The following is a 143,687-nucleotide window of genomic DNA, read 5'->3' as shown; positions in this document are numbered from 1 at the left end:
GAACCCATAAACTGCCCTAAGGACACTCTTTTTCTCCTGTGGCTCTAAAAACCACTTGATTCACCAAAGCCAATCAGAGAAAACATCCAGGCCCAAGCTTTGCCACAAAAAAAAAATAAATAAATAAATTAGACAATGAAAGGAGAAAGGAAATCTGAGACACCTTAAGCCATCAAACATCCCTCTCATTTCTCCAGTCCTCAAAAAAAGGGTCCAGAAGATGTGCCATGGGGTCCTTTTGCCAATAGCTAATGTCCTACCAACTATCAAGGGGTACCCCTTATTGTCAGGACATGACCTCTTATTTTCTTCTCAGCACTGTGAAACCCTCTGGAAACCATTCTTTCACCTGCAGCTCCTTCCCTCAAGACAAATCAAAGTATAATAAATGATGTTTTGCATATTGAGAGGACAATAGCAATTGCCCCCAAATTCCTCTCTTTATTCCAAGTTAACCTTCATCTTTATTAGATGAAGATGGGCATTTATAAGGAATTACCCTGCTATAAGAGTTTGCTCAGGAATCTAAACTTCTGTCATTGAGATGGTCTTAAGAAAAACTCTATTTTTAAAAGATCCTATTTGCACAAATTTCACAGAAGTAGGAGACTAGGTGAATACACTGGTAGGTCCCCTCTCTGGACCCTTGAAAGCCGTCCATAAAAGTGAGAGGCCCTAGAGCTTAAGCTAAATTCATTCATGATAAATCTACCTCTGACTGAGGGTTTTTTTGGGTTTTTTTTTTTTTTTCCTTTTCTTTTTTTGTCTTTTTGCCTTTTCTAGGGCCACTCTTGCAGCATATGGAGGTTCTCAGGCTAGGGGTCTAATCGGAGCTGTAGCCACCAGCCCACGCCAGAGACACAGCAACTCAGGATCGAGCCGCATCTGCGACCCACACCACAGCGCACAGCAATGCCAGATCCCTAATCCACTGAGCAAGGCCGGGGATCGAACCCGCAACCTCATGGTTCCTGATCGGATTCCTTAACCACTGCGCCACGACAGGAACTCCTGAGGGGTTTCTTGAGTTGCAAGTTTATTCTACAAGTATTTAAGTTCTGACTGTTCCTGCAAAGGAAGCCTGAAGAGAAAGTGCCAGGAAGAGAGACAGAGTCTGGAAATTTTAAAACTGAACTGCAACACTTCCAAGCAATTAAAATCACAGCTGAAAATGGATAGTTTAATAACATTCAGTTCACAGCTCTTCCTCAGATAGAACCAGAAATCCAGAGGATGTTTAAAATGCCATAAGCAAGAATGTCACGCGGGTCGGAGGGTTGACCATTCATCTCCAACTCCTAGGACTCAGGCTTTGTGCTCTGCGTTCTGACTCTGTTTGAGGTGTGATGCACACATCCGCTCTGCCTCAGAAATCAGCCTGAGAAGAAAACGTGGGGGCTGCAAAGGCGTCCACGTTCTCAGCATATCTCCTCTCCGAGCTTGCCTTGCTCTGCCCCGGGGGCTACTTACAGGCAGCAGCAGGGCTATGAGAAGGAGGCCAGGCACAAGTGGACCAGGTCATTTTCCCGGTGCTTTGTCCCCGGCTTTTCTTTTCTGGGAATCCCACAGAGTCAGCACAATCGGGATAAGCTGAGCTCATGTGGGGACAAAGAGCAGACTTAGTTCCCCAGGCACAGGGCTCTTTCATTTCCTCCTGTGTCTGTGATGGAGCTGGCAGGAGAAGCTGGGAGATAAATGTCAGAGCGAAAACTTGGGTGCCTGTATAGTTTGGCCCAGATAAGTTCTTCACATCCAAAAGCAAATGCAATAAAATAAATAAAATAAAATAATAAAATACAAACACGATAGAAGAACAGACCAGGGTCTCCAGAATGATGAGACGGGAAATGAGACATTCGGTCTAGGGATGGCTTTGTCTTCCCAGTGGCAAACTTCTGTGCATGTGGAAACATCTGGTGAGCTTATTGAACTCAGTTTTGAACCAGATGTTAAACATCATCTAACATCAAGGAAGGTACCACCATCCTTCCGTTCCGTAAATGATCATTTACCTGGATCCTTCCGAGGGACCTGGTACAGGGGCCCTGCAGCAGCCCAGTCCTTGCCCGCTGTGTGGAGGGAGAGGCTGGGGAGCCCCACACAGGTGGCTCCGTCAGAAGTGAGCCTGGCACCAAGACTGCACCGCACGACTGTCCCCTTTCTTCCAAAGGGCCATCTGACAACCAAGGCATCTCACGCTCCTGGCAAGTATCCGCCTGCTCTCTGTGGGAGAGACCTACCCTCGGACAACTCTGCAGGCCTGAGGGCTCCCACGGCTGAGCCCAGCCAGGTGCCCCGGACTCCAGGTCACCCCAAGGTGGCCAGCACACTTGTTCAGCTCCTCGCTGGCTGTGGGGTCCCGACGGAGGAAAGCGAGTCCCTGCTTTGGAGCCAGAGAAGCACAATTGCCTCCTTATCCATTTTTAAACAGCCTCTTCCCTTGCAAATCTCTGCTAATAAGCACAGCTTATCTTTATTTACCAGGTAGCTGCTTTCTCTTCGGAGATACCACCAGACCCAATGAAGGGAAGCAGAGAGAAAAGCGTCTCCTACAAAATGACAAGGAGACAGCGCTTTTCTATCTAAAAATACGCAGATGTCCTTCTCCTTGGTGGATGCTGATAGTAGGGGACAGCTTTGGAAAAAGTCTTAGGAGAACTCTGCCTGGCCTGTAATTGATGCGGGCCCCCATTTAACTGCTCCGTGCCCTGCTCATCCTTCCACCAAAGGAGCTAAACACACAGCAAAAGAAACTTGAAAGCCCGATGGTCTAGCCCTTGCCTCTGAGCAGTTACCCTTCACCATTCAAAATTCTTAGCTTACGAGTTCCCGTCGTGGCTCAGTGGTTAACGAATCCAACTAGGAACCATGAGGTTGCGGGTTTGATCCCTGACTTTGCTCAGTGGGTTAAGGATCTGGTGTTGCCGTGAGCTGTGGTGTAGGTTGCAGATGTGGCTCTGATCCTGCGTTGCTGTGGCTCTGGTGTAGGCTGGTGGCTACAGCTCCAATTCGAGCCCTAGCCTGGGAACCTCCATGTGCCGCAAGAGCAGCCCTAGAAAAGGCAAAAAAAAAAAAAAAAAAAAACCACACACACAAAAGTTCTTAGCTTAAAGAAGCTTGATGAGATCTCATAGTTGGTTATTTGGGTTCTTTTTTCTTTTCTTTTCTTTCTCATAAACCAGGAGTGAAAGTCATTATCCTGAGTTCAGATACTAAGAACTCCTTTTACTGAAGCCCACTTCATGACTTTTGTATCACTTTCATGCTAACAATGCTACTTCCGTTGGGTGATTCCTATGCCATATAATAGCAGCTCTGTCATATTTTATTTTATGGACCTTTAGAATACCCTCGACTATATAAACCACAACCACACGTGAAATATATATTAAAGGATACAGCAAGTTGGGACTCCTAATCTCTGAGTCTGTCCATTTGTGTTATTTTAAAGACCCAATCAGGTAAGTTTCAGTCCTGTAAAACCCTCAGACTTCTGTCCCAAGTTCATGGGCCTCTAGGGAAACACGTTCTCAAAGTGGGTGTCATTAGGGGAGAGTAAAGTTCCCAAGAAAAATGTTACTCTCACTCTAGGCAAAGAGGCAGTACTCTGTCTGGATCACATACAAAAGGCTTCCAAGATCAGAAATGGGCCCAGGACGGACGGAACTGGGAGGTGCTTGGAGGCAGGAAATGTGTCATATTTTTTTTTCTTTTTTTTTAATCCCTGACGCTATACCATGGCTGCTGGTGATGGAGGTGGTGACAGCAACTGTACTTGCTTCAGCCCTTACAATGTGCCAGCGACTTGCTACCACCTTCATTCATTCCTCACAGCAACCTGTGAGGCAGGTGCTATTAACCTCATTCTATAACCGAGGACATTCAGGGACAAACTCTGAGTGTTTGTTAAGTAACTGCCCCAAGTCACACTTCAGTAAGTGGCACAGATGGGACAGAAGCCCAGATCTCTCTGACTCCAGAACCTGTGAATTGAACTACCCTGATAATGCAGCCTGGGGCACGGTAGACACTTAATAAATGTACATTGAAGAAAACTGAACAGATGTAATGGAATTTGGGTGGGATGATTCTCTCTCTACTTTACTCTCCTGTCTGACGTGCAAAGGCATTGCTTGTTCCAGAATCATTATCGTGATGACTGTTATTTTGACCTCAGAGCTCCGGACTAGACCACACTTCCCCTGAGAACAGGACAATGTATGTTTCATGATAATAACAGGTACTGTACTAAGCTCCAGGCTTTACATCCTCATAATAATTCTGAAAGGAATATATTATCATTCCCATTTTTTAGATGAGGAGACACATGCAGAGAGGTGAATGAAGGCTGCAAAGCTGGTAAGGGGAGTTTAAACAGCCTCTGCCTCCAAAGTCAGTTCCTCATCTGTAGAATGGGTGCAATTCCTATCTGCTGTTGCTGAGGGGAATCAAAGTAGATTATTCACTCATCCTCTCAACAAATAGTTATTGAGTAGTTGCTAAATTACATTGTATTGTAAGATGAATCAGACTGGCTCTTTCCCTCAGGGATACAGGCAGGTCTTTCCAAAATGAAAGCCATCAGTCCAAGAGAGATCTAGATACTGTGCTATGGGAGCTCAGAGGGAAGATGGATTATTCCAGAAGGAGGTATGAAGCTGCAGCTTTTGAGCTGAGTCTCAAGAGTTAAAATGGAAATAGTCTGGAAACACAATTCCAATACAAACATTGGGCATAGGTTAGTAATAATAACTAATTTCTATGGAGCTCCCTGCTGGTTTAGCAGGCTAAGGATCCAGCATTGTCACTGCTCTTGCTCTGATCGCTTCTGTAGCTCAGGTTCAGTCCTTGCCCTAAGGACGTCCACATGCCACCGGCGAGACAAAAATAAAAATGTTTTTTAACTTTAAAAATCCACTAATTTATGAAATTCACTGTGTTCCAATGCCTGCCTAAACCTGTGCAGATTTCAAGCAAATGACAGCCATTTATCTAGAGTTTCGGAGTCCCAGAAACTCTGTGTTTTACATTTGAGAACTCCTGTTGTCTGAGCCAAAACAGGATCTAGCAGTATGCCCACGTGACAAATGAGGAAGCTGAGGCTTCCAGAAGTTGAGTTTCTTGCCTATGGTCACATAGACAACAAATCGCTGAACTAAGATTTAAACCCAGATGGTCAGAATTCAAATATTACCTCTCAGACAAAGGGAGAAAAAAAGATTGCTCAGGTAACAGTGATTTGCGGAGAAATACATCTTGGGTCCTCGTGAATTACAGCACAACCTGTTGGGGAAACTGCATCTCAGATAAGCGAAGGTACAGGTATAGGACCTTCCTTAAGAGGCATCATCTCAAGGAACTCCGGAGTAATTTGACTTGTGGCCGGTAGATGGCAGAACGTGACCAGAAAAGGACCTGGAAACCACAGCGGGACACCCAGGTAGTTCCCAGTTTGTGCCACAAAATGAATTTTGCCTACAATATGGTTCGTTTAAAGTAACAAATTCTTCCTCGAAGCGAGCTGGCTCCCCAAGAGAAACTGTAACCAACTGAAAGTCTCCAGTCACCGAGTCCCAGTACCATGAGGAGGGACCGCCCCAACAGTTTCCTCTATAAAGCTGTCGTCCAGCTCCGGTCAGTGCTGACCAAGCCACCCCCGGCCTTGGTCTCAACCTCGTTCTACTGCAGGAAATCTTGGGACTGTGCAAGCGATAACGTCTGGAAAGTACTTGGCAGCATCTGAAGAGCTGCGCTGCTGTGGCGTTAAGACAAAAGCTCGCAGGGCGAGTCTTCAACAAGGTGTATTAAGCACCTGTGGGTGCCGGGCTCTGGGTTCCATCCAAAGCTTGCCAGCCACTATTTATTGCCTGATTCCCCAGCAGCCAGCTGTTGCAAAATGGGCTAGGAAAGCTAGTTCTGTGGATTCATTTCCTGAGCAGCTCGGCCAGCAATTAGGAGAAACCAAAGATATCCTGGAAACTTTAAAAGCATTAAAAGAAACCTGAGGGAATTCGATTGTCATCTTAGATGATAAAAGACCTCTCTAAATATTAAAAAAAAAGCAAAACTCAGAAACTCTAAAGTATATTATTAAACTTGATTATGTAAAAATTTTACGCTACTGAAATGCAAAGAGTTTTTTTGTTTTTTTGTTGTTGTTGTTGTTATTTCTTGGGCCGCTCCTGCAGCATATGGATGTTCCAAGGCTAGGGGTTGAATCGGAGCTGTAGCCACCGGCCTACGCCAGAGCCACACAACGCGGGATCCGAGCCGCGTCTGCAACCTACACCACAGGTCACGGCGACGCCGATCGTTAACCCACTGAGCAAGGGCAGGGACCGAACCCGCAACCTCATGGTTCCTAGTCGGATTCGTTAACCACTGCGCCACGACAGGAACTCCCAAAGAGTGTTTTAAACATCAAAAGAAAAAGTAAAAAGCTGCAAAACATATGACAAAGGACGAATATTCTTAAATACAGATATGCTATAACTTCATAAATTAATAAAATGTATATTTCAGTAACACGTCTCAAGTCAGTAATATGGCCAAAGGCATGCAGTTCACAGGATCTTTTTAAAAAAGAGAAAACAGCCAATAAAACATTGGAAATTGGCTCCGTTTCATTTACAGTTAAATAAAGGTCACACTTAAATAGCTTGCTTTTGAGAGCAGCCGTCTCCCGAGGTATTGATAAGTGTAAATTGGCAAACCTCTTTCAAGAGCAAGTTGACAACACTTAGAAACATGTTTGCACGGCCTTGGCTCAGAGACTCCGTTTCCTCCGCTACCCACACTCGGGTGCAGTCACCCAGCTCCGTATCTTTAAACACCTCCTAGAGATGGGATTAAGATGGCTGAATAGGACCGGAGCGCAACTTCTCTCCTAAAATAAACACAATTCACAACTAAAGGCTGAGCAATCTTCAACCAAACGGACCAGAAACCTTCAAAAAGATATCCTACTCCAGAAGACAAAGAGGAGGCCACACCAAGAGGTAGGAGGGGCGAGGGGATTTCGTGATATAAGCAACCCCCGGGTGGGAAGCCCCACAGACTGGAAAGTAACTGGTTCACAGAGACTCACCTACAGGAGCGAAGAGTTCTGAGCCCCACATCAAACTCCCACGTGAGGGGGTCTGGCACTGGGAGAAAGAGCACCCAGAGCATCTGGCATTGAAGGCCAGTGGGGCTTGTGCGCAGGAGCTCCACGGGACTGGGGGAAACGGAGACCCCATTCTTAAAAGGCGCACACAGACCTTCACGTGCACTGGGTCCCAGGGCAAAGCAAAGTCTCCATAGGAATCTGGGTCAAACCTGAGGGCAGTTCTTGGAGGACCTCCTGGGAAAACAGGGGTGAATGTGGCTTGTTGTGGGGGAAGGAAGGACATTGAAGGCAAAGCTCTCGAGAATATTCAGCAGCGTGCCTTTCTCTGGAGGAGGCCATTTGGGGAAAATCTGGCCCCACCCATCAGCACTGTGAAGCCCCAGGGCAAACAACAATCCAGGTGGGATCACTGCCCCATCAGTAAACAGGCTGCCTAAAGACCCCCCAGGCACACAGCCGCCTCTAATCCCATCCAGAGACTAAGCCCCACCCACCAGAGGGATAACAATTAGCTCCACCTAACAGTGGGCAGGCATCAGCCCTTCCCATCAGGAAGCCTAAAGCAAGCCCCCTTACCAACTTCAGCTCCAAGGAGGGCAGACACCAGAAGTAAGAGAGGCTACAACTCTGTTATCTGTAAAAAGGTCACCACACCAAAAACATAACAATGAAAAGACAGGGAACTATAACTCAGATGAGGGAGAAAGAAAACCCCCCAGAAAATCAGCTAAGTGATCAGGAGATTCTCAGCCTCCAGGATAAACACCTGCGAGAGCCTGATGATGCCCAAACTAGGTAGCCAGCCCTGACCCCTCCTCTGCACCCCAGGCTCCTTTCTGAGCCCCTCCCCCGGCTACAGACACAACCAACTTCAGGCCACACTGGGACTCTTCTGCCCGGCCACCTTCCTCAAACTTGCCCCTCCTGTTCCTCCTCTGGGCCAACCCTTCTCAGTAAACGTGCCCCTCCACCACTTAGCAAAGTCCCCAGACCCAGGAGTCATCCTCCATACTCCTTTCTTTCTTTGACCATGGGCCTTTAGCTTGCTGTTCTAGAATGTTCTCTCCCTCGCTGTGCAATGGGAGCTCAGACCAATGTTTAGCCGGTGTTCAGGTCTCCCATCAGAGAAGCCTTCCCTGACCACCCTCTATGAAATAGCAACCCTATTGCTCTCCACTCCATCGCCCTGCTTTATTTTGCTGTGAATCTAAAATTGCTCTACAGAGATAAAGTCCTTTTTTTAAAAAAGTTTGTGGTTGGTAAAGATAACCCAAGGAAAAGAGAATGGGGAGTTCCTCTCGTGGTACAGAGGAAATGAATCCAACTAGGAACCATGAGGTTGCGGGTTTGAGCCCTGGCCTCACTCAGTGGGTTAAGGATCTGGCGTTGCCATGAGCTGTGGTGTAGGTTCCAGACGCGGCTTGGTTCTGGTGTTGCTGTGGCTGTGACAAAGGCCTGCAGCTGTAGCTCCAATTTGACCCTTAGCCTGGGAACCTCCATATGCCACATGCGGGTGCAGCCCTAAAAAGACAAAAGACCAAAAAAAAAAAAAAAAAAAGGAAGGAAGAGAATGGGAGACAAGTCCTTGGCTGTTTCTTTAGACAGAAAAGAATACTTTTGAAAGTCATGCCTGCTGTTCATTTGCAGAAAAGTATGCCCAGCTGCCAAAATTCTTTAGAAACCCTTCTGTTCAGATCCTTCCAGATGTCTTGCTTATTACTAATTCCAAAATTAAGTGCAGAACTTTTGGGAAGGGATGGTGAGAATGCTATTTCTGTTCATTTTCTAAAGATGTTTGAATATTCTTCTTCTCTATAACCATGTGCGTTTCAGACTTAAATCTTGAGTTAAAGATGTCACCCCTCACTCATTAGCATCCCAAAGGATTTCCACTTCAGTTCAGCAGTTCCTGCCCTTAATCTTCATTCCCTCGGATTTTCCCAAAAGGTTTGCACATCATTTCCGGCCCCACCCTCAGCTCTGGTCTCTCCCAGCCTTCAGTGTATCCTTAGCAGGCAGTTCTTTCTAAGGGCAGGTTAGACAGGAAACTAGCCGGAAACTCAACTCAGCAGGAAACTAGTGGACTCCTGTCCTTCCTCCTTCCTTGACCACCACTTTCCCCCATGTCCCCAGCTTGGAAAATCCAGCATCGTTGTGGAAAGAGATAGAGAAGCATGAGTTAGCTGTGGAGGAATACCTCATGGGAAAGCCATGAGAGGCTGGGGAGCACTTGCATTAACGGGTAGTCATTCTACCATCTGGCTTGACTGAACCCTCAGATGAAATAAGGGGTCACCCGCAGAGCCAGTCACTCAGTTCTCTGAACATCTTGTGCTTTTGCTGAGCCATGTAAGAAGCATCACCATAAATTTAAATCCAAGTTCCCGTTGTGGTGCAGTGGAAATGACTAGGAACCATGAGGTGGTAGGTTCGATCCCTGGCCTTGCTCAGTGGGTTAAGGATCCAGTGTTGCCATGAGCTGTGGTGTAGGTCACAGACTCAGATCTGGTGTTGCTGTGGCTGTGGCGCAGGCCGGCAGCTGTAGCTCCAATTAGACCCCTAGCCTAGGAACCTCCATACGTGGCAGGTGCAACCATAAAATAGACAAAAGACAAAAACAAAAAAAAAATTAAATCCAAAGACTTAAACTTTTCAAGAAGCGTATTTCCATTGGGTTCATTTTACTACAATTGTTGAGTACCATTTTAGCAAATGCCCAGTGCTATTCCTAAGATGCTGGTAGTATAAAGATGAATTTAAACAAAAGGAATTACTTTTTTTCTTCCCTATGGGAACAGTGAAACTCCAAACTACTGTTCCAAGAAATGTTCTTTCCTGGGGGAAATCATCACAGAAACAATTTAGAAAATTCAGGACAGTAACAGTAAAAGAAAATAAGCAATGCAAGGCACATCCTGGTAAAATTTCAGGATATTGGGAACTAAGAGGAGAACCCAGACATAACTAGGAAAGGGGAAAAAAAAAGAGTATGTACTTATTCAAAAGGATTAGGAATTACTGTAGGACAGTAGCATAATGTTTCACAATTCTGAGGGGAAAAGGTCCCCAACCCAGAATTCTTTACCCAGTTTGCAACTATCAAACTGATATGACAGTAGGGGGGATGAAAAAGGCATATGTAGACCTCCAAGGTCAGAGAACTTTCCTTCCATGCAGCCTCTCTCAGGAAGTTTGTAGATCAAGGAAAAGGAAGATAATGAACCCATAAAGAGGAGCTCTAACTCGGGAGGGACACAGAGGGAACCCCCAAGATGCAGGTGAAAGAAAATTCCGGGAGGAGAGCTCTGCTGAAGCTCAGGGTGGAGCAGGTTGGAGGCCCTCAGAGAGCTGTCTTCTGGAAGAAATGGGCAGACCCCCGATGTGCTTGAAGGAAAAGACACACAAGAAAAGAAACGTAGTCATGGTGTACTGCCTAGCTTGAGTGAGCACACCGCTGATGGCGTCAAAATAGTGTAAATACTGGATGTGGCTCTAACCCAAAGTGTGCCTGAACCGCTGATGGCGTCAAAATAGTATAAATACTGGATGTGGCTCTAACCCAAAGTGTGCCTGAACCGCTGATGGCGTCAAAATAGTGTAAATACTGGATGTGGCTCTAACCCAAAGTGTGCCTGAACCGCACTGATGGCATCAAAATAGTGTAAATACTGGATGTGGCTCTAACCCAAAGTGTGCCTGAACCGCACTGATGGCATCAAAATAGTGTAAATACTGGATGTGGCTCTAACCCAAAGTGTGCCTGAACCGCACTGATGGCGTCAAAATAGTGTAAATACTGGATGTGGCTCTAACCCAAAGTGTGCCTGAACCGCACTGAGAAAGTGAGTGGGGAGGAAGCAAGTGGAGGTGGAGGTGGACTGTCTTCCAGGGGGTGAATTCATTGGATAACGCCCATCAAAAAAATAAAATAAATAAATAAGTAGATGAAAATGAGAAAGGAAAAGCCAAGCAAGTTGGCTCTTCCATGAAAGAAAGAAATTATTCATGACTCTTGAAACAGTAAGGCGGACTTATTCAGGGCAACCATTCAGATCCATATAGGGACCACTGCCTTGGGGTTTTACGGTAGGAGAGGGGGATGAGCTCAATGCTAAACTCAGTAGGGAAAAGTGAGGGTTGTGTGGTCAGTGAGAACGGGGACTGGGAGGAAGAGTCAGGGGATGGGACATTACTAAGAGGGAACATCACAGCTTTGGGGGATTCTGGCTAAGTCACCCTAACAAGATTCCTGCTGAAGGCAGGTTGGGGCCATGAGACATCACCTGGGGGACAGTGGAGAAGGAGGAATTGGGTTAGATATCAAGAGTGAGCAGATGGGGGATCTGCTAAACCAGCCTGATGGGAAAAGGCGAGCCCCTTGTCGGGAAGAGAATTCAAAGGACCCGCCTAAGTTCCAGTCACTTACTACCTTCAGACTCTGTCTTGAGAATAAAGCCGCAGAGCAACAACCATCAGTTAAGGCTCCCCTCAAGGTGGACCCCACTTTGTAGCAACAACTGGCATCTACAAACATTCACCCCGCTCTTTGCACCAGACGCGTAACCCCCAGGGAGGCAGGTGGAAAGAGAAAGGCAACGTGACCCATTCCTGCAGGCCTTTCGCCGCTTTGGCCTCCAGGTTTCCCGTGTGGACGTGGAGTAAATGAAATCTGGAGAAAATTCGATTTCCACTTCTCCTGCCAGTTACAGGCTGGCCTGCATGGCCCCTTCCTGCCCCCTCTCCTCACCCTCGCTTCACCCGCCTCCCCATCCTCCCGGTGAGGCGCCCGCCATGAGGCCTGCCTCTGGGGAGGCAGCGATTCTGCGTGTCTTCAGCTCTTTAATTCTGCCTTATTATCCGTGGTTCCTGCAACCCAGGTCTTTAACTGCTGGTTTCATTGCCTTGTCAGGCTTCCCTCTGATGCCTGAACTAATACTAATGGAAAGCCCTCTCAGCTGTTTGCTTACTTTCTTTTCTGCACAGCTTCTCCCAGTTGAATACCTTCAGGCAATGCTGTGTGCTCATCTGTCAGCCCTTTCTTGGCTCCATTTTAAAAAGAAGCCTGAACACCTCTACATGGTTTGCACCCTGGGGCCTGGCAATTTGGGGGGCGGGGGTTGGGAGGAGGAAATTGTACTGAAATCTGCCTGATTAGCCATCCGGGAGCTGCTTGAAACGACAGATCATTGGCTCAGCCTCTTTGCTGTGGGTTGAAGGATCTGCCCTCCAAACTTGCTAGTATTTCCCATTAAATCACTCTTCTGGGGTCAATCCCTGTCATTTGAGGAGCTCGCCAAAGGCACCCTGACCCCAAACACTTTCTCTCCTTATTTGTTTGGTTTTGTTTTCAGATTTTTTTTGTCTTTTTAGGGCTACACCAATGGCATATGGAGGTTCCCAGGCTAGGGGTCCAACCAGAGTTGTAGCTGCTGGCCTACACCACAGCCACAGCAATACCAGATCCTTAACCCACTGAGTGAGGCCAGGGATCAAACCCGAAACCTCATGGATACTAGTCGGGTTCTTTAACTGCTGAGCTACAAAGGGAACTCCTGTTTTTAGATTTGAACCAAAGGAATGAGAGCAATCAGCTTTGGGAGGGTTTGCATCTGGAAGCAGTCATTTGTATGCACTTGGATTGGGTGACTCTGTTGACAGGTGAGGAGAGCTAGACAGCGCAGCTATAAAGTCCGAATGCCAGGATGGGTAAGTGGGTAGGTGCGGGACTATGGACCCCTTCACGACTTTGCCCATGAAGGAGGCAGCTGTGATTGTAGAAGAAAAAATATTTGCCTGTCCTACTCCCCAGGTTCATTTCTCATGGTTTCTTTCCCTCCTTCAGCAGTCAGTATTCAACAAATACTTATTGAAGTCTGAAAGTTCCAACCAGAATACAAAGAGACAGTGCAACAGAAAGGTCAAAATGAGAGTAAATCAGTCTACAATCTTAAATACCTTCTAGATTCTGAGACAGAAGCCACCATAGAACGCAAAAGTACAGATCTTGCCTTTAAACTTACAGTTTAAGGTAAGAAGAGACAGAGGTGTGGGACAGGGAGGAGAGGACAAACAAAAATTGATATAAATAAATATTTTATGATATATGATATACATATAAATACTGACACTCACATATAGCAATACAAATTTTATATAAATTTCTCCCCATACATCTCTTCATACCTTAGACTCTAAGTTTATACATTACGCATGGTGTTCAATACATAGAAACAGGTCAAAATAATAACTCTTACTGATCAAACTCTCAATCGCATGGACTAGAGAAACCATCCATTACCCATGGGCTCCTCTTAGATTCCTTTGTCAGCCTCAACTCAGCAAAAAGTTCTCCTCTCCTTTGTTTTATTATTGATTCTCTTCTATTTTATTATCCATCTCTTTCATTTTCTTGTTATACTCCTTAGTCACATGTTTGCCATCCAGGGTATATTCTCCAAGTCTCTTCTTGACCCTCCTGACGGTTTTCTCTTGGTGTTTTTGTCTGTTTGGGTTGGTTGGCTTTTGTTTTTTGCTTTAAGATTTTTTTTCTTCCACCTGGTCTTCCAAATCATTCATCTGAATTTCAACAGTGTCCATCTTCTTCACGTTGTCTACTGAGCATTTTCATTCACAAATCACAGGTTTTAGGTGGAAATTCTTTTTTGAACTATCCTTGAATTCCCTACAGTGGTCTTATTTTCTTCAAATCTGTATCTCCCAGGCTGCTCCATTTTGCTCCATTGTTCTATTTGACCTTCATCTATTTGGCTGAAGGCTGCCCTGAGGGGGTTGTTTTTCTTTGTCTCCTCTTTGGGACTTCTCCCAGCTATCAGAATTCCCATGGAGACTGAGGTCTTAATTGCTGTGAGCAGCCTGCCAGCCCCACAGCTGTTTGAAACAAGACTGGCAACTAGGTTTAGAGTCCGGAATGATGGGGAAGTGGGATGAAATCAGGTTGCCATCCACCCCAAATCCCCTAGAAAGAACTGAGAATTGAGTATTTACACCACACTCCCCTGTATTTTCAAGAATCCTAAACTTAGGGCCAATGATCCTGATTTGAATGCCGTGTTTTCTTCACCATCTGAGTGATCTTGAGCATGTCCTTTAAAATGCAGGGTTCCCCTTCCTGGCGTGTAAATTCAAGGTTAACCATACTGACCTACTCACCTCCAAGGGTTTGTCATGAGGATCAGGCAGAGCATAACTCTCCATGGTAAACATTGATATGTCTTTCTGATTGCTCTTATTCCCAATGCTAGCTCTTTTTCTTTCTTTGACTAAAGTAATAGGGATGGAAGAGGACAACACTGGGAACAATTATGAAGTAGGTACAGCTCCTAGAACTCTACAAAGAATTGCCTACAAACAGAACAATCATAGCATGTTTTTTTCAGAAAACTACTAATTTTTCTGTGTAGCACAAACTGAAGACAAGGAGAAGGCAACTGCAGAAACCAGTGCTTGCTCCCTCCCTTCCCATAAAACTGGGAGCAGGAAAGACAAACAGAAGTGGGGGAAAGGAGAAGGCAGAGATTAAGTGTAGCCATTTGGCCATCAGAGAGATGATCTTGCTCACCAGTTACCATTCATGTGAACTTGAGCAGACTATTTTCTCTCTCCGAACCTATTTTCTCATCCGTAAAAAGGTCAAAGAATATGTTAGCATTGCCATGAGGGTTTTGTGAAGATAAAGCCAAATTTTTGACGTCATAAATTCTCCATAAATGGGATTAAATCGTATGTCTATTACCTTTTTCAGGCGACTCAGCCTACATGTGTTGGATTTTTACAGAATGACCTTTTTTCCTTTTTCTAACTTAAACCCTCAACCCACTGCTCTCAGTTTAAGGGGGTGGGGATAGCAGAGGGGCAGGGATTCCTTTCTTGAGTTATCAAAACAGCCCTTGAGTGATGGATTTGAATGATGAGTTTTTCCTCCATCAGAAAAATAAATAAATAAATAAAGTGAAATTAGCATTCCCATTAGCTGAACACAGGCCCTAGAGAGACTGGCAACTGTCACTACATCATCATGGGGACACACTGACAAGCAGGGACATGGAGTGCCTGGTGCAACGCTGTAGGTCTAATTATAGAATCTTTCATTCCCTGGCCTATTTTGGCAGGGATGGCCTCCAGCACAGATCTGTGCACACAAATAAAGCTTCTGCATCTTAACACTTGGCTTGACAGCCAACAAGTCTTACTGAACACCTGCTTAGTGCTAAGTACCGAGCATTAGGGGGAATCAAAGGAAATTAAAGAGGTGGTCCCTGCCCTTGAGGGGCTTATGGTCTGTGTGGTTAAGTGGCTTCTAGAGCCTTGCCTTAAAAAAACGCAGTTTGGATTTGCAGGCACTTATTTTAAAAACCTTACATTTTATTTTTTTCAACTCTCTTCATTTCATAGATTAGGTTCCCTATGAGGCCTGCAGAGTTTGTGTGGCTTGTTCATGCAAAAATTATATTATCTAAGGAAACAGAATAGCTGATAAAGGATAGTTTCCAAGTATAGCTCTAATGGCCTTCTTAACAATCGTATTACCACACTCTGACAGCTTCAGGCCTGCGGAATGGGGCCTGTGGCCCAGCATCTAGCACACCTTAGTGTTCCTTTGCACCAACACAGATACGGAAAACTGGCTTAAAGAGAAAAAGGAAGCCTTTTCCAAAGGGGACAGTGCATGGGCTGGCTGCCCCCATGGTGGGTGGATGGGGGATGTACTGAGGTCTCAGCAGCACCCAGGTCCTTCCCCTCTCGTGGAGGAGCCCCGGGGAGCTGGTCCGTCTTAGACCCTCTGAACGACCATCCCCGAAAGAGCAGGTAGGGAGCAAGCTCCCTGAAGTAGGATCTATCTTGGGAACTTTGCTGGCTGAGGAATTAGAGAAAGGTAGTAACAATCTTGAAGAAACTCATTCACAGCCTTCTAAAGGTTTTATGTCATTTAATCCAAATGTCCACACCAAGGTTAACTCTCAGTCCTCGGAACTGTCTACACCGCCTCTTCAGTCCTCCAAGCAACCAGCGATGCCTGCAGCAGGGCAGGGGGAGCTTGCCACCACTGTTTCCAACACCGGTTGGTTCTGTGACTCATTGCTTTAGGCTCCTTACCGAACCATTCCCAGCCAAAGCTTCCTTGTCTGTAAAGTTGGGATCACGACTTTATGATCCAACAATTTCACTTCTGGGTATTTATCTGAAGAAAATGAAAATATTAACTTAAAAATATATACGCACCCCAGTGCATGTTCATTGCAGTATTGTTTATAATAGCCAAGGTATGTAAATAACGTAATTGTCCACTGATGGATAGATGGATAAAGAAAATACAGTGTGTGTATGTATATATATACACACAGGGAGGTTGAGCCTCTTTTCATGTATACACACACACACACACACACATATATATATACACACACACACGGAGTTCCCGTCGTGGCGCAGTGGTTAACGAATCCGACTAGGAACCATGAGGTTGCGGGTTCGATTCCTGGCCTTGCTCAGTGGGTGAAGGATCCGGCGTTGCCGTGAGCTGCGGTGTAGGTCGCAGACGCGGCTCGGATCCCGCGTTGCTGTGGCTCTGGTGTAGGCTGGTGGCTACAGCTCCGATTGGACCCCTAGCCTGGGAACCTCCATATGCCATGGGAAGTGGCCCTAGATAAAGGCAAAAAGACAAAAAAGAAACGAAAAGAAAATACAGTGTGTGTATGTATATATATACACACAGGGAGGTTGAGCCTCTTTTCATGTATACACACACACACACACACACACACACACATATATATATATACACACACAGACATATATAGAAAAGAATATTATTCAGCTAATTAAAAAAAAAAAGGAATAAAGGAATTCCCATCGTGGCTCAGCAGAAACAAACCCAACTAGCACCCATAAGGACGCACGTTTGATCCCTGGCCTCGCTCAGTGGGTGAAAGATCAACATTGCCATGAGCTGTGGTGTAGGTCGCAGGTGGGGCTTGGATCTGGCATTGCTGTGTTTGTGATGTAGGCCAGAGGCCACAGTTCTGATTCAACCCTTAGCCTGGGAAGCTCCACATACCACAGGAGCAGTCCTAAAAAGACAAAGGAAGAGGAGTTGCTTTCCTGGCTCAGCGGTTAACAAATACGACTAGGATCCCTGGGAATGTGGGTTCAATCCCTGGTCTCCCTCAGTGGGTTAAGGATCTGGCGTTGCCCTGAGCTGTGGTGCAGGTCACAGACGTGGCTGGCTCGGATCTACTGTGGCTGTGGCTGTGGCATGGGCCAGCAGCTGCAGCTCTGATTCGGCCTCTAGCCTGGGAACCTCCATATGCCGTGGGTGAGGCCCTAAAAAGCAAAAACAAAAAAAAAAGGAAGAAAGAATGACATTTCGCCATTTGTGACAATGGGGCTGGATCTTGAGGACATTACGCTAAGTCAGTCAGACGGAGAATGACAAATATTGTATGATCTCACTTATATATGGAATCTAAAAGCCAAACAAACAAAATGCCAAAGCACGTAGATATAGAGAACAGATTGCTGGTTATCAGAGGCAGGAAGAGGCAAGTAGGTGAAATGGATGAAGGGAGTCATAAGGCCCAACGTCCAGTTATGACGTAAGTAAGTCTGGCGGATGTAATGTGTGCATCTGACTACAGTCAGCAATACTGCATCGTATTCTTGAAAGCTGCCAAGAGAGTAGATCTTAAAAGTTTTCATCCCAAGGAAAAAAACTCTGTAACTATACATGGTGATGCATGTTAACTAGACTTATGGCAGCGATCGTTTTGCAATGTATATAAATATTGAATCATTCTGCTCTACACCAGAAACTAAAACAACGTCCTATGTCAAGTATACATCAATTAAAAAAAAAGAAATTTGGAGTTCCCGTCGTGGCTCAGTGGTTAATGAATCCGACTAGGAACCACGAGGTTGCGGTTTGATCCCTGGCCTTGCTCAGTGGGTTAAGGATCTGGCATTGCCGTGAGCTGTGGTGTAGGTTGCAGACGTGGCTCGGATCCTGCGTTGCTGTGGCTCTGGTGTAGGCTGGTGGCTACAGCTCCAATTGGACCCCTAGCTGGGAACCTCCATATGCTGCGGGAGCTGCCCTAGAAAAGACAAAAAAATTTTTTTAAATTTTAAATAAATAAAAATTTTTTAAAAAAAGAGCTCTTAACTCTGTGAGGTGATGTATGTTAACGAACATGATAATTATTTTCCGATGTATACATACATTCAGTCATTATATTGTACACCTTAAACTTGAACAATGTTGTATGTCAAATATATCAAAGGGGAAACATCCCTATTATGGACCAAATTGTACCCCCCACCCCTTGCCCAATTCATATGTTGATGCCCTAAGCCCCATTGAGACTTTATTTAGAGGTAAGTCTTTCAATGAGGTAATTAAGGTTAAATGAGGTCCTACCTATGGACCCCAATCCAATAGGACAGCTGAGCCTCTAAGAGGAAGAGACACCAGAAGCGTGTGCACGTGGAGGAATGGTTCTGAGGACACAGGAAGAACTAGGCCATCTGCAAGGAGAAAGGCCTCAGGAGAGACTAAATCCACCAACACTTTGTTCTTGGACTTCTAGCCTCCAGATCTTCCAGAAAATACATTTTTGCTGCTTTAGCTCCCTATCTATAGTCCTTTGTTATAGCAGCTAATAATGCTAACCCCAACTGGGAATAATAATCATCCCCACTGTGCCTGAACTTTTCCCTTCCCTGATTTATTTTTCTTTTATTTTATTTTGCTTTTTAGGGCTGCACCAGCGGCATACGGAGGTTCCCAGGCTAGGGGTCTAATCGGAGCTGTAGCTGCCAGCCTTAAGCCACAGCCACAGCAACGCAGGATCCAAGCTGTATCTACGACCTTCACCACAGCTCACAGCAACGCTGGATCCTTAACCTACTGAGCGAAGCCAGGGATCGAACCCACATCCTCATGGATCCTAGTCGTGTTTGTCGACCACTGAGCCACAAAAGAAACTCCATGATTTTTTAAAAAACTATAATTCATTTACAATATTACACTAATTTCTTCTAGACAGCAAAGCGATTTAGTTATATATATAACCCAGGAGACTGGATATAGTTCTCTGTGCTGTACAGTAGGACTTTGTTGCTTAGACATTCTAAATGTAATATTTTGCATCCACCAACCCCAAATTCCCAGTCCATCCCTCTCCTTCCCCCTCCGCCTTGGCAACAAGTCTGCTTTCCATGCCCGAGATCTGCTTCTGTTTTGTAGATAGGTTCATTCGTGTCATATTTAGATTCCATGTATAAGTGATATCATATGGTATTTGTCCTTCTCTTTCTGACTTACGTCACTTAGTATGATAATCTCTACTTGCTGCAAATGGCATTATTTTGTCCTTTTTTATGGCTGAGTAGTATTTCATTGTGTGTGTGTGTGTGTGTGTGTGTGTGTGTATCTGTGTGTATATATATATATATACTACATCTTCTTAATCCAGTCATCTGTCAATGGACATTTAGGTTGTTTCCATGTCTCGGCTCTTGTGAATAGTGCTACTATGAACATACAGGTACATGTATCTTTTTTAATTATAGTTTTGTCCAGATATATGTTCACAAGTGGGATTGCTAGATATGGCAATTCTGTTATTAGTTTTTTGAGGAACCTCCATACTGTTTTCCATAGTGGTTGTACCAATTTACATTTTCACCAATGGTGTAGGAGGGTTCCCTTTTCTCCACACTCTTTCCAGCATTTTTTTTTTTTTTTTGGTCTTTTTGCCATTTCTTGGGCTGCTCCTGCAACATATGGAGGGTCCTAGGCTAGGGGTCAAATCGGAGCCATAGCCACCGGCCTATGCCAGAGCCACAGCAATGCAGGATCCGAGCTGAGTCTGCAACCTACACCACAGCTCACGGCAATACAGGATCCTTAACCCACTGAGCAAGACCAGGGATCGAACCCGCAACCTCATGGTTCCTAGTCGGATTCATTAACCACTGAGCCACAACGGGAACTCCTCCAGCATTTGTTATTTGTAGACTTATTAATGATGTCTATTCTGACCAATGTGAGGTGGCACCTCATATTAGTTTTGATTTACATTTATCTAATAATTAGTGATGCGAGCATCTATTCGTGTGCCCACTGGCCTTCCATATGTCTTCTTTGGAGAAATGTCTATTTAGGTCTTCTGCCCACTTTTCAATTGGGTTGCTTGTTTTTTTGTTGTTGAGTTGTATGCATTGTTTGTATATTTTGGAGATTAAGTCCTTGTCGGTTGCATCATTTAAAAATATTTTCTCCCATCCTATAGGTTTTCTTTTCATTTTTTTTTTTTAATGGTTTCCTTTGCTGGGCAAAAGCTTGTAAGTTTCATCAGGTCCCATTTGTTTAGTTTTGTTTTTATTTCTACCTCTTCCCTAATGTTGAGACTAAAAACACTAACATTCATACATATATCACAAAGAAGGAAACCGTGAAAATTATTCTCTATTCCCAATGATATAGAGAGTTTAAAATCATTTACATTAGCAAGAAGTGGGGGTACTGCAAGGTCTCACAATTTTTGTGTAAAGAAAGAGGAAATATAATGAGTTATCTGTCACCACTTTTTTTTTTTTAATTCTCTTGAGGGACAATTGAAGAAGTCCATTTTGACGTTCAGAGGTGGGGAATAAATTGGTTTTTTTGTACTGTATTTCCTGTTATATTTCCAGTTAGGATGTAAAATCTTGGGAATAGCATTTTGGTTTTCCCAAGTGTTCATTTTGTTCAAAGCAAATTAGTCAGAGAATCACAACCTGTCTAAATCTATCATCATTAGGGCCCTTGATCTCAGAACACTACTGTGCTGACTCCTGAGATAAGTCTTTATGCCAGAAATCCTATTATTTAGAAGTACAACAAAAATAACAATCGGAGATGACATCAGGATGGTGAGAACATTACACTCTTCTTCTCTGCATATCAGAAGAAGCTCACATCCGCTCATTACTGGCCAAAGCGACATTCAGGAGCCTGCAAAATATCTGGTTGGCTCCAACATAAATAATCTTCTGTCCTCTGGGAAAAAATCTTTTTTTACTCTATAGCTTCAGAAAGACCATTGACATGGGTACACAAACATCTTCTGGAGATGGTGTGGAAATATCACCCAGTGAGTTGAGGACAGGTAAGGACGTGTGTTTACACTTGTGAAACAGACACTGCTTGGAGTGTACCCAGCACTTTTGTCCACATGTCCCTTCTCCATCCTTCGCCTCTGGCTTATGTAAAGGCTTTATAGAGAGTATTGGTTGGGGGGTGAGGGAAGTGTGCTGTTAGGTGGAAGAAACTGGCCTGAGTTCAATCCAGATAAAACTGAAGAGATGATACAAGGCGAGAGGAAACATCTGGAGCACCTGGCAGGGGTCATTTTAGGCTCCTCGCCTGGAGTAACTCATTATTGACTCTCCTTCATTGTTGGCTTATAATCTGGCTTTTCCTGCTATTGCAGATTTCTCTAAAAACAATAGGATAAGAGCAAACATTACCATCTGTTTGCAAGATGTCCTCTGGAATCTCGCATGCTTCCATAATTTACAGCTAGTTGGGGTCTTAAGCTGCTCCTCAAAACACTACTTAACTAGAAAAACATGTAACAGGGAAACTCCGTGGGATCTCCCTGGATCCCTCATATCTGATCACAAATCTAAGAAATCCCTGCAAGTGCCTTGCTCAGGTCTGCCTAGGCTGAGGCAGGAGACAGTACATGTATCTGGAATGTTCAGAGAAAAGAAGCAATTAAAAAATATTTATTTTATTGTGATAAGAACACTTTACCATCTCAAATTTTAAGTGTATGATATGATACCCGTGGTTTCAGTATTACACAGTAGATCTTTAGAACTCACTCCTCTTGCTTCACTGAAATGTGGTGCCCGTTGATTAGCAGCGCTCCAATTGCCCCCTCACTTCAGCCCCTGGCAACCACCCCTCCTCTCTAGTTGTGTGAATTTGACTGTTTTAGATTCCATATAAGTGGAATATGTAGTAGTTATCCATCTGTGATTGCCTCATTTCACTTAGCATGTCCTCTAGCTTCACCCACGTGACTTGAAATATGGATGTTTAAGGAGGTAGAATCGAGACCCACTGGATACAGAAGCCCTGTGAGCACAGGCAAACCTCGCTAGGCTCATCCAGCAGGTGTTTCTAGGTCTTCCAGAGAGCCTGGCTCTAACACTGACCCTTAGGAACGGTGAAGCAATTATTAGAACTCATTTAGTTGACACACCACAGATACCGCTTTAGAGAACAAATTTTAAAGTCTTTTGACTTGCCCCTTTTCTTTAACTTTCTCCAAAATCTAGGTACTTTTGTGATCCTTAGCCCTTCCCCCAATTCAGTTACAAATTTCTGTGCATATTTCAATCCCAATGTGTCAATCTTAATATATGTATAAACACAGCTCTTTGGTGACTAAATTAATTAAATGGACATCTTATTAATGGCAAGAATAAGAAAAAGCAGCTCCTGGGGATTTCAGTTTCAATCACTATCACATTACCCTTAATTACACATAGAGCCAAAATGAGATTTACACCTCTGAACATTTCCCCATATTTTTTTCAAGGCGTTCCTTACAATATACTCATTGCGCCACAAAAAAATTGCTGTTCTTAAGTTACCGAATCGAATCAGGTCTCAGCAAGTTCCCAACTCCCCTATTTTATTGGAATATTAATGCACAAAATAGGTCCTAAATTTAAGGATGCCATTAACTTACACTTGAAGATCTGTTTTGGATGTCAGAGATGCTAACTTTAGTCGTATTTGTTGTAATAGCTCTCGAGTCAAACTTTTCCTTTGCGCAAATACCATTTTTATGGGATAGCTCATTCTGCAAAAATAGATTTTATTTTGTAATGAAAATTAAATGATGTCAACAACATATGTCAATCTTCCTTTTTACTCTGCTCATAAATTACAGAAATATTAAATAACTTTTATGTTATCTTTTTCTGTCAGTCACATTTATTTTAGAAGACGGGCATTTTTATTAAAACAATATTACTTGACTCAGAAATGTGTGGAAACCGTGGGGATGGAAGAACAGTCTGGATAGGACCCCATTAGGACGGATAATGTAACACTCTCTGGGGGCAGATCCTCTCTGCTCTGCTGCATAATGATGCTGGGGGGCCAGGACGTCTCAGTCAGGTACACAACCCATGTTAATAACAGCTACCGGTATCAAGGGCTCGCCTGGAGCCTTGCAATGGTATTTACGTACACTAGTCATTGAACACTAACACCAAACCTAGTGTTGACACTGTTATACACATTTTAAGATGAGGAAATTGAGACGTTCCCTGGTGGCCTAGCAGGTAAGGATCTGGCTCTGTCACTGCTGTGGCTGTGGCGCAGGTCTGATCCCTGGCCTGGGAACTTCTGCGGGTGCAGCCTCCCCCCCCCCCCATTTTTTTTAATCTTTTTTAAAGATGAAGAAACTGAATCCCAGTGCGATGGAGCAGCTTGGCCAGTTAGTCACTGCCAGAGCCAGAATGTGAACAATAATAACAGATGCTCATTATAGCAGCGAGCTTCTCTGTGACCAAAACTATTTTCATAAATACCATCTCTTCGTTTTTCTCTTTCATGAATATACAATCTAGTTTTCCAGAAGCCGTGCATAGACAGAAGCCCTCTGACAGCTACTAGAATGCGGGCTGGTGTATTCTGGAATGCTAAAAAAAAAAAAAAAAAAAAAAAAAAAAAAAAAAGGATGACTTTTCATTTCTAACTTTCATTCATGGGAATAACCCACATAAACAAAATTTCTTTGGAGTCCTCAACAATTTTCAAGTGCGAAGCAGTTCTGAGACCACAGAGTTGAGAAACAGCACTGTGTTGGACCATCTTCCACAGATTGAAGATACTCCAACTTCATATTTCAAAGTAGCCCAGTAAAAAAAAAAACAGTGACCCTGCTAAGGAAACCTCGTCAATAAGGTATTACCAAAGTAAGCAAACAAAAACACAGGGTTTGTGTTGTATTTTACGGGGTGGGAGTTTTCATTTCATGGTTGACGAGAAACGGTGGGTTGCTTCTCAGATGTAGTTTCATAATAGATTTTCACTGAATCCTGGGGACGCCAAATGAGCTGCTTTGGGAGCAAGGCCACCCAGACCTTCTCCTCTATCTCTTCTAGTAAATTTCCCTCCTCCGTGGGCTGTGAGTGGAAAGATGAAAAGCCTGGTGGAGGGTCTATAGTCAGACTGCCTGCTTTCAAATTCTGGTTTACCAGCTATAAACCCAGAGGCAAGTTATACTTACCTTGTCTGAACCCATTTTCTCATCTACAGCAGATAACAACACATATTATAACTATACTGATTATCTTAGGAGATTATTGGGAAGATTAAGTGAAATCATGCTACTCAAAAGTGAATGAAAGGAGTTCCCGTTATGGCACAGTGGTTGACGAATCCAACTAGGAACCATGAGGTTGCAGGTTTGATCCCTGGCCTTGCTCAGCAGGTTAAGGATCCAGCGTTGCCGTGAGCTGTGGTGTAGTTTGCAGATGCGGCTTGGATCCCACATTGCTGTGGCCCTGGTGTAGGCTGGTGCCTACAGCTCCAATTAGACCCCTAGCCTGGGAACCTCCATATGCCACGGGAGTGGCCCTAGAAATGGCAAAAAGACAAAAAAAAAAAAAAAAAAAAAAAAAGTGAATGAAGTAAAAAACATTTAAAATGGTTAACACACGGAAAATATTTTAGTTATCATTACTGTTATTTTTGAGTCTGTTGGTAGCTACACAGATCCCTCCATGGGGTCTTTTTTTTTTTCCCTAAACTCCGTTAGGCTTTAGTGAACAGTTGGTTCTTTCTCCTGCAAGGAATTAATTCTTCCTCTTCTATTACATTTTTAGCATTAAAGTGACTTAATCAGGAGAAGTTTCAAGAGGCAGCTCAGCTGGTTGCTTCTCTCTTTTGAAGGGCCCTTGGTCCAAGATGGTGATTGTGGGGAAGATATAAATCCAGGGCCTCAAACTTCGACCATATCTGCTAAGAACTATGGGGACGATTTAGAGTAGTTATCATCCTTCTCAGCCCTGTTTCCCCTATGAAAAGAGAAGGGTTTCTCTACAAAGTCTATAAACATCTTTATCACCATGTCATTCTATGATCATATACTTTCAGATATAAGCATTATTTTCCCCTGAAAAATCAACAGAATAGCCAATTGTTCTTGGCATGATATCATATTTAAATGTCATTTAAATATATTCCTATTTATACTATATATCGTATTTAAAATACATTTAAATATAATTGAGTAAATTGTGCAAACAAGAATTACAAATTTTACAAAATATCAACCTATGAGTATTATTCTTCACATTTGCCGGATAAAACGCAGATTTTAATATGTGCATGGTGTTTTAATCCATTTCCTTGAGAATTTCTGATTTGTCATAGGAACACAATCTAATCCTAGACTGATTTCCCTGAGGGATTAGTCAATATTTATTTTAATGCCTTTTAAATCTTTGGGTTCATAAAATCTTACATCTCTCAATTTGAATCAAATCTTGATTTCCTGGAAATCCTGGTTAATGTCAACAATCCCTAGAGTCCTTAAAGAGTAGCTGATAATTTGTGGAAATATTTGAAACAGATTAATTTTTAGTGATCATGCCCTTCCCACATGGAGAACAATATATTTTTAGCTTTGTTTATTCACACATTTTAATGAGGAAAACAAAAACACACTTTTCTGCAAGGCAGTCATCAAATATTTATTGAGTGCTTTCTGTTTTACGATGCTGCAATATTAGTAGGCTAATTAATTCAATTCAGCTAATCTCGTGAATCTAAATGGTATAAATCTTTCATTTCTTTTTTTTTTTCCTCCAGACCATTGTTATTTACAAAGATTGCATCTGGACTCATTCATTCATAAATGTTTTTCGGTGCCTTTCTATTCCCGTTTTCTATCAAGCTGTCTTGTATTTAGTGTATCACTTCCTCCCTCCCATGTCTAACGGGATGCTGATGAGCTGCATGTTGGGAGAGGAATCACCTTCACTGACTTATGCTGCCATTTTGGATGGGAGGGTACCACTGCTAAAGAACCGAACTCCATCTAGGACAATTAAAGGGAGGCTCTGGTGGCGTTAGGCAGACCTGATGGGGTCATAAACATTTACCATCATCAGCGTCATCATCATCAACATTATTCAATCAAGTATAATGACCTGGGAACTCCCTGAGTGCACTGTTCTAAGACAGGTCTGTTTTGTTCATCTGCGTTCCTCTCCTCAGGGAGGAGGTGCGGGCAGAAGGTCATGGAACGAAGACAGACCCATAGTCAGACCTCTTCTCCAAGGTTTTTAGAATTATCCTCAAAAACTCCTCCTCTGAGAATTGGTAAAGCCTAGAAGATGAGGGGAAAGTGAGAAAATATAAAGTTATATGGGGGGGGGGGGAAGCATTTGGAAATCAGAGTGCCAATCATGTGATCAAGAACATTCTAAGAGAAGACATTGAGAGGGAGAAAGCCAAGGGAATAGGAAAGAAAGGTACAGTCGGGAACCTGTGCAGGAAGGGGGCCGATGGAGGCATCAATCCCAAGAGATCAGCTTGCAGGCTTCTTCCGGGGTCTTAACGCCGGTGTTGACTGGCTTGTTCAAAATGAGACGTCTGTGGGGTAATTGTCACACCATACCCTCAGAAGTCTTACTTTAGATCTGTAACACTCTCTTATATAGATTTTCAAATAATTTTAAATAGAAACTGAGTCTAAAATTGTACAAGAAAATGTTTGGGGATTTTGACTTGCTGCTTGTAAATGAGAAAAGCCCTCATTTAGTTAGGAATTGCCTCCGTGGCCAACAGGGCCGATCAGGCAATGACTATCAGTCTAGGTCGGATGGCTCCGCAGGGCAGGACAGACTAACCACCAAAGCAAACCTTCCCCAGGTAACATGAGTCTAAGTTCTTATTTACCCCACAAATGTGTAGGATCCCTTTGACCTTGAGAAAGGGCTAGGCCCCCCTACCATCACCCTACAAACCAAGTTAATGGTCGTTCTCCAATGCATAGCAGCTTCCATGCCAAGGACCAGCCTAAAAGCAGCATCAACAAGATGCAATGGTTCTTGGCAGATGGTAAACTGTTCTTGGCCCTACCTTTCAACTGGAAATAGGTGTCAGAGCCTTCTTGTTTCATGCCCTAAAACACCTGATCATAAAATAGGGGGTGCGCCAGAATTTCCCAGGCTGCTTATTGAAACTGAAGATTGCTAAGAACTCCCTGCCTTTCCCTCAACCTACCCCACCCCACACACCCCCAGCTATTGATTCCTCAGGTCTGGAATGTTTCTCGGACTCTGCCCTTTCATCCACCCGTCCAGATGATTTTGACGCCAAAGGCCTAAACACTTGAAGAAGTGTTGCAGACATGGCCCCAGCATGTTTTTTTAATGTCATGCTATGTCTTAATGGGTGCCACATTTTAGAGTTTCCAGATCTGTACGACGTAACCTAGGAAATCAAAATCTCTTTATCACAGACACGAAAGCCTCATGTCAATTTCCAGGAGTGTGTGTGTGTAAAGAGATGAGCGCAGTGAGCTCTTCAGAGTCCCTTCACCTTGGTTCCGTGTGACTTTGCATTTGGACTGCTCTCTCTCTGCCCCTGGTGTTGTGGGAGGAGCAACGCGCTTCCCAAACTGACAGCTCCGCAGGAGGGAAATGAAAGCACCCTCACCAGCCACGTTAGTAATTCAAAGTAGTGTCAAAGGGGAAGAATTGGGACTGGTTCTACTTCCTGACGGTAAATAAGCTAATTTACATTAGAAAGGATGATTTTTCCAAGGACAGCCCGAAAACAATGTATATCTATAAAAACATTCACTCAGAGGCCACTGAGGATGTCAGCCCGTCGGGCGGGCGTTTCTCTGCTTCCCTGCTGTGGAGGCTGCGTGTGTCCAGGCTCTGGGTGGCCAGGGCTGAGCACCCACCCGAGGGAAGCTGGTGTTTCGGCCTTGAGGAGAGGGAACAGGGGGAACCTGTCCACTGCTGCCCGCCCAAAGGCTGGAAAAGCGCCTGGCACGATAAGAGGTTCTCAGTCAATATTTGTGGAATGAATGAACTCTGATCCCTTTGGCTGTTAATGTTTTATTCTAAAAGAATTTAAATGTTTACCAACTTTGCACATGCACACACACACAGGAAATTTGAAACTTTTAATACCATCCTAAGACTCTCCCATCTTGTTAGTGCAGAGGTAGATATTTTCATAGGGTTGTAATTGAGTGTGTGTGTGTTTCATGCACCTGAGTTTGTTCTCCACCACGAATGTCCTTCGTGGCTCCAGGAGGCCTTTCGTTTCCCGCATCCATCCCGCAGCTGCCTCTTCCGCCCCCAGGACGGGATGCTGCTCTCCTCCAGGTCTCCGAGAGGCTCACATCCACCTGCCCACAGCCCGAGGCTTTCAGAATACTTCTCCACAAAACCCTATCTCCAGACAAGAGAGGAATGGGCTTGTTGCTGTTGCCTTACGGTGGCCTGGGGATTTTCCTTGGGTGCATCTAGCCAAGGTGATTTTATAACCCTTTCCTCCTCCTTTGTAGCTGTGTGAGTTTTAAGAAAGACTGATCCCCACCCCCAGTTCACTTCCAACCCCCAAACATACACACACACACACACAATTTTCCAAGATAAGGTCTAATTAATTGCCTCTGGGAATATCCCCCCAAATTTTCATTTTTCCTTCAGAAACATTCTCACCCAACTTTGCCATCGGTGATATAAAAACTGTTTCCTATCTTCTTGGCTGCAGCTTCTTTCTAGTCTTTGTTTTTTATTTCATGTGGTCTTAACTCCAAAGTGGTCCACACTATAGTCACTTAAAAATAAAGGAAAAACTGTCCTTTCCCATCTCTGATTTGTATATTTTAAAAAATCTTCAGGAATAGTTATTTCCACCCCCACAAGACTTTATCAGGTCTTGTCTGGAATCTTTCCCTGTAGCTGTCCACCAGCGGAAGGCCCAGCAGCGTCCCTGTGGTGAAAACAACCTAGTGTGACTCCAAATTTGCCTATTTCCAAAGGACAGAAGTCACCAGCTAATTATCAGTCATGGCAAGAAAGCAGCAGAGTAAACGTGGCTCACTCAGGGAAGATGAACAACCATAAATTCCCAAATTGCAATTAGCCAGATGACAGACAATACAAAAATCCCAGAATGACCAAAAGGGTCAACAAGCTACCTTTTACTGCTTCTTGCTCTCTGTGCCTTTACCCCTCTGCTTCTCTCCTCTCTGACCCGTCAGGGTAGGTCTCAGCCGACAAACATGATGAGAATGGGGGGAATTACGGTGCAAAACCACGCAAGAAAATGAGATGAAGCCATTGACAACAAAATACACAAATGCAAGTGATTACAATGGTCACAATCCTTTGGAAAATATAGAAAGCGGTACTGGAAAATCAAATATGATTGGTTTTTTTGCCTCCATGCTCCTTTCAAGGATGTATTATCTATCTGCCCTTCAAATAGGTAAAATCTTGAAAACCCTGTGTCCTTACTTAACCATCGGTCGGAGAGTTAATGACAAATAAACACTTCAAAGTGTTAAAGCAGCTTTCCAGTTTAGAGAATCATGAAGATGGAAGGCCCTTTGGAGCTCGTCTACTTCACTGGTTTTCACACTTGCTTTTGCTGGACCCACACCTGGAGATTCTGATGATGCTGATGGGGCAGGAGGCTGGGAATGTGTTCCTATAACGAGCCCCAGCGTTGCTCCGATATCCAGCCAAGGTGGACCTGTCCAGCCTAAACATCTAATTTTTTTTTTTACATGAGAAACTAAATGCGTTGTTAATGAGACATTTAAAATGTCTTTTGAACCTAAGTCAATATTTTCATTCTTCAACAAACATTTATCACGCACCCACCACCTGCTCTGCTCTGTAGTAGGCAATGATAGGCTGACGACAGACAAGATAGGAACTTAGTTCTCCATCCTCCTGCCTAGTCAAAGAAAATAATCATGCTCTAGTTATTAAACAAGTTAACACATTTTAAAAGCATTTGCCAATAACGAATGTTAAGGAGAGGTAATGTGTGGTTATGGCATCTCTGCATCTGGACCCCGGACATCTATGTAAAGCAAATACCTCCGCATGGCTTTTTGTTTTCAGGAAATTCCGGTAACAGTTTCAACATGTGATGGTGCAACCTAAGGAGTCCAGACCGCCAATCTGGGAAGACCGATAAATACCCTCTGTATATCCACTGAGCTAACAAAGGAAGAGACTATAGGCTTCAAGCTCTCCGGAGCTGCTCTGCTGGCCCTCTGCAGAAGACATAAGGTCACAGCAACCTTGGGATGTGTTGAGATTCTGAACGTGCATTTCCTTTCCAACAACAAGTCGGTGCCAGTGCTTTTGCTGTCATCTCAACGGCCCCATTTCTACGAACCCTTTCATCTGCAAGTGATCCAGGCTCCACAGTGGAAACTATGCTGCTTTGGGGATTGAGCTGGACAAGGCTTGAATCCCTTTTCCATTCCCGAGGCTAGTGCGGGAGCACTGACTCCCCGATAGATAGAGTGCCCGAGAAAATTAGGAAGGGCATTCATTTTCCGCTAACTGCACAGAAACACTGGTGAGCCAACTCAGGGGCGCGCTGGTGCCTCAGACAATTCTGTTGGCCAAGTTTGTTTCTCATTCTTCTGGGTCTTTTCTTGTGCCATTTGACACGGTCTCTCAACTCCGTGGGCTTGAGATCCAAATAACTTGGGGATTTTTTTATTTATATTTAGAGGCTCTTGTTTTCTGTGTGAGACAGAATTTCCTAATAAATGCTTCCATAGCACCTCCAGAGCTACTGTTTTTTCATTGCCAGAATAAAATCTGACCAAAGAGTTATATGAGTAGGTCCTCCTCGGGCTTAGGAAAAATCCGTTTTATTGTTAACAGCCGATGATTGAAGGAAAATCCCGTGCTGACAGAGCCATTATGCTCAGTAAGGGAGCATCAGGAACCTTACATGGGGGGTACAGTGATGACATTTTAAGAGTGGCACCCTAAAAGATCACCCTCTTTTACAAATTATCTCTCATCCTATTTTCCAAGAAAATTCCTGAGATGAGGGGACCATAAGTCTCACTTAAGATGGCCCCTGATGTGCTTGATTTTATGAAGGAGCATAGATACAAATTCAGACTACAGGCCTCCAAAGGTGAACTTCTCATGGGTTTATACGGTTCAGTTATCCTACAGTTGGCCTTGCTCATTTCTTTAGTCCTCTCTGTATCCAGGGTTGCACTAAACATAAATGAAATTACCCCAGAGCCAGATGTGGTGGAAAGGTGAGCCTCATGACAAGGAACCCTTTCTGGAGCATTTCAGCCATGCCTCCCCCTCTTAGGGTCAGGGAGAGGGGATGGATGAGCGAGCCTCCTCCGGGACAATTCTTCCATCCGTCGCCCTCCCAGAGCCAAGGCCTTATCTCAGGTTTGCTCTCAAATATGATGTATCAGGCGGCCGTGGCCATCTTTCAAGCTCTTTTCCTGTTTATTGCCTTCAAACTGGGAAATGGCTCACCGGACAAAGGCGGTCCCCCAAGGCCAAGCAGTGTGCAACACACACATAAACACCGAAGCCCATGTCTTTCAAAGGCTATTGTGAATCACCTTCCCTCTTTCCTTCCCATGCTTCGGTCATCTTGCTGGCTCTGAGGTTTCACCGCTTGTGTCGGGACTCAGCTGCCTTCAGTTCACTGCCCGGGACGGCAACTGCAATTGTCTTTGTCTCCTTCATCCGCTTCCCTGTGTCTTGTTTTCCTAAAGTACCTGGCGCCCACTTTTCCACAACACTGTTCCTTTGTTCCAGGGAAAAAATACTGTGGGGGAAGCAGCAGAAACACAGTTCCAGAGGCCGCAGGGTGACATCCTCTCTCACCTGATCTTTATTCATATCTGGGTTTTAATTGCATTTTTTTCCCATTTCTCAAGCACCAGACACCTCCCTTCCTCCCTGACAGGAAGGAGCATTTTATGTCTCATTCAAAACCCTTTCCTATTGATCCCTATTCTTCAGAAGTGCCAGAGGCCCCTTGTTACCTGTTGGTTTTTCTCATGTTGGTTGATCTGTTGGCCTTGCTGTCGTTTATTGCCTTTTCAACGGGTTTTTTTTTTTTTTTTTTTTTTTTTGGCCTCTTTCCGAACTTAGGCCAGAACTTACAACCTGCTGTCTTTTCTCATCTTCACTATCATTATCTCCAGACCGAGTCTTCTCAAAACGGATTTTTTTACCAACCCGGTGCTCTTTAAAGAAACAAAGAGGAGAATTATGCGATGGTTTCCACCGTCGGAGCGTCTGTGGCTTTGTTTGAGCGAGAGCTTCACATCCAAAGCTAAACCTTGACTTAACACACAAACTCAATTGACGAGAGGAGTAGCCGTGTGGAAGCCCACCCATTGGCCGGGGACACAATCAGAGGGTTATTGGCAGGTATCTTCTTATCTCCCTGGTGCCCTGAAAAAACTCAATTCATTAAAATAATAAAAAAAGATCTTGGTCCCTCATGTGAGCGGCATGTGATTTTTCCATGAACGTTCGCCTCAGAAGGCATCGTGCCTATTATACATTCCATTTATAAATCAAACGCCCCTCGCCCTGCGGCTGCACGCTGACATGCCAGCGAGCTTTGGGTCAGCCGCACACACTTCCACGTGCACAGCAGATGAAGGCAAAGAGACAGGGAAGCGGCTCTTTTCTTCCCCCCCTTTTCCACCAGTAATAGGCAGCGTGAACGTTAGAGCTGGGCTGAGACTCCAAAACCAAAGTCCCATGAACCATAGAAGCAAAGAGACTTGAGATAAAAGACAGGATCTGTCTGTTCTCTGGGATCCATCACCTTCCCTTCTCTTGCCTTCATCACGTTCATTGGAAAGGCAAGTATGCGCATGTGTGTGTGAGTGAAAGGATGTGTCCAGGGAAAGATGGGCTAAAATCAAGCCCAAGAAAAGCTTTGGTGGCTGAAGGTGTTTTAGGGGCTGGAGTCTAGGGCTCTGTCCGTGCCCTGAAGTGAAAACAGAAGGAAGACTTGCAGGTGGCCCATCCGAAGGCTGTGAAGAGCCTGCAGAGAAGCTCCGCCGTGGAAGACAGCAAGTCAGGCCCGTCGGCTTTTAAGGTTGCCCTGTGGCTCCGCACTGCCTGTGCAATGAGTTTCATCACCTAGCCTCCCATCCATGTCAAAGACCCACCATTCACCGAGAGCTGCTGGGCAGAAGACTTACCTAAACAAAGTCTGTCAAAACTTTCCAAGCGTTGGCCCCTTTGCCCCCCATTCCCAACTCTCATGACCCTTTCAACATGAATCATAGAAAACAAAATGAAAGAGGAGCCAAGAAAATCTACTTGTAACTTGTATTTCCCTTAGACTTTTTCTTACCTACTGTATCTAAAAATCAACCCCAAAAATGTGAGATTCTGAAACCGTACAGTATCTCTGGAAAATGACATGTGATGGATATGGATCCCACGTATAAATGAAGGGAAGCCAAAGGGGGAAATAAGATATTGAAAAGTGTTGGTAAAATATTACCTATTGTTTTTTTGTATGTCATGTCCCAAGACTTAAGCATCTTCCTAGTCCCCATCCATTGAGGGATACAGAATAAGTAATTCAGTAAAACCGCCTAAAAAGGAAAAAGAACGAAGATGATGAAAATAGACTATAGCTAGTTATTTTCCTTGAAGCAATGAAATACTGTCAAAACAAATAACCGATGGCTTGGTAAGCTAATAGCAGGTCACTAACCTTTTCCTCCCAAAGATCTTAGAGTAAAGGTCTAGAATTCAGGGAGATTTTAAAGGAAATTGGTCACGTCAGAAATATTTCATTGAAGGGGTTACTTGTCACGTAGACCAGTCTTTCTCATCTTTGACTGATATGAGAAGCAGAATCTAGTGTAGTTTTCAAAAAACATAGATTGTAGACAGATTGAGCAAACTATCAAGGGGTAGGGTTCAGGCACATGTATTTGAAAATAAAAATCTTCAGACTGTGCCAGTGTATATCAAATGTTGAAAATCATTGAGGTAGTGACTGGGCCCATGTACAATTTCAGGGCTTTAAATAACAAGTCGGGTGTGATTGCTTGAACACATGGTTGACATTTCAGGTTACTTTTCCTAGTGACAGGAATAAGTCTGTGGGGTTTTTTTTTTGGTTTTGTTTTTGGTGGGGTTTTTTTGTTTTGTTTTGTTTTGTTTTTGGTTTTTGTCATCATTTTGCTTTTTAGGTCCGCACCCACAGTATATGGAAGTTCCCAGGCTAGGGGTCGAATCAGAGCTACAGCTGCTGGCCTGCTGGCCTACACCACAGCCACAGCAACTACAGATCCAAGCCACATCTGCAACCCACACCACAGCTCACGACAACACTGGATACCTAACCCAATGAGTGAGGCTGGGGCTCAGACCTTCATCCTTATGGATCCTAGTCAGGTTCATTACCACTGAGCCATGACGGGAACTCCCATAAGTCTGTGTTTTCACCTGGTTCCCCTTTATGGCATGACACTGGCTAGAGGCAGTAGAACTGGGACGGGAAAAGTTGGTTGTCCTCTAATTGCAGGTCATCTGCCCACTACTCCCTGAAATCACTGAACAAAGCAAGCGCAGCGTGCTTGCCTCATCCTTTAAGGCCTTTGGAGCTGGCATAACTCTTATTATTAGAGGCAATGTTTATCAGTGTTTTTATTAAATACGAGAACTGAAATGAGGATATTTTTCTTAGACGGTGCATTATGTATATCCATTGAGTATTTTTATGTTGTAATCTGAAATCATTTTCAGGAAGTTCCTAATTCTTTAATTTATGCGGTATAGACGACATATGTTTTCAAGGCAGTTATTCATCTGCCTTTTGCAAAGTCAGCCTCTCCCTTGGCTGGCGACGTCATAGAGTGAATAAAAACGAACAGGATAAAAATCCAATGGATTCATATTTAAAGTGGTGGATTTAATTAGATGCAATGTGTAGAAATATGGAATATATGCCCTATCAACCAGTCAAGAAGCATTTATCCCTAGACTATCATGCTAGACCCACCAGTCTAGATAGAAGGTGATATTAACTTTGTTCTTTACTTTAAAGAAGGGTGTATGCTCCTTACCTGGTTATTTCCTTCGTTCAGTGACTTAAGTCTCTCTAGTTCCTTCTTTTAAGTCCTTATTTGTCAACCTGTTGCACACATTGATATTCAGAGCTGTAAGAAAAAGTCCCAATTTGTTCATACTGTGATTTAATCTCGTACCCAAGCATTTAGATAAATGCATATGCCCAGAATCATACCATATTATACCTGTAAGACGTCTTAGAGAGTTCCTATTCTAAATTGTTCCATTACAAGTGAGAAAACTAAAGCACAGAGAGATGAGACAGTCAAATGGCCCAGCTTTAAACAGAAATCAAGTCTCTTGATTCCTGGTCCAATGTTTTTTCCATTAAATCATGCTGCTCTGATAGTTACTAATTAACAGTGTGTGGATTAATTAAAAATGGGAAATACTGACTCTTCACTAAGAAATCTGATCCACCAGCACACAACCAATCTGAGATGCGAGCAGAGGAAGAACTCACAAAGCAGTAATCCATCACGAGACAAAGACTGATCTGCAAAGTATATGAAGCAGAGAACTGTGGGGATGGTGAAAAGCCCAGCCAGCTAGGATTACCAACATGCAGAGGTGGAAATAACTCTAGATATAAATGCCCTCTTCAGTAAAATATTTAGACAGGAAGTTTATCATTTCCACACAGGGTAAGAGTATATCTGAACCAAAATACAAAAATTCATTTTCAGTAACAACACAAGGGGTCTCTTTCCTTGTTCAGTCTAATTCCATTAAAGTAATAGGCCCACAGTGTACTTTATATCACATCTGGTGTGTTGTCTGCCACTAGGAAATTATTTCTGAGATTTTTTTTCTTTTTTCTTTTTTTCTTTTTTTTAGGGCCACACCTGCAGCATATGGAGTTCCCAGGCTGGGGTCTAATCAGAGCTACAGCTGCCGGCCTCCACCACAGCCACAGCAACGCCAGATCCAAGCCTTGTGTGCAAGCCACACCACAGCTCATGGCAACGCTGGATCCTTAACCCACTGAGCAAGGCCAGGGACTGAACCCGCAACCTCATGGTTCTTAGATTCATTTCCATTGTGCCACGACGAGAACTCCCCTTTCTGAGATTTTTAAATGTCAAATAAGACTTGTAAACTTCAAAATAATTTATTAAGAATGGAAAATTATGTTAGCAATGATTTACTTGATTTACTTAAGGAGTCAATGATTTACTTCAAATTTAAATTTTATATTTATCAAAGTTATACATACATCATAGAATATTTTGAATAGTTCAAAGCTTTATTAAAAAAAAAAAAAAGAGTCCCCTGACCCTAGAACTGCTATCCAGAGGCAACCACTCTCAATTGTTTTAGTTAATACATGTTAATATCATCTTTAATAATGTGTTTACTTGTACATCATGGGTTTTCAAGATTAGGCATAAACGATTGCTCCCTCACCACAAAAATTCATAACTTGGCTTTTTTTCAACAATGTTGCACCCATCACTATTCCCCCAAAATGGTTACATCTTAACATTTGACTAATTTATATTCACTGTTTATCCTATGTTTACCCTAATCATAGCTGAGCTATTTTATTAAATAGTTTTTTTCTCACATTTTAACATCTCTGAAATATGGATATGTCTTTCATTTATGGTTAGCCAGACAGTTATGGCAGTAGGGTTGTTATTGCATATCCACAATTTGGTCAAAGCTATTAAAATCATCACTTCAGTTGCGTTTGTACATGATAGACACTACGTGTGCTGAGTTTAAACTGCCATACACAATATCTTCAAAAAGATTACACTATGAATTAATATTGAAAGAAAATGTTATTGCATTCATAAAAAGGCAAAAAAAAAAAAACCCAGAGTAGTGGAGCATAAATTTATTAGTAATAAAGCCAGTATTTGTCATTGGAGGCATGACAGCAATTCAGTATTTTCTTGCAGAACATAACCAAATACTTTGTATAGATCTAAGAAAAAATGATACCTACGACTAGAGAAGATATCTTATGCTGGTTGATAAGAATATGGAAAGGTACCTTATCATAGCAACGTAACTGAAGACAGAGAAATATACTAAATATCTCAGTACAGAAGAAAGAAATTTCAAAGCAACAAGAGACTAATGTCATTGATTCACACATCACACAAGACTAACATTAAGTAATTGTGTCATTTGGTTGCAGAGATTTTTCTTTCTTAGTAGTCTAAAATATTTGGAACTTTTATAATTGATAGCATCTTAGACTCAGTAAAGTATGGAATATAATATATTAGGATTCTATTTACTTTTCTGAACATTTTGTTTTCCTAGGACTAATTGACTTTTTCATCTGTATGTTTTCTAAATGCTTATCACATTTAGGTTCATCCACAAATTATTTTCCAAAAGTATAAATCTCTGAAAGAAAGCAAGATCAGGAATATTCCCAGTTTCATCTGATTCATTTCATTCTGAACTGGGTGCTCTAATGTCTATTGCACAGCTGATGTCCTATGATCCTCCATCACTAGCATCCTAGGAAACTTCTTTCTGCTTTTGTATGTGTCCTAGTACCAGATCATTCCTCTTGACTTATTTCTTTATTTTGGTATACAGTATCCCATAGTGAGTTCTGGGAAAAGGATTCCTAGAAATCATATATTTTGAGAAGTTGTATGTCAGAAAATATCTTTACTCTGAATGATAGTTTGGCAGGATATAAAATTCCAGGTTGGAAATCATTTACCCTCAGAATTACACTATTCCATTCTCTGCTAACTTACAGTGTTGTTATTGCTAACTCAAGTGCTATTAGAACATTCTATGTGTGTGATTCGGTCCCCACCTTTCGCTCCCTCTGGAAGCTTTATGATTTTCTCTTTGTTTCCAGTGCAGTAAGACTTTATGGTGATCTCTCATGAGGTAGATAGATCTATTTTTATCCATTATGCTAGGCTCTTGGTGGATTCACTCAATCAGTAATAGGGAATTTTCATGAATCATTTCTCTGGTGACTTCTATTCCTTATGTTTGTGTATTTTCTCTTTTTGGAACCCCTATTATTTAAATATAGGAATTCCTAGACTGATATTCTAAACTAAATTTTTTTCTATGTTTTATTTTTGTCAAATTATTTTACTAATTGGATATTTCCACTCTTTTAACTTTCTCCTTTATTTTTATTGCTGCAATCATATTTTTAATTTTAAGAATTCCTTTATAATTTCTGAATGTTCTTTTCATAGCATCAGGTTCATGTTTCTTAGATATAATAACCTATTTCTTTGTGATGATCATTGTACAACTATAAATGTAATAAAGTTCACTGAGTAATTTAAAAAACATATTTCTGATGCTAGTTTTTCTCCTCACAGTTTTCTTCTCTACACGTGGTCTCTATTATCTCAAAACTTCTTTTTTGGTTATTTGTTCTGTCTTTCCTATTAGAGCTTGTCCTTAAATGTGTGGTAATCTCCTCATATTTTAAAACGGATAACTAAAAGTGCTCATTGGAAGTTGTAAGGGAGTGAGGCTTCGTGAATGATGAATTTCACTCTAAGATAATTTTGCTTGGTCTTTTCACTACTGGATGCTTGGCTGTCAGTACCTTTTTTTTTTTTTTTTTTTTTTTTGTCTTTTTAGGGCTGCACCTGTGGCATATGAAAGTTCCCAGGTTAAGGGTTCAAATCGGAGCTGCAGCTGCCACAGCCACAGCAACATCATATCCAAGCTGCATCTGTGACCTACACTGCAGCTCACGACAACACCAGATCCTTAACCCACTGAGCCAGGCCAAGGATCAAATCTGCATCCTCATGGATATTAGTCAGATTCGTTACTGCTGAGCCACAATGGAAACTCCTTGTCTATCAGTACTTTTAAGTTTATGCTCTTGGGCTAGTCAGATTGCTCAGAGAAGGGACCTCTGATCTCCTGCCTGGCTTCTGGCATTTTGAAAGCTTTGCTGAGGGGATAAAGTTGAGATTCTTCCCTTTTTTATGATCACTTTAACCATCCTGTTTTTAGAGGCTGCTCCTGCTCTCAGCTGTGCAGGTGTTCTCCCGTCCAGAGGTCCTCTTTTCACCTTCCAGAAAATAAATTGCTTCCCTTCATGTTGTGGGGTGGAGGAATGGAGAAAGGGGCAGTGGTGAGAATACTGATCTGGGGCCTCTCTGATTCTTTAACAGCCTTGCAGACAATTCTGTTTTCAGCCCCATCAACATCTTCACTTTCAAAGACACCTCAGACTGCCAGCTTCTGAGCCTTCTGCAGTTTAGAGATTCGAATCAGGTGGCTTCTGTGCTTTTCCTACTGCAAGCTTTCAGTTTTCACAGTCTGGTACGTATTCATTGTCTCTCCAACTTCCAACACTTTGTTGTTGTTATCTGTCCACATATTCTCTTTTTCCTTGATGATTTATGCCCTAAAACACCTTTACTTTCACTTTAGTATGATTTTAGGAGGAAGCTGTTGTAGCCACATATGTTCAATTCATTAATTTGAATTTGTTGAATCCGCGTCTCTCCCATTGAACAGTGACATAAATACATCTTTCTCTGAATCACCTATATAATGAAACTTGTAGGTGTTTCGAAATAAGCTTCTATCATAAAAATTTGTTAAACCACATCAGTGACAGAGAAGTGCTCACATAAAAATGGTGTTTGTGCATGTGTTGCTGTATAGCTGCTCTGGTAACGGGGGGAAACAGACATTCTCCAGAGAGGCAACAAGACATTAACTGCTTACATTGACTAGTAGGTGAGGAGAAATAGGAGTTCCTATCATGGCTCAGTGGTAACAAACCCGACTAGTATCCACGAGGTCACGGGTTTGATCCCTTGCCTCACTCAATGGGTTAAGGGTCTGGCGTTGCCGTGAGCTGCAGTGTAGGTCACAGACATGGCTCAGATCTGATGTTGCTGTGGCTGTGGTGTAGGCCAGCAGCTGCAGCTCTGATTTGACCCCTGGGAACTTCCATATGCAGTGAGTGTAGCCCTAAAAAGACAGGACAAAAAAAAAAAAAAAAGATGAGGTAAAGTAAAAGATTTTCCTCCTGTCCGTGTCTCCTGAGTTTCAGTTAAATTTTTTTCATTAACTCGACATAGCTAGTTTTCTGTCACTACCAAACGGAGAAGGGCCCTGAGCAAGAGAAATAGAATCCAGATTAGGAAGCTGAGTCTAAACCATAAATTGGAACGAGTGTCAGTTGAGTTTTGATCACCTGGATGATTCAGGCCCATAGATTTTCTGATGACTGCTTCCCCAACAACGTGCCCGTCCAGCCCTCCTGTGGAGCAGCCACATGCTTCCAAGGACATTGACCCCGCTGTCATCTCCAAAGATATAAGCAAGTCGAGGGAATCCGATCCTTGGGTCACTGAGTGACCCAGACCTTAAAACCATCAGCACATGGCCTTCTACTGGCCACAAGGATTGGCACTAAACTCAGATCACTTGCCTGATAAATGAAGAAGGCATTCCTTCTCCTTGGGCATTTTCAAGAAAGCAAATAGCCTGGCTATTTTGGCAGCCTCTCTAGGCCTGCCAAGAGAGCCAACTTTGGACTAAAGACAACACAGTGGATGGCTTAGATGACAGAGCAGAGAGATGACAAAAACAAAACAAAACAAAACAAAAAACCCATTAGATTCTTGATAAACCCAGAAGCCTGACTAGGTCCATATTTTCTATTATAGATGGGTCAATAAATTCTCTTATTTTTAAAGTTGGGTTAATTTGGTCTTATCTTTACTGACAAATCTTATATGCTTATATCTTCTAAATTGCCTAAGCACCATTACAGAGTTCCGTATGAAAAACAATGCTCCTGAACTTGTCCACTTTTACCCAGTTAACTACAGAATAGTGTTAAAAGGGCTCTGACACTAAAATTTAAATCTGAATGGAATGCACTTATGGCATGGGCTTATCTGCAGTAGAGAAGACCCCTTATCTTCAAAAAGTGTCATTACTAGATGAAACAACAAATATATTTACATAGCTTTATCTCTGCCTGGAAATTTGCCTTTCCATCTCTCTCCCTCTCCCTCTCTCCCCTTGATTATAGTAGTCTGCCTGGGCAAAAATTTTAAAAGCCGTTTACCACCTCACCAAAATGAGAACTGTCAAGTCCCAGGCATAGACATTAAGGAAACAATAACCATATTCCAACCAAATATTTTATTTAAATTCAGAAGATAAATACAGATGAAGATTACCTAGAGAATTACTTGAAAGCATTTTTGAACTTTATTGTCCTAAAGATTAATATAATATTGATTAAATAACATGAGGATAAAGCAGCTCAAATTGTAGCTGTCCTAGTGTCTGAATAATGCAGACATTTATAGAAACTCAGACCAGATAATGGAGGAAAATTAATACACTTTGCAAATTTAATTACTTGATGATTATCTTCAGTTATTTAGGTAACTGTCAACTTTCTCTTTTATTTTGTGCAGTGTAATAATTTGCTAAACAAAAGGAGAAATATAGCAAGTATAAATACATACAACAGAATAATTCCAAGGGTACAGTCCTTAATCACCTTCTCTTGTCTATCTGCACTCACTGTCTCAGCCATCCTATCCAGGCAGGCTCATGGCCTCAAATACCTTCTGTACACAAATTATGGCCAGTTTTATTTTCATTTTATTAAAGTTTAGTTGATGTGCAATGTCATGTACAGCAAAGGGATTCAGTTATACACACACACAGACACACACACACATATATTCTTTTCCATTATGGTTTATCACAAGATATTGGGCATAGTTCCCTGTGCTACCCAGTAGGACCTTGTTGTTTATCTATCCTATTTATAATAGTTTGCATCTGTTGGAGTTCCTCTCGTGGCGCAGTGGTTAACGAATCCGACTAGGAACCAGGAGGTTGCAGGTTCGATCCCTGGCCTTGCTCAGTGGGTTAACGATCCGGCGTTGCCTTGAGCTGTGGTGTAGGTTGCAGATGTGGCTCTGATCCCACGTTGCTGTGGCTCTGGTGTAGGCTGGTGGCTACAGCTCCGATTGGACCCCTAGCCTTGGAACCTCCATATGCCGTGGGAGCAGCCCAAGAAATAGCAAAAAGACAAAAAAAAAAAATAGTTTGCATCTGCTAACCCCAAACTCCCAATCCATCCCTCTCCCACCCCTCCTGCCCCTTAGCAACCATAAGTCTGTTCTCTATGTCTGTGAATCTGTTTCTGTTTCACAAATGTTTATTTGTGTTGTATTTTAGATTCCACATATAAATGATATCATGTGATATTTGTCTTCCTCTGTCTGACTTCACTTATGATAATCTCTAGGTCCATCCACGTTGCTGCAAATGGCATTGTTTCTTTCTTTATTATGGCAGAGTAATATTTCATATATAGGAATACACTCACACACACACTCCCCACATCTCTATCCATTCATCTGCAACTATGACCAGTTTTAAATTTCCAACCCCGACTTCTCTATAATCTCATAACTTCTATCTCCAACCCCCTTTCTGACATCTCTCTCTAGATGTCTAACAGTTTAAACTCAGCTTGTCCAAAACTCAGCTCTTGGTCTTTCCCTTCCAAATCTGTTTGACTTCCTCATCCCTACCTCCGTGGAAGACAACTTCATTTTTCTGGTTCTCAGGACGAAACACTGAGTCACCCTGACTCATCTCCTTCTCTCAAACACGGCATCTAATTTATCAGTAAATCTTTCCTGTTGGCTCTACCATCAAAACGTACCTAGAATCTGATCACGTCTCTCCACTGCCGATTCTGTAAGCCTAGGTGGAGTCACTGTCACGTCTTGCTTGGACCTTTGCAGTAGCCTCCTAACTGGGGACCCTGCCCCCACATCGGTCTCCTTATGAGACAGATTCTTTTAAATATGAAGTCATATCCCATCACTTCTCTGCTCAAAATCATCCATGGCTTCCTATTGTTACTCAACATGGAAACCAGCAACTTCATGCTGACCTCTGCGAAGGGCCCTCTGTCTCCTCTCTGACTTCATATCCGTCTACACATTCCTTCTTGATCACTCAGCTCCAGCCACACCAGACATCCCTCACCTTCGACGATCGTTCTTCCCTGTTCCTTCCAGATCATCACGAGGTCAGATCTGAATGAAACCACCCTGGGGATCCAACCCTCTTCTCTGTAACCACCTGTTTCAGTTTCCTGTCACACGGTTTTGTTTTTCTACTTTTCCTTGGCAACGATCATTTCCCAGCCTTCTCTGTACTATATTTAGTTATCATATTTATTGTCTCTCTGTCTCACCAGAAGCTAAGCGCCGTGCATTTGGAGATCTTGGTTTGTCCGTGTGTGTATCTCAAAACACATCGATCAGTGCCCAGGATGTGGTAAACATTCCATACATAATTCCTCAATAAATAAATGGGAAAGGTAGACTACTATGCATGCCTTACTTGTGGATGACAAAAACAGAGTAATTCTGGACTGAAATTAGTCCTTTTTTAGTTTTATAAAGGGCTTTACAATTTTCTTTATTTTCCATTAGTTGGAAAGGCGAATATATTTTTAAAATGCAGACTAATGCATGTAATACCTAGTACTAATAGAAATACACTAATAAATAAGCTTTAGGAGTTCCCTGGTGACCTCGTGGTTAAGAATCCAGCACTGTGTCACTGCTGTGTCACTGCTGTGGCTTGGGTTCAGTCCCCAGCCTGGGAACTTCTCAATGCTGTGGGCATGACCAATAAGTAAATAAATAACAATAACAATAAGTAAATAAGTTTTAACATCTCATACACTCACACATAACACACATCTACAGATTTCAAAGCTTGCTCCTGGGTTCCAGCCCCAGCACACTTCCTACATTTGTTTAACTTGGGGCGGTTTAGGCAGATACACTGGCTATATACTTAGCTGGCTCTTATCTTGAGATGAAGTCAATTTCTCCTCTAATTTTCACTCTCCAAATTCTAAACCAGTTTTTAAAACAGTGTAATGAACATCCTATACCATCATTTTTAACATTTTGCCACATTTGCTTTCTCCCTTTCTCACATATATTTTAATTTTTTTCTGAACCATTAGATAGCAATTTGTTGATTTCCTAACATTTCACCCTAAATCCTTGAGCATCACTTAAGAATAAGGACATACTCCTATATCACCACAATAAATGAGTCACATTCGAGGAATTTAACATTAATATAATATGATGACTCAATATAGTTCATATTGAAAATTCTTCAATTTCCCAATGTTTGCAGCCTTTTTTTATATTTAGGATATAGCCATAGACTGTATTATTTTTCCTTGCTGTATCTCTTAAATAGTTTCTCCTCCCTTGCTCTTCCCCTGCCCCCTGGCTTTTTCCCCCTTCCCCCTCGCTCTTCCCCCTCCCCTCTCTCCGTCCTTCTCCTCCTTCTTCTCCTTTTTTGTCTGTTGTGTCATTGACATTTTGAATTTTCCAGCCCAATCATTGTCTCATTATTAGATTCAGGCTAAAGATTCTCACCAAAACTTTCCCCTTAAAATTAGGCTTTTGCCACATTAATAGCTATAAAATTGGCAGTGCAATGAAGCAGTTTCAAGCCTAGTCCACAGCTAGACACACCGGAGTTTAAATCCAGCTCTACTACTCATGTACTGTGAGGAATATTTAGTAGTTTTTGGCCTCAGCTCCCCAATTTATTAAATGGAGATAACTACAACTCATCTCACAGGACTGTTATGCAGATTAAGCCGGTTAGTGTATGGGAAGCACTTCAGTAGTACCTGGCATTTGGCAAATGCTCTGTGTTAACGCTACAGTTTTCAAATAACCTTGACAGATTTCTGTCCAGTGGCTGGTTCAGGGGGTGGGGGGAAGGGGCACAGGCTAACTATGAAAGGCCTAGCTGAGAATGCAATAAAGTCCCATTATTGTTTTTGGAAGTTCAGAGTGTTTTCCCCTCATCCCCCCTCTTGACAGATGGCATCGATTAGAGACTGAAAAGAAGAGTAGGGGTGGCACCTGCGCGCAATCCACGGGAAAGGTTCAGAGATGAGCTGTCTTGATCTGACTCGCCTCTAGAGGGCGGCAGAGGTCCTAGCGGCTCTGGGCTCCAGGCGAGGGAACCCTCCCCAGCGAGCGAGGGGCTCCATAAAGCGGATAGGAGGTGGGCTTTACTCAGCGGAGGAAAGAGGTGTGCGATTCTTTTTTGGGAGATGAAGCAAATGACCACAAGGAATACCGACGTACAACATCGTTTTGGTAAGAAAGCTAATCTGAGGTTTCACTGTTTCTGAAAACTAAATATATCACATCGGTGTGCGCTTCTCATCCAAACTATGGTAACGTGAAACTCACTGGATCTGGTTCCAGCGATTTAATTCTTAGCAAGAAGCTGAGTGTTGAGAGTGACTCTGATGTAACTGCTGCCAGTGCCAGCTCCCCATGGGCAGGGAATACCATCCTCTCCAAGCAGAACAGAGAGCTCATCTGGGCGGCTGCCACCTCCTCCTCTTCACTTTCCAAACGCGTACCAAGGCTTTCTACTTCACAGCGACCCTTAAGACCTTTTGGTAAATCTCTCGTTAACACTCAGGATTCATGTTTTCTCCTAGAGCTTAGCTATCACCAAGTGTTGAAATAGAGGTCTCCGAAAGTTTGTTCAGCACATTCACAAATAAAGTACAAATAATTATCAGGAACATTGTTAGCACCTGTGCAACATTTCAGTCCAGGGCAGAGGGTAAGGTCATAGATTCTGAAAGCAGATAACCTGGGCATGAATCCCGCCTCTGCAGCTAACGAGCCATGGGGTCTTGAACAAGTTCCTTTCTCTGGACCTCAGTTTCCTCTTCTGCAAAATGGGGGTATTGGCAGTACCTACCTCATAGCATTGTTAGGAGAATTTAAGGCGTTCCTATGTGTGAGACTCTTTGAATGGTCCTTTGCATAGAGGTGTTAGCTTTCATTGTCTAGGGTCTCAGAATCTTGGGCGAGCATTCAAGTCTTTCCCTCCTCAACAATCATGGTGGCGCAGCAGAGACTAGGATGCAGGGCACCCACAGAACGTTAGCAGCTGCAACAACAACAACAAAAGGACTATTTCCCTCTTCACCCAAAACACTCAGGAAGAAACAATGTCTGCATCCTCTAAGCCTTCCCCTTTAAGTGCCCTTGCTCAGCCGGTCTCTTATAACTCTGCCTCATCTTCTCTAGATCAGCAAGCTTTTGGCTGATTTTCTTGATGCAGGTTGGGTTGTTTCTCTCTTGAGCACCTGCTCGAGCACAGCTGTTCTCAGTGTCTTGAGATGACCTAATTGGTTACCCACCTCTATGCACCAGCTTTTCCTCTTTAACGAAATGGAAAGAGACAAGTACTAATACATACTCCACATTTTATTTAATTAATTAATTTATCTATTTAGTTTGCTTTTTAGGGCCACACCCACAGAATATGGAGGTTCCCAGGCTAGGGGTCAAATCGGAGCTACTGCCGGCCTATGCCACAGCCACAGCAACACAGGATCTGAGCCTCATCTGTGACCTACACCACAGGTCACGGCAATGCCAGATGCTCAACCCACTGAGGGAGGCCAGGGATCGAACCCACAGCTTCATGGTTCCTGGTCAGATTCGTTTCCACCAAGCCAAGATGGGAACGCCTTCTTTTTTGTCTTTGGTTTTTTTGGTTTTTGTTTTTCATACTCCACATTTTAAAACAGAAAAAGAATTTCTTTAGCAAAAATAAAGTGAACTTCTTTAAAAGTTTTTTTAAAAATGAATATTTCAGAAAACATGTTGTTATACCAAAACAAAACGAAACAAAACAAAAAAAATCACTTTGGTGATTTGGAGAGGAAAACAAACTGTTGAAAGAATGGGAGATTAAGAGGATGATGAATATATAGAAAATCAGATCAGCATTTTAAAACTGATATTATCTTATGTAAAAACAGGATCTGTGTAAATACATCTTGTTAAGAAGGACTTGTGGAATCACTGAGAACTGGGCAGCTTCAGCTGGTTAGAGTGGTTCGGGAGCAGTACGTTTGAAGTATACCAATTGTCTAGTTTTTTAGTCTGTTCTGTGATCTTCGGTTTGAGGGCTTGGGTATCTGAAGCTTAGTTCAACAAATCATTAGTGATTGCTCCTCAGACATACTTGCAGCATTTTTAGAAACCCAATGAAATAAAAATAGTTTATGCTACACAGTCCATTGTGAAAACTGTGAAAAATTTTGTGATAGCGTGTCACACTGTCAAGATAGGATCGTTCTAATCCCATCCATCGAGTTTTGAGCACATAGCATTTGAGAATCCAAATGCTGAGTTTCAAATCCCAGATGTGCCACTTACAAGCTTTGAGATCTTGGGCTAGACTCAGTGGTTTCAACTGATATGTAGAGATAATAGCACAGACATACCTTCTTTTATTGTTCTTTGTTTTGTTGAGCTTTGCCGATAACTGTATTTTTTTTTTTCCAAATCGAAGGTTTGTGACAATCCTGCATCAAGCAAGTCTATTGGCACCATTTTCTAAACAGTATCATAGTTTACTTAAGGTCTGTACATTGTCTTTTTAGACATAATGCTACAGCACACATAAAAGACTACAGTAGAGGGTGAAAATAACTTTTATGTGCACTGGAAATCAAAAGATTTGTGTGGCTCACTTTATTGCTATATTTGCTTTATTGCAGTGGCCTGGAATCGAACCTGTAACATCTCCGAGGTACCTCTGTATCTACCTGGAGCAGACAACGCAGGCGTCTGACCCGTCAACTTGGGTAAGCCCCTGATGTATGCTCATCTTTCGTGGCTTCCCTCTCCACTCCCCATTCCTAGCCATGCTCCCTTTCCTCACCTGCACCCCAGAGTTGCCCCTGAAGGATTTTGATGCATCCTTACTTGGCTCAGTCCCCCTTTCCTGTCCTCCTTCCCCCCTGCTCCACACGGGTCTCTTCTAGGGCCACCTCAGGGATAAATCCCTTGCATTTGAACCTCAGTATCATCTTCCGGGCACCTAGTGTTTCACGTTGAACCCTTGCAGAATTTTGGAAGCGTCAATGAAAATAACACACCTAATGCATCTAAAACGGTGTCTGGCAGATAGTAAGTGCTGTTCAAGTCTTAGCTATTGTTCTTTTCTGAGGTTGGACCTCTAGTACCAAGGAGAACTGAGGGAGCCACACAAGGACTTCAAACAAACCCACAGCCACAAACACACAAGCTCTTGAGAAATGTTGAGGGAATGGAATCATTCACATAACTGCTTTCATTTGCATCGCTGGTTGCACCCTTGGCCTTAATTACAAGGGAATAAGTACTTCTGGCTGAGTTGTAATATAAAGAGGCTGCCACTGTGTGCTCCCATGAGACCCACCACAGGCATTCAATTTAGTTAATAAGTATGGATACTGAAGACTTGAACGTTCTCTCTCCCATGTGCTAGTTTTTTTTCTTTATAAGTGAAAAGTCTTTGGTTCGTCCTTTAACTGGGTTTCATGGAGTAGTTTCAAGGTTGCTTGTTTGAAGGTAAGCAGCAGGAGTCTTAAGAACTTAATTTTAAGAAATTCAAAGAGCAAAGAATTCACTTTGTTCTTTGAGTTTCTTAAACCTATATTTCATATCCTTTCATAATAATTTGTCTTTTATGGATAAAATATACACAAATCACTTAGGAAAAAAGGCATCTGAAATGACCTTGGGCGACCAAGTTCTTATGTTTTGAAATGGCAGGCGCAGGGTATATTATTAAGATTTCTATATGGTAGCATTTCTAGCACAGCTCAGAAAGAGCATTTACCATTTCTTTATTATTCAGTTCAAATATAAGGGCAAAGAAAGTTACTCATAGGATTTCTTTTTTTTTTAATGGTTTTCATTTATCAGCTCCTAGGAGGAAAAAAAAAAAAAAAAAAACTGATATAGGCAAAATCCCAACATGATAAAACCAGAACTAAAGTCAGAGTTGCTGGGGGGGAACCTCTAAGTGAATTATTATGATCCTAGGTCCTACAAAAATTATTCTTCTCTGGTTCTCTCATCTGACCCCACTACAGACTGGCTTTTGTCCACTTCACAGCACTTGAGCCATTAATGATCTCCTCCAGGACAAATGGAATGTTCTCTCGTCTACCTTTATTCACTTTAATCTATTTGTTGCCTTTGTTCAACTCAGCCACTATCTTCCTCCTCCTCCATAAGCCTCTCTTCTCCTAATTTTGTCTGATCCTTTAGTATTTCCTTTCTTTTCAATTTTATTATATATTTTAAAAATAAAAATGAAAACGACAATTAGAGGTAAGGGGAAAAAAAGCACCCCAACCCAAACACTGTTATTTCACTGGATGCCTCTACCTTCCCCGTTTTTTGGCTTTTTTTTTTTTTCTTATTGGTTTTCACATATTAGGAAGAGGATTTTGTATCCTTTTTCTCTTAAATGTTTTATTTTAATCATTTTACATGTTGCCTTATGATCTCCATAACCTCTACCTTTAATTTCCTTCAAATAATTTCTTCCCTCTCTTAGACTTACTCCTCTCCCCCACAGATCTGCTGATAAACTGCCTGTATATCCCACATTCTCCTTTTACATTTAAGTATGCTTTTGTTCTAATGATATGAATGCTATTAAGAAAACAAAATAGAAGTTCCTGCTGTGGTGCAGTGGGTTAAGAATCCGACTGCAGTAGCTCAGGTTGCTGCAGAAGCACCAGGTTTGACCCCCAACCCAGCACAGTAGGTTAAAGGATCCAGTATTGCCATGGCTGTGGCATAGGTCACAGCTGCGCCTCAAATTCAGCCCCTGACCTGGGAACTTCTGTATGCTGTGGGTGTGGCCATACTAAAAAAGAAGAAAAGAAAAAGAAAACAAAACTCCACTATCCCACTTAGTTATTCATACCAAAATACTATTTACTCTAAAAGATAATCTGGCAGTTTACATTAAGGATGCATTGTTTTGAAATGCCCAGAATATATCTTTCCCCTAAATAATTCCTCTAATTTTTTCAGAGTTCCTAGGAAAGTGACTCATAGGTACAGGCACTTAGTAGTTTTCAGCAAGATACTAGCTTAGCATTTTCCAAATTCTGCTCCAGATAAAATTAGTGAAATACAAGTAGATGTTCTATTTTAAAAAGGCGGAGGGGGTTGGAAGGATTTCCATTACTAAAAAGAAAAGTTGGAAAGCCTTAAATTAAAAAAAAAAAAATTAAAAGGTTTCTTTCCTGTAAGAATTTTCAGAGCCTTTAACATATTAATCCCAGCACCTGGCACAGTTGGTAGGTGCACAATAACTATTTGCTTAATACATGACTGCGCATCGTGAATCTCCAGGAAATAATACTACATGTAACATTTCCCCTAAAGAAAAGCGGCTTATTTATTAGAGATATTTAAACAACTATTTAAAAGATTATTTCTTGCAGCATCGTTGAGTAATTAAAAGCTCTAAACAATCCTAACATCCATCAAGGTGGATTGAATGAATTCTGGTTGCAATAAAAGGTTAATATTTATTGACATTAAAAGATGTCAGTGACATGTGAGAAAAAGTGGATTCTAGAATATTGAAATTTTGTATGCTATCTGTGTAAGTTGACAGGTAGACATTAGTTACATATAGTATAAATTATATATAAATTATATCTATATGATAGAGAGATGAGGATATATACCAAAAAGTTTATAGTAATTATTTTTAGTTGGTGCCATTATATATAATTTGCACTTTGTATTTTATATATTTTATTATTGCTTATTATTGTTTGTGCAAGGAATATGTCTTAGAAAAAGCAATAAAGCTATTTCGGTATTTAAATAATAAAGAAATATAAGCATTGAGTAGAATTACACAGCACTCGGTGACCATCAGTATAAAACTGCAAATAATAAACCAGTCTTATAGAAAGCATTTCCAAGGGGAACACTTTCACCACAAAATTGTTTTAAAATAGTCTATCTTGCTAATAGCAGCCATAACAAAATTCATGTTAAAACTCATACATTATAATCTGTTTATTTCCATAAATCCCCATTCCTGTTGTGATAATTTGCATATCTAAAGAACAACTTGAATTTCAGTGAGCATCTTGGGAGCAGAAGACTACCTGGGGCCAGGATTGGATTGGCTCTCTCCTTGTTAACTGTCACTGTGAACAGGATATGTAACAACTTGAGCTTCAATTTCCTCAACTCTAGGATAAAATCTAGGGACCAGATGATATGTAGGATCCTTTATCCAAAATCTGATGATTTTATCTAAGACATCTCATCTTAGCCAGAACGAGTTTTTTGAAAAGTACGTGAAATGCAGGAAGTGCTATGCAAGGGTTTAAATTATTTTTCTATCCTCTTCACAGATGGTAACTGTTATAGTCAATAACCAAATAAATACACACATATATTTTTATATCGGTTCCATGCAATGTATCAAAAGTCATAAATTTGTGTAGAGTTTACCCAGCAATTTTACTTTTAGGATTTGTGTTAATGAATTATTTAAGAATGTATAGGATCGTGCAACTTGACACAGATGCTTATTTCAACATTATAATAGAAAAAAAAAGGACATCAACAGTATCCAACAAGAAACTAGTTAAATATATTACTGTTCATTTACAAAACATCACAATACCAAGTCATTAAAATGATGTAGAAAAATATTTGTCATGGAAAGAGATGTACAAAATGTTAAGCGGAAGAAGCAGGTTATAAAATGATATTTTCAATATGATGTCATATTTGTTGTAATATAATTTATATGTACTTAAAGGTATGGAGGATCTGCAGCAAAAATTTTACCTGGCAATCCCTGGGCTTAAATGTGTTTTCTAAACTTTACAAAGTTAATACACATTACTTATAGACCTATATAATCAGTGGACCTAGAGACATTTTATTCTATAGTTTGTTTCCGTTAGCAGCATGTTAAATAATGCATTTTTTTTTACTTAAGTGTTTATGATCTTACTTGAAGAGGACGGCAGGGTAGTTGATGAATTTGAAAAACAATGGCAATGCACAGGAGATTTTCTGTTGGGGGGCCTGTCAGCCTAATTATCTATAAGATATATGGGTAATTTCAAAGATGCTGGAAGTTACTTATCTCTCCTATTACCAATTTCAATTTTTGTTTTTTACAGTTCTTAAATGGCTCAACACTCTCTACATTGCATATTATCCATTCATCCAACAAATACTTATTGAGCACCCACCTTGTGGCAGGCACTGCCTGGACAATAGCAATGGACAGAACATACCACATTCCTTGCCCACGTGAGGCTTACACTTTAAATAGATTTTCGTATCTAATCATATATCATGTTTCCCCTTCTAGGCTCTAAGTCCCTGGAAGACAAGATCTGGGTCTAATTTGATTGCTCAATAGCACCCAGGAGAGTGCTTTGCACTGTCATTTCAGTAAATGCGTGAATAAGGAAAACATGCCTCGGCCGTTGGTGTGTTTATCTTTTGACCTTGAGAGCCACACTTAGTAATCATTTTCCCTTTCTTCCATGTAATCTATTCTTTTTTCAGTTTTCAAATTTTTTGATTTCAATTTGCACAATCCTGAAGATGAGAAAAGACAGAGCTTGTGGTGAAGGAAAACTAGCAGGGGATACAAGCAAAAAAAGAACATTGCATCTGCTGCATTCAAAGTGCTATATTTCAGAAATGTATCAGGGAAATAACTGGCTGAATGTTTAAATTTTTATTAAAAGTAACCCTTTCTAATGGCTGCTTGTTTAGACAAGAATTTTTTTTACCTGTGTGTATTTTCCAAAATCATTCAAAAAATTATTGGGGGGTGTTCCCATCCCCCAATTTATTACTAGTAATAATGAATTTGACTAGTATCCATGAGAATGTGGGTTTGATTGCTGGCCTTGCTCAATGGGTTAAAGGATCCGGCATTGCTATGAGCTGTGGTGTAGGTCACGTACAACAGCTCAGATCCCCCATGACCGTGGCTGTGTTGTAGGCAGGCAGCTGCAGCTCCGATTTGACCCCTAGCCTGGGAATATCCATATGCCGCAAGTGTGGCCCTAAAAAGCAAAAAAAAAAAAAAAAAAAAAAAAAAAAAAGCAAAAAGAAAAAAATTTTTATTGGGTTCTTAAATTTGCTGTATTTATTTTTTTATTTTTTTTCTGTTTTTCTTTTTAAAATTTGCTGTATTTAAAAATACTCCTGTATACATTCATTTTTTTAAATCAAGCAACATTCAAATCCTCTTTTCCCAGCTTAAAATACTGTATTTACCTTAAACTTTTATAAGTTCCCAAATAAACATTAAATGTTAACTAATTTGTAACCCTCAATAGGAAAGAAAATGAAACCAAAAGGTTTTTTTTTCTAAGTGTTGCCATAGTTTGCAGTCGAGATGATGCCAGTTGTTTTTGCATGGATTCTTCAAGAATTCAATTCACAGCTATTGACTTTTTTCCTCCTGTGTTTCTCCTTCCCTCTTAGAAAATAAACTATGAGGATATATTCAAATTCTATGTGAACATTAAATCTGTAAAACCAGTAGACTCAAGCTTTAAATATCCTATCTCATCTCTTCTGCTCTCACAAAAATCAGTGGGGATTTCACGGTGAGCATAAAGCACTGAAGATCTGGCAAGGTTATGAACCTCTGGTAACAAGGTCAAATCCTGTGCCAGCCCTGCTCCTTCAGCCGTTAGTGACACTGCCTCCACCCAAGGAAGAAAGCTGTTAACAGTTTTCAATAAGATGGAAGTATCCAAAACTTCTAAACCTTGTTATATTCAGTCAGTACTTTTTTTTTTTTTTAATGGGGAAAAAAAGGTGGTGAGACTTTCCAGAGATAAAGAAAAAAGCTTAGACGTTTAGTTCAGGACCAACTATGTCAGTAATGAGTCTTTCCTTGGGCCTTTGCTGCCTTTTCATTCAATTTTTAGCATCCAGTTAAAATTATTATATTGCCTTCACCATGACAACAAACCTGGCTTAAACCTCCCCCCCCCTTCTCTCCAAATACAAAAGAATGTGGTTGATGGTATGAGAACTGATCGATCTGACTCTTAAATTGTTATTCAGGTACTTTTCTCTGGCTGGCTTTCTCCTCCCACGGATGTAGTGTCTTCTGTGACTCTGCCTCTAGTAAAAATGCTGCAGTGCAGCTAAGGCGCTGGTGTTAGGGCTGTAAATTATGCATTAGGACAGTTCTCGCTGCGCTCCAGCCTGGAGGCAGAGGGTGGTTTCTGTTCAGTGCACACCTTTGCTTACCAGTGAGACAACAGAGCATATTACATGCGTGCCTCTGGCCATAGGGCTTTGTAAGCATTCGAAGCCAACACGTGTGATTCCAGAAAATACATGAGAATCTAATACATAACAAGTGCTGAGACTACAAATAAATATGATACATAGAGTCTTCCTTTAAAGACCTTTTAACTTACATGGGGTTGTGTATATAAAGTCATTGACTGTATGCCAAGAAAGGCAGATAGATAAAACTTACCTTAAGAAATGGAGGAGTTCTCTTGTGGCTCAATGGGTTTAAGAACCTGGTGTTGTCATTGCAGTGGCTCCGGTTACCACAGTGGCATGGGTTCGATACCTAGCCTGGGAACTTCTGCATGCCTTGGGTGTGACCACAAAAATATAAATTAAATTTTGGAGTTCCCGTCGTGGCACAGTGGTTAACATATCCGATTAGGAACCATGAGGTTGCAGGTTCGATCCCTGGCCTTGCTCAGTGGGTTAAGGATCTGGCGTTGCTGTGTGAGCTGAGGTGTAGGTCGCAGACACGGCTCGGATCCTGCGTTGCTGTGGCTCTGGCATAGGCCGGTGGCTATAGCTCCGATAAGACCCCTAGCCTGGGAACTCCATATACCGCAGGAGCGGCCCTAGGGGGAAAAAAAAAAAAGAAGAAAGAAATGGAAACCATTATGGGCAGAAATATTGGGAGAAGGCTTCTCAGAATAGGTAGAACTCAAGCTGAGTATGACACTTAGAAGTAGGGTTTTTTAAAGTCAAAAAGAAGAGCTTGTCCTTGATGATATACCTTGATGATATACAGAGCAACTAAAAGTTCTTCAACAGAAATTTTTATTATTAAAGCAGTTATTTTAGGGAGTTAGGGATTGGCAGATGCAAACCAGTATATAGAGGGTGGATATACAAGGTCCTACTATACAGCACAGGGAACTATACTCAATATCCTGTGATTAAACCATAATGGAAAAGAATATGAAAAAGAATATATGTATTACTGAGTCATCTTGCCGTACGGCAGAAATGAACATGACATTCTCATGCAACTATATGTCAAGAAAGTTTTTAAACACAGCAGTTCTTTTAAGATAGTGTCTTGGACATTAGTAACTAAGGTAGACACAATAGGGAGAGACCAGATAGATGAAGCTCTTTTATAAAGGCACCTGTTTGGAGTTCCTGTCATGGCTCAGCAGTAGCAAACCCATCTAGTATCCATGAGAATGCAGGTTCAATCCCTGGTCTTGCTCAGTGGGTCAGGGATCCGGCGTTGCTATGGGCTGTGATGTAGGTCGCAGACGAGGCTCAGATCCATCATTGCTGTGGCTGTGGTGTAGGCTGGCAGCTGTAGCTCGGATTTGACCCCTAGCCTGGGAACTTCCACATGACGCAGGGGTGGCCCTAAAAAAAAAAACAAACAAATAAAGAAATAAAGGCACGTGCTTAAGAAACTGGAGCAGTTTTCATTATGAGCCTTCCTTTTCCCTGGGTGGTAGAAATGTCACATCAGTTTCCTGGGGGGGGTGGCTCACTCTCCTGCATCCCGAGGGAGACCTCTGAGCCATTTCTCCCACGTACCCATTTCAATACACCAGAAACTCGGGCCAAGAGACTAGAACATAGGCTACCTCTGTTCTGAATGCCCTCCACCCTATGGGATTTTTTGTTGAGTCACCCCATTCCTCCAGGGGTCAGCCTGGGAAGGAAACTAAGCTGCGTGCCCTTCACTCAGATAAATGCCCCAACTTCCCTCTGGCTTTCCTTCCAATTCTCCCTCTTACCCAAGCTCTGAAGCATCCTTCCTGGGCAGAGGGTGGCCTTGCTTCAGCATCATCATGGATTTGCTGTGACTGGAGCCCTGGGTCTCTGAAGCCCAAGAGTCCTTTCCCTCCTGTTCCACAGTGTCATTTGTTCTCTGAGTCAGTGCCTCGGTAACGGTAAGGGGCTGAGAGGGAAATGCAGAGCTGTGTGTGATCTTTGGCTAACTCAAGATGTTACTGCTACTTTAATAATCCAGGAATAAAGCCATCAGCTCCAAATATCACAAGAATAGAAATGAAGTGAGATTAGACAAGCAATGTAGGGAAGGAAGAAATAACAACACCTTGTTTGCAGAATACTCAGAGGACATAAATGAATTTGAGGGATGGATGGAAGTGATGTCAGCTGTCATGGGACAGACTTTTGCATGGCTCAAATTCCCCTTTCCCTTTCATGCATTTTAATCACTAGGTCCAGTTAATGAAAAGTTCTCCAAATCCATATCCCTTCTTTGCATCACCATGGTCACCGCCCTCGTTTGTGCCAGCAACATCTCTCTTCTGGACCAGCAATGCATTACACTCCTTATTTCTCTCTCTGTCCTCACCCTCTTGTGATGTATCCTCCATTCAGCCATGAAAATGACTTTCCAAAGCAACAATTGGAGCATGGCAGCCAAATTCCTTCCCTGGCCTGACTTCCATGCATAGGACTTTATAGATCTTCATCAGGGGGCCACTCGTGCTAGTCCAGCTTCACCCAAGATCTCCTGCCTTGGGCTGTAGCTTGGGCAATGCAGTGGTCCAGAGCACAGACTCATTACACATAGGCTGCTTAGAATCAATCCTCACCCCACTCTTCTTTTATAATGGGTCAGTGCCTTCATCTATTAAAGTTGTTAGGAGGATTCAGTGATTGATTGATTGATTGATTTAATGGCTGCAGCTGCAGTAGATGGAAGTTCTCCATGGTAACCTGAGCTGCAGCCGTCGGATTTTTTTTTTTTTTTTTTGCTTTTTAGGGCTGCACCCAAAGCATATGGAAGTTCCCAGGCTAGGGTTTGAATCAGAGCTGTAGCCACCAGCCACAGCCACAGCCACTTGGGATCTGAGCTTCGTCTTCAACCTATACCACAGCTCACGGCAATATGGCAATGTCAGATCCTTAACCCACTGAGCGAGGCCAGGGATCGAACCCACATCCTTACGGATCCTAGTCAGGTTCGTTAACCTCTGTGCCACGAAGAGAACTCCTACAGCAGCAACTCCAAGATTATATTTTTGAAGTTCACCTGGTACATAGTAAGAGCCATGCAAGTGTCTGTTAAATAAGAGAAAAATGCTTCCCTGGGTTGTCAAGTTCTCTCCTCCTTGGGTAAATTTACATCTTCAAGTTCTTAATCCCAATTGGGGGCCCCCCCTCTCCTTTGGTCACTCTTTAATCTTCCTTCTAGAAGGAGCTAAAATATCTTGTCCTCTAGGAAGGCTTTCTACTTCGCTTAGTTCATCCCCTTACTAAAACTTTTATTGTATTATAATTTGTTTTAGTTTTGTAGGGCTGCTGTGACACATTACTGCAATCTGGGTGACTTAAAACAGCAGAAATTTATTCTCATGGTTCTGGAGGCCAGAAGTCCGCAATCAGTATCCCTGGCTGGAAATCTAAGTCTGAGCAGGGCCATACTCCTTCCAGAAGCTCTAGGGGAAAATCGGTTCCTTGCTTATTCCAGCTTCTGGTGGCTGTCCCGGGTCCCCCAGTTTGTGGCCACACCCCTCCAGTTTCTGGGTCTGTGTTTAATCTCTGGAGGTTTGTGAGGACACCTGTGATTGCACTGAAGGCCCACCTGGGTAATCCAGGCTAACCACACCATCCCGTTCAGGACCCTCAACTGAACTCATCGGAAAGATGCCTTTAAACCAGAGAAGGGAACAGTTAGAGGCTCCAGGGCTTTGGGGCCACTATCTTTGGATGCCGTTATTCGGCTACTACATGACTGCTTGCGTGTGTGTTGGTCTTTTCACCTTTGTATGACAAGGGTCTATGGCAGTGTAAGCCCATCATAAGAAATCAATCAATGAAATGCACCTATAAGTACAGACCCCAGGTAAGGGTCCATTGTCTGGGTTCACTGGTATCCTTCTCTGTGGAGGCTTTGTTTCCCCAGGCCAGAGCCTTTTCTATCATGTGCCGATCTGCGGTTGGCAGGTGTCACTGCTGCATTCGATCAACCCCTGGGTTAGAAAAGCTAAGCAAAGGGGGTCGCTCGTCGTCCTCCTCTCTCGAGCTACAGTGAGATGAAGTGGCTGAAACACTTCTTCCAAATTCCATTTCTTCCAAGCCCCGGGTGGAAGGCAGCGGGCAAGGTGGAGGGGCCCTGGCAGCTGGAAGGCAACTTTCCCAGAATGTGAGAACGCAGGGTGGCTGGCTGACAAGTATGAGCTGCATTAAGAGTGCTGTCATCGGTTTGGTTTGCTGGGCTGGTGTGTTGCCATTCCTTGGCAGTTTATTTTAAACACAGTTTTCTTCGTGAAGTTAAGCTCCTAAATGCACGGCTGTTGCTTCACTGACCATTTCTCCATCTCGAGTCACTGGAGCTCGGCCCCAGCATTTTTCTGAAATGAGGCTGTTTCTTTTCCACTGTTCTTACATCAGAGTTGCCTGCATCACAGGAATTCATCTGCTCCAGCCACCACTCACCTGGAAAGACATCTCAGCAGTTAGACAGTTGTTTTGCTCAGCGGTTGGAAATCTTTCTCAATGAAAGAGGAAAAAATGCCTTGCAGTAGAAAAGCGTAAACAAGCAGATGATTTTGCCCAATTAATCCCTGACAGTGAGTTGTTTACTGTATTCTAATTGTTTGTTTACTTCTATGCTGGTTGGAACCCCCAGAAATCAGAAAGTTAAAAAACTATAGAGTCCCCACATTTATCCAAGATTTGCCTAGGTAGATGTGTACTCAGAAAGCTTCTGAGGTTTGGGAAAATTCTTTTTTTTTGTCTTTTTAGAGCCGCACCTGCGGCATATGAAGATTCCAAGGCTAGAGGTCTAATCGGAGCTCTTGCTGCCAGCCTTCGCCAGGGCCACAGCAACGCCAGATCTGAGCCACGTCTGTGACCTACACCACAGCTCACGACAATGCCAGATCCTTAACCCACTGAGCAAGGCCAGAGATCGAACCTGCAACCTCATGGTTCCTAGTCAGATTTGTTAATCACTGCGCCACGACAGGAACTTCAAGAAAATTGTATCATTAGTCTATAATATCCACCTGTAATCAAACACAATCGTCAGATGCAGTTAGGTATGGTGACCGGCTTAAAGCTCATCTAACATAGTCTGGCATCGGCCAGAGGCCTTGTTTGATCAGAATAGAGTCCTGTGGGTTGTCCAGCAAGACCGACTTACCTCCTAAAATCATCTAGAGCACACTTCCTCTATCTCTGCTCTAGTCACCCTTTCATGCAGGTCATACTCCTTCCTAGCAGTGAAACTGCGCAGGTGTCACCAAACAAAACTTGGGTTTGCTCGCCCACATGCAGTAAAGCCAATCTCCTGACACCACGTTGTGGTGAAGGAAAGTGAACATTTATTGCAGAGCTCCAGGCAAGGACTCCGGGCAGCTAGGGCTCCAAAGGCCCAACTCCCCACCTCCCCCAGTAGCTTTCAGAGAAGGGTTTTAAAGACAGGGTGCGGGAGGGGGTTGGGGGTGCATAATCAGCCCATGGACATTCTTCTCGGGGGTTTGAGGTGAGGTCATCAGGAGTCAAGATCATCAACCTTCTGGTTCCAACAGGTCTGAGGGCCACCTGCTTGTGGGCAGCATGTAGTTAACTTCGTCCACCTGGTGAGGGTTTCAGTATCTGCAAAGCAGCTCAAAGGATGCGGCTCAGAATATTACCTTATAGCCCTTGAGGAGGAACCGAAGAGCCTTGGCTTTGGTTTAATGGCTAAGCTGTGATTTTCTCTTGCTTGCCTGTTTTCTCCTTTCCGCATTTTGTCACTTCTCTGATAAGATTCACTCTCTGGAATTCAGGCAAGGCCTAGGAGACTAAAGTTTTTCTCCAGACAAGACTCAGGTGAAGGATGTGTGGGGGAAGGGTCTGCTCATGGTAGGGTCCTGTTTGGTTACACAGGCTGTTCCCTCTGCTTGGAATGCTTGTCCCTCCTCCTCTTAAGTTCTGTTCATCCTTCAGATCTTAGTTCAGGCATTACTCTCTCTGAAAAAATGTTCCTAGACTAGGTCAGATCCTGCAAGCACTGCCCTAGCACTCGAAACTGTTGACAGTTTGTATTTGTTTATGTGATTATCTGATTAATGTCTGCTTCCTCTGCCAGACTGTACAAAGCTTTGAAAGGACAGGGAATAAGTCAGATTTTTTTGTTGTTACATTCTATCACCAGCCTTTATCACTGTTGCTGGAACACAGAAAGCCTGTGAATGTCAAAGGAGGGAGTTCCCTTCATGGCTCAGCAGTTAACGAACCCGACTAGTATTCATGAGGACACGAGTTCAATCCCTGGCCTTGCTCAGTGGGTTAAGGATCCGGTGTTGCCGTGAGCTGTGGTGTAGGTCGCAGACACAGCTTGGATCTGACATTGCTGTGGCTGTGGTGTAGGCTGGCGGCTGTAGCTCCGATTTGACCCCTAGCGTGGGAACTTCCACATGCTGTGAGTGTTGCCTTAAAAAGCAAAATAATAATAATGAAAATAAATGTCAAAGGAACATGCTGTGCAGTGTCATGCCAGCTCTGCCACTGGGTTATTAGGCAAGTTATTTAATTTCACAGGGCCTCACTTTCCTCATTAGCAAGAAAATGCTTCTTCTTTTGTTCCCCAAATTCTAGGATATTTATGGTTCCTGTCTTGAGCCTACAAGGTTGACCGGGCTAAAGCTAGAAAGCCGGCACTACTATCTGCCTGCCGTATCTCTCCCCGTGTGGTGAAACCATATGCCAAGCAAGCAAGTGGAATTATCCTGGACACGTTTGCCCTTTTCCCTAATGCTTCCGCCTTGATTCCAGCTTTCCTCAACCCTCATTTACAATATTGCAAGTGCTCCCTTACCTGGCGGCCCTGTGTTCAGTCCTGTCCCCTTCTAGTCTCTCTGCAAAGCTGCCAACAGAACTGTCTATGGGCTGATCATGGCACCCTCTGCTTATACACTTTCAGTGACTCCCACACCCCTCTGGGACAAAACTCACCTCTCGAGAAGGTTGCCCTTTTACTGCTCCTGCCTCACCTCCTGCCCTCCCTTGAGAACTCACGCTCTACTCAGTACTCGGGGCTCCACAGCTCCACACCACTGGTTTTGTGGTTTTTTTTTTTTTTTTTTTTTTTCAAATCCCTGTCTTTACACCCAATTTTCTCCACCCAGAAAATTGTTTTCCTTTCCTGCACCTGTAGAGTCCCATCTGTCTTTTAGGTTCCACTCTGGTGTTACTTGAATATGGCACTTGCCTTGACCAAATCCTCACTCCCCAGGGTAAGTCTGTCACTCTCTATCTGTATTGTCACAGAACATTTTGTACAAGCCACCATAATGACACTTCCCTCAGAGAGCTGTCTTTGTTTGCAGGGGGACATTTGGGCTAAGAGTATGGGCCTCAAGTTCAGACTGACTGGAGGCTGAAACCAAATTCTGCAGCTCAGTTGTGTGGCCTTGGATATTCTGAGTTTTGATTTCCTAGTTTTGGAAATAGGAGACATAACACCTAACTCATTGGGCAGTTGGAATTACAGATTAAATGGGATACTGTGTCTAAGGTACAGAGCACAATGCCTGGTCCATAATAGTCACTAACTATTGGTAATTATTGTTGGGCTGTGAATGTGTCACATGCAAAGACCTAGGCCTACATTTTGCCCATCTTTCTATGCCAGGGACTGGCCATAGTAGGTGCTCAGTGAATGCTTCTTAAAATGCCTAAATGGGAGAGTATCCATGATGTATTCTTCTTTTCAGGAGGACTAGAGGCTTATTCATTTTAGAACTTTATTGAAGTGTCAAAAATTCTAATAATCTCATGACTCCAAATCATATTCATCTCTCCCTTTGTTAAATTAGTCTTGAACTTAGGCATGTGCCATAGTTTGAGGTCAAACTTGAGTTTGAAGTATTAGTGTTTTTGCTAAATTCTGTCTTCACGACTGAGTCCTTAACTGCATGTGCATCAATTTCAGCCTTTACATGGAACAGATTATATCTTTCTCATACGAAAAACTCCAATAGTATACAAGTGTATATGATTAAGTGCTAAAGCACTGTTCTTTGAGCTTTACCTGTTTTAAATCCTCTATGTGGCTCAAAACCTAACAGATTTTTCTAAGATGACAGTGCCTGGTCAAATCGATTAGAACCACCACAATTCTAGCCGTGTGTTCTGGCTACAGCACGCCGCTGCCCCCGACAAGTCTAAATTCCCTGCTGGCAAGGTTGTCTCCTGCCTCCTCCGCATCGTTGCGTGTATGCAGAAGCTTCGAGTGAGTTAGGGTGACCGGTGCAGTTCCTTTTCCGTCCACGTAATTAACTTCCACTAGGGGGGCAGAGGGAAGAGTAGGTTCACGATGAAGACTCCCTAGAAGGTTTAAAGCCTCATCGGGTTGAAAAACTTTTAACCTTGGGGAAGCACTCTTTAATCTTAGTACATCAAACTTTTTTTTACGGCGGTTTCTCTTCCGTGTTCCCAGAGGACGCCTTCTACGGTCCTTGTCAAGGACACACGCAAGGTTGCAAAGCATCTTGGCCTCCTTCAATTTCATAATCACCGGCCTTCCTACAGGCCAAGCCCGGGACGGGCGCAGGGTACCTGCCCCCGTGGGCGACCCCATCCCGCCCACCGGAAAGCGGGCAGCGTCCCGCGCGCTCCGTGGAAACGCCGCGGAGGCGGAGACGCCTCCCGCCCTCCTTCTAGGAGCCGCGGGAGATGCCGCTCGCGGCGGCGGCCACACCGGAAGCGGCCCCGGGGGCGTGCGGGGCGGCCGCCGAGGGTCCCGCACGCCAGGCGGGGCCGCCGGGCCTCTCCCCCGCCTCCCGGGGGCGTGCGAGGACCGGGCGGGGCCGCCGTCCCTTCCGGGGAGCGGTGGCCGCCGCCGCCGCCGCGTCCGCCGGGCGGCTTCCCACCCCGCCCCCCGCCGCTCAGGGTGACGCTTCTCCAATAACAGCTCGCGGGGAGCCGCCGCTGCGGGCTCCGCCGGCGCCGGGCCCCCTCCGCGCCAGCCCGGCCGCCAGCATGAGGGCCGAGGGCGACGGCGGGCTGGAGCGCTTCTGCAGCCCGGGCAAGGGCCGGGGGCTGCGGGCCCTGCAGCCCTTCCAGGTGGGAGACTTGCTCTTCTCCTGCCCGGCCTACGCCTACGTGCTCACGGTCAACGAGCGGGGCAACCACTGCGAGTTCTGCTTCGCCAGGTAGGGTGGCCCGCACGGACGGGCGGGCGGGCGGGCGGGAGCCGGGGCGCCGCCGGGGCGGGCGGACCGCGGCGGGAGGAAGTGCGCGCGGCGCGCGGGGTCCTAGCGCCCGCGGCTCGGGGGAGGGGGCGGGCGGCGCCCTTGAACCCCAGGCCTGATTGTGCCACGTGCGTTAGGAAAGAGGAGCCAAGTTCCCTTCGCACGCCCTGCACGGCACGCTTTCCGAGCTGCTCCCGCGGAATATGCTAAACCCGCGAGGGCAGAATCCTGCCCTCAAACGTGGGCGCGGAGCCGGCCTTGCTCCCAGCGTCAGCACACGCTGCCCACTGGGGTGCGTGGCTGGCGGGGCCCCAGGTTCGCGCAGCTACATGCAGTCTGTCACCTTCAACTTGTGCTTTCTGCGGTGTGTTCTGTGCCCCACAGGCCGGCTGTGTCGCACACGTGCCGCGTTTCCTCCAAGGAACTTAATGCCACTTAATATTTCATGTAAAGTACCTGGTTCCTCTTATTTCTTCTCACCCTGCGCTTGGTGTTTGGAGAGAAGCCAGAGGAGCACTGACCACACACCTGGGGTGCAGAGGGGCTGCACTGGTGCCATGTATCTAACCCTGATTTGGGATTGGGAAGACACGGCTGCTGGGGCAGGATTTGGCAAACCATGTGGTTGGAATTGGTATTTAATTGTGGCATATTCCGTATATACTTTCGTGTTTGTATTCACATACAGCAACACATAGTTAGCATCCTAAAGCCCCATGACAGTTTCAGACCTGAAAGGCAGGTTAGAAATCATCCATGAAACACTCCGTTTTACAGGCAAGAGAACTAATGCCCCGAGAGAGAGTGCGACTGCGTATGTGTATTCACGTCTGTCGTTCCGAAAATGAAATCTAGTGTCTTCAGTTCTACCCATTTCCTCCCGAGTTGAGTGTTCCCAGTAGTACTGAGACAGGAAGCCTGGCTTTGGAGTTAAGCTTGTACAGGGCCTTCCGGTACTTTATGTTCTTTGAACCTCAGTTTCTTCATCTTTGAAATGGAGAATCCTGGGCTAGATTAAGCCCACCTGAGGTCTGCAGGTACCTTTGGCGTACAGGTCTGTCTGCAGCCTGGGCAAGCCCAACATACGCCGGCGTACTCCATCTCTGAGATGTGTTCATCTTATTCCACGATAAGACAGAGCAAAAGAAGGGACAAAAGCTAAATACTATAGTCATCTTGCCCAGACTCCCTGCCAGAGCTGTCTTCCGCTTGGGGGGACCTGGAAAGGAACTAGACACAGAATCATGCCGTGGGCAGCTTAAGGGCTGTATGTGATGTGGCTCTTTGAATTGGTGAGCCAAGAGCTAAAGGGTCATGGCACCACTTTGCGACGTTTGAGTGAAGTGAGCATTGGGTTTTCCCAAAGTTAAAAAGGCTGCTGTGTCTGGTCCCTTGATCTTCTGAGCCTCGCTGTGGCTCAGAGTCTGAAGCAGTGTGGGTGTCTGGAGTGGCAGGAGCAAAGCAAGGTCACCCAGCACGGAAGGGGCCCCCCTCCATCGGGCTCCTGGTGATTCCTGGGCTCTATTGTTTGAGAAGAGAAGGTGGTACTTGCCACATGGTAGGTGCTCAGATGGTCGTTACCAGACCACTCCTCCGGTGCATTAAAGACCAGCTCCAGCTGGGTTCGCAGTGGAGCAGCAGAGCTGAGATGCTGGTCTTTCGCTGTGAGCCTCCTTAACGGTATCTCCTACGCACACCCCCGACCATAGAGCAGGAGGGTGCAGTCAGATGGCACTTCACAGATCACCCAGCCATGTGTGATGACACTGGCCTTTTTCCCTTTTCCTATGACATTCATTAGTGTCCCTGTTGCCTTGGACCCCTCGCCAGGGCTGCCCCAGGCGTTGGAGCGGGACCCCTGCACCCTGCCCCCTCTGCCTCAGGTGAACTGCTGTCAGCACTCACTGCACCTTTCCTCTCTCTCCCCAAGGACTCGCTTGAAATCAACTAAAATAGTACACGGGAAATAATGACGTCATGATGCTTGTGAAATGAGAAACAGCTTTGCACTCTGGTTTCTGTTAACTCCGATGGGTTTAGAATTAGTGGGTAACTCATTCTCGCAGATTGAGCACCATTTCCCCTGTCAACGGTTTGTATGTGACCGAGGACAAATTACTCTGCGGGGCTAGAGGACTGTGTCTGTGTCCCCACTGTTCCCCCAGGGGATAGAGCAGCATCCTCAAATAGTGAAGCATACAGGGCAGAAATCCACTATTAACCCCCCTCCTCCCATCCCATAGAAGGAAAACGACACCGTATCATTTCTTGTGCCAGACGTTGGAGGTGCACGATATTGCTTAAGCCAAACGAGCCTAGAGATTTTTCCTTATATTCATTGTATCAGGGTTTGACTTAATTTGAAGGAAAATAAGTGATTTTTTTTTCAGGAATAAGTATGTTCTCTAAGTTGAAATATAACGGGAAGGTCTCTTAGGTTTTACTGTCAGGGCAATTCAGACAAAGGTTTGTTTCTGGGAGTTTCAGATTTGTATCATGTTTTCTCAGTTCGGGGGGTGACACTTGGGAAGACGTGTGTCTTGCTTCAGCTGCCAGAAGGCAGCTCCTAAAAATACATCTGTCTTTCACTTGGGGGGCTGTTCTCATCAGACCTCTCAGATGCATTTTATGTGCATATACACACACGCACGTTGGCCTGGTCAAATTTTTGCGGCACGTTTTCGATGTTATATTTCACTTGGTATTTGACATATCTGAACACTTGATATACTTGTGTCCGAAAGGAACCAGTCCGTACCCCCGTGTTCCGTTTGAGTCCTCATTGTGTGTGCGGTTCCTCAGGTGCGCAGATGTGCCCTCTCGGTTCATGGGTCCTTTAAAGGCAGGAAGATTGTATTTGTTGTTAGTTTATTCAGGTTATAGGGGCAAAGTAGGAAGGCCCACTTAGTTGCCTGGGAAGATAGCTGTGGGCACCCAGTGTCAGGGAATGTATATTCTGTCTGACACACTCAGAGTGGTTTATATATTACGATGTTTGCCCCAGGAAAACCCCGTGCTCGAAACGTCCTCATTCAGCAGTCATGCAGGTGTAATAGCCCCCAGGTGTTTTCGGTAGCAGTATTCATCTCTTCACCTTTGTTTGACCAAACTGCAGTAATCTTGCTTTGCTCTCAGTCACTATTAAGAGCTGGGAACTCTTGGAGTTCCCGTCCTGGCACAGGGGAAAGTAATCTGACTAGGAACCATCCCTGGCTGTGAGCTGTGGTGTAGGTCACAGATGAGGTTCGGATCTGGCGTGGCTTTGGCGTAGGCCAGTGGCTACAGCTCCGATTAGACCCCTAGCCTGGGAACCTCCGTATGCTGTGGGTGCGGCCCTAAAAAGCAAAATAAATACATAAATAAATAAAATTGCACCTGGCCCATTGATGCTTTGCTCAGAAGGGGCTTGTTTTCCGTAGGGGCTGCTGTGAGTCTGCTGATTCCCAGAACGGGAGAGTCTGTAAGGGGAAAGAGGACTTGAGATGCTCTCAAATGGTCTTGCTCTCTCTGAATGACAGATTGGACACAGGCTCTAATAAAGGATCCCCTCCATCTTTTGCATGTATTTTTAAGTAATGGATGGGGAAGACTAAAATATACAGATTTCCTCCAGAAAGTTGCAATAGAGAGTATACAGTTAGCCACCTGTGTATCAGATAACGCGATAGCGTGTTGCCACTTTCAGCGTTACAGGATTTCAGGGTTTTTGTGTATTTAGGGAAGGCAGAGGAGGGACCTGGGTGCTGGGTTGACTGGGTTTGGATTCTGGCTTCATCCCCTCCTGACGGTTTGTATCTCGAGGCAAATTACTTAACCTCCCTGGAATCCCAGGTCCCTTTATCTGTAAGCTTTTCACATCACCACCCACCTACTGAGCTGGTCCCCAGAGAGCAGAGGTCAAGTGTGGGCCCAGCACGAGCCCTTCGGGAGCTGTCCCACTTGGCCTGGGGGCAGACTTGGGCAGACTGGTTCGATGAGCCCTGTTGGCTAGATGTTAAATAGTGTGATAAAATGTTCTCATTTCAGGGACATGTTTTATGGGGGTGGGCAGTACGCGGAAGAAAACACCAGAACTTGTTGGCCAGTGCAGTCACCTTTCAAGTGGCACATTGACCCCGGGGTTAAAAGGACCAGTTCTCAACTTCAGGTCCCTCCGTCTAATCATAGGTGTCTGGGAATCATTTTTTAGTATTTTTCAAAACCTGTGGAAAATGATCTGATGAGCCTATATGGGTAAAGCCTTTTTTTTTTTTTTTTTTTTTTAAGAGCTTTTTCTAGCTCCAAAGTGCTTCCTTTAATACTCTTTTTACCCTAGGCTTAAACAAATGTTTGCAAAGAGAAACGGAGGAAAACAATTTTCCACCTAGCAAGGAGGCTGTGGCTGCACTCTGCTTGCAGCATGATTCTTGCAGCTGTGGCAAGGAGCAGTCCAGTAGGATCTCAGATGTGCCAGGGGCCAGAACACACACATTCTTCACATGCAGGGAGGGTAATTTCTGTTACGGTGTATCGGGGCTCAGTGACCACGCTGCACATTTGGAAACGATTTGAGATGAAAGAGACAGAACAGCAGCAGGCTCTCCTGAAGTGAAACCCAAACCCTGGCAGAGTTAAAAACTACCGTCTAACACCTTTCCCTCCCCAAAGCAATTGCACAGAATCCTCGCAATCAAAAAAATTTGAAAATCCGGTATAAAATGGCATTCCTTTCAATCATGTTGCTCTTCGCAGCTCATAAGGCATTTCCAGATCCTTTTTTATTTTGAGCCTCCCAAGGATGGCTTGTGTTGAGGGGACCTTACTTCATTTTCTGTAGGAGAAACCCTGTTCTGTAGGGTGGGTTAGGTTGTTTCCCGTGTTGGGGGGTCAGATATTTATCGAGTGCCTTCTAAGGGCCAGTCTCTGTGGCCTTCATGGAGGGAACCGTGTCTTTCTCTTCTGAGTGTGGTTTTTCCTTCCCTGCCCCCTTTGACCTGACTCTACTGTGTGGTTCACACCGGGACACCAGGACTTAATTCACCTCTGATTTCGCCTCGAGCGAGTGCAATTTTTATCATCTCTTTTCTTTTGCTTCCCCCTCTCCCAGGAGATAATTCAATAAATTAAAGCATTGCTTCTTACAAGTTCAACAAATAAATTGAGTCCGTGGTCTTGGATTTATATCTCACACTGCGAGGGGTTCAGAGATATTTTGATTGCAGTGCTTTGGAATTTACTTAAGAATTCCATGTATTCTTTTGTATTACCCATTAATCCCTGATACAATGTAAAAAGAAATAGAAGGCTTTGGTCCTTTTGTGGGTTCGGGATATTTTTAAATATGCTTGGACTAAGTCAAGTTTGCCATCTTAGTCTTTATAGCTACATGGGAAGAATTTGTTTCTGTGCCCTCTGGTAGGGCATCTTGAGAGTATAACCCCCCCTCTTTTTTTTCTTAAACCTACCCGTTTTTCAGAACTTTGTTCTGTGCCTGGTTACATGGGTGCGGTTTGGAAACCATTGATGGTGCAGCTATTCAAGTGCAGGCTACCGGGTAGGGTTCCTGCAGAACAGGCAGATGGTACACTGTCAGAAGATTCTTTAAAAGATGCTCAGAAATGTCTTAAATTTCTTTGGGAAGATCCAGCGCTTGGGGCTGTAGTTGGGCAGCAGCGGGTCTTCAGGAGGTCTCAAAATTGGTGTGAACCTGGGACAGCAAAGTTGGCTGTTACAGAACTTGAAATAGAGAATTGCAAAGAAAGTTTCAACCTGATTTGGGAGTTTGAGACTTAGCTCTTTTGCCTGAGGTTAATATCCCATTTCCTTTTCTTGTCACTATGAAGAAAATGCAAAAATAATTAGGATTTTATGCCACTTTATTTCTGCTTCCCAAAAGGACAATCAGTAATTACAAATATCCCTTATATAACCAGAGTCATCAATAACTAAAGTCACTCCCACCACACACACACACACACACACACACACACACACACACACCTTTTTTTCCCTCTGGTCATCAGATGCAGAGTGAAGTAGTCATATTTCTCAGTTCAAGGCATGCTTTCATCTGATCTGTGCAAGGCCAATTTGATTTAAACGAATTTCTCCTGTGTTATTGATTCTGCGTTCCCATTTCCTGTTGCTCTCAGGAGCAGCCCCTCTCTGGGTTTGCCTCCTTGACTTTGAACGTGGGAATATGTCTGTCCAGATCACCCCCCCCCCCCGGGGAACCAGACAGACCTGGAACAGAGCACCCTGATTGTACTTGACCAGCCGCAGACTTTTTGAGCCCTCTTCTGGTCAGCCTGGCAGCAGGTGTTTCTGGAGCAGTCCCCTCGCCCCTGAAGAGCTGCCAGTTTGGGGGCCTGAGGTCTCTGGCCTCTCTTAAGGGATTTGATTTGCATCCTCAGCCTCTCTGTGTCACCATCACCCTCCCACTCGCATCCCCAAGGGTCACCTCTCTGGATTTCTAGCAAATCTGTGGTAGTTTAGGGGTGCAGTCCTCCGGCAGGGAATTAACTGAAGTAGCTGCCTTTTCAGGGGCTGAACCCATGACCTTGGCCTCATTAGCACGGGCGGGCGCGCTAACCAGTCACAAAGCCACACACCTCACTTTGTGTAACTTCTGCTGACTCTGTTCCTACCACCCTCAGAGGCCTCCTTTTCAATTGCAAAGGCGTTCACACCAACACAATAGAACAGAAGGAAATCAGATCTCTTCTAGACTTCTCTGAAGGACAGAAATATGCAATTTAGCGGGAAAATAATGCCCCAAAGTCTCGAGGGTTCAGGAAACAACTTATCTTTCTAGTCCATGCATTTACTGAGAATCCAGCTGTGTGTCTCAGCTTTTTCTTCAATCAAAAATGTGAAAATACCCTGAAACTCCCTGTGCCAACTGATTAACATAAAATCTTAGGGACAAAGTAGGAGGTTTCCGATGACTGAGTGGAAATATCGCATGTACATTATCAAAGTGGATTGGAGTAGCTTTTTAGAGGAGTGGATCCGAGAACCCATCAGTGCTTATTTTTGGCAAGTTTGTAAGTCCCTAGAAACCAAAATGAATGCTGTGCTAAGACACCCGTGTGTATCTGCAGGTTTCCTCGGATGGGCTAGGCGGGTCAGTGCCCAGGGAACGGAGTTGCCCTGGACTAGAGGAAGAACAGGGACCGCTCACTCACCGAGAAGCGGACTTCATACCCAGGCCTGAAGACAGGCGTATCTGGGGGAAGAGAGGTAGAAAAAATATCTGGCTGACCAACGAGCTGCAGGTTTTTCATCAGAGCCGTATAAAAATGTCAAGGATTTTATATCCAGGCACTCGAAAGGGATGATGTTGCCGTCTGTGACAAAATGACAAGGTCTTGGACGGGAGAGCTTTTCCTCTTCAGTCCGTGAGGACCAGGAAAGACTCCTCAAGGGATGTGGGTTCTTGGGCTGGCATTTTGTTGATTTTCCTCACCCTGCTGCTATTTGTCTTTTTTTTTTTTTTTTTTTCTCTTTCTCTTTAGGGCCGCACCCACCGGATATGGAAGTTCCCAGGCTAGGGCTCGAACCAGAGCTGCAGCTTCCGGCCTACACCACAGCCTCAGCAACGTAGGATCCAAGCCGCATCTGCCATCTACACCACAGCTCACGGCAGTGCTGGATCCCTGACCCACTTAGCGTTGCCAGGGATCGAACCCACATCCTCGTGGACACTAGTCTGATTCGTTTCCACTGCACCACAATGGGAACTCCCAATGCTTTTGTGTGTGTAGGAAACATGTGCCCGTGTGCCCCCTGAAAAATCTCTTGCCCCTCAGTTGCACAAATCTGTATCAGAGTGGTGATTGCTGTCCACATTGATATAGCCCCCGTGTTCTTAAAACCTCCATGGCCAAAAAAAAGGGGGAGGGGGAGTTCCCGTTGTGGCTCAGTGGTTATCGAATCCGACTAGGAACCATGAGGTTTCGGGTTTGATCCCCGGCTTCGCTCAGTGGGTTAAGGATCCGGTGTTTCCGTGAGTGTGGTATAGGTCGAAGATGTGGTTGGGATTGATGTTGCTGTGGCTGTGGTGTAGGCCGACAACTGTAGCTCTGATTCGATCCCTAGCCTGGGAACCTCCATATGCCTTGGGAGCGGCCCAAGAAATGGCAAAAAGACAAAAAGAAAAAAAAAAAAAATCCACGGCAAGAGACCTTTCGTTCCCAGCAGAGGATAAACTCCCTGAGAGCAGGGGTTCTGTTCTTAATGTATTCAGCAAGTATTTCTATTTATGGCGCATGCTCTGTGTTCTCAACTTACTGGAAACAGCTCTAAAGAAAAGGATCAAAAAAATCACTGCCAGCACAGAGCTTATGTTCTCGTAGGTTTTTGTCATCATTTTACCCCCTGTCGACTGAAAAAGAAAAAAAAAAACAAAATACAACGTGAGAGTTTCAAGTTCAGTTTCATTGGGGCAAAATAAGGCCTCTAGGCCGGAAGCCAGCCCCTTAGAGGGCTCCGAGGAACCGCTCCCTCCACAGAGGCGGGTGGGGAGGTTGGTGTCTGTGATTTGGGTGAGGGGTACAGTGCCATCAGGCACACGTTTTGGCAGAAGGTTGCTGCTCATCGTGAGGAACACGTGTCTCCATGAATGATTTCAGTGCTTTTCGAGATGGGAGAAGAGGCATGCCTCTGGGCTCTGAAAGCCTCCTGCAAAATCTCTTGACCATCCGAAGGCCTGTTCTGCCAGTTCTTCCCAGAGCCCCGCATGCATGCCTCGCTCCTGAGCTGTCACCGTGTGTTGAAGGTCCGTGGCTGCAGCGGCCAGTGACTTCATTCCTGTCGTGCCAGGTGATGAGTGACAATTTTTAGTTGACACTGTAGTGCCTTGAACTTTGTCATCTCAGCAGTTTGTTGTTGAGGCTTTAAGGTTGAGGGTTGAGTATATGCTTTTTCTTTTATTAGTTGAATGAATACTCATAATCCGAGTATGTCGTAGAGAAGAACTCTGCTGACCCAGAAGACACCCTGGCTCTTGACTTAGGCACACGGAGGGAGAACTTGGATCAGATAATGTTTAGATTGAGTGAAATTGTAGCGCTCCTGCCTTGGGTTAAGATGGCAGCACTCTGGGTAGGTGTTTTTTGGGAAGTTGATGGAATTTCACCTATACCTATGCCTGACTAAATATTTCTAAATACCACTTAAAAAAAAAAAAATAAAGACCTTTGTTTTTTGGTTTTTTTCTCCCCCCATCGTAAAAATGTTGAGGCTCACATAGAAGCAGAGATTTAGAAACAGTTTACTTCTTTCACTCAGTATTTAATTGATTTCAGCTCATGATCAGGCCTCCCACGACACCCAACCACTGGATATTTTCTAGGTACAGAGAGGGGGTAAAGCAGGCACCTTCGCTTTCTGTGAACTGCCAGGGAACAGCCCTGATGGACCCCCGCTGTAGGCTCAGGGCTGCCTGCTGGCCAGGCCCCAGGGCTGGGCATCAGGGGTGATGTTTGGAGCCAGCTCGCTCTGCAGAGGTAGCTCCACTGCAGCCCCAAATTACTTGCAGTGGTACGTGCATAATACACACACACACACACACACACACACACACACCTTTGCACCCATAGCACCTCGTGCACACCTCCTTTGTCAGACGTGCTCGCTGAATGCAAGAAGCAGGTGTTAGCCCCAGCACTGAGCCTGAGGCCTGGCTCTCTCCATTACCTCAGTAAATATGCATAAAGTAGTCTCATTTTTGCATCTTATTTTTACTAGCAGCTCTTGGGACAGGGCTTGTCACCTATCTATGTATGATACAGCTCTGTTTGTTCTGAAAAAATGAATCCTTATAAATACTCACGGACTCCTTCACGGATCCCTGTTTTCTTCAGGACAGAATCCAGGTCCTCCCTGCTAAGTGCCCTTCCCGCCCCGTCTAGCCTCATCCCCCCCTCCGCTGCCTTTTCACTTAAGCCCTAAACACAAGCTGAGCGGCCTTTGCAGCACTCAGTAAGGTGCTCTGCCCTTCGTCATTCTTCCCTTTGTCTCTTCATAACCCGGATTGCTTTTCTGTGCGTTATTCTGTTCCTTAACCTCTGTCTCCGTCCCGGGTAAGGGCTTCTACCCGAAGTCTGGCCTCAAGAGAGATCAGCTCACATTGCATCTCCCTCTGTCTTTTTTTCGGCTGTGCCCACAGCATGCAGAAGTTCTTACCGGCACCACTGCAGTGGCGACCTGAACCATCTCCCCATCTCAGTACCGGTGCCGGATCCTTAACTGCTGGGCCACAAAGGAACGCCATCAACTCTTTCTATGATGCTGCTTCTTCGAGACGCCAGTCCACAAAACTCTTCATTTTATTTAGTTACTACTTATTACTTATTCTGCAAGTGTACTGTTTACATGTATCGAGCATCCTAGTATTAAGGGCACCATGCTCTAACCCTGGGGATTCCGAGATATGACAGCATCCTCGGTAAGCAGCCTCCCGTCTGTGTCTTTAAACAGCTCAGTCCCAGGAGTAGCTTCCTGCTCTCCATTCAGTGTCATCTGGACCATTTGGCTGCGGAATCATTTTGCCTGAGATTTATATTTACCAGCCTTAGGAAGGTAGGGCTCAATTCCCCAAATAGCTCATTTTTTTTTTCTTTTTCACAAAAATGTCATTCCTCCCGAGCCTAGTGCAGAACTTTGCACAGAAGAAATAATGCCTTTTGTTTAGAAATTACCTGGCTGAAGTCGATTAACATATTTCTTTCCTGCCTCCTGGACAGGTTTTTTTTAGTATTAAAAGGGTTCTTCGTGGAGAAATGCAAATGAAATCAATAAAGATTGAAAGAATCTGATCCAACGACGGCTAAGTTTGCGTGACCCAAGTCAAGTCCCAAATTGGGATAATTCACCTAAGGAAATTGGCAGCTCGCTTTTTTACTGTTTGTCTGTAGGAACATAAACCCAAGCGGATGAGAGTGCCACCTCTTAAAATTCTTCTGTACCCAGGGTTACTGTTGTGGCGCAGCGGAAGTGAATCTGACTAGTATCCATGAGGATATGGGTTCAATCCCTGGCCTTGCTCTGTGGGTTAAGGATCCAGTGTTGCTGTGAGCTGTGGTGTGGGTTGCAGATGTGGCTCAGATCTGGCATGTCTGTGGCATACGTGGCAGTTGTAGTTCTGATTTGACCCCTGGCCTGGGAACCTCTATATGCCTCGGAGACAGCCCTAAAAAAAAAAAAAAAAAAAAAAAAATTCTTCTGTAACCAATTAAGGTGCATTTTTTGGTAAGGTAGAGAACAGGCCACGTGCTTCTTGTGCAGGACGATGATACTCGGTGTTGGGCTGCAAAGGGCCGGACAGTGTTCCAGAACTCCTGTTTGGCATTAGGTTATAAGGGTATTTTTACATGGTTCATTTCTACTCTGTGCACAGAATGAAGTTAGCAGCATTTTCAGTTTTTCAGTAATTATATTTGTATAACCTTAGATTTTATCTGTTTCCTTGCCGGGTAATTACCTAGGTGTTGTGGACGGTCGGGCAACAGCAGTCATAGGAGAAGCTCATGTCATCTTCCTTACCAAGCACTGGCCATAACACCTGTCCTTTATTGTACCCTTGCAGGAAATAGTGGCTCTTACTTCTTGTCGGTTCTCTTTTGAGAAAACTGGGTTAAAAACACATCCATCGTTTCTTTCCTTGTGAGCTTCCCAATCGGTAGGCATCAGAGAAGTTAAAGACAGGCGGCAAGGAAGTGTCAGTCCTGATCTCCCACAAAAGTTAAGATAGAAAGAGTTTCAGAGAAGAATGTTAAATTTAAAAGCACATACATCTGTTCTCCCGGCAGGCCCCGGCTGTTAGGGATTTGACAGGCCTGCAGGAGAAGGTTTGGTTGTGTAGGTGTTTGTCTAAAGGCTTAAACGAGTGATGATGTTCACTCTTCTGCAGCCTGCGTAGTTCTCTCCTCTACCCATTAGCCCCATGCATTTTTCTCTTAAGGCAGAGGTAAATTTCATCTCATCTGCAGCCTGCATTAAAACCAATCCCGAATTGGTGGCGTCGTCATCGTGGTGTTTGCATTGCTGGGCTTGACTTTTCATGAATCAGTGATGTACAGAGTCAGGTCTGCAAGATTTTTTTTTAGCTTTGTTGAGGAATAATTGCCAAACATGATTGCGAACATTTAAATGTACAGCGCGGTAATCTGACACACATGGACGCTGTGTCCTGATGACGAAGTTAACACATCCAGCGCCTCACATGGGACACTTTTTTCTGTGTGGCAAGAAGGCTGGAGCTCTCCTCTCAGCCCCTTTGCAGCGCACAACGCTGTATTGTTAACTGCGTTGCTCCTCAGACCTCATTCTTCTGACAACAGACACTTTGTACCTTTTGTGGTCCCATGTCCTCATTTTACGGCAAGGCCAACCACGGAGGGCTGACAGCCAAGCCCAGCTTTCTCCTTGTAAATCACAGCTCCTCTCCCAATATTTGGGAAAACCTATTAGTTGCTACCTTCCTGCCCTAAATATTTCCTGCCTCCCCTGGAGGCCCCGGGCTCTAACTTTTAACAAGCCTCAGAACAAAGCCGGGTGCCAAGGGGGAAGAGCCGGCCCTGCTCTGGGAAGAAGCATCCGCAGCACGTGGTCGCGTTTCACTGTTACATTGTGGATTAAAGTGCTACGTGGAGCATCTTTGACGGTTACACAAAAACCCATACCCTTAGTATTATCCTTGTCCCCTGACCAGGGTTACAATAGGGTTCGGCCACCATTCCTCCAATTTTTATTTCTCTCAAATAGGAATTTGCCAGTGTAACCACTCTCTCTGGGTGGGAGGCTAACTTTGTTTCTGATTGTCTTATTTCAACCCACGGTGAAGTTATATTGCGCCGCTGGGGCTTTTTTCCTTTTCTCTTTGTCGTTTCGCTGGGGCTGCCTCTGTTCCACAGCGCCTACTTGTCACTTCTTCTGTCACCGTTAGTTAAAAGTAATTGTTATGGCAAACCCCCTCCATGCCAGTATCATTTCTCTTTCATGGGGAAAACCCACGAAGCATTCATTTCAGGAGCAGAAAGGAGGGAGCTTACAGGATCAAATCCTTTTTATCTAGACCCACAGCACCTGCGGCGACGCGTTAACTAGCAGGAGTTGTTAATTACAACCCTAACTTGTTGATCTTCACGGCGCCCGAATTTTAAAAGCAAGAAAATTAATCACTGCGTGTGTCTCCTCCAGTAGAAAATGATGGGAGCGTGTCTTCAAAGTTCCGTTCCAGTTACTGATAATCAGATACTTGCATTTTCCTGTAACGTCTCTTTCCTCCCTTTGTGGATAGAACTATTTCTTAAGTTCAAAGAGCCCTTCCATTCACAGCAGGGTGGAAATTTGCCCGTGAAACAAAGGCTTTAGAAACAAATCCTCTAAATCTAAGTCTGAGTGAGACTGTCCTGAAAAGATTTCAGGAGTTGACCTCACTTAAAAATACACACAAAAGAAGGAAGGCTAATTAAAAATGTACGCTATGCTTCATACCTATTTTCTCATTTAATTTTCATAACAAACCTATGCAGTGGAAATCCTTTCCCCACTACCTGTGGGGAAAACAGGTTCAGAAACGATGGATAGTTTTCCTAAGATCACACAGCATCTTGAGCGCCAGAAAGGAAAAAGGATTTGGGGTAGGGAGCTATTCATCCTACATTGTAAAGCCGCCATCCCGAGGAGGTAGAAGAAGGCTGAGGCTTGCTTTTGCACAATTTGCACCTGGGATTTTAGAATACTTGGCACAGTCAGAAAATGCCGTGTCTGTCACTTTCTTCTGACCTAAACGTTCATCGTCCCTCCGGATAGCTACACAGCCTGCTAGAGCCTGTGCAAGCCAGTCATTTGTAGGAAGAGTTACATTGTTACGTCTCCTTGCAGAGAAGAGTCTTCAGCAAATTCTGTGCACAAAAAACCACTCAGCCCAAAGGGGTGAGCCTAGGCTGAGGCTGGTGGCTCTGCTTTCTGGAGGCGCATTAGATCTGCTGGGTCGTTCACTGAAAGTCCCAGCACAGACCAACCTGAAGAGAATTGCCAAGCCCAGCCCATGCAGGCACAGGCTGCCGAGGTTGAGAACCATTCAGGGAGGTTATAAGTGATTCACCGTCCACGTCTTTGGTTCCTTTCCTTTTGGTTATTTCACGTCCTCATTTCACCCTCTCAGTGACCTTAATCTTCGAGGGCAGTTTTCTTTATTTTGCCGTCTTTCCCCCAGCCTCCTGGATGATGCAGATCAGGTTGCTTTGCACATGAACGACTGACAGCTGTGTCTGCTGCCCGAGCAGAGTGGCTTGAGAAAGCCCTGTGTAGTCCTCCTGTTGAAATGGATATCCCATGTGAAGTGTCTCTCTGGCTACACTTCTCAGACAGCAAGAGTCCAACACTCGCAGGATCTGTCTCCTTTCTCCTTCAGGTACATTCGCAGGCAGGGCGGGTACCAGCTTCAGCAAATTTTAGTTTGGCTTTCAGCCATGAGACTTAGGAGACGTCTCTCCCCAGGCCAAGCTGTGGGAAGGTACGAATCACATACCTGGGTAATTTTAACCGCCCTCTCTTCGCCCATCCTACCCACTTCATCTACAAATTACCAAAGTAGATCAAAGTAGATTCTTAGGCCCTTCACGGTCAGCCACTGGCTTGGCTTCTCTCCGTTGCTCCTCTGAAGGCAGCCTGGCTCAGGAGGCTCTTGGCTAAGAACATTCGCACCCAGCCAGGTAGATGAGCCCATGAGCATCTTTATCCAGTAAAATGCGCCTCCGAACCAGGCCAGGCTTTTCTGTTGTGGGCGAGAGCGGCCGTGCTCTCTTTTCACCCAGTTCCCAGAGGACGCGCCCCCCCGGGACTGGCCCAGTGTCTGAGGAACATCTGGATTTACCACACTGAATGAGACAGAGGGACCTTCTCTGCACAGGCGGAACACAAAGTCAGTCCTTATTTTCACTCCAGTCTGCCTCAGGTGACATTGACGCCTCTGTCATAGAGACCCTCTTTTGTGGTCATGCTCCCTCCCCAGGTCTCCTTTTCGCCTGGATGCGTCCCGCTGCATCTTTGCAGCCCAGGAGCAGTGACGGGGTAGGACCAGAGTCAAGAAGGCCTTCGCTTATGCCTCGTTATTACTGTTGTCTTCTTCAGACACATAGATAATTTTTGTTTCGTGTAGTGTGTCCTCCTTGATAATGTCACAGTACTCAAGGAAGGACTTTTTTGCAGCATAAGAGACAAAATACGTACCTTGATGTGTGAATTCTGATTCTGCTCCCTGCTTAGCAAATGACCACAGTGGGTGAGATGTTTCACTTCTGGAATCCTCACTATCTTCATTTGAAAAATGGGAATGATAACGTCTTCATAGAGTCGTGGAATTATTAAGCAAGATCGGTAACTTCCGAACTATTTGGTCTTAGGACCCTTCTCTACCCTTAAAAATTGACAACTCCACAGAGCTTTTTTTGTTCACCTGGGGTGTAGTATTTATCAGTATTTACTGTATTCAAAGTTAAAAATAGACTGTTATAAGGTATTTCATTTTAAATGACAACCATTCCTGTTAATGTAACTTTTTTTTTTTTTTTTTTTAAAGAGGCCTGTTTTCCAAAACAAAGGAATTAGAACAGTGTGGTTTTACAGTTTTTGAAATCGTTTTAATGCCTGGATTGCATAAGACAAGGGGATTTTCAGATATGCTTCTGAATTCAGTCTGGGGTATTATGGTGTTTTGGTTGAAGTATGCGGAGAAAATCTGGCCTCAGATATGTGATTGGAAGGAGAGGAGTATTTTAATAGCCTTCTCAGCCAATTGGGGGTATTCTTCAATTCAACACCAGAACTCAATAAGTAATTTTGTCTCAAAAATTAGTGGTAACGTGCAATCTGAAGCCGTTTTTGTGAACTTATGTGCTCTATTAAAATTTTTTAGTCTGTCTTGCACTTTGATTCCTTTAGCCATGTATAATTTTTCAAATATCCTACTCTAGTCATTTGGAAAACATTGGCTCAGTAAATGATACAGACTTTCTAAAACTTGATTTCATCAAGCCATATCAAAGCATCACAGTTGCTAATCCCACCACCAGTCTCTTCAGATGAGAGATTGTCGAGCTCAGGGCGGCAGATTATGTATGTTCCAGAATTCTCATTCGGGCTCAGAAGCCCACATTTATCATCGGCCGCAGATAATACCAATTGTTTTCCTTGACGTAATGGGCTCGCGTCATTCATCCCCATAATGTATCTGCAAACACGCGAGTCTGAGCGACCAGTTTGTCTAAAGTAAAAGCGGTACTTCAAGACAACCGTGGCTGGTTCCGTTTACAGCTGCAGGTGATCTTCCGTGAGACAACCGCCATCCTTCGGTGGGAGCACAGTTCCTGCCTTCTTCCCATTTCGTTACACGATGTCAAAAAAGATACATTCCGGAGTTCCCGTTGTGGCTCAGTGGTTAACGAATCCGACGTGGAACCATGAGGTCGAGAGTTCAATCCCTGGCCTTGCCCAGTGGGTTAAGGATCCGGCGTTGCCATGAGCTGTGGTGTAGGTCGCAGACGGGGCTCGGATCTGGCGTTGCTGTGGCTGTGGTGTAGGTCGGTGGCTATAGCTCCGATTAGACCCCTAGCCTGGGAACCTCCACCTACCGTGGGTGCGGCCCTAGAAAAGACAGAGACAAAAAAAAAAATACCAAAGAGTCCAGATTTAGCGACGTCAGTATTGGTTCCCGCTTCATTCGGGGTATTGTCAAGTGAAACTGGCTTTTCCCCCGCTCCTGGGAGTGTGCAGGGGTGAGGACTGCTGGGACTGCTTGGTGCCACTGCTCTGATTTGCACTAAAGCATCCCAGGTTTCACCCTTGAGGCACCTCACACCCTGGACGTGGAGCCCAGACGTCAAGATAGGAGAGCAGTAGTTTCGTTCTGGAAATAGTTTTTTCACCTCATGGACCTCCCGCAAGGGTCTCCAGACCTTTGGCCGTCTACTGACCACAGCTGGCAAAGAACCGGGGTTGGTAGTAGGAATTACTGATGACCAGTCTGACAGGTTAGCGCATTCTCCCTGGTGATCCTGGTTGGTGGCTGTGGACTTGGTGACTTGCTGAATGAAGCCCGGCCTCCAGAGGACTTATTATTTTGCTGAAATCCCACTGGAGCTCTTCCTGAGCTCAGCAGGACCCAATTGCTTTTTCTCTTCCCTGAGGTGCTACCTTGAGGCTGAAAATAAACCTTGGTTCAGTATTAGCTTTACTGCTGGCACATGTGCAAGAAGAGTTCTCTATTTAATCCTTGCTTTTTTTGGTGTGGTATAGGGCTCATCAAGACATTTTTGTGATAATTTCCTAATCTTTTTTGTCAGGGGTCCTTAATTCTGGTTTCAGAGGCTCTTCACTGGTCCATATATAGGCTTGAGGGGGCTCATGACCCTTGAGATTACACAGAATTTTCTGTGGTTGCTCGGGAGCTGGGCAGACGATGGGTGGTTGGGGAGAGTTGGTAGCTTCAGTGAAATTCTGAGTTACGTGGTTCTCCCCCTGCAAACCCTGCGTTAGCAAGTGGCTGTCTTGGGGGGGCTGTTGTAATGGTGGTGCCTCCCCTTCCCTTGTCCCGTTCCAAAGGCACTTCTTTTTGGAGAGAATTTTCGAAGTTCCCTCCTTGGCTTTGCCCGTCTCTGTCTTCCATCCTCTTGGCATTTCTTCGCGGTCGGTGCCACTTCACGCTTGCCCACCAGTCACTTCACAGTTGTTGCTGGGCGCATCATCCGTCCTTTCCCCCTTAGCATAAAACGCAGGAGAGCAGGGACCGTGCCTCTCGCCCAGATGCACCCTCCGAGGGGATTTCAGGCCAGAGACTCCACTCAGCCAAATTAGTGGGTTCCTTTTTGAACCACGGAGATGTGCAAACTTGGAATATTTATTTATACCTCAACTGCAAGATGCGTTTTTCTCCCACACATTCTTCAGTCTGCTTCTTGGAATCCAAGTGCTGTCATGAAAACTGCAAGGCCGTCTGTTTTGTTCCAACAGTAGCATTCTTGGAACATTTTCCTGATTCCGTGGGAGGAGTGTGGTGACTGCCACTCGCTGACAAAGAGCAGAGGCGGACGCTGCAGCGTGATCGTGTGTATGTCATAAGATAGCAGCTCCCCGGGTGCACTGCAGAAGACGGGGGTTGGGCATCATGGGGCACCGCTGCAGTGCTGGGGGCAGCCCTGGCAGCAGCGGGCATGCCCTTCACGGCATCAGCATTTCGCTAAGTCAGCAGACTGTCTTCGGCACGGTGGGTGAGAATCCGCTTTGCAGAGAGTGCTCTGATTGAATCATGGGGCTCTCCCCCCAACCTCAAAAATTTGTTTTAGGAGTTCTGTCATCGGTGGTTTATTTCAGTGGCTTCACAGTTTTTGGAAAAACTCGGGTTGGTCAACCAGTGCACCAACACCTAACAGTTTGGCAACAGCGATATCCGTGTGCTCTGTGGCAGTGAACGGGGAGGACTGAGGGAATTGTGACGAGGCAGAAGAATCGCTCAGTAGTACACGGGCGAGGTGGAGATGTGTTCCAGTCAGATCCAGTAATAGTTTATTCAAGAATCTGTTCCCACTTGCTGAGTTGCATTTTTTTTCCTTTTTCTTCTCTCTTTTAAAAATTAAAGTGTAGCTGGTTTACGTTGTGTTAGTTTTTAGGTATACAGCCAAGTGATTCAGTTATACAGATGCATCTGTAACTAGTCTTTTTTGGGTTCTTGTCCCTCATGGTTTATTATAAGCTCTTAACTACGGTTCCCTGGGCTATGCAGAAGGTCCTTGTTGTGGGCTGCACTGTGTTCAAACGTAGCCTTCCAGATCTCATTAGCATTACTGATGTGCTCCATGCTCTCTTCGGCATCACTGGCGTCTCTAAATCCTAGAGGCTGTCCCTCACATTGCGTTTTCACCGAAGTAGGTGGACCTTCATCCTCCATCTTTACAGGCTCCAGCTTCCAGGATGGCTTTGTTTATTTCTGTCCCTTTTTAGCAGGTGAGAAAATCAGGACATAAGAGCCTTTGGCTCACCCCCGACGAATGAATAATAGCACAGGTGACGTTCACAGCTGTAGTGTCCCAGGCCAGGCTGATGAGTCAAAGGGTATGTCATTGGTCTCTTTGGAAAGTGCCCTTCACCCTGTCGGGGTTGGTAAATGTTAGCACGTGTACCTTTGCCTCACTCACTACTCAAGGGTTGAATCTGGTCAAACTCTCCTTTGGGAAAATGCCACTTATCAGTGGGAGAGCAAGGTAAGGTGACTCTTGGCTCTGCTTTCAGACCAGATGGCTGTTGCTATTGCATGATAAAATTGTGCAGCTTCACGTTTCTCTGCCTCTCGCCACTACAGTGCCCTTTCTGTTTTTTAAGGAAAGAAGGATTGTCCAAATGTGGAAGATGCAAGCAGGCATTTTACTGCAATGTGGAGTGTCAGGTAGGTGTTGGGCCACCTGGCAGGGAGGGCCTCGTTTCCTCTGAAGATCGAGAGACCCCAGGGGCCTTCTCTTCCTTGTCAGGGCATCCCCGTGCCCTCCTGCAGCCAGGGCTGGAAACCCTCGTTGTGGCGTAGGATGAGGCTGGATCCCCTGTCTGCTGGCCCGGAACCGACGGGCAACCAGGGACGGGCAGTATCATTTCGGGGCCACCTATGGGATCAGAAATGAGGCACTGGTGAAGTGGGAAAGACCCAAAGAGAGCCATGTTGGGTACCGGCAGGTGTATGGCCAAGGTCGATGGTCTGCCCTCCAGGCTGCCAGCAACAGATGGAACATGCAGAGATGACCAATGGAAAGTGTTTAAATGCTGTCCTTAAAGCATTTTAATCTTTGCTCTCGCTGGTCTTTATATGTATATATTCCTCTTGCAGGGCACATGTCACCCTCAGGCTGTTCTAACCCAGTCTGATTCCAGCTAGACTTAGGTGAGCCCCTGGCGCAGCTCGTGTATAGCCAGAGGGTGGGGGAGGCTTCCCTGAACTTGGACCTGGAGACCTAGGGGTGGTGCCTCAGCAGTAGTTGGGGCTGAACGTGTTGGGGAGGCGGGATGCATATAAGCCACAGGCCAGCTGGCTTGAGGGATACGTCTCACGGGAGTCCTGTAACCCCGGGATGGGAAGCTCAGGGGGAGTGTGAGGGGCTCTTGGTGGACCCATTGAGGGTCAAGGAGTGGTATTTTCCAAACTTTTCTTTTTGACTATGTAGGTCTACAAAATGTTCCCGGTATTTTACAGAAAATGCGTTCCATGTTCCAACAATTCGGTTTTTTTTTTTTTTTTTTTGTCTTCTTAGTGCCACACCTGTAGCAGATAGAAGTTTCCAGGCTAGGAGTCGAAATGGAGCTGTAGCTGCCAGCCTCCACCACAGCTCATGGCAACACCAGATCCTTAACCCACGGAGCAAGGCCAGGGATTGAACCTGCATCCTCATGGACACTAGTCACATTCGTTTCTGATGAGCCGCAATGGGAACTCCCCATATTCCAACAATTTGAATTTGGGGGAATGGGATCGTCAATCTCTGTATACCCTGCCCAGTCTATTTTAATTTTTATTTTATTTTTAAGTTTTGACCATGCCCCTGGCATGTGGAATTTCCTGGGGATAGAACCACCCATTACCACAGCAGTGACAGTGCTAAATCCTTAGCCGCTAGGCCACCAGGGAACTCCAGTCTGTTTTAAAAAGGAAAACCTGCTAACACTCCTTAGAAATGCTCATGCCATTAAATGGTGGCTCTAAGTGACAGGGGTTTGTCCGTATCTGCACCTCTTATTTGCTGTTCTTCCCAGACCTGATGTTCTTCCCGCCCCCAGCCGGGGTCCACCTCTCATTACCCAGGTTTCATTGTTTCCTGTCTTCTTTCTGTGCATCTGGTCTCGGGGCGTTGTTACCAGTGGGAGAGGTGGCTGAGCTCCAGTGTCTCATCTGACCACTGGGGCTCCTGTCACAGGCACCCCTGGCCAGTAGGAAGCATAGGCCGAGCCATTGGCATGGGAACAGCCACTGTAGCTTTGCAGGCCACGTGCATGTCCACCACCCTGTGTCTCCATGGCAGGCTTCCCGAGGCTGTCAGCCTGTGGGGCAGCGAGGATGGCGATGGGCTTGTCCTTCAGGGAGTGTGGCTGCTTTTGCTTTTTTAGAGCCTCACTTGCAGCATGTGGAGGCTCCTAGGCTAGGAGTTGAACTGGGAGTTGTAGCTACCAGCCTATGCCACAGCCACGGCAGCTCAGGATCTGAGCTGTGACTGTGACCTACCTTGCAGCTCACAGCAACACCAGATCCACTGAGTGGGGCCAGGGATCGAACCCACGTCCTCATGGATACTAGTCGGATTTGTTACCACTGAGCCACAAAGGGAACTCTGGCTGCTTTTGAAGAAGAGAGATCATACTTTGCTCCTGTCGATCGTGGGTAGAGAATTCCGTGGCTAGGTTGCTGTGCAATTGAAGAGAGCAGTGAGCCCTGGGAATGGCATGATTTGGTTCCAGGCCTGATAAGTTAGCTGTTTCTATGTTTAAGTTAAACCCTTCTCGAAAAAGTAACTCATTATGTTCTGGTTCTTTAAAGAGGCAAACTAGTAAATGTCATGGGGTCAGAGTATTATATTATAACCCAGAAGACTGAGGACATAGCCCAGCTCTGCATCTGACGAGCTCTTAATTCAGAGGAAATGGCAGTCTCGGTTTCTTTAAATGTCAACGAGGACAGTGGTCTCTATCGTGATGCCTTGTAAGGACCAAATGATGTGATGGATATGTGACAGTTCTATATTATCCATGATGCTAGGTGCAGGTGTGAGGGCTTACAAATAATATCAGTACAGCAATTGAGGCTGCACTGAAGCTTAGCTTTATGCAGAGAATAAAGCACACAGCATACTTTATTGAAGGTTTGTTTTTCACCTCAGAGAATAGATGGATCCTAAGAACTTGAGCTCCCCAGTGGTGTGCGCTGAGTCATGCTTGTTATGGGTGAATCTTAATTCTCGGAATTGTAAACTCTGCATACTCTAGAACATGGGAATTAGTGAGATGCCGAGCTGCCCCTGGGTCTCCGAGTGTGCTACTGAGCTGTCTTCCAAGTGGCACTGTTTTGAGGAGTCATGGTCCAGGTTGGGGTCTCAGGGTGGCCATTGTGGGTCTCTTGCTGTTAGGACCTAGTCTCCCAGATTTGCAGACTCACAGTGATGGGTGCTGTGCCTTGGGAGGTTCACAGTTACCAAGGACATCAACCTGCGCGAACAGAATGCCCCCCACCTTTTGGTCTTTTTGCCATTTCTTGGGCCGCTCCCGTGGCATATGGAGGTTCCCAGGCTAGGGGTCGAATCGGAGCTGTAGCCGCCAGCCTACGCCAGAGCCACAGCAATGCGGGATCCAAGACGTGTCTGCAGCCTACACCACAGCTCATGGCAACACCGGATCCTCAACCCTCTGAGCAAGGCCAGGGATCAAACCCGCAACCTCATGGTTCCTAGTCGTATTCGTTAACCACTGAACCACGACGGGAACTCCCAGAATGCCCCTTCATTACTGCTTTACATCAAGCAGCTCGACAGCCTATACATTCTCCTCCTGTAGATGAATTGCACAGGTCCGATCATAATGAGATGGCTTGTAGCAGGGAACCCCGGGATAGGGGGGTCTGCTTCTGGAATCCTAAGTCACGTAAAAGGTCCGGGCCAAGCTTGTCGTGTCCAGCCTTGTGATGAGCAGTCTTCCTTGCCCCCCACCCAGTTCGTGGGCCAGGGCACCTTTGGTCCCGGAGAGTGCTTCTGCAGGTCAGTTATTTTATGCTCTGTAAAGTGTCTCGGGACCAAAGGCTCCTCCTCGAGGACAAGTGATACCACAGTTCCTGAAGCCACTCACTTCTGGAGGTGAGGCTGGATGTGACCTGTAAGTTTCATTTTTGTTTCATCCGTCTCTTCTTGTTGAAGGCGGAGGCAGGCTCATCACCATTGAGGTTTTTCACCCTTTAGCACCGAAGAACTTAACAAGTGCAGGGCATTGTTTGATAATAAGGCAGAAGGGTCATAAAGTTTTAGTCAAAGTATGTGCCTAGAAATAACTGGCTGTACCAGGGCTTCCGTCTTAAAATCCTTAGGGAGGAACCTGGCATTTGCTCCACGTAAAAATGTATTCAGGAGTGTCCCTGTTGTGATGCAACGGGATTGGCACGGTGTCTGCAGCACCAGGATGCAGCTTCGAGCCTCAGCCCAGCACAGCGGATCAAAGGATCTGGCATTGCTGAAGCTGCGACTTGCGTCTGATCCTTGGCCTGGGAACTCCATTTGCCATGGACTCGCCAAAAATGAAAAAAATAACGTGTTCAGGGGTTCACCCGAGGGAGTGCTTGGATGGGAGCAAGGTGGAAGCTGTGTTACAGGATGAAACGTGGACAAGTGAGTGCAGTGGTGAGACGGGGAAGGTGATTGAGCGATTCTCTGCCTGAGACACGGCCCTCAGCCGCTGGTCCTTAGCTGGGCCTCCTTTAAAGGCAGACCCCTCCCACCGGGAGTCCCCAGGGGGCCACCAGTACCACACAGCAGATGGGGGCGGGGGCTGGAAAGGAGGTCACCCATCGATAAGAAAACGGCACCCACGGAGGTCGGGTAACCCACCCAAGGTCACACAGCCGCAGACGGCCGGCGGTGGCCTTTGCCCCTTTTCCAGCACTGCGCTCGGGGGCCTGAGGACCCTCTAGGAGAAGTGGCCTTTCGTGGAGGTGAAAGGGAAGACCCCTTCTAGTGCTCTTGTCTTTCCAGAAACCTCTGCAAGAGCCTAAGGCCTGCATTCCTCCCTGGGGTTGTCCTTCCACGGAACACAGCATCTCGGGAGATCCTCGGCTCTCTGTGGGTCCTCGCGAGCCCTCCTCTCTGATTGCAGGGCTTTAGGATCATGCTTTATGTTATAAAATTTGGCTCTGTCTTGTCCCCTTTCCTCTCCTGTTGGCTTCCTTGACTCAGTGGGATCCTGCCAGAGGAAAGATTTTAATTGATGATGCATGAAAAGGTAATGAGAGGAAATATAAAAGAAAGAAGAATTCCTTTTTAGTTAGGCTTGGTGTGTCACCTGCGAGTTTTAATGAACTATATTTATTTTTATAAACATGCCTGGGAAGCTAAGTGTATTAGTCACCCACTTAGACTTTTTCATTAAATCGTGACACGTTTGAAGAGGAAGAGTGGGTTTTTTTTTTTTTTTTTTTTTTCAAGTTATTTCATAGGGGAAGCATTGTGGAGTCGAACTTTCTGGAGTATTATTTCCGAACATCAAGAAATAGAAGAAGATGATTTGTTTTATAAATGGAGGCGATGGGACTAGGAGTGTGCTTTTGAAAGTGGGAAGGAGCCTATCCTGATGGAGATTTTCCAAAGCACGTGTGAGGAGCATGTGATCAAAGACTCGAGAATATTCTTGACTTTCATCATTGATTAGAAAGTAACCGAAGTGTACAGGATGTCTAAGAAATCCTCCCGTGGCCGGTTGTCGTTTGGGTGATGAGTGAATGGGACCAGAGTCGTAGGTTTAGTCCCGGGTAAGTTCGCTTTGCTCTCTTATCGCAGACATAGGAAGCACCTTCCACAGAGCCACTCTTTTTTCTGCGTGTTTAACATGACCCCTAGGAAAAGGTGTATAAGAATAAATGAGTGCATCCCATCCCTCTTTTACAGAAACAGGAAACAAAGCAGATGTGCCTGGGATGGGGACAGTTTCCGCAGTGTCCGTCATCTTTGTGTAAGGGGGTCACTGAGCCCCGATTTCCTTTTGCCCTCTTCCTCTCGCAGAGAAGGGTCATGGAGAGCAGAAATCTGTGCCATTTTCTTACCGTTGCACATTTGAAGAAATCACCAAGGCATACTGCTCCACAGTTCAGAAAATCACACAGGCATGTGTAAAAGTGGACCTGGTCTGGGTTGAAAGCTCAGAGCAAGAGAAACACCAAATGCAAGAGTCCGAACAGGGGACTTCACAACAACAGTCCCGTCTCTTTATGCAGGGAGACAATGTATCATTTGCTCAGCAGAAAACTGGATGACACAACAGTCACTCTTTTCTTCCAGTGCTGGAAATGCAGGTGCACCATGAGGCCATTTTGCGGCTCTTTCTCCCTCTTTAGGTGTGTTTGTCCATGCAAAGAAAGGAGAGTCATGCAGAACCATTATTACATGGGCTGAAAGTGAACCAGAACTTTAAAAAAGGTACCAGAAGTTCCCTTATCTTACTGCTGCATGGATTTTATTCTTTAAATTTATTGCACAAATAATCCATGCTCAGTCAAAGTACAGACTGAAAGAAGAACAGAAAGAGTATCCATAATTTATAAATTTATCCTTCCAGAGAAAATCACTGGTAATGCTTTGGCATATGTCCTTTTGAATCTTTCCTGTGCATTTATTTGTGTATTACTTTCCTGGAAAATGGGATCCATCTGAGGTTTACATTAAATTTTTAAAGGTTGCAATCAGGGAAGGAATAACAGCTTGAATTTGAAGAACACTAGTAGAAAAAGTTTGAGGAAATGGGAGAAAACATTTTTAAAAGCGTATAGTTATAGAACCATTCTGTGTATAGTGGAACTGCCAATACTAAAAAACAAAGCACAAAGCAAAAAAAAAAAACCGCTATTCATGGTAACCCTTATTCCTATCTGTTAGGTTAGCTTAATTTTTTTTTTGGTTTCAGTTTTGTCCAATCTGATTGTTTATAATTTCTTCTAGGCAAAATTGGGGCAAATTGCCCCTGCCAGGTTCTCTAAGGTGTGTGGACCATGTCTGTGACAGGAGGAAGTGCATCAGGCTGTGCTCAAACCCAGCTGACACTTCTACTGCAGGCTCCTCTCCCCTCAACTTTTGTTGTTGTTGTTGTTGCTGTTGAAGAATGAAAGTCGAAGAATTCCCTGAGGGCTCCGCGGATTAAGGATCTGGCTTTGTCACTCCAGTGGCTTGGGTCACTGCTTTGGCATGGCTTCGATCCCTGGCCCAGGAATTTCCACAGGCCGCAGACCTGGCCAAAAAAAAAGAGAAAGAAAAAGAATTAAAGGCGAGTAGTGCCTTGTGGTACATCTCTGTCGTTTCCACCTTCTGACAGCAGGTGAAAACTTCTTACCTGGTTAAGTCACCCTCGATGGAGCTTATGTGATTCTGCACTTCTTGAACTTAGCCGGTTCTCTGACCTCCCTGCTCTGTGTGTGACTGTATCACATCCTAGATGCCCTTGCTTTGACCTTGGGTTCTGATGTAGTCATAAACTACTTGAAGTCAGAGATGCCATCTCCCATGTCTGTCTCGGGGTCCGTTGCAGGCTCAGTGAAGGAATGAAGGAAGCAGTAAATGAGCAGTCACCGGCGTTTGTTGAGAGCGCACTGTGTGCCAGGCACTGGTCTGAGTGCTTCTTGGGGTTCTCTCATTTATTGGAGCCTCAGGACGGCCCTTTGTGGTTGCCCAAATGCCTTGTTATGCCTTCTGAAGGTCCTGTGTTTGTGGGCAGTCTTGAAGCTTTGTGTCTGATTATCACTGCTGGAAGGTGTAAAATCATAGACTTAGACTTCTGGACCTGCTAAGTAACTCAAGGATCATGTTATTGACAGCCAAGGATGCAGATGCAGAGGGATTAAGAGGCCTGCCTGGCGTCACATAGCTGCTCCGCTGCAGAGGGCGGGTGAAGAATGCAGGTTTCCCCGAGCCCCAGACCAGTGTCCTCTTACTTGACAGCTCTCTGCTCTGCCCCCAGAGCCTGTCCTGTGGTTAGGTCCCCTTCCCTTCGAGGACGTTAGCATCAGTGCATGTCAACATTGGGTGTTACTTATATTCACATTAAGTCACTGTTAATTCTAGGAATAAATCGTAATAATGCATTAATCATATTAAGAAATGTTAAGCGTTCCCATTGTGGCTCAGCAGTAATGAATCCGACTAGTATCCTTGAAGACTCAGGTTCGATCCCTGGCCTCGCTCAGTGGGTTAAGGATCCAGCGTTGCCCTGAGCTGTGGAGTAGCCGTGCCAGACACGGCTCAGATCTGGCATTGCTGTGGTTCTAGGGAAAGCTGGCAGCTGCAGCTCTGATTCGACCTCTAGCCTGGGAACTTCCATATGCCACATGTGCAGCCCTATAAAGCCATAAAAAAAGAAGAAGAAAAAGAAAGGAAGGAAAGTTAACATTAAACTTTACTCCCAGATCTCATTGTCAAACACCAAAGACACTACCTACGGTTCAGAAAACAGCATCATCAAGGCCCTGCAAAGGCCTTTTCTTAGCATTCCTGGGGTCACAGTGGAGATGTGTTCTTTTTGTCACCTGTATCCAGCTGTCCCCAGCTGGTGGACCTCACCTCCCTTGGACATCCCAAGGCCAGAAGCTCTCTTTGTCTTTCCCTTTTTGCTTTGCATTTGGGGAGGGAGCTTGTTTGTCTGATGGGAGCAGGACCCACCTGTTCCTGCCTTGTTGCCTTATCACTGTGCTCTCATTTTAGGCTTTGGCTAAAAACAGATCTCACTTCTCCCCTGTGCATATCTTGTCATTTCTTTCTCTTCCTGCTCTTAGTTCTGGTCAGCACAGTGTTACTTAACTCAGCAGAACATCTTGGCATGGAACTTGAGCCAAGGGTCTGTGCTCCGGACTCTGCATCGCATCGCTGACTAACGTGTGTCCTCCCTTCTTGGAGTGGGGGCAGGCGGACAGAGACAGCTTCACTCATTTAGCGACTTTATTGGCTGCCTAGTCAATGCCAGGCACTGTTCTAGGTTCTGGGGTCACGGGCATCCTCAAAACAGACTGTTAAGCCCCTTTATTTCAGCAGGGGCGGGGCCAACATGGGCAACCAAAAAGCTGATTAGTGTGTCGTATGCTGGGTGGTAGAGGTGCTAAGAAGAAACATACAGCAAGGAAGGGGGCTGACGGGGACGTGCTGCTTTGACGGCACCTCACGGCAGGTATCTTGAGAAGGCAACGTGTGAGCCCAGACATGGAGACGGGAGGGAGGGAACGAGGCGAGGGTCTGGGGGACGAGGCGTCTGGCCAGGAAATGCAGCAAGTGCAAGAGGTCTCGAGGTAGGAGCAAGCTCGGTCTGTCCAGGGAGCAGCAAGGAGACCTCTCAGCCATGTGTGGACTGGGGCAGGGGCTCGAGGTAGGGGTGATGAGCTCAGAGTGGCGGAGGGGACTCCTGCCACGTGTGGCCTCGTGGGTCATCTCTAAGACTCTGCTTTTTGTGCTGGGCTGAGAAGGCTCTGAGCTGGGTCTTGCAGAATTGATCACTCTGGCTGCTCAGGGGCATAGCCCTTGGGGAGCAGGCACAGGAGCAGGTGTCTGGGTACAAGGAGAGGGGGCAGCCACGGGAAGCGGGTGTCAGGTCAGCCACAGAGTAGAAAGGTAGGGGGTGAGAAGGGATCAGATGCTGATGTGTTCTTTTTTTTTTTAATATTTGTTTACTTATTTATTTATTTTAGGGCCGCACCTGCAGCATATGGAGGTTCCCAGGCTAGGCTGGGGTCAAATCAGAGTTGTAGCTGCTGGTCTATGCCACAGCAATGCCAGATCTGAGCCACGTCTGTGACTGACACTGAAACTCACGGCAACGCCGGATCCTTAACCCACTGAGCGAGGCCAGGGATCCAACCTGCGTCCTCATGGATGCTAGTCAGATTGGTTTCCACTGAGCCACACTGGAAACTCCAGTGCTGACATGTTCTGAAGGCAGACAGGATGGATTCACTGGAGAGGTGACTGTGGAGTGTGAGGGAGAGGAAGGAGCCCAGGAGGACTTGGCGGGGGCCGGGATCTGGCCTGAGCATCTGGAAGAACAGACGGGCCATTTTGTGAGGCAGGAAAGGCAGAAGGAAGAACTCCGCGGTACCCAGGTCCACCAGGGCAAAGAATGTGTGCCACTGAGTCCGCTCCTGGCGGCCTCTCAGCCCTCCCACCACACCTGGTTTTCATCAGAGCTCATACTGTCCAGCCAGGTCCCAGTCACCTCGTGCTAACCTGTCACCAGCACCAGCATCATCCTTTACGCCCCAGCCCTCAGGGCCTTCTTCCCTGGCCTCCACGGCACCCCGTGTGCTTCTCCTCCCTCAGCCTGGGGCAGAAAACATCAAGGCAGCCGATAGAAAGGAGTCCAGCTTTCCTCTTTTATCAAAATGTCTCTAGGAAGTCTGCATTCCTAAATACTCCCAAGAGTTGCCCTGGGCAGGCTCTGAGGGCCCTTGCCAAAGCCCTTTTGTGTTTCATTTGTATCGCCTGTGAAAGGGCACTAGGCCACCTCTCAGTTATTTACCCCGATGCGAGAACAGAGCCAGAACAGAACCGTAGGGAGCAGAGCCACATCCGTGGCCCGTACCCAAGTCACTCGCCCTATGACTCGACAGCATCCGCAGATAATGGAAAGGTGTATGTGTTGTTAGGAATAATGAGGGGATTCGAGATACCGGATGCCCGGTGGAACACCACAGAGGAGATTTCCTCTTGCCAACAGTCTTGCCAGGCCCGGGTCAAGGTGATACCACCACGTCTGTCTTAAAGGATGTTTTCAGCTCTAGCTTTTGTGAGCATCACCGTGTCTTCCAAAAGGAAACATATTTCACCTGACCTTGATGAAGAGGACTTACTGTATCCTCTCTTCTTGAACTTGATTGCTCTGTGTGTGTGTGTGTGTGTGTGTGTGTGTGTGTGTGTGTGTAACATGTATATATATTTTTAACTTTCCCAGAAAGAAGATTGGCCCATGCACAAGCTGGAATGTTCTCCCATGGTTGTTTTTGGGGAAAACTGGAATCCCTCAGAGACTGTAAGGCTGACGGCAAGAATTCTGGCCAAACAGGTGAGGAACTGGGATCTTGTTCAAGTGGGTTTTATTTTATTTTTTCTTAAAGGTCAGAAGGATGAGCACGTGACCCCTGGTGGTCATCTCTCACCAAGCGTTTGGGGACCCCCATTTCCCATCTCATCCGTTCGGACAGGGGCGCGAACGACCCTGCAGGCGTCATCAGCTGGTTTGTTTGCCCTGTGCAGCGAGGATGTCGCTTATCCCAGGCCAGGAACAGAGACACAACAACGAAATTCTGGGCTTGTAGTTTTTCTATTTTTGATGCTTTTTTGGGAAAAAGTACATAGGTTTTCTATTTTTTATGAAAAATACATATTTTTAAATGAAAACTACCGTGTGAAAACGGAACAGTAAATTTGAGTGACCTAGGGACCCAGGCTGGCCGTGGATGCTTTGGGATGTGCCCTCTTTTCCTCCTGACACACAGTGCGTGCCCCCGCCCCCCGTCCTGTGCGGTGCCCTGTTCCTCTCTGTGTCCTTTACCTGCCCTGGCTCAGCAGGCGGGGAGTGGGGTGGAGGGACAAGCATGGCATACTCGAGGAGAAGGAGAAGGAAGAGTACATACGAGACAAGGCCCGTGGAGAGGAGGGGAGGGCGGGGACCCTGAGAGCCATCGACCGTTCCCTCCAGAGAAGAAGCCAGGGCCGGCCAGCCTTTCCCCTCGTTCGGTCAGTCCTTACCGACTGCATGCTCGTAGATGCCTGATCAGCACAGGACCACACTGCAAGGAGGGGAGGAAAAGCCCTATAGGACGTGTCCCTGTGACCTGGTGAAACAGGCTGCCCAGGGCTGCCAGCTAGCGATAAGCTGGTGGCAGGGCCTCCGTGCTGGAAATCTTTTAAAGCTGAAATTTCATTTTCCTCGTCTTGATCGCTTCCTCCACCCCACCTCCCTCTGTTAAAATTCTCTATTTCTTAAAAAAAAAAAAAAAAAAATCTAAACCAGGTGCCATAGTTGCGATTAGCTCAGATCTGTCCCTGGACTGAGTTAGGAGCCTCAGCATCGTAAACAGAAGGCGGACATTTCCGGCCTCTGAGATCATCGTTCCGTTCTGTTCGGCTCGGGTCAGGTGCTTGCTGAAATGCCACTTCACCAGCTCCGGGTAACCGAAGGCATTCAAGGCTTGCCTGTCGGGCAAGACCGAAACATCAGAATTGCTTTCCCTGGAGGAGGTTAGCTTTTGGAGCCTTAGTAACAATTTAAATATATGCCGAGTCCTTGGACGGAAGGAAAGGGTAGGAGGAAACGGGTGAGGTGGCACATAGGCCAGCAGATTCCATCTGTAAGATCTCGGGAGGACGGGGTGACCAGTCTGCTGGTTCTCTCTTACCCCCACCACCTGACATGATTCAAAGAGCTGTGGTGAAGAATTCAGAAGAAACTGGTGCCCTTGCCTGAATGAAGAGTTTCCCCAGGCAAAATGACTGACTGATCTTAGAGAAACGGATCCTGTGAATGGGAGATTTCTGCTCCCAAACAAGAACTCTTGAGGTGTTTCGGCACCAGGAGGGTTGTCTGAATGCTCTGATGAGTTTATACCAGTTTCATTCAACTTCTATTGTAATTACTACTACTACGAACAGTCTATTAAATGAAAAGTTACCTGGCCATCTTTTGATCTCTCTAGGACTTGATGATTAAAAAAAAACCAGACCGTTTGCATGCTAGTCGCTTGCAAAGGATTCAGGGAGACCAGCTACCCAACTACCAAGGGGAAGTGTAACATGTTCACTAGGGAGGGGCGCGTGCCTGGCTGGACCACCTGTATCCCCAAATTGAATAGCCGGATTACAAAGACACGGCCTTGGGCCAGCTCTTGAGCTCTGCGTTTGAACTCTTGTCAACACCAAGTTTATTCATGTCCTCAAAGCCTGGCGGGTTTACTATTGTCAGCTCCTCTTGGGGTGTCTAGAACAAAGCCGGCAACACGTTTCAAGTGAATCTGGGCTCACGGATACCACCGAAGGTGTTCTTTTTGAAACCCCAGAATTTGAGATCATTTTCGCCTATGCTTAAAGAAAGTGTGAAATGGATGGGGGTTTGATTTTGTTCCTTTTTAGAAGGAGAACTAATAAATGGGATGGCTTAGCTGTAGATGCAGCCCTTTTAAGTCAGGGTCCGAAAAAGTTGTTTCCTAGCCACTGTTCTTCCCTGTAACAAGCATTTTTGAGCCTACTGTGTGCATAGCATTATCTGGGTGTCAGGAATGAGGCAGGTGCTTCTAAACGCTTTTCAAAAGAGTCTTGGATCCGGATGGTGGGCACACCCTCTCAGAGCCCCAGTGGCAGACTCCTTGGCCAGCTGTCTTTACTTTGTTGAGAATTGTTGCTTTTTCCCTCGTGTCAGCGTGAAAGTGAGAGCACTGCTTTTTGCACCAGTTGTTGAAATCTGTGTCTGTGTGATTTCTTCCCCACTTACTAGAAAATCCACCCGGAGAGAACCCCTTCCGAGAAGTTGTTGGCCGTGAAGGAGTTTGAATCACGTAAGTCTTTCTGTGTCTGGGTGAGGTGCTACCCTGGCCACACGTTCCATGTGGATTAGACCCGACCGAAGAAAGGAAGGCGAATATACGGAGTCTTAGTGGTGGGGCGGGGTTTTACAGTGGTCAGTTTTTACCTTTTTATTTTGACGAGTGTGCTGTTTTGAAAAATAACTCCAAGTTCGTTTTGTTTTGTTTTCCGAGTTGATGGGATTGCTAGGAAATAATTAAGAGGAAGTAGAAACTTGCAGGATGAATTATTACATCCCGAGTTGTCTCCTGCTGGCTCTCCTGGCATGCTGAATATTTTTGGATCTTTGCTCAATTGCGGTTCTGTAAACAGCTGATGTCCTTACTGAAAGGCATTAAATCAGGGGCTGCCACTTCCTCGATCATGGCACAGACACGGAGACCAATTGGTGGTGGTGGTGGTGGGGGGGTCCCTGACTAGACAGGCTGGTTATCAGTCATTGCCATTCATTCCCGACCTCATTGCCAGTGGTCAGCTGTAATTCCATGTCCAGAGTGACTTGCAGTTGGCAGAGGAGGGGAAGAGAGAGATGGCATGCTTTTCTTGCCCTTAGATTTCTCGCTTAGACCAAGCAAGGAGGAGACTATTTCCTGGGGGCTCCGCATATTTTTTGCTTCTGCTCCATGCCCTTGGCAGTGCCAAGAGGATATAGTTGGAAGTCCAGAGTTTTCTACCTGGTGAATAATGGTTTGTTTACTCACAGATCTGGATAAGTTAGACAATGAGAAGAGGGACTTGATTCAGAGTGACATTGCTGCTCTGCATCACTTTTACTCCAAGCACCTCGAATTCCCCGACAGCGATAGCCTGGTGGTACTCTTTGCACAGGTAAGCATGCGAGCGTCAGGTGACACTTGGTCTAGCCTTTCCCTGCCCAAGGGCCTCTCCCCAGCGCATAGTCGGCAAAGATGAGCAGAAGTGGAAGGATGGCATCTGCTTGATAACATGGTTCTTGACCTGGTGTCTGGTAACCTTGCTGGGTGACCTTGAGCAGATCAGAGCCCATCTGTACTGGGCCTCACAAACAGGTGGAGCATAGGACATTCATCCTGCCTCTTGCTGCAGAAAGAGTTTATGAAAACAGCCAGACCCCAGAATCATGGCATCGTGGAACCTCTATGCGTGGAAAGGACCATTTGAGGTTATGACATCAAATTTGACTCTTCTTCTCTTAAACCTTCCCTTCTGACAGTAGTGGTGGGTTTTGTTTTATTTTGTTTTGTTTGTTTTTCACTGCTTACCAACACTGTATTAATAAAGCAGAGGCAAATACAGATGTCCCCAGGAAGGAGGCCATCTGATGGCCCCAGAAAGGACAGTCACCACAGAGAGAAGCCTAGGTGCAGGAAGTCTTTTCTGGATGGTTGCTAAGAAGTCCTATTTAGAGAAGCCTAGGTTTACTAAAACCAGATACTACTAACGAAAAAAAAAAAAAAAATCAGAGAGCCTTTTAGACAAATGCAGCTTAAATTCGATAGGGAGCTGGCCACCAGCCCTTTGGAAAGGCCAAGGCTGGGTGGGGCATGGCCAGTGCGGGAGAAGCCTTGCGCTGCATGCCGCCTGGCTGCATCAGCCATCCTGTTACTGGGAGGGTGGCTCTTACTGACCGGACTTCCTAGGTCGGATTTCTCCCCCAACAGACTCTTGCGTTTTTCCCTGCGAGCGGAACATGGAGTTGAAGGTGACCTTCCCAGAGGGAGAAATACTGGAATATTGTTGCGTGGGTGCAAGTAACCACATCCCCCTGCCAGAGCCTCCCATGTCTCGACAGAGCAAAGAGCTTTGGTGGATCCTTATACATTTTTGTCTTAGAACAGAGGGAGCACTTACGTACCCTCTGATCCCGTAATTCCATTTTTAGGAATCTCTCTGAAGGAAGTCATCAGAGATTATGGACAGAGATTGACATGCAAATTATTTATTTAAGAAAAGAGAGAGGGAGTTCACGTTGTGGCTGAGGACTAACAAATCCAGTTAGTATCTGCGAGGACTTGGGTTTGATCCCTGGCCTCGCTCAGTGGGTTAAGGATCTGGCATTGCCGTCAGCCGTGGCGTCACAGATGCGGCTCCGATCTGGTGTGGCTGTGGCTGTGATGTAGGCCAGCGGCTGTAGCTCCGATTCGACCCTTAGCCTGGGACCTTCCATGTGCCGCAGGTGTGGCCCTTAAAAAACAAAAAAAGGCAAAAAAAAAAAAAAATTAATTAATTTAAAAAATAAAAAAGAGAAAAAGAAAAGGAAATACATATTATAAATGGTTAGCAGTTAGGAGTTTCGTAAATTATGGCTTAGGCTTATAATGGAAGGTTATGTAGCCTTTATAAGTTATATTTCAAGAATGTCTAAAGATGGATAAAACGATGACATAACAATAAGTGCAGGGGAGTTCCCGTCGTGGTGCAGTGGTTAATGAATCTGACTAGGAACCATGAGGTTGTGGGTTCGATCCCTGGCCTTGATCAGTGGGTTGAGGATCCGGTGTTGCTGTGAGCTATGGTGTAGGTTGCAGACACGGCTCGGATCTGGTGTTGCTGTGGCTCTGGCGGAGGCTGGAGGCTACAGCTCCGATTAGACCCCAGCCTGGGAATCTCCATATGTCGCAGGTGTGGCCCTAGAAATGGCAAAAAGACAAAAAGTGTAAAAGCAAGGGAAGATGTATAGTACGAAAATTTGCATATGTATAATTAAAAGTTTAAGTGAACGTTCACTGTTGGTTATATTCTGAGTTGTGGAAAATTTTTCCTTTTTTTGTGGGGTATTTTTTGTTTCTGGGTTTTCTGCATCGAGCATGTATAACTTAAAACATTCAAAAGAAAAGATAAAAAGCACACACAGTTCTCCCACTTTAAAAAATGTGCATATGAAGAAAGGAGTCTTCATCACTTCCTCCAGCCACTCCAGTTCCCCCTCGAGAACCACTGTTAGCAGTCTGATGAATTCCTTGGTGGGCTTTATGGATATAGGCTGTTACGTGACTGTCAGAATCAGGAAAAAAAGGCTGTTTTTGGTAAAAGGAAAACTGGGCTCAAGTTACGCGTGCGGAAGTGTAAGTAATGAGAAGCCTTCCCGATTTTCATTATATCATCCTAAGATTACAGCTTATTTTCCTGATGTCCTAAGGCAGTGGGTTTGAGTGACAGGAGAGGGGAGTGAGGAGTTGACTTCTCTCACATTTTGGAAAAAACCAGATAGATGAGTCTTTTTTTCTGGATTAGATGAGGCATGGTTACATGAGGACGCAAGAGAGATGGAAGAAATATAAGGCATCTTTTCACTGCTGGCTTTTCACTGCTTAACTTTTTTTCCAACACGGTAATGCATGCTGCTAGGACTTCTCTGTTGACATAGGAAATATGGGATCCTATTTTCATAAGCACAAATCAAAGCGCTTGATGTCACAGGCAGAAAGAAGTGTATTTGTGGTGAAGATGACTCAGAGTCCTTGAAATTTGCACTGACTCAGAAAATCTAGGAGCTAGAGATACACACACGCACACTCTCTCTCTCTCTCTCTCTCTCTCACACACACTCACACACATCTATAACTCTAGGTAATTAATTCCTTTAAAGACTTTCCATTTTTCAGATCACAGTGTCCACTCTGAGATTGTGTGCATACCCACTGATGCACATACATATCTTTTTTCATATATAGACTTGAACAGGGACATACAGTATCCCCAAAGGAAACTCTGAAGCAGAACTGGAAAGTCCTGTTCCAGCCCCAAGCCACCTTCCAGTCCTGCCTCTCAGCTCCCCCCCTCTGCCCCGCAACACACACCCACTGCCTGTCCGCTGGCCCAGCCTCTGCGCCCTCTCCTCTCTCGGGCTCAAGGGAGGGTGTTGGGGGTTAACTTGGGGCCCAGCCGCAGCTGGCAGCAGAAGGTGGCTGGACTCCTTCAGCAGCACTGAGGTGCATTTTAATCACTGGGAACATATGCAGGGTTGGGAAATGTATTTTTGGTGTGCAGCCTACATCTAGTCTAAATGCTAATTATGAGAATAGCTTCAGCAGGGCACTTACGCCTGATTTGACTTGGGGAAAAAAAAAAAAAAAAAAGGGACCATGGCCCATGCGTCTTCCTGAGCACGCAAGTTCACTTTTCTTCTCTAGGGATATTTTAGAAGGCGAGAAAGACAGCAGGCAGATTGCCATGCGGTTTGGCTTAAACGGCATCCGCGTCTCCCGGAAGGGAACAGTGATGACCGTTGTGCTTATAGGAGCCTTTCTTTGCGGCAAAGAAACATACTGTTTCCTCCACAGTAAGAGGAGGGTGGCACAGGGGATAAAGGGACCAGTGGCCATTGGACATTCCAGCCCGAAGGAAGTTGCAGTCGTAGACCGTCTAGTTGAGGACCATGCAGAGGAAGAGCTTACGGAGCAAAGGAGCAAGTGTCATACCCACCCCCCTCAAAGCTAGTCAGGAGCTGCCGATCCTAGATCAGTTGTGAACTTTGCTCAGTTCTCATTCTTGCACTTTGCAGACATTTGTGGTTGTCTCGTGGGTCCCAGACACTTGCCGAGCAACGTTAGTATCCAGTCTGAGACTGGACATAGGGCATTCAGTTCCTTGTAAAGTGCAGGATGCATAGTTCAGGCTCCAGTAACCTTTTTTTTTTTTTTTTTTTTTTTTTTAGGGCCCCCCCCCCCCCCTGTGGCATATGGAGATTCCCAGGCTAGGGGTCTAATTGGAGCTGTAGCCATCGGCCTATGTCACAGCCACTTGGGATCCAAGCCAAGTCTGTGACCTGCACAGCTCAAGGCATCACCGGATCCGTAACCCACTGAGCGAGGCCAGAAATTGAATCTACAACCTTGTGGTTCCTGGTTGGATTTGTTTCCGCTGCACCTTGATGGGAACACCAATGCTCCAGTAACTTTTATTGAATGAATGAAAATCTGCATTTATTCTTAGTGTAATGTTGGTTGACGTCCTAATGGCAGAATAGGTTAGAGGACCTGAAGTTGGCACAAAAAATAGTGTGATAAGTCTTCTGCATAAAAATGCCCAACACCTCAGGCTTTCAAAGCCTATATATTGTTCTACTAAACTGCAATCATCTCTTTTTAGGTTGAGAATTGTATACACTGATTGTAAATGTGTTTAATTATAAAAACTGGAGTTCCTGTTCTGGCTCACTGGTTAGCGAACCCAACTAGCATCCATGAGGATTCAGGTTCGATCCCTGGCCTTGCTCAATGGGTTAAGGATCTGGCGTTGCCGTGAGCTGTGGTGTAGGTCACAGACACAGCTCAGATCCTGCATTGCTGTGGCTGTGGCGTAGGCTGGTGGCTGCAGTTCCGATTGGACTCCTAGACTGGGAACCTCCATATGCCGCAAGAGTGGCCCTAAAAGACCAAAAAAAAATGTTTTAAATTATAAAAACTGCAAGTCACACAAACCCATCAGATCTTTTGCTCTTCTTATACCAAGATTTTCAAGCCTTCGACAGTGGCTCTGAATTCTAAGTAAAATTGCCCCAGTAAGAATCAGAGATCAGGAGTTCCTCCTGTGGCACAGTGGGTTAAGAATCCCACTGCAATGGCTCAGGTCACTGCAGAGATGCGGGTTCGATCCCTGGCCAGGCCTGGCATAGGTCACAGCTGTGACTCAGATGCAGTTCCTGGCCTGGGAACTTTCATATGCCATGGGTGTGGCCAGGAAAAGAAAAAAGAATCAGGGGTAGAACAATTTTAGAAGAAATATAGTATAATGTAAGAGACACTTTCTGTGTTTCTGAAGGCTTTGCTATTGGGTTGTGTAGTTTGAATTTTGACTCCTGTTCTGCCCTTTATTAGTTATATGGCCTTGAGTGAGTTACTTAATCAGAGATCACCTTGAGCCTCAGTTTCCACATCTGTAAAATGGGTTATGCCAGAGTCACAGGTTTATGAGAGGGTAAATACGCAGCACCCAGGTGCCTAGCACAGAGTGAGTGGTCAGCAGATGCTAGTTTCAAAAAGCCCATCCGCTGGCCTGAAATGCACCTACACGGTGTATCTGGTGTGGAAGAGCCTGGTGGCGGCCCATGGGCTTCCGCAGGTCTGCTTCATAGCTTCACAGACAGCCTCACGCAGCGGGGTATGAGCCGGGCTCTGAGCCTTCGCCGCTGGCTTTGGGCAAGTCACTGCCCCTCTGTGACCTCCGTTTCATCATCTGAAAAGTAAAGAGACAGAGTCCCCTTCCAGCTGTGAAGGTTTGGACACAAATGAATGACACGCAGCAAACTGTCTCCCAACAGACTGGGTATCCCGGAGGGCACCGCCTTTGGCCTGTCTCTCCTCCTGTGCATGGTGCCCAGCATGGAAGCGTCCCCACTGAATGTGGAAAGAATGAGTTTATGGAACAACCTAAAATTGGGCGTGTGGAGTCCTCGTTTTCGGCCTACCAGCTCTAAGTTAGACTTCCCGGCCAGCGAGAGCTGCCCTTGGTGTTTCTCAGCGTACTGTTTCTTTTCAGCGATGAGAAAGTGGCCAGTGGTTGATGTGGCTGAGACATGAAAGGAAGTTCCCAGCCCCTTAGCTTCAGGGCCTTGCCCCCCTGCCTCAAGGGGATGGACAGCTGTTGGCTTAGCTGTGTAAAGGCTTTCATATCAGCCACCTCACCTTATGAGCTGGGTACTGGATTAGGTGACTTCTTCTTTAATGGAAGAAAACCAAGGGCAGAGGGACACAGGGCTGGGCTCAAGGTCTCGGGCATAACTGGCATTAGAGCGCAAGTGTCCTCGCTCCCAGGCTGATCTGCAGACGCCATCCTTGGAGCCTTAGGGGTCCATTGTGATCTCAGGGCATCCTAGACTAAGGATGCTTCAGCCCTGAAGGCTCTTCTGATATTTGTTTATACAGGAGACCGATGGGTGAGTTGGGTTCGAACATAGGAGACCTTGGCCAAAAGGAAGGGTTTCAAATCGCTAAACCAGAACGTCTTCCTAGTTAATTTGGTAAAGTTCAAAAGTAAAGCAGTGATTTCTCTCCAGGGAGAAGCATGAGCTCATTTTTTTTTTCCCCTCCCTCTCCCCGCTTTCTCTGTGCAGGTGAACTGTAACGGCTTCACAATTGAAGACGAGGAGCTTTCTCATTTGGGATCAGCAATATTTCCTGAGTAGGCTGAGTCTGACTTCTTTTCTTTTTACTTAACACTAATTTGAATTTTTGTGTGTGTGATTTTGAAATAACCTCCCTCACTGCATGTGGCAGACATGAATCTCCAAGTGAATTAAGTCCTCTTTTATAAATTCTCCCAGATTTCAAAATATTTCCCCTGCATTTAAGGATCTGAAGGTCCTAGTTAAGAGAACAGTTGCTTATTAAGTCCTGCTAGGTAGGGAGCTGTTATGAAAGGGTATTTTAGAGTATGCATAGAAGGAACAGCCCAGGCCCTGCTGAGAAATTTGCTTCTTTGCGTATCTGTGGTCCTGGAAGTCTTTGGGTTTCTTACACTCCGAGTGAAACGTTAATCGCCAACTAAGAATTGGCTGTGGACTTACACTCTATGAGCTGCTTCTCCATCTGTCCTTTTTGAAAAATACCAGTATAGAAACAACACAGTTTGGGAGGTAAAATATGCTGAAGTGGTGAACTGGGGAAGAATATCAAAGAACGGTGGGAGTTTTCTTCACATCGGGAATACACTAATTGAAGAAAGGTTAAAAAAATTTTTTTTTTAAACGGAGTCCTATCATGGCTCAGCAGAAACGAATCCGACTGGGAACCATGAGGACTCACTCAGTGGGTTAAGGTTCCGGCATTGCTGTGGCTGTGGTGTAGGCCGTGGGCTACAGCTGTGATTCGACCCCTAGCCTGGGAACCTCCGTATGCCACAGGTGCGGCCCTAAAAAGACAAAAAAAAAAAAAAAAAAAAAAAAAAAAAAAAAAAAAAAGTTAGCCAGTTGACAGCGGAGATGGTTATAGCTCTGACTTAATGGAATGCCAGGAGCAGCTTTGCCATTGTCTCTTTGATGGAGGGGGTAGTCTCGAGGCGCCTCAGTCCCCTGCCACCCAGCCCAGACTTCCCAGATGGAGCAGAGAAGCCCTTCCTGCACGCCCTGTCTGAATCTGTCCTCACTGTAGATGAGCTTCCTCTAAAGTGATGCTGCTGAGTATCCCCTCCAGGAGCCTCTGCCTCTAGGTTGAAGCAGTTGCGAAACCCTTAACACCCAGGCGGTGGCCGCGGATGGCACATGAGCCTTCCATGCCTGTCTGCTACTGCCAGCTCTGTGCATGGCACGGGCCTGAAAGGGCAAGAAACATCTCTTCCGGTCCTTGTCTCCTGGGCAGTCATCACAGGCTTTCTTGAACCGGAGACACAAGACGTATGTTCCTGTAGTGTCCCTGTCCTGGTGGCCAAAAGGGTGTCCTCTGTGGTTTGAGCTCCCATCGCAAGCAAAGAAGGGGCCTGCGGAGAGGTGCTCTCGGACCTTTGCCCTTGGGAAAGGGAAGAGGGAACAGGCGACTCGTTCCTCTTTAGAAGACTCGTCTTGACCCCCTCAAGACACCGGAAATGAGCTCTGGAATGTCTCTGCTCTTAGCATCTGAGGGGCGGCAAGCAAGGCGGGTGCTGGTGTGTGAGGTTTCACCCGGTCCAGTGGTTGCCAAGAGCGGGAGCTGGGTCCCGTCTTCTGCCTCCTGCAGCCCCCACCTGCCTTAGAGAGACAGCCCAGGGGTTCTCCTGCATAGACCTTCTAGAAACCTGCTTCTCCATTAGAAACAGCTTCCGGTGCGTTTGTCTATCAGATTCCTAGGGTCCAAATCCCTGGGCACCCCTTGCTGGGAAGCAGGGCAGAGGTGCCCCTCCCCAAGGACAAGACAGGGAAGCCGCTGCGTGGGGGCCTGACCCGAGGCCAGCCCCGCCCCTCACCCAGACCTAGCAGCTCCTCCTGGTACCCGACACGTACCCGGCACGCTTGGGGCAGCTCCCCTGCTTAAGGCTTCCCAGCCCAGTTGCTTTTTTGTATTCGGAGCAACCAGGAGAGGAGTTTTGCTTCTTGAGGTTTCAGGCATGTGACACTGGCCCCCAGAGCTGCAGTGCATACAGATGGGAGTGCCCATGTGAGCCCCAGTTTCTAGGCAGTTATAATTGGGGAGAAGAATCTCTTGGGCTGAAATCACATCAGCATTGTGATTTCAAAGGCAGCATTTTCAGAGATCAAGCACTGTCCCCCTGTAGTTTAGAAATTTCTGTTCTCGGAACTTTGACCTGGATATAATCAGAACGCTCAAAGCCCTGGCGTCGGCTCCTCTCTCTGTCCCCGCTCTCCCAGTAAAGCAGCCCTCCAGCAGCAGGAGGCGGCGATGGCCCAATTTTCCAGATGAGGAGATTGAGGTGCAGAGACTCAGACAGGCTCCTCGGAGTCTCTGGGGGATCACACACCCTCGCAGGAAGGCGGCGTCCCCACAGCAGTGATTTCTCCACATCTAAGGGAGGCGTGTTAGGAACCAGCCGCTGATGTCCAGAGCCGCCTGGCAGCGACAGCCCGTCTGTCTTGTACAGTGTCCAGTGGAGGAGCAGTTGGCTGTAGGTGCCACATCCAACAGGAGCAATTTTTGTGGGGTTTATTGTTGGTCCCTCCCAACATGTGGTGTTTTTTGTTGTTGTTTGGGGGCAAAGATAGCACCTTTCTGAACTGCAGATTTCACGGTCAGTGTTGTTGGAATTTTAGGTATTAAATATTGTTACAGGTGCATACAGAACAGCCTCTTAGACTATGATGGCCACCCCTTTGATTTATTTTTTTGATAGCCTGCAAACTTCCAGTTTTCTGTAACTTAGCAAGCAACGAGCTGCCTGCACAGTCTGCCTACCTGCCTGACAACAATGGGTTTTCTCTTCTGATTGACAGTGTTGCACTGATGAATCATAGTTGTTGTCCCAATGTCATTGTGACCTACAAGGGGACCCTGGCAGAAGTCAGAGCCGTACAGGAAATCCACCCTGGAGAGGAGGTGAGTGTGTGGCTGCAGGTGGCTGTGGCGGTGGGTGCTCCCGGGTTAAGGACCAGATTCCCAACCTGTGGCCTGAAGCCCGCACTTCCGGCTTCCATTTGGCGCTCCCCCTGGTCCATCTGCGGCCAAGGAAAAAAAACCAGGGAAGAATAAATTTGAGTAAAGTTGCTCAGAAATGAGACTGCCAAAATGACCAAAATAAAAGCCTTAGCGTCTGTTTATTCCTGTTACCAAATAGTTGAGTTTGAGGTGTTTTTGGTTTTTGGCTTTTTCTTTTTGGGGCTGCGCCCATGGCATGTGGAGGTTCCCAGGCTAGGGGGTCTAATCAGCGCTATAGCTGCCAGCCTATACCACAGCCACAGCCACACCAGATCTGAGCCGAGCCTGCAACCTACACCACAGACCCTTAACCCACTGAGCGAGGCCAAGGATCGAACCCACAACCTCATGGTTCCTGGTCGGATTTGTTTCTGCTGCACCACGATGGGCACTGCAGAGCTTTATTTTCGATTCCTGAATTTTGGCCTGTTTTTCCTCCCCCTAAAAGGGAGAAGCAAGCCAGCAATAGCTAGAAAGTTCCAACTCCAAATCTTTCGCATCGTGTCGATTCCACATCTGAACTTGAGAGAGTTCACGCCTAGGAATGGAAGGCATATGGCCAGGTGTACACACTGGTGGGGCAGGTAGAGGTGGTCTGTGGCCTAAAGGCCACTGTTAGCTTCCATCCCTAACTTGGGGACATGGAGAGAACCAGGTGTTCTGTCACCTGCTCAGCGGCTCCTCCTTTCCTGTGCTGTGCATCCACGACCACCTTATGTGGTCTGAGAAAGCTGGCCAGGCCTTGCCAGATGTGTGCTATAGGCTCTTAAAGTAAATCCTGACATCCCTAGCAAGACACATGAATTTTTAGGGAATGTGCTCACTTACTCTAGATACGTTTCGGTTTAATACCCTTCAATGCTGTTTTAAGTCACGTGTCTGGATGTTTAGGATCTTTACGGCGTAATGACACTCGTGCGGAATGTTAAAGTCCTGCGTTGCTGGCATTGGGCACTGGGACCCCGAGCCTGGTGTGCTTCCGCCTCTTGGGAGATGCCTCCGGAGGAGGACGTCCTGCGTTGGGTCGGGGATGTCTTGATTTCCAGATGTCCTGTGTAGGCTGCCTGATGCCTCTTTTGCTAAAACAGCCAGTGGCTGTCAGTTGACCCAAGTCACCAGGCCCCAGTGCTGGGGGGCTGCCCAGAGCAGTTTGTCCCCCAGACGGGCTCCGCCTGGCCCCAGAGCGGTGACACTGAGCGGCCTCTGTCGCCATCTTCTGGGCCCTTCTGTCTGTTGCACTGGGAGCCCGTCAGTCGTTTCTAAGGGGTGAGGGGCTGCGGGGCTTGCTCCTGTAGCTTTGCCCACCTCCCATCGCACATCTGAAATGCAGTCTCCTCCTTTCGGGGAAGTCACTGTTGGGGGGGTGACCTGCCTTTCGAAGAGGAAGAGGCCATTCCCCAGGGTGTCCGGTGAGCCGCGAGGCCATTGCCCTTTGAGTCAGGGAGAGCTCCTGGCGCCTGCAAGCACCCAGCCAGTGTGGGTCCCCACCCCCTCCTGCCTGCCCGTGCCCGAGGTTCCTGGCACGGTGACGGCTTTGGGACATCCATCTGTTCGGTCAGACATTTGCCTGATGGTGTGGGATGAGCGGCGAGAGCCGTCCCAGTGAGTAGATAATGAACAGTTAAACGCCGGCCTCCTCCATATGCTCCGAGGCTCAGCCACGGACCCCACTAGGAAAAAGCAAAGACGGGAGAACTTGATGAGCCCAGAGCTATGACTTCTCCAAGTTCTCTGGCCCCACTGGGTTAAGGCATCAGCACGCTGGTGTCCTGGGAGCTGTATCCTCCCTACGCTGGCCTGGCCTGGCCCACCGAGCTGAGCATCCTGCTCCACTGCCAGTGGCTGGCAGAATGGCAGGATACACAGAAACGTGTATGTATGTGTGTGTGTGTGAGCGAGCTCCCCCTCTGCCCACTGGACAGCGCAGCTGAGCCATCCTGGGTTGTGAAATAAAGGCGCTAAACTGAGGCCAGCAGGAGACAGCTCAGGGCCCGTCTGAAGGACGAGTGGACTCTCCGCCCAGGGGGGCCTTTGCGTCTGTGGGCCGGACAAGGGCATCAACTCCTGGACCAGATCCACGGCTCGCTCCCCGGGGAGGAGGGGGCGGGGTGCTTTCACCTTCCAGTGCTCCATTGCAGGGACTCCTTGATTCCAGAGAAAGTGGGAGGAGAAGCCCTTTCTCCCCACCACGAGGAGGTGGGCCACACTGGTGGGTGCCCAGGGAGGTCCGCGTGTTTCCTGAGCTGTGGTCCTTGCAAGGTCACCACCAGGAATGTTTGCAGAGCCCTCAGGAGGGCAAGGCTCAAGTTGGCCTGTAGCAAACTGGCGCCGTGTCACCGTGTTGGACCCCATAGGTTTTTACCAGTTACATTGACCTCCTGTACCCAACGGAAGATCGGAATGACCGACTGAGGGATTCCTATTTCTTTACCTGTGAGTGCCAGGAGTGCACCACCAAAGACAAGGTAAGCGCCCAACGCAGCACAGGGGCTCACTGTCCTCTCTCGGGACCCTGTGCCAAGCGAGCACCCCTGTCTGACTTGGGATGTCCCCCCCCATCTGATTTGGGGTGCCCCCTCCTGTCGTGTTTTTAAGCTTTTAAACCCACCTTACCGGCTGGCACAGCCTGAGGGAGTCCAGTTAGACCAGGTCTCTGTTCCAGCCTGATCCTCGGAGGCGTGAAAACCTTTCCATCCCTCTGGAGAGGACTTGCCAGAGGGCCATGTCTTGAAAAGAAACGGCTGTTCAGAAGAGAGGGAGGGGAGAAAGCACCCAAGAAAGCACATTTTCAGGCTTTCAGCCCTTTTCACCAGAACCTACAGAATTTTCCCTGGGCTTGCCCGGATGGTGCCCCTGCCCCGCTCCTCAGTCCACTCTCCTGATTTCATAGATGTGTGAACACACATATTTGCCAGAGCAGACACATTCCAGGTGTCCTGCCTAAAGAAGGGGTGTCTAGAAAAGTCACGTTTTTGGAAGAAGCTCACGCGTATTGAATTTCTCTTAGATCCACTCCTTCCATTTCCCTTCATGCTTTTGTGACTTGAGACTGGGCCGGCCTCTCCCCCTGCATGGGGACAGGGTGCGGTGGGAGACGTTCCCCCATCAGGATGGGGGCCGTGGGACGTCCCCTGCGGTTGTTTCCCTCAGGACAAGGCCAAGGTGGAAATCCGGAAGCTCAACGATCCCCCGAAAGCAGAAGCCATCCGCGACATGGTCAGATACGCACGCAACGTCATCGAGGAGTTCCGGAGGGCCAAGCACTACAAGTATATCCTTCACCACCGCCCTCCCTGCAGGGCGTGCACGGGGAGTGGCAGGGGGAGAGGAGGAGAAGGATGGGTTTCAGAGGCTGAGTCCGCTGACCTTGTCTTCTTTCAGCTGACCTTGTCCTGTTTCTCCCTGTTGGACTAGTTGGGTCAGGAGCTCTTCTTGGTGGAAGATGTTGCTGTCGTGACCTGGAGAGCAGTTCCTTGAAGAGCCTCGTTGTTCGGGTGTCTTCCTTAGGGCAGGGATGTGGCTCCTGTTGTGTTGCCTCACCCTCACACGGGCGCTCCTGCAGCAGCTGGAAACAGCCCAGAGGCAGCAAAGGGACGCAGTGGAGCAGGACAGGTCCAGGATTTTGCCCCAGGTCCACTACCACAACCCATGGGCTTAATTGCTACCCTATAGCATTTTCTCGCATATTGCAAAGGCCCTGGATTCGTACTGGAGGAAAAAGTAAAACCAGTGGAGGAAATTGGAGAAAGACACCCCTTTTTTTCTGAGTATAAAAAAGGGCTTTCCCATGGTCTGAACGTCTTCCATTAAAAATGCTTTAGCTAACGTTCTCAGCTTGGGTGAGGATTTAAAGTTAAGCAGAAGATTGAAGATTTGTGATTTGAATCAGCGTTTACAGCTGGAGGGAGGCGCTGTTCCCTGTGGCTAAAATTCTTTAGTTGTGCTGAACAGCTGAGGTCTCCAGTTTTTCCTGTGTTTTTTTTTTTTTTTTTTTTTTTTCCTTCAAGAAAAATGTGACTCTTTTCACTTTCGCTCAGCTCTGCATAATTTGCTTTTTCAGAAGGTTAGGGTAGGGCTGGAGTAGAGAAAATAGTGACTCCTTGTTTCTGGGCGTTGCAGCCCTGCGAAGCCTCCTAGCCCAGCGGTTTGGCCTGTTCTTTCCTTGACTCCAGAGCACCCCCTAGTGAGCTGCTGGAGATCTGCGAGCTCAGCCAGGAGAAGATGAGCTGCGTGTTTGAGGACAGTAACGTGTACATGCTGCACATGATGTACCAGGCCATGGGCGTCTGCTTATACATGCAGGACTGGGAGGGAGCTCTGCGGTACGGACAGAAAATCATCCAGCCCTACAGGTGATTGCAGTGGCTCTTCCCATTATCATAGCACGGAATTCGGTGGGTTCGAATGCCCCTTAGCTCTTCTGTCTTCGGCCCCACCCGTGTTGGAGCTGCCAGGAGCAGCTTTCTCTTCTTTGCACCACGTCTGGAGGTGCAGGGGCAGGGTGCTTCCTCGGAGCCCAGCCTGTGCCCTCCACCACCCAGAAGAGACACCCAGGGAGGCAGGTTGTGATGCAGACGCTGTTGGGGCAGGATCCCTCTCAGGACCCATGCAGGGTGCTCTGTCTGTGGTAGTTAATTCACATCCGTATTAAAAAGCCACCAGTTTGTTCCTTTTCCTTCCCATACCATCCCAGTTAAATGGCACTTAGCAGTAGATAGTAGTCTCAGAAAACTTGCTTTTTTTAATCCCCTTCTTCTGTCTTTTGCAAAATGTGCTGCACTTTGCTACACTCAGCGTGCTATACTTTGCTGGACTCAGGGAGACTCTGGGACCTGTGTATTGTCTGTGGTTATTTAGTATCCTTTCCTATATTTGAATAAGTTGCATTTTTTTTTTTTTAGATTACCTTTTTTTTGGGGGGAGCACTCCCATAGCATGTGAAAGTTCCCAAGCTAGGGATTGAACCTGCACCAAAGCAGTGACCCAAGCCACAGCCGTAACAATGCCAGATTCTTAACCACTAGGCCACCAGGGAACTCCAGTGCGTTGGAATTTAACTTGTAGTAATAATAAATGTTAACGATGGGGACGTTTCCTGTCAAGAAGGTTAGTAAACCTTAAAGTGACAGAAGGAGGCTCTGATGAGCCACTTCAGGTCCAGGTTGGCTTAGATCAGACCACTGGGGCACTTGTTAAACACATTTACATTATGCATTTACAGACTCTCTGGGCATTGGACCTGAAATCTCCGTGCTCCAGAAGCAACCAGTGCTCTTGAGAAGCCTTCAGCATTCCTTCAAGTCCTGAGGCTGGGGACTGTATAGTGTCTGTGTAGCTTCAATTCCCTTTAGTCAGTCAGCCCCCACTTACCCCTCAGTGCCCTGTTTAGCCAGCAGGGGGAGCCCATGGGGAAGCGAGCTCAGAACATCGGCTCCTAGAAACAGACTGTGGTACTTGGGAGATAATGGCCAAGCCTGTCCTTCCTAAGAGGGTGAGGAAGGACTCTGGTCCTTGCACAAGGCCCTCGGTGAGATCTGTAGTGAGAGAGAGAATGAGAATGAGCCTTGTGGTTTTGGCAAGCCCTGCTGGATCCTCCATTGACCTAGGGAGCCCCTCCTGTAAGCCCAGCCCTGGCCTCCTCTGACCACTGGCCCAGGACCCCTGCAGGGAACACGCTGCCCCCCCCCCCCCACCAAGCTAGGAATATAGCTAGAAGGTGTCTCTTTGGGATGGACTTTGACGCTGGAGCAGGTAGAGCAGACCAGGCTGTAAATAAACACCTCCTATACACCCACACTCGTAGGCACACACACACACACAGCCTCTCTATTCCTAGGGAGACAGCTCTTTCCTAGTCAGGCTCCATCAGTCAGCCTTCAGTTAAAACCAGAGAGAGAATACCTACTGTCTCCAAAGCCCTCTCTTGGACACTAGAGGAAGAATATCGAAGAAATAGCAGGTGTGTTCCTGCCTTCAGAGAGGTTATAATTTTGCTAGACCAACTGACATCACAGAGTGTGACTGAAAGCTGGGGTCTTGAGACACTGGTGTGTGTGTGTGTGTCTAAGTACACTGGTTTTTAAATAGTGGATAGGCCTGATATCCTCATAAATAGGAAATTTACTTTAAAAGATGTTTTCCCAATGCCCTACGATGGGTGCACCTAAAACTCAAGAATCTGGGGCTCATATTGAATGTTGTGTTTATACATGTTTTTTTCCCCATAGGATCTCCCCTCTAGTCTGTCATTTTTCAGAAACACAGAAACTCCATGAAATGAACTGCATCCCTTGGGGTCCCCGTTGTGGCTCTGTGGATTAAGAACCCAACATAGGGTCCATGAGGATGCAGGTTCGATCCCTGGCCTTGTTCAGTGGGTTAAGGATCCAGCCTTGCCACAAGCTGCATCGTAGGTCACAGATGCGGCTTGGATCCTGCCTCGCCGAGGCTGTGGCGTGGGCTGGCAGCTGCAGCTCCAGTTTGAAGCCTAGCCTGGGAACTTCCATATGCCACAGGTACAGCCGTAAAAAGAAAGAAAAAGAAATGAAGTGTCTCCACGATGGTTAGATGGGGTTGAACCATCCACGCCCTCCACTCAGAGCCTGCCGGGGTTGGGAGAAGCCTGGCTGCTGGGGAGATGTGGCCACCAGCTCGGTGGCCACAGGCTGGGCAGCTGTTGACGAGGCGGCCTGTTGTCTCTTCGCTTTCTAGTAAGCACTATCCGCTGTACTCCTTGAACGTGGCCTCCATGTGGCTGAAGCTAGGAAGGCTGTACATGGGCCTGGAGAACAAAGCTGCTGGGGAGAGAGCCCTGAGGAAGGTACGTGTGTGCCATGAGGTAGGACGCCTGGTGCCCGACGGCCTCCTCACTCTCTCTCTACAGGACGGGGAGGGGGGGACGGACGCGGTAGTGGGTGGTGACCCGCTCTTGGCTGCCTTCCAGCCATGGGAGTGGGAGCGGGTGGAAGGAAGTAATGGAGCCTTTGACAGGTTTGTGTCCTGCTCAGACAGTCCAGGCTCACGGCCGTGGAGAAGGGGGTACTGCCCTCGTCCGTGGACGTGCACAGAGGCCACGGATAGGCCAGGAGACCTTGGTAAGGGAATTCCCCACATTTTTGCCCTTGAGGGTTTGCAGATTCATGCTGCCTGGTTGTGGCATCACAGCAGGTGGATCTGGCGTGTCTCTCAGCGTGAGGAGGATGCATTTGCAGCTTCTGAAATGGACCTAGTATCATTGTCAGCATTCTTTGAGGACACTTACAGACCATGTGGCCTTCTTTTAATTCTCATGAAAAACGACACAGGCTTTCCTGATGAGTATGTTGAGATTTGAACAGGTTAAGCCACGTGCCAAGGGCACGTGGTAGGTAGGGCTCTCAGTCACGTGGGGTCTTTCCGAGTTGGATGCTTCACACTGTGACTAACACATAGGGTGAACCAGGACCCTGGGCGCAGCGTTTGCAGCTGCCCCGTGGGCCTGGCCCTGCCCCTCACCTTCACAGAAGCCTGGTTAACCATCCTGAGTATTGGTTCTTGTTGCTCTTTATATAGGAGGCAAGAGTTGATAAAATATCATCTTTGGAACGGCTGTTCTTTATGTGGGAGCCAAAAGTTAATAAAATAGAATCTTTGAGACAGTCTGTTACCCTTGTAAGGGGGTGTTTGTGAAAGTTGGCACCATGGACGAGCCTGGATGCCCACCTCTGCAGATCCCCACACCTTCCCCAGAGATTACTCGGGTAGATGGAGTCAAGTCCCGCATCCCAGAGGGAAGGGCCAGGGCCCACCCAGCCTAGAAGTAGGAGTTAAGAATACAATTTTCAGAAAAAATATACACATAAGTAAAGTATTTTTAAAAAATATAATTTTCTGGAGTAGCTCAGTGGGTTAAGGATTTGGCATTGTCGTTGCCGCGGCTCGAGTCCTTGTTGCCTCACAGGTTTGATCCCTGGCTCAGGAACTTCCATGTGCCTTGTGTACTGCCAAAATGAATAAATAAATAAAACTAAAATTTTCTGTTTTTTGGAGTTCCATCATGACTCAGCAGTTAATGAACCCATACGTTCATGAGGACGTGTGTTCGATTCCTACCCTCGCTCAGTGGGTTAAGGATCTGGTATTACTGTGAACTTTGGTGTCGGTCTCAGATGCAGCTCCTATCTGGCATGGCTGTGGCTGTGGTGTAGGCTGGCAGCTGTAGCTCCAATTGGACCCCTAGCCTGGGAACCTCCAAAAGACCAAAAAAAATTTTTTTTCTATTTTTAAACCATGGAACTTGTCTTCTAAGATACCATTTATTGCCTTAGTGAGGTTGCAAGAAAATTGACCAATTAGCTCACCATCGCAAAGTGCTGGTAAGTAATTCAATGCAGATCATTGGAGGCCAGAATAGATCCGAGGAGGGAATAGGAGTCGTGAAACGAAGGCAGGGGGTGAGAGGAGACATTTCCTACAGGTGATTCCTCTACGTGGGCATTCCCGTTGGTTGGAGATCTAGCAAGAGAATGGTATAATAGAAAGCAAGGCCAGAGTCACAGGCTATCCACGATTCCCTGTTTGGGAGGAGTGAGAATAATTTTTTTCAGTCTGTGAATAATATAGTTGAATACAAAAGAGCAAAATAAATTATTATGGATTCCATTAGATATATAACTCCTATATGCCAGGCGCTGTCCTAAACACTGGATACGTACTAACAACTCAGAGGTTTGCATGAGTTCTGTTTCACAGATGAGGAGAATGAGGCATCCAGTCGTTAAGTAAATGGCCAGAGGTGACCCAGCTAGAAAGTAATAGAGCCACCGGCATCTCTTCCACTTAAACCTTATTAAATATATTCTCTCTGGATTCCTTACCTGAACTTCGTGCCTATTTTTAAGTTTTTCAGTAATATGCATTAAGAGGTAAGCATACACATTTGAAAGGGGGGAAAAGTTTAGTTACACATTAGCCATGTAAACTGCAATCAAAAGGGTTTGTCCCTAAATCAGTGTTTCTTTTATTTCTTCAGCCCCTGAATAATGTTTTCCTCAACCATAGAGAGCGGTGACTAGTCGGCTATGAGACAGTCTTGCTTTCTTTGGGTTTTTGTTTTTGAAAAAAAAAAAAAAAAAAAGCCGGACTCAGGAGGAGAGCAGAGGCACTGAACGCTGGTTTGCATCCTGTGCCTTCAAGCCGAGAAGTCCAGCCGGAATCCCAGTTAGCCGGGGGAGGGCGAGGGGCTGGCTTCGGGCTCTCAACCCTCTTCCTCTCTCCCCTAGGCCATCGCCATCATGGAAGTAGCTCATGGCAAAGACCATCCTTACATTTCTGAGATCAAACAGGAAATTGAAAGCCACTGAAACTCTGCTGACCTGTTAGCATTTATTTCAATACTAGCGCAGAAGACTTCGAGGATTTGACTATTTCAGATTGTACTCATCACGCCAGCATTTCTGTAAACTCATTGGAATGAAAACACAACTTGCACTTAAACCTTCTACATGGCTTACTTGGTCTTGGTCTTAATCTTTAATATCAAATTAACTTTTGAATGTGTTTTTTCCCCTACGAGATAACGGCACAGTTTCATATATGTTAGATTGCATTTCAACATGCAGTTATTTTTCTTTTCATGCCTACTCTCATGTTCTGAACAAACCTAAGTGATGACAGAATAAAAAAGATAAGAGTATTTGAAGTTTGTGTTTTTCTCTTGGCGGGGTGGTGGAGCCGAGGCTTGGCATGGACATCACACCTGTTCTGCATCAGGTAGGGAACCCAAGCCTCCCCCGGGCGTGGGGGCCGGTGGCTTCTTTAGCCTGCAGCTGCTTTTCCGATACAGTGCCCACAGAGGACGAGAGCACGGAGGTGCGAGAAGGGAAGCAAGGTGGCAGAGAGTAATTAAATGACCTGGGTACCCCTCCCTGGCAGGAGGATGTGTCAGTTTGCGTTTTTCTGTCCAGTGTCTGGTGTCCTGTCACTGCATAGTGATTGTTCTCTGTAGTACTCCCCTTGTTGGAAGTACTCTGGAGTAAGAGTAAACAGGAAAAACATTTTTTCCTTACCAACTCCATGGTGTTGAGCAAACGCTGATCTCTCCCCAGTAGCCAGCAGGAATCCAGCTTCCACGGCCTGGACCCAGCAACCTGTGGATGGTTTCTCAGCAACCACTGCAGAGAGGACACCGCAGCGCGGGGATGTTTCTCGGAAGAGTTTCTTGTGGTCCCAGGAGAGGCACCTCCCCAGTTGGGCAATGACTAAAGTCGGATGGAGTTTACATGTCAGCTTTCTTTCAGATTGATGATCTGCAAACGGCTTTGAAACAAGGTGTAAACCTGGGCCGTTATCCTTCCTTCCGCATCTGCAGACATCCACGCACATCTTTCTCACAGCTAATAACTGCACACAGTGGATTCAGCAGGTAGAGGCCCTCCTGTCCAGTGAGGCGCGTTAAGATGTTTTTTGAACACACCCACTCTATGCAAAACATGCTCCAAGTGCTTAGAGATGGGTAAGGCACAGTCCTGGTTCTGGGGAGCTTGGTGTTATAATTGGCCGATTTACTCTGTTAGCAAAGTCTAAAATAAGCTTAGCCTACTATCTCTGTAGGTTTTATAAAGTTTACAGGAGTGACGCTTTCTCAGTAAATTTAAATCAGACACATGTATATGAAAAAAATGAGCTGTCTCTTCTTCCGTAGTACTGCTGCCACCCCAGGGTAGCTCCTGTAACAGTGTGCTTATGTGGTCCCCGTGTTTTCCATGCCCCTGTAGTATAGTGGCCTACTCCACAGCCAAAGTACTGCTGGAGTATTTATTAGGATTTCCTTGGAGTCAGTGGTACTCAGAGGACTGACCTCTTGGTTAGTCTTTCTCTCCAAGAATGTGATGAGTTTATCAGTTTGTCTGTGTATTGCCTCAGATGGGGTTTAGTGATGTTTATACAGGTCCTGCACTCTTTTTTTCTGTTTTTTCTTGGTCTTTTTAGGGCCGCACCTGCGGCATAGGGAAGTTCCCAGACTAGGGGTCAAACCAGAGCTGCAGCTGCCGGCCTACACCACAGCCACAGCAGCACGGGATCTGAGCCATGTCTGCGACCTCCACCACGGCTCATGGCAACGCTGGATCCTTGACCCACTGATCAAGGCCAGGGATCAAACCCGCATCCTCATGGATACTAGTTGGATTTGTTACCATGGAGCCACAATGGAAACTCCATGATTTTAAAAAAAATTATAGTTCATTTACAATGTGCCGATTTCTGCTGGACAGCAGTGATTCCGTTATGCATACATAACCCAGGAGATTGGATATAGCTCTTTTCTTCTGTTACATTTCTTAACTGTTAAGTCTGACAAGTTTCCCCCATTTGTTATTAAAGATAATAAAAAGGAAAATCGTATGAAATAGATGGGTTTGATTCTGTTTTTGTCATTTTATTGCACACTTGTGTGTTTTTCTTGTATTTATCTTCTGCTTTTTGGGGTTTTCCTTTTAAAATTTTCCTTCTTGGTAATCGTCTATTTGGGAATGAACAGGTCTATCTACTTATAGTTAGTTTTATAGTTTATAGGCTAAATTATGTGATAAGACTACTACTTCTGCTTGTCAGCCAAAGAAAATAAACTGAGTTTATTATTCCATGATTGAGAGAAGAAAATTAGCATATGCACCTGTTCTCATTCTACCTCTCTCCACATACACTGGTATTTTCTGCATGAACATTGGGGCACATGTATGTTTACCAATTAGTGTTTTTGTTTTCTTCAGATATATACCCAGGAGTGGAATTCTGGGGCACATGTATTTCTATTTTCAGTTTTTTGAGAAACCTCTATTATTTTCCACAGTGGCTACACCAATTTATGTTCCCAATAACAGTGTATAAGGCTTCCCTTTTCTCCACATCCTCACCAGCATTTGTTTGTGTTCTATTTGATGATAGCCATTCTGACAGGTGAGAAGTGGTACCTCATTGTAGTTTTGTTTGCATCTCCCTGATGATTAGCAATGTTGAGCATCTTTTCATGTGCCTGTTAGCCATCTGCATTTTCTCTTTGGAAAAATATTTATTCAGTTCTTCTGCCCATGTTTTAATTGGCTTGTTTGATCTTTTGATGTGAAGTTGTGTGAGTTGTTTATATATGTTGGCTATTGGTCCCTTATTGGTCATGTCATTTGCATAATATTTTCTCCTGTTCAGTAGGTTGTCATTTTGTCAGTGGTTTCCTTTGCTGTGCAAAAAGCTTTTAAGTTTAATTAGGTTCCATTTGTGTATTTTTGCTTTTATTTCCTTTACTTTAGGAGATGGATGTAAAAAAATATTGCTGCGATTTTTGTCAAAGAGCATTCTGCCTCTGTTTTCCTCTAGGAGTTTTATAATATCTGGCCTTGAATTTAGGTCTTTAGTCCATTTGGAATTTATTTTTGTGTATGGTGTTAGAGAATGTTCTAATTTCATCCTTTTAATGTAGCTGTTCAGTTTTCCAAACATCAATTATTGAAGAGACTGGTTTTTTCTCCATTGTGTATTCTTGCCTCTTTTGTCATAAATTAATTGACCACAGGTGTAGGGGTTTATTTTTAAGCTACTTCTCTTGTTCCATTGATCCAAGTGCCTGTTTTTCTTCCAGTTCCATACTGTTTTGGTTACTGTAGCTTTATAATATAGTCTGAAGTCAGCATGATTCCTTTAGTTCTGTTCTTTCCTAAGATTATTCTGGCAATTCAGTCTTTTCTGTTTTCATACAAATTTTAAAATTATTTGTTCTAGTTCTGTGAAAATGCCATTAGTATTTTGACAGGGATTGCAGTGACTCTGTAGATTGTCTTGTGTAGTGTGATGATTTTAACAATATAAATTATCCCAGTCTAAGAACATGGTATAGCTTTCTATTTTCTTGTGTCATCTTCAGTTTCTTTCCTCATTGTCTTGTGATTTTATGAATACAGATCTCTAGCTTCCTTAGGTTGGCTTATTCCTAGATATTTTATTCTTTTTGATGCAGTGGTAAATGAGTCTCCTTAATTTCTCTCTTTGCTAGTTCATTGTTAGTGTAGAGAAATGCAACATATTTCTGTATATTAATTTTGCATCCTACTACTTTACCAAATTAATTGATGAGCTCTAGTTTTCTGATGGTATATTTAGGATTTTCTATGAGCAGTATCTCTGCAAACAGAGACAGTTTTACTTCTTCCTTTATAATTTGCATTCCTTTTATTTGTTTTTCCTCTCTCATTGCTGTGCCTACTACTTCCAAAACTATGTTGAATAAAAATGGTGAGAATAGGTATCCTTGTCTTGTTCCTGATATTTGAGAAAATGCTTTCAGCTTTTCACCATTGAATAGGATGTTAGCTGTGGATTTGTCATATATGGCCTTTATTAAGTTGAAATATGTTCCCTCTATGCCCACTGTCTGGAGAGTTGTTGTGGTTTTTTTTTTTTTATTATCATAAATGGATGTTGAATTTTATCAAAGCTTTGTCTGCATCTGTTGAGATGATTGTAGGGTTTTTTAATTTAATTTATTAATATGATGTATCACATTGATTTGTGGATATTGAAAAACCCTTGCATTCCTGGGATGAATACCTCTTGATTATGGTGCATGATCCTTTTAGTGTGTTGTTGGATTTGGTGTGCTAATATTTTGTTGAGGACTTTTGCATCTATGTTCATCAGTGGTACTGGCCTATAATTTTCTCTTTTTTGTGATATCTTTGTCTGGTTTCGATATCAGGGTAATATTGACCTCATAGAATGAGATCAAAAGTGTTCCTTCCTATGCATGTTTTGGAAATAGTTTCAGAAATATACATGTTAGCTCTTCCCTAAATATTTAGTAGAATTCACCTGTGAATCCATCCTGTCCTGGACTTTTGTTGGGAGTTACTGATTCAATTTCAGTGCTGGTAATTGGTTGGTTTATATTTTCTATTTCTTCCTGATTCAGTCTTAGAAGATTGTACTTTATAAAAATTTGTTCATTTCTTGTTCATAGTAGTCTCATATGATCCTTTGTTATTTCAGTGATGGTTATAACTTCTTCATTTTCATTTCTGATTTTATTGATTTGGGCCCTTTCCCTTTCTTTCTTCATGAGTCTGGCTAAAGTCTTATCAAATTTGTTTATCTTTTCAAAGAACCAGCTTTTAGTTTCATTGATCTTTCTTTTTTTCTTTTAGTCTCCAGTTCATTTATTTCTGCTCTGATCTTTATTTCTTTCCTGCTTCTAACTTTAGGCTTTATTCTTCTTTTCTCTAGTTCTTTTAGGTGTAATGTTAACTTGCTCATTTGAGGTTTTTCTTGTTTCCTGAGGTAAGTTTGTATCTCTATTAACTTCCCACTTAGAACTGCTTTTGCTCTATCTCTTGGGTTTTGAATCATCCTGTTTTAATTTTCTTTCTTTTTATTTCTAGACCTGTGGCATATGGAGGGTCCCAGGCTAGAGGTTGAATTGGAGCTTCAGCTGAAGCCTAGGCCTCAGCCACAGCAACACCAGATCTGAGCCCCATCTGTGACCTATGCCTCTTGCAGCAATGTTGGATCCTGAAGCCACTGAGCAAGGCCAGGGATTGAACCCACATCCTCATGGAGACTGTTGAGTCCTTAGCCTGCTGAGCCACAATGGGAACTCCTGTTTTCATTTTCATTTGTCTCTAGGTACGTTTTTATTTCCTTTTTGATTTTTTCAGTGATTCATTAATTGTTTAGTAATACATTGTTAGCCTGCATGTGTTTGTGTTTTTTGCAGGTTTTTTTCTTACAGTTGATTGCTGGACTCAGCATTGTGGCTGGTAAAGATGCTTGGTATAGTATTGATTTTATTAAATTTACCAAAGCTTGTTTTGTGGACTAGCATGTTATCTGTCCTTAGAAATATTCCATGTGCACTTGAAAAGCATGTGTACTCTGGAGTTCCTATTGTGGCTCCATGGGTTATGAACCCAATTAGTATCCATGAGGATGCAGGTTCAATCCCTGGTCTTGCTTAGTAGGTTAGGGATCTGACATTGCTGTGAGTTATGGTGTAGGTTGTAGACACAGCTCGGATGCTGTGTTGCTCTGGATATGGTGTAGGCCAGGAGCTGAAGCTCCGATTTGACCCCTGGCCTGGAAACTTCCATGTGCCACTGGTGTGGTCCTAAAGAGCAAAAAAAAAAAAAGAAGAAAGTTTATTCTGCTGCTTTCAAATGGAATGCTCAGTGCTCTCTCTATATAAATTAAATCCATTTGGTCTAATGTGTTATTTAAGATGTTTGTTTCCTTATTTATTTTTTTTATTTTTTGTCTTTTTGCCATTTCTTGGGCTGCTCCCGCGGCACATGGAGGTTCCCAGGCTAGGGGTCTAATCAGAGCTGTAGTTGCCAGCCTACGCCAGAGCCACAGCAACACAGGATCCGAGCCGCGTCTGCGACCTACACCACAGCTTACGGCAACGCCGGATCGTTAACCCACTGAGCAAGGGCAGGGATCGAACCCACAACCTCATGGTTCCTAGTCAGATTCGTTAACCACTGCGCCACACAGGAACAACTCCTCATTTTTTTTCTTTTTTGTCTTTTTGCCTTTTCTAGGGCCGCTCCCACAGCATATGGAGGTTCCCAGGCTAGGGGTCTAATCAGAGCTGTAGCCGCCGGCCAACACCACAGCCACAGCAATGCAGGATCTGAGCTGCGTCTGCAACCTACACCACAGCTCACAGCCACGCCAGATCCTTAACCCACTGAGCAAGGCCAGGGACCAAACCCGAAACCTCATGGTTCCCAGTCGGATTCGTTAACCACTGTGCCATGACGGGAACTCTTTTTTTTTCCTTTCAAAGCCTTCTAAAATCTGGCTCCTACTTAACTCTCTAAGTTTATTTTTTTTTTCACTTTTTAAAAAGTTTTATTGAAGTATAGTTGATTTACAATGCTGCGGCAATTTTTGCTGTACAATGAGGTGATTCAGTTTTATATGAACACACATCCATTCTCTTTCAGGTTCTTTTCTCATAGAGATTATCACAGAATATTGGGAGAGTTCTTTGTGTTATACAGCAAGTCACCATTGGCCAATTATTCCATATACCTTATTGTGCATATGCCATTCCCAAACCCTCAGTCCATTCTCCCACCACCCCCCAACCTGTCCCCTTTTAAGCCTAAGTTTTTCAAAGTCTGTGAGTCTGTTTCTGTTCTGCAAAGAAGTTCACTTTTACCTTTTTTTTAAGACCACATATAGGAGATATCATGATATTTGTATTTTGCTGTCTAACTTAGTATGAGAATCTCTACTTGCATCCATGTTGTGCAGATGGCATTATTTTGTTCTTTTTTGTTTGATTAGTATTCTATTGTATATATGTACCACTTCTTCTTAATCCATTCATCTATCAGTAGACATTTAGATTGTTTCCACGTATTGGCTGCTGTGAATAGTGCTGCTATGAACATATGGGTGCATGTAACTTTTTGAATTGGTATTTTGTCCAAATATATGCCCAGAGGTGGGATTGTTAGATCATACGGTAGTTCAGTTTTCTGAGGAAGTTCCATACTGTTCTCCATAGTGGTTGTACCAATTTACATTCCCACTAACAGTGTAGGAGTGTTCCCTTTTCTTCACACCCTCTCCAGCATTGTTATTTGTCAACTTATTAATGATACCATTCTGTCCATTGTAGGGTGGTACTTCATTGTAGATTTGATTTGAATTTCTCTAATAATTAGTTATGTTGAGCATTCTTTCATGTGCCCACTGGCAGCTTTGGTAGTATCTGGTTTTGATATTAGGGTGATAGTAACTTCATAGAATGTCTTTGAGGGTGTTTCTTCTTCAATCTTTTGGGAAAAAAAATTTTTGGGGGGAAAAATTTAAGAAGGATGGGTTTAAATTCTTCTTTGTATGTTTGGTAGAATTTGCCTGTGAAGCCATCTGGTCCTGGAATTTTGTTTGTAGGGAGTGTTTTATTACATATTTAATTTCATTTCTAGTGATCATTCTGTTCAAATGATCTTTTTCTTCTTGATTCAGGTTTGGTGGGCTGTATGTCTCTAGAAAGTGTGTCTCTGTATTATTTATTCATTTCTTCTAGGTTGTCAAATTTGTTGACATATAATTGTTCATAGTATTCTTTTATGGGTTTTTTTTTTAATTTCTGCAGTATCCTTTGAGATTTCTCCTTTTCATTTCTGTGTGTGTGTGTGTGTGTGCACGTGTGTGTGCGTGCGTGCGTGCGTGCTGTCTCTTCTTGATGAGTCTGCCAGGGGGCTATCAATTTTGTTTACCCTTTAAAAGAAGCAGCTTTTGATGTTATTGATTTTTTGCTTTTTTTTTTTTTTTTTTTTTTGCTATTTCTTGGGCCGCTTCCGTGGCATATGGAGATTCCCAGGCTAGGGGTCCAATCGGAGCTATAGCCACCAGTCTACGCCAGAGCCACAGCAATGCAGGATCCAAGCTGCGTCTGCAACCTACACCACAGCTCATGGCAACACTGGATCGTCAACCCACTGAGCAAGGGCAGGGACTGAACCCACAACCTCATGGTTCCTAGTCGGACTCATTAACCACTGTGCCACGACGGGAACTCCGATTTTTTGCTATTTTTAAAAAATCTTTATTGATTTCCTCTCTGATCTTTATGATTTCCTTCCTTCTGCTAACTTCAGGTTTTGTTTGTTCTTTTTCTAATTCTTTTAGGTGGCAGGTTAAGTTGATTTGAGATTTTTCTTTTTTAAGGAAGCCCTATATTGCTATGTACTTCCCTCTAAGACTGCTTTTATGGCATCCCATAGATTTTGTATGTTTGCGTTTTCATTATTATTTGTCTCAAGGTATGTTTAAATTTCCTTTTTGATTTCCTCATTGATCCATTGCGGTGTTTTGTTTTTGTTTTGTCATTTTTTTTGTTTTTGCTTTTTAGGGCTGCACATGTGGCATATAGAAGTTCCCAGGCTAGGGGTCAAATCAGAGCTAGAGCCGCCAGCCTACGCCAGAGCCACAGCAATGCGGGATCCGAGCCGCGTCTGTGACCTACGCCACAGCTCATGGCAACACCAGATCCTTAACCCACCGAGCAAGCGCAGGGACTGAACCCGCAACCTCATGGTTCCTAGTTGGGTTCGTTAACCACTGCGCCATGACGGGAACTCCTTTTTTTTTTTTTTTACCCCTTTGTCCTACTCAGTTATGTGGAGGATTTCTTGCCCTTTTTGGAAGTCTGAGGTCTCCTGCCAGCATTCAGTAGATATTCTGTGCAAATCGTTCTACATGTCGATGGTTTTTTGATGTGTTTCTAGGAGAAGGTAAGTGCCACATCTTACTTCTCTGCCATTTTGATCCCATGCCTGGATTTCTTTTTCTTATTTGTGTGTGTATCTGTTGTAGATTTCTGGCTTGCAGTTACCGTGAGGTTTTGATATAGGACTCTAGTATGTATAAGATTGTTTTAAGTTGCTGGTCTCTTAAGTGCAAACACCTCTCCAGTATCTGTACTGATACCCTCCTTTTCACATGATTGCTGGTTTTGGTGTCATCTTTGTGTATGGATGATTTCCTGCATTTGGTATATGTTTGCCTTGACCAGTGAGCCTTCTCATTTTTAATTTTAATATTTCTGGTTTTGGTCTTATCTTTTCCACCTAGAGAAGTTCTTTAGTATTTGTGGTAAAGCTGGTTTAGTGGTGCTGAATTCCCTTAGCTTTTGCTTGTCTGTTAAAGCTTTTGATTTCTCCTTCAAATCTAAATGAGTGACTAGCTGGGTAGAATATTCTTGGTTGGTGATTTTGTTCCTTTCATCACTTTAAGTATATGGTGCCACTCTCTTCTGTTCTGAAGAGTTTATGCTGAAAAATCAGCTGATAACTTTATTGGGGCTCCCTTGTATCTTATTTTTTGCTTTTCCCTAGCTGATTTCATTTTTTTTTTAATCTTTAATTTTGGTCAGTTTCATTAATATGTGTCTTGGGGTGTTCCTCCTTGGGTTTATTCTTTTCTTTTTCAGGGCCACACCCGCAACTTATGGAAGTTCCCAGGCTAGAGGTTGAGTTGGAGCTACAGCTGCTGGCCTACACCACAGCCACAGCAGTGCAGGATCCAAGCCACATCTGCAACCTACCCCACAGCTCAGGTCAACACTGGATCCTTAACCCACTGAGTGAGGCCAGGGATTTAACCTGCATCCTCATGGATACTAGTCAGGTTCATTACTGCTGAGCCATGGCAGGAACCCCTCTCCTTGGATTTATTCTATATGGTACTCATTGAGCTTCTTGGATTTGAATGAGTGATTTCTTTCCCATATTAGGGAAATTTTTAGCTGCTATCAATTCAAATATTTTCTCCAGCCCTTTCTTCTGCTTCTGGCACCCCTATGATGTGAGTGTTGGTACATTTAAAGTTGTCTCAGAGTTATCTTAGATTGTTCTCATTTCTTTTCATTCTTTTTTCTTTATTTTGTTCTGCATCAATGATTGCACCAGTCTGTCCTTCACCTCGCTTATTTGTTTTTCTGCCTCCTGTATTCTGCTATTGTTTCCTTCTAGTGAATTTTTTATTTCAGTCATTGTATTTGCATATCTGCTTGCTTAATCTTTAAATCTATTTCTTTGTTCAGGGTTTCTTGTAATTTATCAATCTTTGCCTCCAGTTTTTTTTTTTTCCCCCATGATCTTGGATCATGTTTACCATCTTTACCCTAAAGTCTTTTTCATGGCGATTGCTAATCTCTAGTTCACTCAGCTGTTTCTCTGAGCTTCTGACTTGTTCCTTCATCGGGCTCTTATCTCTGTCTTTTCGTTTTGTATAGCTTTTTGCGTGATCTCCTTTTTGCAGGATATGGGGTTTTAGCCTCTCTTGCTTCTGATGCCTGCCTTCTTGTGGGTGAAGTTGATACAGAGACTTGTGGCAGTCTTCTTGATGGGAGGGACTGGTGCCTGCCCACTGCTAAGTGGAGCTGAATCATGTCCCTCTGGTGGTTGGGACTTTGTTCCTGGGTGTGATTATAGGCAGTTCAATGTCTAGGATGACTTTAGGCAGACTGTTTGCTGATAGGAGAGGCTTGGGTGTTAGGCTTGGGGCCTCTCAGCTCTTACAGGTGGGGCGAGATTTTTCCAAAATGCAGCCTCCAGGGGAGCTCACACTGATAATTATTCCCAAGACCTCAGCACCAAAGTCCTATGAACACAGCACTTCACAGCTGCTCCCTGGTGTCCCAGAGACCCTCCAAAACCTGCAGGTGGGTCTGACCCAGATTTGTATGGAGTCTCTTCTTTGCTCTGGGACCCAGTGCACATGAAATCCTGTGCGTGCCCTCCAAGAGTGGTCTGTTTCCCTCAGTCTTGTTGGAACTCTTGTGCACAAGCCCCTCTGGCTTTTACTGCTAAATGCCCCAGGGGCTCCTCCTCCCCTAGGCTGGGTAACCTGACTTTGGGTTCAGAACTCTTACTCCTGTGGGAGAGCCTCAGTGATACATTATTTTTCCAGTCTATTAGTCATACACCCAGCAGGTATGGGATTGCTTATTTTGCAAAAGTATTGCTCCTATCACCTGGATGTGGCAGCTTCGTCTTTGGTTGTAGAATATCTTTTTTAGTAGGGTCCTGTCTATTTTGTTGTTGGTTGTTCAGCAGTTAGTTGTAATTTTGGTGTTTTCATGAGAGAAAGTGAGCTTAAGTCCTTCTACTTCACCGTCTTATCCCAATCTTGTTTCTATATTGATTTTTCTGTCTGGATGATCTGTCCATTGATGTAAGTGGGGTGTTAAAATCCCCTACTATTATTGTATTATTGTTGATTTCTTGTTTTATGTCCATTAACATATGCCTTATCTATTTAGGTGTTCCTATGTTGGGTGCATATATATTTATACTTGTTATACCTATTTCTTGGATTGGTCCCTTGATCATTATGTAGTGTCCTCCTTTGTTGCTTGTTACAGTCTTTAAAGTCTATTTTGTCTGATATAAGTATTGCTACTCTGATTTCTTTTGCATGGGATACGTTGTCCATTTCCTCACTTTCAGTCTGTGTGTCTCTAGATCTGAAGTGAGTCTCTTGTATACAGCATATATATGGATCTTGTTTTTGTATCCATCAGCCACTCTATGTCTTTTGGTTAGAGCTTTTTTTTTTTTTTAACATTTAAGGTAATTATTGATTTGTATGTTCTTTTTGATAGATTGTTTTGGATTTGTTTTGCAGATCTTTTTTTAACCTTTTGTTCTCTTGTGATTTGATGACAATATTTAGTGTTGTATTTTTATTCCTTGTGTGTATCTAGTGTATCTATTATAGGTTTTTGGTTTGTGGTTACCATGAGTTTTTTTAAATGGCAGTCTATATATGTGGTTGTTTTAAGTGCTGATCTCTTAAATTTGAAATGCATTTTTAGAAGCCCTGCATTTGTACTCACTTCTCTTCACAGTTACTGTTTTTGAGATCATATTTTACATCTAATTGTTGTGTGTATCCCTTAACCACTTATTGTGGATCTATATGATTTTTACTGTTGTCTTTTAACTTCCCTACTCGCTTTGTGTGTGGATGATTTCCTACCTTTACTGTATGTTTGCCTTTATTAGTGGGCTTCTTCATTTCATAATTTTCTTGGTTTTTTTTTTTTTTCTTTTCCTGTGGCTTTTTCTTTTTTGACTAGAGAAGTTCCTTTAACATTGTTGTTACGCTGGTTTTGTGGTGCCAAACTCCTTTAGTTCTTTCTTGTGTTTTGATTGTGCCATCAAACCTGAAGAAGAGCCTTGCTGGGTAGAGTGTTGTTGTTTGAATTTTTCCCCTTTCAGCATTTTACATATACCATGTGACTTCCTTCTGGCCTGCAGAATTCCTGCTGAAAAATCAGCTGATAGCCTTATGGGAATTCCCTTGTATGCTGTTTATTTCTTTTCCTTGCTCCTTTTAAGTCTCTTTTTTAATGTCATTTTGCTTATACTGTGTTTTGGTGTGGTCTTCTGTGGGTTAATCCTGTATGGGACTCTCTGCACTTCCTGGATTTGAGTGACTGTTTCTTTTCCGAGGTTAGGGATGTTTTCAGCTATTATGTCTTCAAATATGTGCACAGGTCCTTTCTGTCTCTCCTCCTGGAACGCAAATATAAGTGCGCTTGATGTTGTGCCAGAGGTCTCTTAAGCTCATTTCTCCTTATTCATTTTTCTTTTCAGCACCAGTGATTTCCACTACTCTGTCATCCAGTTCACAGATTTGTTCCTCTGTATCATTTAGTCTGTTTATTCTTTCGTGTGCTTTCCATGTCAGTTATTGTATTCTTCATCTCTGTTTGGTTGTTCTTTATATTTTCTTTGTTAAAAATGTGTAACTTCTTGCTCTGAGCATCCATTCTTCTGAATTCTTTGATCGTCTTTATTACTCTGAGCTCTTGCTTAGGCAGATGGCCTGTCTCCACTTCACTTAGTTCTTCTGAGGTTTTATCTTTTTCCTTTGTCTGGAATATATTCCTCTGCTGCCTCATTTTGTCCAAGTTGCTGTTTGTATTTTTATGTATGTGGTAGGTCAGCTGTTTCTTGACCTTGGAGAAGTGGCCTTTTCTAGAAGACTTCCTACATATCCTGGCTGTGCACCGCCCTCTCTTTACCCAAACTACATGCTGTCCTGGGGTTTTCCCTAAAAGGGCTGCATGGGTCCTTCTGTTGTGATGGGCTGACTATATCAGTGGTCTGGTAGGTTTGGTTGCCCCTTAGCCTGGTTGGTTGCCAGGCCCTGCCTTGTGTGGATGCTGCTGGCTGCTGCTTAGCAGGGCCTGAGCACAAGGCCGCTGGCCACAGAACCCTGGAGGGCCCAGGGCTAGAGCTGGCTCACCAGTAGGCAGAGTCAGGGTCCAGAAGATTCCAGAGCTGTCCCACCCACTGGTGGGTGAAGCCAGGTCCTGGGATCAATGTCAGACTACTGGAAGACAGAGCTGGGTCCTGGGCTTTGACTGCAGGACCTGAGGATCCCAGAGCAGGTGTCAGATTGCGGAAGAAATAGGGATGTTGTTGGTTCCCAACAGAGTTTGGGAAGGGGTCTGGTGTGTCCGAAGCTTGTGTTGGGCTGCTAGTGAGCAGGGCTGGGGCCCCAGCACAGAGTCTGGCCTTTTGTGGGTGGACTGGGTCTGCTGGCTATAGAACTATGGTTTTCTTATGACTGGTGTCTGCCCCCGGTGGCTGAGGCTGATTTAGAGGCTGGTGCAGGCTCCCTAGAGGGCAGGGCTGGTGCCTGCCCACTGATGGATGGAGGTGGGTTCTGGTCCTCTGGTGGGCAGGGCTGTGCATAGAGGAGGCAGTTGGCTCAGGTTTTTAGGCAGCCTGTTGATGGATGGGTCTGTGTCCCTGCCCAGTTAGTTGTATGGCCTGAGGGGGCCCCAGCACTAGCACCTATGGGTCTTGGATGGGGTCAGGCCTTGGCACTAATGAGCTAGAGGGAGGCTCTCATGATGGCACCCACCCCAGTGCCTTTAGGTAGAATGCCCCCCAAAATGGCTGCCACCAGTGTCTGTGTCCCCAGAGTGAGCTGCAGCCTCCTCCCCACCCCCACCTCTCCTCTGGGGGGCTCCACCCCCAAATGCTCTGGGGACTGTCTGCCTCATGAGGTACCATGAAGCTGGGGAGCCCAGTGTCAGGCCTAGAACTCACTCCTGTGGGAAAACTTTTGCAGTATAATTACTCTCCAGTTTGGGGGGTGCCGGTTCAGGTTATAGGACTTAATTTTATTGCACATCTGCCCCTCCTACCTGTTCCATTGTGGTTCCTCTTTTATGTCCTTAGTTGTAGCAGATCTTTTCTGGTAGGTTCCAGTCTTGTTCATCGATGGTTATTCTGCAGACGGTTGTGATTCTGATGTGCTCATGAGAGGAGGTGAGCGCAGGGTCTTTCTACTTCGTCACCTTGCTGGGATCGCCTATCATCTTTGACAAACTCGATGCAGCTTTTCTTTCAACAACTGTCATTGTTTTGTTGCTACAGTCAGCTTATACATGGAATTAGGTATGTGTTTAGTGAAATTTGCTTGCCATGACATCCTTTCATCCCAGTGTGGCTTACGGTATCCTCATTTTCATGATGTGAAACAAGCTAGGACCTCTGATAGATAAAGAGTGGGTTACTCACTGAGGTGGTTCTATTGCCCCGTTGTTATCATCAAAGAGCCATGAAGACAGCGTCCACTCTGACCACCAGGCGTCCACTGGGTGTGTATATGGCTGCTGATTGGCTGAAAACGTGGGCAGGACAGCCTCACTAGAGGTGAGTGGTGCTATTGATAAAGTTGAAAAACAGCAAGAATTTCAGTCTTGGGGAGGAGCATCCTGGTGCCTGTCTCTTCTGGGTCAGCAGTTTGAGATCGGAATAAACAGCTGGGAAGGGGATTGGGCATCTAATACAGGTTATCACTGCAGCTGTGAGAAGGCTCCATTTCTGGGTGCCTCACACCATCAGCAGAGCCGTCTCTCCTTTCAGGCTCAAACGAATTCTTTGGGATGATCATATCACACAGAAATGAAAAGCAGGTGGAAATAAATGAGCTTTAAAGAAGTGAAAAGGCAGATTTTCCCAGGCACATTTGCCCATGAAAATAATCCTAAGAGAGACGGCGCTTTCAACGAATGCAAACATACATCGTACAGAAAAGATTCAACTGTTTTCTCTGAAAAAAAAAAAAAGTTTATTGCATTTGGAAGTCAATAGATATCTTTTACAAAAAAGGTTAGAATAAAAGATCTCACATTTGTAAAGGCACATATGAAACATTTGACAGCAATGACAAGGGCAGTGAGAACATAAACAATACACAACTAGGACCGGTATCGAAAGACTTTATAAAAACAGACAGATAGGAAACAGTGCAAAAATACTGTCAAAAGTCAGTTTCCTACACCTCGTAATGGTGTATAAAACTGGCAAGCATAAGCTTATTTACTGATATAAAAAAGCACATAGAATAGCATGCATAGTTTTATTTAAGGCTTTTAATATTATTAAATGGAGAGGAAGTCTATACCATAAGTAAAGCTGACATGACTATTAATCACTCCCCAACTTAGGGAATGTCCTATAAATGTCTTGCCTCCTCTGCCCCCTTAAAACTGTTTGTAGTAAAAAGACGAGACTTCCATCTTTCAAAGCAAGTGGCCACCATGGGGAGAAGACGAAATGTGTTCTCAGGATCCCAGGTCCCCGTCTGGAATGCATTTCTCACAGAAACAACAGAGCAGGCGGTTAAACATCCAGGTCAGCCCAGGAGAGCCAGCCAGGTCTGGCTGCCACTGCCCCGCCATTCAGCTGGATGTCAGGAGGTTTCTGTGAGCTGACCCCAAGAGCCTTAAGAACAAACTGGTTTCTATGCTGGGGACCTGTCTGTATATCTGAAATGAACTCGTATTAAATGTCAGTTGCTTTGAAAGAGACAAGAAGTCACGACATTTTCTGGAACACAGAACCAAGGAAAGCATCAATACTGAATAAAGTAGCACAAGAGTCCAGTGAAACATAATAGATGAGGCTGTTACTTGATGTAACTCGTTACATAAGATTATACATTTAACAGTCATCTGCATGTGTAAACCTTTCTTTGCCATTTAAGTATCCTCAAGCAAGCTTGCTGACTACTGAAGGAACAAAGAAAAAGACACAGGAAATCATCTCCAGTGAAGAGTAACCTTACTTTTTGAAAGGATACGGTTAATAGAGCTTTGAGATTCCAAACTGGTGAGAAAGTTCAAAGGAAATTGCAGTAACGTTTTACAGTGTTCACGTTGGGAAAAAAAAAAAGCCTCTGAATTACAGCTTTCAGTTCTAAGCTGAAGGTATTAATTAGCTCATACGGGCAGTTCAGGGAGGTGGGAGGTCCCTGAGTAATGCTGAGAACACGAGGCACCTCTGCTCTGCCAGCCAGCTGAGCTCCACTCAAAGCACGATTCCTGAGATGCTAGCGAAATGGTTCCACCCTAAGGCACAGAGAGATCGCAATGCCATGCTTGTCAGTTTTCTCCTGGACACCTTAGCAGGGGACGAGGCATCTGTGTTTCCCTGGAGGAAGAGGTTGTGAAGAAAGGACAGGAAGCATCACAAGACAGAGGTTGAACAGCACATCCTGCCCCTCCCTAGACAGCTGGGAATGGACCACAAGGCAGCTGTAAATATTCCAGGGGCAGCTCGGAGCATCATTCATTTCACCAGATTGGCCAGGCTCTGCAGAGGCGAAGATGAAGGGAACAGGGTTGGCAGGAAGAAGCTAGAAACGGATTTGTCTGACTACACGTTATTATGCCCGATGCAGCCACCATGGAGCCATCTAAATTCACCTCGACTTATATACATACATAGATATGTAAATAACATGTAAGCATGAGGTACTGCTGCAGTCTTTGTTCTAAACTGGACTGATAATCAAATCCAACTTTTCTTTCATCCCTTCTAGTTCTGAGACCTAGTGTCTATCACCAAGGGAAAAAATAGGATGCGTAAGGTGCCAGCTCCTGGTTGCTGACAGCACCTAGCTATTTTCATTCTGGTTATTTCCATCTGCCAGATTTTATCCTTGCAACTACTATAAATGCCAGATTTTAGTTTCTGAAACGATCAGCTCTTTAAAATTAGATTTCCTAATCCCATAATTTGGAGAGATTTAGGAGAGATGCAGCCGTTTTGCTGCAGGGGTTGCACTGAAAGGACAGGCAAAGAACAGGTCTGCTGCCGAGATCTGATCCACAGAGCAAAGAAAAAGCCAGCAGAGCCCTAAGTGAATGAGGTGCACTTGGAAGAGGGTGACATCACAAAGCAGTCCTGCCTGTGCCCCCCGCCACCCTGAGTGAGACAAGGAACGGCACTTACAGTATTGACATTGATGCGGTTTTTAGAGATACCGCGTGCTAAGAAGGGGCTGCACTCTGCAGCCCCCCAGGAGAGGGCACTGTCGAGGAGCTGTGATTGCTGACTCCAGGGTCACATGGAGGAGCAAAACCTTCTGCAAAACCTGCTAATAAGTCTGTGAGAGCTGCGTGGGTTTGATCTCTGGCTGGGGACATGTCCCAGGCACAGCCAAAAAAGAAAAAAAGAAAGAAAGGGGAAAGAGCCTGTGAGGAAAGGAAGGGCTGCAGACAAGCAAGGGGAGCAGATCTGTTTTCCTGAGCAGCGAATGTAGGCAGACAGCCCAATACCAGGCATTCATCGAGGTCTCTCGCAACAGTGAGGACACAGCTGAACACCCTGAGAAAGAGTAAACCAGATCCCTCTGCAGGGCAGCACTGTCACCTCATTTCCATCCCTCTGGCCTTACAGAAAGGGAATAGAAGAGACATCCCCAAGTTCAGAAAATTGTTTGTGAATCAATGCACTTTTTAAAGTAATTAAATTTGGGGTCTGCATCTGCGGCATATGGAAGTTCCCGGCCAGGAATCAAACCCGAGCTGCAGCTGCCACTTATGCCACAGCTGTGGCAACACCAGGTTCTTAATCCACCTTGCCACAGCGGGAACTCTGAATTAATGCGCTTTTTGAGAGCAAGTTCAGGGCTGATCTAAAACCTCTACTCCTTCCATTTAATAACTCGTCGCTGGGCAAGCTGATGGCATTTTTTGGAAAGAGTGATCCTGATGGCTCAGAGTGTCGCAGAAGGAAGAGTGACTTCTAGGTAGATCATCATATGGAGGCTGCACCTCCGCTCTTGCCCTCCTGTCGTAAAATGAAACGTCCTTGAATTTACTTTTAAAGCTGGCGGGCTGAGCAAAAGCTCCGAATGGTAGGAACTGATGCACATCCTCCTGGTTACAGCACCAAACAAGAGTAAATTATGCAGACCTATGAAATTGACTGATGCCTGACATGCAGCGCCAGGCTCATGGACATTTTCATAGAGAACTTTTTAGTTCAGCCGTGCAGCTGGATTAAGCTGGAAACGATAAGTAAGGTAGTGAGCTGAATAAAAAAAAGAATGCTCGGCCGTCTGAGTTTCTAAAGGAAATGCAAAAGCTGAGAGCAGGCAGGATAAAGGTGGAGTATTGAGGAAGCATGCCATGGAGTTTCCCAGGTCCCCCTGAAGAACTACGATTGTCAGGGCAACACATGTGAGTTTGCAGAATTTTCTTTTTTTCTGTTTTACGGCTACACCTGCAGCATATGGAAGTTCCTGGGCTATGGGCTGAACTGGAGGTGCAGCTGCAGACCTATGCTGCGGCTTTCCGCAACACTGGATCCTTAACCCACTGAGTGAGGCCAGGGATCGGACCCGCATCCTCACGGACGTCAAGTTGGGTTCTTAACCCACTGAGCCACAGTGGCAACTCCTAGTTGGCAGAAATTTGACTGATGACATCTGCACCTTTTTCTCAGGCATACTGCTGTCACTTTCAACAGGTGCATCCGTGAGGTCTTTTGCCACCAAATGTCTTAGAAGCCACGGCAAAGACAAGAATCATTCTGCTTCATGCTCTGAGTTCAGGGGACGTGTCAAACATAATTTACCATCCTAGAGACTTCCACCCTAAGGGACCAAGTAGGATTATTTCATCCCCAGAGAGCCAACTGGTTGTCACGCATAAAGCTGTAGACCAGTGGAAAATCTATACAGTCTCCAGGAAAACCCCAAATATCTCCATTTGGAAGCAGTGCTAGATGTGTTGTTACTTTGCTCTCACACAAAAAAGAAATCATTAAGAGTGTCTGATAAAGTCCACAGGCAATAAAAGTAAACATAGTTGCAGAAGAATCTTTGGTAAAACAAGAGGAAACCGAACTCCCACAAAGAGCCACCTGAAGAGCCCGACTGGAATTGGTGCTTCTAGAAGTTTCTAACTCTAGGACCCTGACAGTTTCTCCCAACACAGAGGAGGAGTGAAGGGTAGATGAACACTGATATGGCTCTGACCTGGTCCCCACCCCTTGAGTCTAAGCGCCCTGGCACGCCTCTGGAAAGGTCTCTGCATTTGCCTACACGCTGACTTCTCCCCCCAGGGAAAACCAATAACCACACCGCCTTCTCCCTCACACCCGACACGGGAGCAGGGAGGAGATTCAAAAGCACACTCTGCTTGGCGACTCAGATGCCTTTGGGCCCACAGATCATGTTCCATTACCCCTGGGGCAGAGGCCAGCTCATACACACTGAGCATTGGGAAAGGATGGCAGCTGGAGTTCCCCGGTGGCCTCGTGGTTAAGGACCTGGCATCACTGCTGCAGCATAGGTTCAATCCCTAGCCTGGGAAAAGGTGCAGCCCCCTGCCCAAAAAAAAAAAAAAAAACCCGAAAAAAAAGAGAAAGGACAGCAGCTGAAAGACCCCACAGCAATGTGCCAATGACCACCCTGCCTTTTAGAATCTCAAGTGTACTCACATGTCGGCAAAGAGTGACTCCAAGCCCAGGAGACAGCCCGCTCACCAAGCGAGGTGAGGGGCCGCTCACAAACAGAGCCACGCTGCCCACTGAACACGCCCATGTTCGTGTGCATTAGCACCTGCTGGGAGAGATGACACAGGGTGCGGCGGGAGCCATACTGATGCGGGCGGGGGGCGATGGCGGGGGGGAGAAAAACTGGGCATGTTAGGTTGATCCAAGTGAATGCTCCACCATTGTCAATAAAATATGGTCCAAATACTGAAAAACGTCACACGGTCAGCCCTTTTCAAGCTGGGAGAGATAAGAAAGATAGGCAGCGGGATAAACACACTGACTTACTGGACCCGCCGGTGTTCATAACTGAACTGCAAGAGCTACGTAGGCAGGATGAAGGTTAAGTGAGCACCGGGCAAGCCAGCGGGCAGGCCCTCCCCCGGCAGAGCCCACCGAGGAAGCGAGGAAGCGGCCAGAGGGCCAAGGGACGCAGAGACAAACGATGCCTGATTACACTCACAAACGCTGCAGGCATAAAAAGTAAAATTCTCTCGATGCAGGGTTCTTGGAAATGCAATACTCAGAATATTCCAGGTGGAGGTGTTTTCCACCTTCCCCAACCCTGGCCATTCCCTCCAGTAGAGGGGAGACACACTCACTCCCCTCTCCTGCCGAGAAATCAGGGTTTCACATCCCTCCCTAGTGCTGCCAAATCCTCCTTTACTTCCTTTCCAGGGAAAAAGCGGTGCATAAATGTAGATGCGACTCAGAGGAGGTGTCGCCTTGGAGCCCAAGGCATCCATAGGGCTCCGCAGGCAGGACAGTGTTCGGCTTTATCAGCTCCGCTCAAGGATGAAGACATCAAACCCAGCCCCCACCTCCCCGCCCACCCCTCCCGGGTCCAGGAACCACAGTGTAAACAAGGCTGAACGCTGGGTCAATACATCCAAATGAGCCTGGACGAAAGAAACAAAACAGTTCAACTGGAAAGCTTCAACACCAGAGGCCTGAAAGTGCTGGATGGCTTTGTTGTGACATGGTATCTTCCCCACCCGCCCCCCGCCCCAAACCCCTGCTCCATTTTTGATTTTCTCCCCTCACATCCAAACTGCAGCAACAGACCCTGACAGCTCCAGCTTCAGCCTTGATACAGCATCAGGAACTCATTCCAAAAGCTCTAACTAGATAACTAATTTAATACACTTTGCTTCAAGGTTTATTCCTTGGCTTGCTTCCCAGATATAAAGCATCTCTGGGCAATTATTATGCAGATGCCACTGAAAGGACTTTAAATGGCTGCTGCTAATTTACCAGGAGATATGCTGGCATTTACTGGAGCTGTGAAAAGGAATGCAAAGTGGGCTGAAGGACCAAAAGCACTTGTTTTTAAAAGCAAAATGGGTGGAATAACTTTTAAATGTTTTCCTTTGAGCTTCAATATAAACTTTGGCTGGGAAATTGGATATTGAACCTGCTTCTTCTCTGCATTCTGTGCATTCAGGAATATTCCCATAGCACCAAGTGGCAACTGGTGGATGAGTTGAAAGGAGGGCTTGAGTGATGAGCTCAAAGAGAAAGCTAATCTACACTCTGCCCACACGAGACATTTGAACAGTGCCCACGCTTCGGCCTGAGAGACAAAAGAGAAATACTGACGTTGCTCATCACACAATAAACCAGTAACTGCAGAGACCAACTGTTAAAATATCCCTAACAGCAGAACGGTCCCGGATGGAAAGTCTCTAGTGAAAAGAAAACAAATACCTCTTTGCCTGTTGGTGGTCCAGAGTTCTGAGCATCTTTAGAGTGAGGGTTATGAGATCTGAGCCATTGAAAATACATGTCATACGCATGGTTTTCTTTCTCAGATAATACACCAAAATTCCAGAATCTCTGCAGCTCCGTTGAAGTTCTCCTTGATGGGTTCTTTAGACCCTGGAGTAGCCGGGAAGAGGCCTCCCCATCGCTGGATTCTTTTGAGTCCAATACAGGCCACAGCCACCGTTAACACCTGGCCAGGTGTGCAACCACAGAGATTCAACTTCCAAAGTAGTTCCTGGGGAATCTGCTTCCACGCCCGCCTGTCGGTATGTGGTGCGTGCAAGTCACGAAGGCACACTCTTTTTGGCTGCTTGGATGCCATTCTTTCTTTGCATTGACAGCTCAGAAAGAAAAAAAAAGAAAGGCAGCAGTGGAGAAAGGCATCATGAAACAGCCGCCAAGGCCGCGTCTAAGAACAAAGCCACAAATGTAAAAAGTGGCATCCAGAAAAAACCAGGAGTGGGGAGAAAAATGCCCCAAAGTTCAGCAAGAGGGAGAACATGCAGAACGTGATGTATCGTGTACTAAGCTACAGAATTCAGGAGGACAGTGATGGATGAGGGCGCAGACAGCAACACCGAGAACCGCACTTCTTCCCCCGGAGGGCAGGAGCCACACCACCACTCACCCGAGTGGCTTGTGCGGAGGCAAGGAAACCTGCGAAGCCTTTGTGCGAGATAAATCCCACCATCTTTCAGCAAGTGGGCCAAGACTCGGACCACGGGGTCCTGAGTGGGCTTAGCTCTGCTCCTGCAGACCCAACGCTGGGGATGCTGGTGCACAAGAGGAGTCGGGTCGGTGTGGCTCCTGCTACCTGAGTGCCAAAGAGCGCCCGGGCCTCAGCTTTCCCAGCTGCGTCGCTTTAGAACCTCTGCCATGCCTTAGCGATGGAGGGAAGGACAGAAAGCCCCCAGCACCTCGGCCCTCAGACCCTCAGCAACACCCACGTCCTGTTTCAATAAGCAACAGTATCAAGGGCCTGCCTGTCTCTTTTTCCCTCCTGCACTGATACACTGTCTTCTCTCAATCAGGCAAGAGGCCCAGCTGCACAGACGGCCTGGCCCAGGGCCCCAAAGGCCCCCAGACTCGGGTCCACTGAGCAAACAGGGACAAGCAGCACACACGAAGGGAGAAGCCCCCAGCAGGGAAACAGGCTCCGGAGCCCAGAATAAGGATGGCTTGACAAAGAGCCAACATGGGGGCCTCATTCAGCCTGGGTCACAGCAGTCCCTGCATCACACAGGGAGCATGTCCCCTGGCTGCTCCTGTCCCCACTCAAGCTTGGGAGGAGAAAGGAGACGCCTAAGGGAGAGGGCACAGAGGAAGAAGGGAGGGAGCTGTCCATCAAGCCCTGGGAGCCCCCATTTATAAGAGAAGAGCATCTTATCTTCTAGCAAAGGGTCTTCGCCCCTACCTTTCTATCTGAGGACAAATTCGCTTTCTTGCCATCTTTGATTTGGACGTGAGCAATCAGGCTGACGAATTTCAGGGCTGGCTACCAATCTGGCTGCCCCTTCACTAGAGATGTGTTCCCTCAGGCCTCTGTCCCTGACAGGATCCACCAGGCATCCTGCCTACTGACCTATTACACTGCAGATCAGTCAAGATGTGGTTCAAATGAGAAGTACTATATTCTTGTGAAAACTGCATTACCATGATTCACAAAAGTTACTCCCGGGGGGTGGGGTGGGTGGGAAATAAATTATCGCATATAAAATAATACATGATATTGGTGAATGATCCTGGCTCCCGTCTTCAGGGAGCCAGTGGCTTGCCTGCTCCGGCCATCTGCACCCGGCTTGGGGGAGCAGATGTTGTCTGGAGGTGTGTCCCCATCCGCAGGACGGAGCTGGGTCCCTCTTCCAGGAGCTGAAGGGGGCGGTTAAATGAGTCTGGAGTTCTGGAGGAACTGGATGAGGACCTGGTAGACAAACTTGTACTGAGCGATGGTCTGGATCATGAACATTCTTTGCTCCCTGAGGAGCCTCAGCATCATGGGGACGTCCACCTTCTGCAAGAAAAGAGGAGGAGATTCTGAGATGGGGACCTTCCCTGGGGTCCTTCATCATTCCCTCGCCCAGGAAGCATTCACTCACTGGCCCTGGGGAGGTGCAGGAGAAAGCCAACGCCCCCCTCCAGGTCATCCCAACCCAAGAGACAGGGGCTGGCCCACAGTAGCTCTTTATAAAGTCTCCTCACTATCTCATTAATTGTAATGAACTAAGAACACTCACACCCATCCTGCTCCCTCACAGGATCGTGGGCATAACCTAGTGAGATGGTTTACGTAAACCTTGAAAACATCAAAGCACAATCGCTGGACACCAGTCACATTTGGAGTGAAACCTTTAATAATATCTTGGGCATTCAATGAGATTGCCGAAGTATAACTCTTTGAGAATCTCATACAGAAAGGAATTAATGTGATGGGTCACAATGCCTGATGTCCCCTCCCTCGTTTCACTTCCATCCTCCAGGACCGGCTGGACCAGAAGTTCCACAGGGTCCATCATGCCATCGTGGGCTTGGCACCCTTCCCCCTGCTCTGGGGTCTCTTAACCCAGGCAAACAACCACACCTACAAAGTTATCAAGGACCGAGCAAGCATCGAAAATAATAAAAACTCAGCTCTAGGTGTTGTCTTACTTTACTTTCAAAAGTCATGTCAGCTATTTGCAAACAATGTGTAGCTACGATACCGTACAGGCCATTATTTTAGCTGCTCTTCTCCAGAACGAGTTAAGTAACACACACCCTAATTTTAAAAGGGACAGCCTAAGACCATAGATTTCTGGTGGCAACAAGTGGGTCTGTGCCTAAACTCTACTCCAAAGTGACCAATATCAAGATATACAACACAGAGCACCTCGTAGTGAACTTAATTCACAGAATGCATGATGAGCATTGGACTCTGGCAAGCACTGAAGGTACTGCAGAACAAGGCTCTTCCTACCTCATACCCATCAAAGGCTTTGACAAGAGGCAGGGCCACACGGGAGCTAGGAACTCATCTGCCTGTGCCTCAGTTTCTCTTTGTTAGATAAGGGTTGGAACAGGACCTTTCTCACCGGGTCACTGTGAAGGCTACTTGAGCTGTAAGGTTCTTGGCACAGTGCTGGCACACGGTAAACACTGAATACAGGCTAGCTGTGGTTATTATAAATTTTCATTCCTGTTGCCACCACCACCATCACCAGCACAACCATCGCCTCCCTCCATCTCTGCCTCCGTCATTTCCATCTCAATAGCCTGTAAGACTCAGCCCCAAGGACAGCACACTAGCTGATGGGGGGCAGTTTGGAGACAAGCTGAGGTTCCCCTGGTCCTCAGTGTGGGAGTCCCAGGTGCCTTGAAGACGCACTCCCACAGGGTCTGCTGTCCACTGTTCCCAACCCAAGGAATCAGGAGGGAATCGATGCTTGTCATCTTGCTTAGAAGATATTTCCTCCCCCCTTATTCTGTGAAGGAAGATGAACCAATTCAGAAAAGCAGCCAGATCAAGACCTCTTGCTCTTTGGCTGGTGAGAACTTGACCTTTTGAGTAACTTAACTAATCAGGGACAGGAGGCCGAGAGAGGATTGCAAGCCATGAAACTAGTGCTTTCTGAAAAAAATGTATGAGCATTAAAGTTCCCTGGTGGCTCAGTGGGTTAAGGATCTGCTGTGATTCAGGTTGCTGCTGTGGCATGGGTTCGATCTCTGGCCTGGAAATTTCTGCACGCCAAGGACACGCCCCCTCCCCCAAAAAAACACAAACCAACGTCACAGCCAACACTCAGTGACCAAAAGCAATGAATCACAGAGACACTCTCAGGACAGCGGGGGAGAGGCCCCACCAGTTCCTACCACATAGCTCCTTGCCCTCACAGTAAGCATCTTTGCTCCAGGAAAAAGAAAAGGCATTTCACTGACAAAATTAAAATTCTCTGGATTACAGATGAAAACATAAAGTACCTTTTTTTGGTCTTTTTAGGTCCACATCTGCAGCATATGGGAGTTCCCAGGCTAGGGGTCGATTTGGAGCTGCAGCTGCCTGCCTACACCACAGCTCACTGCAACTCCAGATCCTTAACCCACTGAGTGAGGCCAGGGATCGAACCCCCATCCCCATGGAGACGGGTCAGCTTTGTTACTGTTGAGCCATGACAGGAACTCCGAATAACATAACGTATCTTAAATCCAGAAGCTGGAGTTGGCACAGTGGTTAACAAATCCGACCAGGAACCATGAGGTTGCAGGTTTGATCCCTGGCCTTGCTCTGTGGGTTGGGGATCTGGTGTGCTGTGAGCTGTGGTATAGGTTGCAGACGCGGCTCGGATCCTGCGTTGCTGTGGCTGTGGTGTAGGCTGGCGCTACAGCTCCAATTCGACCCCTAGCCTGGGAACCTCCATGTGCTGCAGGTGCAGCCCTAGAAAAAGAAAAAAGAAAAAAATTAAAAAAAAAAAAATCCAGAAGCCATGGAAAGAAAACAGGAATATTTAGACAGGAGAAAAATGGCACACCCAATTTCATGTTGATTTAGCAAAATCTTTGGTTCAAAATATAAACAAACACGGTTCCACGCTTCTCCTAATTATAAGGGTTGGAGTTTTACTAGCCAGGCCTGAAGCAGAACAAGTAGGGAACTTTTTTCTCCTTAACCATCTCCCAGTAGCAATTATGGGAAACGGGAGCGATAAGGCTGGCTATATTTGTGCTCGGGGAAGGGAAGTGAAAAACATGAGTCATCTCGCTATCTTTGACTATCAATGGGAACAGAAGTCCTTTTTGGACTGACCACGTTCCCGTAAAGAATGTTCTGGCATGCAACTGGGCATTGAGGAAATCCGCTCTGTCTGGACACACACAGAGGATGGCATCACCCTGAACCCTCCCCACGCCCACGCAGGGCCCTGGTGGCTGGAGGCCTCCGTCTGCTCCACGCCGGCTCTGGCATGTGTTGTTTCTCTTCCACGGGGCCAGGAGAACATCTGGTGATCAATGAGCCTTCATGTCATCGCCTTCCTGAGGCTCAGCCTTTGATGGGTCTCCAAAGGGCTCTCAGAACAGAGCGAGCCTTCGTGTCAGACAAGAAGCGCAGGACAGCCTCTCAAGTTGAAAAGGAGGGAGGGGAGCAGAGAGGCAGCGCAGGGGGAAGGAGGAGAGGAGGAGAGTCTGGCAGAGAAAGCGCCTGGGGGGGAGGAGAAGAGCTCTTCGTGGGGAGGGGACGACGAGGCCCTTCTTCCTCCCCTGGGGGCCCCTCGGTGCCCCCCCACTGGAGCTTGGATACGCTCGAGCCACACGAGCCAGAGTCCGCTGTGTCTGAGTCCATCGTCCCAGCACCAAGGGGGTCTGAGACTTAGCGGCAAGCTGTTCCCTCTACTAGAAACTTCGAGAGACTCCTGGAAGGGACAGGGAAGCAACCGATCAAGAAATCTCATGTGAGACAGAAAGATAAAACCTCAAAGAAGACGATGACATTTCTGTTATGCAGTCTCCATGGATGCCCCGAAGGGCATATTGCTCTTCAACAGAAGGTCTGTTTGCTTGTTTGTCTGAACGAGAGGCCACTTTTTGGCCACAACCCCTCTTCTACTTTGGAGCAGCACAAATATGCACAGGTACCAACTCAAAGTTTCCAAAATTAGCTTTCTACAGGCAGGGAACGTAAAAACCCTTTGAGCAGGTTTGAACTCAGCACTTACTGTTTTCCTAGGAGTTTTAATATAACAAACTCTGTGATGCAGTATTTAACCTGATTTTCAAACCACAGAGGCCGTTGTGTAAACACGTTGTATATACGGTTATATAAATTCCTTCGCGGAACGAGCATCGTAATATTTCCGGATTTTAAAACTCCCGAACCACCTCAAAAGTTTCCTTTGCTTCTCCAAACTGTACAATTTGGAAGTTGCACTAGAACCAAATGACACATGGTGTGTGGAGGCAGAGTAAAAAGACAGGAAATAACGTAGGGTCGGCAGGGGGAAACCTCGCTTCAAATCCTGGCACCATTTGCTTAAGAGCCATCTGGCACTGGACAAGCCACTACCCTGTTTCTGGACCTCAGTGTCCTCATCTGTAAAATAGGAGCACTGACATTTGCAGCTATGAAGACGCCCGACTAAGAACCAAAACAGTGAAAGCCATTTAAAACCGCGAAAGTCCCATGTGAATGGAAGGCAGGAGGATTGTTCTTTGGCCTTTGCTTGCCATTTGCCTCATCTCCACAAAATCAACGCCCCCTCCGTGTAACTCCCTGACCTACAGCAGGAAAGGGCTCCGCTGAACCGCAGTCCGAGTCTCTGCAGGGAGAGCCAATGTCCAGTCTGTGTCCCGAGATGATGCACCAGCCCTGCTCCACCCCGCGGCCACGCTGGACAAGAGCAAACAGCGCCCTCTCAAATAAAACCTCCCTCGGAAGAATGAAAAACGTTTTTAGAGTGTACACCTCTTCACATAGGATTGAGGCCAAAACATCCCAGATTTGAAAGACGCATGTGACGCCACATCCCAACAACATGTGATGGAATAACCGACTGTGGAAAATGACCCGCAATAAAACCAGACTGTCTACAAAAC

At 45.5% G+C, this 143,687-nt stretch overlaps 2 protein-coding genes across 14 annotated transcripts in view; one reads left to right on the top strand and one right to left on the bottom strand.

Moving 5' to 3' along the window:
• The first annotated feature begins 63,273 nt into the window (after positions 1 to 63,273).
• On the top strand, positions 63,274 to 115,678 carry SMYD2 (SET and MYND domain containing 2). Of its 7 annotated transcripts, XM_084974116.1 has the most exons (13): positions 86,988 to 88,170; positions 88,307 to 88,710; positions 89,354 to 89,675; positions 93,339 to 93,449; positions 95,877 to 95,937; positions 96,669 to 96,793; positions 102,999 to 103,066; positions 105,804 to 105,906; positions 108,360 to 108,470; positions 109,156 to 109,274; positions 110,178 to 110,357; positions 112,717 to 112,825; positions 115,266 to 115,678. In XM_084974116.1, the coding sequence occupies exons 4-13, from the start codon at positions 93,354 to 93,356 to the stop codon at positions 115,344 to 115,346; spliced, it is 1,053 nt and encodes a 350-aa protein (XP_084830242.1). In that variant the 5' UTR covers positions 86,988 to 88,170; positions 88,307 to 88,710; positions 89,354 to 89,675; positions 93,339 to 93,353; the 3' UTR covers positions 115,347 to 115,678.
• A 14,942-nt stretch (positions 115,679 to 130,620) lies between these two features.
• Positions 130,621 to 143,687, bottom strand: part of PTPN14 (protein tyrosine phosphatase non-receptor type 14) — a 365,153-nt gene continuing 352,086 nt past the window's right edge. For 6 of the 7 annotated variants that reach the window (XM_084978023.1, XM_084978022.1, XM_084978026.1 and 3 more), the window contains 2 exons: positions 137,070 to 139,137; positions 130,621 to 132,170 (listed from right to left, as the gene is read on the bottom strand). In XM_084978023.1, coding sequence (XP_084834149.1) covers positions 139,009 to 139,137 — 129 coding nt within the window. In that variant the 3' untranslated portion in view covers positions 130,621 to 132,170; positions 137,070 to 139,008. The remainder of the gene's footprint in view (positions 132,171 to 137,069; positions 139,138 to 143,687) is intronic. The other variant, XM_084978028.1, reaches the window with a different exon arrangement.

Source organism: Sus scrofa, chromosome 9 (assembly GCF_054392235.1).
Source record: "Sus scrofa isolate SSC_HxYL_T2T_F1_AM1 chromosome 9, Sscrofa_HxYL_maternal_Yorkshire_Landrace_v2.0, whole genome shotgun sequence".
NCBI classification, from domain to species: domain Eukaryota; kingdom Metazoa; phylum Chordata; class Mammalia; order Artiodactyla; family Suidae; genus Sus; species Sus scrofa.
This window is presented reverse-complemented; position numbering and strand designations above follow the sequence as displayed.

Bases quoted from the DNA above. Each gene is read 5' to 3' on its own strand.
- SMYD2 (XM_084974112.1), top strand. From the start codon at position 63,436: ATGAGGGCCGAGGGCGACGGCGGGCTGGAGCGCTTCTGCAGCCCGGGC. The intron at 109,275-110,177 runs GTATATCCTTCA...CCTTGACTCCAG, and splicing joins CGGAGGGCCAAGCACTACAA to AGCACCCCCTAGTGAGCTGC. The intron at 110,358-112,716 runs GTGATTGCAGTG...TTCGCTTTCTAG, and splicing joins AAAATCATCCAGCCCTACAG to TAAGCACTATCCGCTGTACT.